Source organism: Octopus bimaculoides, chromosome 1, assembly GCF_046866305.1.
Source record: "Octopus bimaculoides isolate indiv1 chromosome 1, ASM4686630v1, whole genome shotgun sequence".
NCBI lineage: Eukaryota > Metazoa > Mollusca > Cephalopoda > Octopoda > Octopodidae > Octopus > Octopus bimaculoides.
The window spans coordinates 132,030,778-132,140,777 of NC_142928.1; the positions used below are offsets into that span (position 1 = coordinate 132,030,778).

General features: G+C 37.3%; 2 protein-coding genes across 6 annotated transcripts; both read left to right on the plus strand.

Annotated features, from left to right (window-relative positions):
• Nucleotides 1-18,580: 18,580 nt before the first annotated feature.
• Nucleotides 18,581-81,880, plus strand: LOC106882636 (VPS9 domain-containing protein 1). 5 transcript variants are annotated; one of them, XM_089358450.1, is made up of 14 exons: nucleotides 18,581-18,603; nucleotides 34,742-34,814; nucleotides 39,366-39,461; nucleotides 41,315-41,432; nucleotides 47,773-47,884; nucleotides 56,592-56,654; nucleotides 61,318-61,370; nucleotides 65,269-65,356; nucleotides 66,167-66,252; nucleotides 68,888-69,718; nucleotides 71,156-71,358; nucleotides 73,250-73,346; nucleotides 77,292-77,396; nucleotides 81,246-81,880. In XM_089358450.1, exons 2-14 carry the CDS (start codon nucleotides 34,769-34,771, stop codon nucleotides 81,352-81,354), a joined length of 2,007 nt encoding a protein of 668 aa, XP_089214576.1. In that variant the 5' UTR covers nucleotides 18,581-18,603; nucleotides 34,742-34,768; the 3' UTR covers nucleotides 81,355-81,880. The 5 variants fall into 5 exon arrangements, with proteins under 5 accessions (XP_089214576.1, XP_014788865.2, XP_089214586.1 ...); XM_014933379.3 differs by lacking the exon at nucleotides 18,581-18,603 and adding an exon at nucleotides 19,697-19,927; XM_089358456.1 differs by lacking the exon at nucleotides 18,581-18,603 and adding an exon at nucleotides 20,341-20,397.
• A 22,193-nt stretch (nucleotides 81,881-104,073) lies between these two features.
• LOC149137731 (uncharacterized) lies at nucleotides 104,074-104,412 on the plus strand. Its single transcript, XM_089352145.1, has one exon. It carries the CDS (start codon nucleotides 104,074-104,076, stop codon nucleotides 104,410-104,412), a length of 339 nt encoding a protein of 112 aa, XP_089208271.1.
• The last annotated feature ends 5,588 nt before the right edge of the window (nucleotides 104,413-110,000 follow it).

A 110,000-nucleotide genomic window follows, 5' to 3' on the forward strand; every position in this document is an offset into this window, starting at 1 on the left:
CTTGATAATGATCATTCTGGAGTGGTGGATGTCCTTTAAGTGTGATGGTAATTTCAGTTGAGATGAGTCTGCGGTGCAAAGTTCTCGAGCGCATGTTGCTTATACCCTTAAGAAAGTTTGGAATGTCATATAGATCCGCACTCGGTGGAAAAATTGAAAAAAAAATAGTGTAGTAGTTGAAGTGCACCGTATATTGAACAAATATGAAGGAAAAAATGTGCGCTGCGAAAGGGTGGGGTGGGGAGAGGGCTCGGAAAATTCACACAACCCGAGTACTAAATCTCAACGTCCGGTCACAGGAGTGAAACAAAAATCATGTAATACTTCTAATGCAATGTATATTGAACAAATATGAAGAAAAATATGCGCGCTGGCAAACGGGGGGGGGGGGAGCTCGGAAAATTCACACGGTCAGCCCTACACAACCCGAGCGCTGAATCTCAACGTCCGGTCACAGGAGTGAAACAAAAATCATGTAATACTTCTAAATTTGGAAGTTGCGATTGATAAGTATTCTGTTCCAATCAATAATATTGTGAAAATAATCTGTACTTACCCATGTGCGTGGTAGATTTGTTGATTATTTTCAACAAATCTACCACGCTGATGTTTTCTATTTCAAATTTTTCTCCAATTAAACATTCTCTGGATTGATAACCGCCGCGTGTAAAGATATTTTTTCTCTGGACGAAAATCTTCATGGTTCTTCATGGTCCTGGATACAGACTGGCAGCCTGCAATAAAAACTCGTGTATTCTTTTGGGAGCAGGACGGAAAGCCTTCATAAACTGGTACCGAGCAATATATTGCTTCAAAAAACACGCTTTAATTCCAGGCCGTAGAACAGCTCTTTTGAGGGTCCCCCACAATCGTTCTATAGTCTGTGTATGAATTAACGGGTTTGCCGGATCGACGAAGTTCTCACTATGGTTAATTTTGAAATGGGTATAACCTAAATTTTGAAGGGAACTGTAAGCACCCCAACAGTCACTATAAATAATAGATCCTTGACGGATGGGGCGTCTGATTATGGGGATAAGAGTTGCAGCATTTCGTCTTTCCCCTTCCCCACATTCCGATGATAGAGGTATCAGAAACTTTTTTTTCGATTCCCGTTCAATTCCCCTGAAAAGCCAAATAGTCTTTACACGCCTACCTCGGTTGTATTTCCTCCTAACCAAAACCGTTTCATCAATCTCAACTGCAATCCCTGCCCCCCCCCCCCAATTTGTGCCTGGCAATTCTCAACCCAATGAATGCAAACTTCACAACAGAAAGATCGCCAATCGACAGATGTAGCAAGTGTTATATGTAGATTTTCCATTGCAGAAAACACCTTTTTGGAACGAAGCCGTTTACCCCCGTGGAAAGTTCTTTTGTTTGTTAATTATTTCCTAACAAATAATTGGTCGCATCAATCTGCAATGGAAAATCTACATATAACACTTGCTACATCTGTCGATTGGCGATCTTTCTGTTGTGAAGTTTGCATTCATTGGGTTGAGAATTGCCAGGCACAAATTGGGGGGGGTGGCAGGGATTGCAGTTGAGATTGATGAAACGGTTTTGGTTAGGAGGAAATACAACCGAGGTAGACTTGTAAAGACTATTTGGCTTTTCGGGGGAATTGAACGGGAATCGAAAAAAAAGTTTCTGATACCTCTATCATCGGAATGTGGGGAAGGGGAAAGACGAAATGCTGCAACTCTTATCCCCATAATCAGACGCCCCATCCGTCAAGGATCTATTATTTATAGTGACTGTTGGGGTGCTTACAGTTCCCTTCAAAATTTAGGTTATACCCATTTCAAAATTAACCATAGTGAGAACTTCGTCGATCCGGCAAACCCGTTAATTCATACACAGACTATAGAACGATTGTGGGGGGACCCTCAAAAGAGCTGTTCTACGGCCTGGAATTAAAGCGTGTTTTTTAAAGCAATATATTGCTCGGTACCAGTTTATGAAGGCTTTCCGTCCTGCTCCCAAAAGAATACACAAGTTTTTATTGCAGGCTGCCAGTCTGTATCCAGGACCATGAAGAACCATGAAGATTTTCGTCCAGAGAAAAAATATCTTTACACGCGGCGGTTATCAATCCAGAGAATGTTTAATTGGAGAAAAATTTGAAATAGAAAACATCAGCGTGGTAGATTTGTTGAAAATAATCAACAAATTTACCACGCACATGGGTAAGTATAGATTATTTTCACAATATTATTGATTGGAACAGAATACTTATCAATCGCAACTTCCAAATTTAGAAGTATTACATGATTTTTGTTTCACTCCTGTGACCGGACATTGAGATTCAGCGCTCGGGTTGTGTAGGGCTGACCGTGTGAATTTTCCGAGCTTTCTCCCCACCTACCGTTTGCCAGCGCGCATATTTTTCTTCATATTTGTTCAATATACATTGCATTAGAAGTATTACATGATTTTTGTTTCACTCCTGTGACCGGACGTTGAGATTCAGCGCTCGGGTTGTGTAGGGCTGACCGTGTGAATTTTCCGAGCTCTCCCCCCCCGTTTGCCAGCGCGCATATTTTTCTTCATATTTGTTCAATATACATTGCATTAGAAGTATTACATGATTTTTGTTTCACTCCTGTGACCGGACGTTGAGATTCAGCGCTCGGGTTGTGTAGGGCTGACCGTGTGAATTTTCCGAGATCCCCCCCCCCCCGTTTGCCAGCGCGCATATTTTTCTTCATATTTGTTCAATATACATTGCATTAGAAGTATTACATGATTTTTGTTTCACTTCTGTGACCGGACGTTGAGATTTAGTGTTCGGGTTGTGTGAATTTTCTGAGCCCTCTCCCCACCTCACCCCCTTTCGCAGCGCGCATTTTTTCCTTCATATTTGTTCAATATACTACACTATTTTTTTTTTCAATTTTTCCACCGGGTGCAGATCTATATATTAACCATTTCAGTTGAGATGAGTCTGCGGTGCAAAGTTCTCGAGCGCATGTTGCTAAGAAAGTTTGGAATGTCATACAACCATAAATCTGAGGCATTGTGCTTACGTAAAAAAGAAAGAACTGTTCTTAACAGGACCAGTCTATTTTTGATATCTTTATTAAAGATCAACATTTTGTTTCGAACCAGCAAGGGTTCTATATCATCACACAACTGCTAGAAATAGCAGCCAGATCTTCAGATCACACCGTCATCTTTAAACAAAGGAAAGACATTCGATAGTGTAATTCTAGATTCACAAGGAAGATATAAACCGTGATGTAAAAACAACTATTAAAATGTCTAAATTTGTGAAAATCTTTTACTTATAGTATTATAATGAGTTGTAAGATTTATATTCAGAGAAGGGCAGTGTGTTGTTATTTAGCCCCAGGTAAGGATTGATTGAGATGATCTACAACAGGGGTTTTCAAACTGTGGTCGCGGACCACAGGGGGTCCGCAAGGACAAGACAGGGGGTCCGTGGACAGCAAATACTTTTTATGGGCAATTTGATTTTATATATGTTTTTTAATCGAAATCTTTTAATTGACAATAAACCTATTTGTTAAATGCTGTTAAATAAATAAATGCAAAAATATATGTTATTTTAAGCAAATATTTATGTATAAATTTCATAAGCGTTTATAAGGGGGTCCCTAAGGTAAAGCCTGAAATATAAAGGGGTCCGCAAGTCAAAAAGTTTGAAAACCCCTGATCTACAAAATGTTCTAGATGTGACCATCCTGTCATTTCGAAAATCTAGGATTACATTACCCACTTTCTCACTCCACCTCCTAAGAATATAGGGTGTGATTTGAAGGGCATTTAAACAGCTGCTATTAGTAGGTTAAGTGACTATAAATTCCCTCGTTAGTAAGGAGCAGTGAGTTGACAAGTGGCGCAACATTGGGCTAAAGGTCATATGTAATTATGTCAGGGCTCACAATTGTTAGGTCATGAGTTCAATTCCCAGCCGTGCATTGTGTCCTTCAGCAAGATATGTTGCTCCAGTCCACTCAGCTGGAAAAAATTGAGTGGTACTTGTATTTCAAAGGGCAAGCCCTGTCACACTGAATCTCTCTGAGAACTATGTCAAGGATACATGTGTCTGTGGAGTACTCAGTCACTTGCACATTAATTTCACGAGCAGGCTGTTCTGCATTAACAAAATAAGTACTAGTAATATACTGTGCTTGATTCAGTTAACTGTCTCACATCTGACATTGATCTAAGAAGTTAATTATTAAATTTTAACCTTTTAGCGTTCAGATTACTCTGTCAAATGTAATGTTCATTTATTCACATTGTTTTGAATTAAACATGCATTATCTTGTAGCTTCGAAATTTCAATGTTATCATTTATTTTTAGAATGACATTGTAGGGTAGGTGTGAGAGGCCAGATCTGGCAGGTTTGAATATAGAATAGTTAAAATATTTGGGCTGTATATGGCTGGTTTAGATGATGAAGAGTCATTCATTTTAATTTCGTATGTAGCTGAAAACTTTTAATATATAATTACTTTGAAAGGGGTGGAGGCGCAATGGCCCAGTGGTTAGGGCAGCGGTTTTGATTCCCAGACCGGGCGTTGTGAGTGTTTATTGAGCGAAAACACCTAAAGCTCCACGAGGCTCCGGCAGGGGATGGTGGCGAACCCTGCTGTACTCTTTTACCACAACTTTCTCTCACTCTTACTTCCTGTTTCTGTTGTACCTGTAATTCAAAAGATCAGCCTTGTCACACTGTGTCACGCTGAATGTCCTCGAGAACTACGTTAAGGGTACACGTGTCTGTGGAGTGCTCAGCCACTTGCACGTCAATTTCATGAGCAGGCTGTTCCGTTGATTGGATCAACTGGAACCCTCGACGTCGTAAGCGACGGAGTGCCAACAACTTTGAAAGGGGCCACTATATTAGTTCTTGTATTTTTCTCCTTTGTAAACCATGGCTATGAATGTGCATGGCTTAGTGGTTAGGGTATTTGGCTCACAATTGTTAGGTCATGAGTTCAATTCCCAGCCGTGTGTTGTGTCCTTCAGCAAGACATGTTGCTCCAGTCCACTCAGCTGGAAAAATTGAGTGATACCTTTATTTCAGAGGGCAAGCCTTGTCACACTGAATCTCCCTGAGAACTATGTCAAGGATACATGTGTCTGTGGAGTTTCCCAGTCACTTGCACATTAATTTCATGAGCAGGCTGTTCTGTTGATCAGATCAATTGGAACCCTCATCATCATAACTGATGGAGTGCCAGTCAAACCATAACCACAAACACCAAGAGTTTTAGCAAAAGTATGCAAGCATAGCCTCTTAGAGGTTTATAATCTTTATTCAACTTTGTGTCTTTGGGAATGTTTTTAAATCTTTGTAGATCTCTGAGGCCTTTGGGTAATGTATTGAGAAGCTGTGGGCCTTTGAACACTAAGCTGTTAAACCATTGGGTTCTTGCTACTGATGAAGATGGAGAGATCTTTGGTACTATGCAATAATATCCAGTCCATGATTGGTATAGCTTTCAATCTCAATGTTGGGTGCTAAACCTTCCAGGATCTTTCATGTAAATATTATTGCATACATTTTGTGTCTTCTCTCCAAGGTGTTTTTATACTTCTATGTGGTGTTTTTATACTTCTTTTATTTTTCAGAATTAAGATAAAGTTCTTTTTTAATTTAAAATATACTCTCCTTCATTTTCTACAATGCTCTTCCATCTATCTGGTAGACTTGCAAGGCTCCTGTTCCAAAATTCACTTGTCCATGACAAAAAAATACTCCTCCAGTACTGTACCTTGGCTCTTTTAACCTCTCCCAACAATCCATCTGTTGTACTGAGGCAATCTTCTTGGTATAGTGGCATCAGATTGTCTCCAGTTTTGTCGTTAATTTGATGCTTTATGATGACCATAACTAGGAACAGCAATTTAAGCGACTAAGCACAAATGTTCTCCATAGGAGCAACGTGCTTTCCTTTCTTCATGTCTTGAATGATCTCAGAATCCAGCAGATCAGTCACCTGGACATTGGTTTCCCAACCACTTTGTTATGGGTTCAGTCTTACTATGTGCACCTTGGGCAAGTGTCTTCTCCTATAGCCTTGGGCCAACCAAAGCCTTGTGAGTGAATTTGGTAGATGGAAAATGAAAGAAGCCCATCATGTGTGTGTGTGTGTAGGTATGTACATATATGTATGGATATATGCATATATTTATATACTATTTATGTTATATATATATATATATATATATATATATATATATATATATAGATATATTTAGAATAATAAGATAGTCAGAATGTTGGATGATTATATATATGTTTTTTTATTTACATTTTATTTACATTTTTAGTTCTTTCTTCTGTTATCGGATTTATCAAAAAGTGGTTTAAATTTAGATTCCATGGCCTTTTTATATATAAAGAATTTTATGGGGTTTGCCAAGCAAGGGACAAGAAAGAAGAAAATTTTTTTGAGAAGGATGGGAGGTAAAGAGGCATGGCTTTTGTATTGGTATAGTCAAGACTTGTTTGTTTAGTACTTAGTGGATTTTTAAGGTGGAAAAAGAAAAAGAATTTTTGCATTTGAATTGGTCAAGATTTTAACTGAAAAACTAGATGTTTTTGACTGTCTTCAGTAAAAATTATAATTGCATTTCCAGGTCTTTTGTATTTATTAAAAAATAGTTATATGGATGTGGTAAATTTCTTTTTGGTTGAAATTCCATATGTTTTCTTTACAGCAATTATATATATATATATATATATATATACTCTCTTTTACTTCTTTACTTGTTTCAGTCATTTGACTGCGGCCATGCTGGAGCACCGCCTTTAGTCGAGCAAATCGACCCCAGGACTTATTCTTTGTTAGCCTAGTACATATTCTATCGGTCTCTTTTGCTAAACCGCTAAGCTACGGGGGTGTAAACACACCACCATCGGTTGTCAAGCGATGTTGGGGGGACAAACAGACACACACACACACACACACACACACACACACATATATACGGCAGGCTTCTTTCAGTTTCTGTCTACCATATTCACTCACAAGGCTTTGGTCAGCCCGAGGCTATAGTAGAAGACACTTGCCCAAGGTGCCATGCAGTAGGAATGAACCCAGAACCATGTGGTTGGTAAGCAAGCTACTTACCACACAGCCTCTCCTGCACCTATACACACACACATACACATATACATGCACACATATGTACGTATATATATATATATATATATATATATATATATATATATATATATAAATACACTCACACTCACACTCAAAGACATCTATATATATACATGTTCATATTTGTGCACACATACACACACTCCACATACATAAGTACACATTATGATTTTTTTAAAAATTTATATAATTCAAGATTCATCTCTGTGATTAAATAAATTTGGAAAGTATTTGTCCTTCAGACTGCCAAATAGAATTTTAAAAAAAGCAATACACAATGCTGTCACAATTATATTTCCAAATTCATCTACTTCTGGTTGGCTGTTTGTTTTGAATATATTTCAAAGCTCCAGCCTAGAATTTTCTAAAGGAGAAAGAGAGCCAAGTACAGAAGAGGGAAAGCAGCTGTTCTTATAGAATTTCAGAATCTGGAGTGTTTTGCAAGGTCCAACAACAATGTGGTAAAAAGGTTTTAGCAATGGTTTGAAATCATCTTTAACATATATACAATCAAATTCATAGAGGTAGAATTCTCATAGGTAGAATTTCAAAAAAATATATTGTTACGTTAATTTTTGTTGAGGATTTTTTTTTGTGAAGTATAGTTCCGTTATCTTTCAGAGCTTTGAATTTTCCTTCATATATTTCAAAATATTTCCTTTTTCAAGTATTTAATTTTGGTGTGAATTTCTTTATGAAGTGTAGCTAAATTGTTTCTCAGAAGTTTGGGTTGTTCCTTGAGCATTTGTAGAAGGGGAAGATTTTGAATTTTCCTTCTCCACATATTTCCAAATGTTTGCTCAGTGGAATTTTCTGTAGCTCCTCTTGTCTGATGTGCTGTCTATGGATTCTTGTGTGTTGGCAAAGGGAATTATTGGTTTCACCAATATAATTCTCCTTGCATTTGGGGCAAGTAATACACTATATGAGGTTTTGTGTCTTGCAGTTCATATCTGCATTTACTTTGAATAAGAATCCACTTTTAAATTTTATGTGGGTGTCCCCATCTATATATTTGTAGTTATTGTTGTTGTTACATATTCCACATCTGGTGTCTCCACATTCTTTTATGGAGAATTCCGTTTCATTCTCTGATGTGAATTTTGCTCTTGTAAGTTGTTTTTTAAGGGGGGTTTTTTCTGGCGTTCAGTATTTCGCAGGTAGCTTTTGTCTATCAGTTTCCTCATTTTGGGGCTCTGTAAGAGTATTGGTAGGTTTAATTGTAATACATGGAAAATATTGGTTATTCCAGGGTTGTATGTATTAATAAATGGAATAGTATACTTCTTGCTTTTTTCTTTTGGAGTCCTAAGTTGTGTGATGTCTAATTTCATTGCTTTTGAGATTCCATTATTTATAAGTTTCACAGAGTAATTTTGTTCTTGTAAGAAGTTTTTGAGTTCATCAAGTCTAATTTGGGGTATTTGTAGGTCAGTTACTATGGTACAGATGCATGTTGTCATACTGTATAGGATGTTCTTTTGATATGTGAAGGGTGGCAAGAGTAAAGATTTAAACATTGGTGTACTCTTTACTCTTTTACTTGTTTCAGTCATTTGACTGTGGCCATGCTGGAGCACCGCCTATAGTCGAAACAATCGACCCCAGGACTTATTCTTTGTAAGCCTAGTACTTATTCTGTCGGTCTCTTTTGCCAAACTGCTAAGTTACAGGGATGTAAACACACCAGCATCGGTTGTCAAGCAATGGTGGAGGAACAAACACAGACACAAACAAACACACACATATATACATATATACAGGGTGTCCCAAAAAGATGTACTCACTCTTTGACAGACGATTACTAATGTATTGTTTTTTGTGATGTACGGGCTTACCTCAATGCAACAAATCCAAACAAATGGATTGGGAGGAGAGGTAGTGTTGAATTTCCTGCATGTTCCCCAGACCTCACACCAATGGATTTTTTTTTTTTATGGGAACATCTCAAAGATAAGGTTTATGCTGCAAAACCTTAAAGGGAAAAATGCCTTACAAGCAACCGAAGAAATATGCGCAGTTTACGGAGAATTCTGTACTATGAGCCAAGTAACCAGACAATTAATTCTGAGAAATACTGCACACAACTGGACGAGTTAAAAGCAGCAATTCAAGAGAAATGTCCCCAATTGGCCAACAGGAAGGGTGTTGTTTTCCAACATGATAATGCAAGACCACATATTTCTTTGGGAACCAGACAAAAATTGCTGCAGCTCGCCTGGGATGTGTTACCCCACCCTCCATATTCACCAGATATTGCTCTTTTGGATTTCCACTTATTCAGGTCTCTGCAGAATAGTCTTAATGGTAAAAATTTCAATTCCTTGGATGACGTAAAAAGATGCCTTGATGAATTTTTTGCCATGAAACCACCTCAATTCTGGGAAGAGAGTATTTTCAAGTTAAAGGTAAGATAGAGACACATTGTGCAACAAAATGGTTCATATTTGGTTCATTAAAAATGTAATGGCAAGTATTTATTGACCAATTTTCTTTCCTTTAAAAATCGGCATGAACCCAATATATATATATATATACACAAACACACAAAATTCAAATAAGTTATTGTCTTTAAAAAAATAATGACAAAGTGGCGAGCAAACATAATCCAAATATATATATATATATGCTTTCGGTGCGAATGGTTTTTTATATGGCACTGAGTTTACAATCCTGTAAATAATAATAATGGTATTTTTATATAAGCTTAAAGCTTATGGTGATCACTGTGCAATGACTAAGAAAAATAATCTAATAAAGTCTAAGGAAAATAGTCTCATATAAGCCCTCGACAGAAAAAGGAAGGCTTTCCTATCCATGTGGGATATATATAACCTATTAAAAGTCAGGGTACAATATGTACCTGTTTGCTTGAAAGAAGAGTTAAAACTTTTCAAAACCATGTGTCTCTCACTATATGTAAATACGCATGGAGAATGTAGCAAATACATTTAGAAAAATGGTTGTCCCAATTTGTAAAACTACAAACAGGAAGGTAGATATCCCAGTATCAATTGATTTCACTTTCTGTGCCAGGCTTACTATGTAAACTATTTTAAAACTAAATGTATTGATATATTACATATAGTGAGAGATATGTGGTTTTGGTGAGTTTTTCTCTTCTTTCAAGCAAACAGGTACATATTGTAGCCTGACTTATAATATATATTATATATTATAAGTGGTGGTATTAACTTGTATCTGAGTAGTTAATCTGTAGTGAGCGATTGAGCCTCTTCATCCTGATTGTTGTGAATGGTGCCAGTGCCTGAGGTAGTTGTTCAGGTCAAGGGTAATATAGAAGAGCTGGGGGCAGTTATTGCAAGAAAGAGTTAGTTGGAGACAAGGAAGTGTGAGTTATCCTTTGTCTCTTTGATGTCTGATCTCTGCCTTTTGATGTCTGTTATTTTCCATCTGGTCTGTTCCCTTGACAGTGACATGCTGCCCCTTTGAGCTATCCTTAGCAATTGTCTCCCAGGTATTTGTATCAATGGATCAGTGGAGGAGAGTGGCATTGAGCTGGTCTCAGAAACAGAATTTGTGGGTTCCATGTGGACTGGTGCTTGAGGTCAACTCCACAAATAGGAGTTAATAGGCAAGGCACGTTTGAGGCATACATATAATGTGTTCATGATCTCACCACCCAAACAAAAATCATGGTATTCTGAGCTGTCATCCTTTCCACTATGGTTGTGAACAAGGGTGTTGTACTGATGTGATTTGAAGAAAATGAAATATTTCTGACTGCACAAACTTTGCACAGTTATGAGGATTCAATGGAAAAACTACATTACCAATAAAGAGGTTCTGCTCTGGGATGAACTGCCAAGCATTGAAGCTACCATGACACAACATCACTTCTGCTGGTCAGAACACATCATATGTATATATTTACGTATATATATGTTTTCATCCAAAATGGAGATGCACACCATTCCTCCATGTGATCGGCTTGAAATATTGTTAATATATTAAGATATTTTCATTTAAGTTTAATTTGTCAAAATATTTTCGTTGCTTTGAAACTTCTACCTGTTCACTGACAAAATTCCGTGCAGCACAGAATTTTGTCTATGAACAGGTCACAATTTCAAAGTGATGAAAATATTTTATCAAATTAAATTTAAATGTTGAAGTGAATCTATTGGTTTTTGTGTGTTTTTAAATGGTTTATAAACACCTATACTGCAATTGTTTTTGTTTCAGCACATGATCTCAGATCAGGTCACTTGCTATGCAAGTACATCTCAATAATAAGATATTTTCCTTAATGTGAAACCAATAGTAGCCTTAATACACAAATAAAGAAATTTTATCTACCAATGCAGTGTTGAGTGCTCATTCTTATCATTTGACATTTATGTATATAAATATATATTTTGGTGTGTCTTTGGAAACAAGTACCTGAAACTACAAATCAAGCTCATGGTGTATCAAGTCATGGTTGTTTCTGCCAAGATATTTGAAAACTGGAACAATTCCATTAAAAAAACTGCATTCAGTTATGAACATCAAATGACATGATTATATCAACAACCTTGCAGTACTTGAATGGGTCAATTTCCACAATATTGAGGCTACCATCATTAAATATCACCTTAGATGGGCAGGGCATGTCCACTGCATGAAGAGTACTAAACTGTCACATCAGATCCTCTATAGTGGATCCTGCAGGCATCCCATGCAATGCAACAAAGACCAACTGAAACAGATGATGAAGAACACCAATATTCTTTTCTACTCTAGGCACAAGACCTGAAATTCTTTTGGGGGAGGGGTTCAGTTGATTAGACCGACCTCAGTACGCAACAGGTACTTAATTTATCGATCCCGAAAGGATGAAAGGCAAAGTCGACCTCGGCGGGATTTGAACACAGAATGTAAAGACAGACAAAATACTGCTAAGCATTTCACCTGGCATGCTAACGATTCTGCCAGCTCTCCGCCTTAGAAGAGCACCAATATTGACTCTAAAACCTGGGAGAACAGTGTGGCATCACTGGTGTCAAACATTTTAACATATATGCATATATGTATATATATATATATATACATATATATATATATATATATATATATATATATATATATATATATATATATATATATATATATATATGTGTGTGTGTGTGTGTGTATATATATATATATATATATATATATATATATACACATACATACAGGGTGTGATGGGTAAATTGTCACCATTTTATATTTTTAATTTCACGCATGTGCATTGTTTGTTTTTGATTTTGTTGAATACACAGTATAGTAGCATCTGTTGGCTACTATCTAAAAAAAACAGCATCCTGACACAATTCACTCTGCCAAAAATTTGGAAATGACATGCTGTACTGCTTGGCATTTGCGTTGGGAACTCCAATATGAACATTTCAGAGCGTTTGGGTGTCAATGTGAGGACAATGCAGAATATTCGGAAAGAGTTGGATGAGTCTAATGGTGATTATGAAGGTACAGCAGCTTGGAAAACTCACTCTGAACGTTCTGATAAGAAAAGGACTCCTGAATTTGTTGGTGAGATCCAGGTCATGATTGACCACAATCACTCCAAGTCAATCAGGTCCATCACCAGGGACATGGGAGTGCTTGAGCTTCTTATCAGGCAGGTAGTGCATGAAGACATTCGGTATTCCTCATACAAGACGAGAAAGGGCCAATTTTTATCCCAAGCCCTCAAGGACAAGAGGAAAGACTGCACTACGAAGCTTTTGAACAAACTCAAGCATCCCCTCCAACCGAACATGCTTTGGTTTTTCTCACATGAGAAAAATTTCTGCCAGGTTCATATAGTGAACACACAAAACAACTGTTGGCTTGCCATGTCCCCAAAACATGTACGAAGAGTGATAAAATCAAACATCCAGTCAGCATCACAGTGTTTGGAGTCATCATTAGTGATGGCGACACTATGCCTCCATTCATCTTCCTACCCGGCTTCAAAATCAACACAGAGGCCTACACCAAGTGCCCGGAGGAGGCAGTGCTGCCCTGGGTCAAAAGGGTGGCTGCAGGAAGACCCTATGTCTGACAACAGGACTCTACACCATGCTACACAAGCAGGAGAACCCAGTCATGGCTGTCAGACAATTTCTGCAACCACATCACCCCTAACATCTGGCCACCTAACTCCCCAGACTGCAACCCCCTTGATTATTATGTGTGGTGCACAATTGAATGAGAGACCAACAAAACTCCTTGTAAAACTAAAGATGGACTGAAGGCAAGGATTATAGCAGTATTCACCAACTTAAACAAGGAGACCGTCCAGAAGAGTTGCAGGAGATTCTGAAGTTGTCTGGATGCCATGGTTGAAGCCAATGGTGATTTTATTGAATAAATTTAGTCTTTAGTATTTCAAGATATTTTTATGTAATTTTGGTAAATATATTTGTTAAAATGAGATGTCAGTGTTATTTTCCTTTTGCGTAATTTAGACAACAATTTATTCACTGCACCCTGTATGTATGTATACGTGAACAAAACATTCGAGTGAGGTCATCGCCAGTGCCGGTGGACTGACTCCTGTGCAGGTGGCACATAAAAAACACCATTTGAGCGTGGCCATTGCCAGTACCGCCTGACAGGCCCTCATGTCAGTGGCACGTAAAAGCACCCACTACACTCTTGAGTAGTTGGTGTTAGGAAAGGCATCCAGCTGTAGAAACTCTGCCAGATCAGATTGGAGCCTGGTGCAGCCATCTGGTTCGTCAGTCCTCAGTCAAATCGTCCAACCCATGCTAGCATGGAAAGCGGACGTTAAACGATGATGATGATATATATAAGTGTACAACCATCTCTGTATTGTGTTACTACTTGTCAACATCCATGCCTGCTGGTCCACAGAAGCAGCCCCAATCTTAATGGGAAAATTAAGATACTTAAATTTGATGCATATGTCAAACAAGGGAGAGAAGAAGTGAGAAAGAAAGAGAGAGAGAGAATGAGTGGGAGTGGCTGAATTCTTTTCTATGATTGAACTGACCCCTGGCTATTAAAGACCCAACTACACACACACAACACATACCCCCCTCCCCACACACACGTATGCACATTTGTTTTAGGTCTTCTACCCATTTGAATTCGGCCATACTCCAGATAACATGTTAAGTTTTATGTTCCGAAATTTAAATTTTGAATTTGTTTTAATTATAAAATTACACCTCAGCTAAAAAACATCACTTGGCTTTCGAATACAACTTTTTCTTTCTCTTTCTATATTTTTGTTAAGTAGTAATTTCTCTGTTTTGGTCAGGATTTTTCCAATTTCTTTTTACTTGTATCAAGTAATAGATGAAAGCATTTTTCCCCCTTTCCTTAATACTAACAAGAACATACTGTGAGAAAGATTTGGTTGTTATTTCTAGCGAATTGAACAACCACACAAAGTTGTTCAATTGGCTCATTTGTTGATGTGTATGAGTAAACAAAAACTAAAAGACACACACACACACACATATCTACTGCATGTGGAAAATCGGTGTGTGTTTGTTTGTGGCATTGTTAGTTAATTCCTCCTACATCATTTTATTGGTTTTGATGAAACTTGACATGTGAGTAGGACTCATGTCTGGAAATCTCGTGACATAGTTAGATTGTTGAAAAAATCGATAATACGGGCCCTGGAAGGGACCTTTATATCTACCTCATATAAATAGTTTTTTTTTAAACACCAAAGGGAAATAACCCATAGCAGCTGTACAGTATTCGTTTTTAACACTCAAGGGAAATAACGCATTTCATAGTTTATGTTCGATTATTTTGAATATTAATTTTTTTGTGTGTCCTATTTCTAATTTTTGCAGACAATATCACTTTTATACTTTATTTGACACGTAAGTAGAACTCATGCAAGGAAACCTCGTGACACACTTAGATTGTTGAAAAAAATCGATAATAGGACCCTTCCAATGGATCCTTCTATCTACTACATATTCCTAATATTTTAATTCAACAACCTAAGGGAAATAACCCATACCACCTGCAGTTTTTAGTGAAGCGATCAATATTTGATTCTCACAATCAGCCGCCCTAATTCTGCATTTCACTACTCACAGTTTTGAACTGTAAACATTATTATTGCACTTCCTTAATTTGAATCTTAAACATTAAAGACCTCATTCATACATTTCTATACAAACATACTTTTTTGAATGCCCATTACTCCGATAATTCTGTATTTTTACAGTTATACATTTTCCATGACAGTAGGTAAATTTTTTATAGCACAACGTACTTGTAGTGGCTTCATGCTGGTATTGCGTGGATTCGATCCTCGATTGTCAAATTTCACTTAACACTTCAACAGCGCTTTTCTCATGGTAAAACAATAGTGAATGACAGCAGTTATACATTTCCCAGATGCCTTCACTAAGCAGAATAATGTCTTTGACTCTCGCCAACCTCCCTCACCAACCTCCGACAATCTTTCTCGCCAACCTCTGAAAACCTCTCTCGCCAATTTCCAACAATCTCTCCCTCCTCCAGCTGACAGTTTCTTGTACTTTTTCATGACGGAAAATACACCTTTTGTGGCAGTTATAACAAAATTGCTTTCTTAAATCAGAGTAATAAGGCATTTCAATAGAACATCTTTACCCCTGGAAATTACAGGGTACACCATCTAGTATATAAATATATGAATGTGTCTGTGTTTGTCCACCCACCACCATTGCTTGAAAACCGATGTGGATGTGTTTGCATACCTGTAACCTAGCTGTTCAGCAGAAGAAACTGATAGAATAAGCACCAGGCTTACAGGGAATAAGTCCAGGGGGTCAGTTTCTTCAACTAAAGGGAAGTGCTCCAGCATAGCCACTGTCAACTGACTGAAACAAGTAAAAGAATAAAAGAATATGAGAAAAACGTTCCATACCACTAAATCAAGAGGGTTCTCTGAATATGTATGATGTATTTTAAGGCTAAATAATAATACTGTTTATGTTTGCGTCACTGAGATATTTTGGTTGGATTATATAGTTATCAGTTTTACCCTTCTTTCTATATTCTGTAACGGTCGCAATATACTTTTCTACTAAAGGCACAAGGCCTGAAATTTTTTGGGGGAAGAAGGCCAGTCAATTAGATCGACCACAATACACAACTGGTACTTAATTTATCGACCCCGAAAGGATGAAAGGTAAAGTCGACCTCGGCAGAATTTGAACTCAGAACGTAAAGACAGATGAAATACCGATTTCTTTATTAGGCATAAAGCTCTAAACATAGATGGAGATACTACAAGGACAGACAAGACCACAGTGGGGACAAAAAACATAAAACGAATGTAAATGAAATGAAAGTTATATAGAAATGAAAATGGACGCATGGGCCCCACTTCCATGCAGTACCATTTGAACCGTTATATGTACTATTTACAATTGTTCTCTTTTTTTTCCTTTAATGTCATACTTTTTTTTGTCTTTAGTAGAACTTCATCAGTGGTTCGATATCTCTTAAATCCACCACTGGTGGCAACTCTTTAAATTCCACCTCCACTCCTGGCGGGTCAACGTTATCTCCACACATCTCTTTCAATTTTCTGTAGTTTTCCTCTTCGATCAATATTGCCTTCATATCCTCCGCGTCGACGTATGAAGGCACCTTTACTCTTACTATTGAGTGTAACTTGATTATTTTTTTCTGTTTCAACATTTTTTGGGCACGTCACATAATACCATACTCCTTCTCCTCCTCGTATCTTCTTTCCTTTCTCTTGGACTTTTGGTTCTCTCTTTTCTTCCTCCATAAATAGTCAGTCCATCTCACCTTCATACAGTTGGGTTTCCGACACTTTCTCCACTGGTAACTCCACTTTCTTTTTACTTTCTTTTTCCTTCCTGCTACCCTCCTTCACAGTTTCTTTTCTCACCTCTTCTCTCTTTTTTTTTCTGCTTCTCTGGCGGAGAACTCATTCCTCTGCTCCTCCTCTTCTTTTTAACCATAGTGAATCCCTTCTCCGTTTCTTTTTCTGTTGCCTTGCCCTATACTACCTGGTCCACATTCTCATGTCTCTCCTCCTGTTCTGTTTGTGGCTTTCTTTGGGTGCACCATGCCTTCATGTGGCCCCTTTTTCCACATGTGAAACATACTGGCGGCCTATCCTCCACAATAACTCTCAGTTTCACATCTTCTGGCAGCATAATCTCATCCACCACACTATTCAAGTCCTCCGTTGTTGCCTGAATCGTTAATTTGATACCATATCCCCAGTAGTTCACCTTCTGGGTCCTTGTAGCCTTCAGAATCTTCCCGTCTTTCATATTATACGTTATGGCTGTCATTAGCCATTCTTCTTTCAATTCGAGTGGTACCTTACCCACTCGCACCTTGACCACATGTTTGCTGCAGTACGAAGGCAAGAGCACCCATTCCTCTATCCTTATTGCTTCTGTGGAGTGCTTTATTGCTTCCTCCTCTGTTGTGAAGCGCACCTCCACAGTGGCGTATCTCCTCCCTCTCGTAACGTGTGTTGTAAATCTTTTCAATTCCTTTATACATTCCTCTATGGCTTCTATCAGTGCAATTTCTATTTTTCTTGTGGCTACCTTCATGGTTTTAAATGTTACCGTTCTTTTTAACGCGTTGGCCGATAAATCTTCAGGTGGCATTAGCTTCAGAATATTACCTTCCTTAGTGATTAGTTTTTCACTCTCCTTCATCTTTCTAGGCTCCATTTTTATTTTGCAGACCTCCAACTCTTGCACGTCTACTTCTTTGCTTGTTGTGGCCGCATAACCTGGGCCTGCCTTCAGCGCCTTCTACATTTTCCCACAATGGGAAACAAAACAACACTTAACGAATTAACAACTTTGGCAACAATTCAAACAACAATTCAAATCAATAACAATGGCAACAATTCGATAAACACTTCAACATAGACTCACGCAATGACTTCACAGAGATGGGACACCGCTAAGCAGTTTGTCCGGCATGCTAACGATTCTATCAGCTTGCCGCCTTTAACTGTCACAATTTAGGAACATTTCTTGTGGCACCAGCACACAATTTACGGATGCTTACATTTTTCATAATTTCCATGAATTTTTCACGGGTCCAGCTAGTATATCATAATTATATATATCACTCTCTGAGTGGTTGGCGTTAGGAAGGGCATCCAGCTGTAGAAACTGCCAAATCAGATTGGAGCCTGGTGCAGCCATCTGGTTTCACCAGTCCTCAGTCAAATCGTCCAACCCATGCTAGCATGGAAAGCGGACGTTAAACGACGACGATGATGATGATGATGATTATATATCATCATCATTCAAAGTTTGGGTAAACCTTGTCACCCACTCACTCACTCTCTTTCTTTTTCTCTCCTCTCACCCACTCTCTCTTACTCCTCCTTACCCCCTCTCTCTCCACGCAAAAATGAAACTCATTTCGGCGCCAAAAATTGGAAATTTATTTTGCAATCTGGGATTTTAAGAGGTAGGAAAAAGATATTTTTGTTTTAATATTGGCAAAAGAATACCTTAATATTATACTTTTACTTCGTTTCACAAATACATGCAAAAACTCTAACGTGTTTTTTTTTAGATGAATTTATCGTTCGTTATCTCTCCACACACTAACTTCTATAACCTCTACATTTTCACTTATTCATTTCAAATTTCTTTGAATTTTCAATCTTATGTAATCCACACCCTCTCGAAAACGTATTTCTGCAAAATGTTATCTAAAATTATGGGTAAAGAAAGAAATAGCAAAGAATATTTGAAAATGGGGGTGGGGGTCAAGTTTCCGAGGCTTCCACCCTCACCTAACCCCACCCCGTTTTCCGGACCCCAAAAAGGGTTTTGTAGCATATTAGGTCACCGGAATTCATTCAACGAAAAAAAAAAAAAAAACATTCCAAAGATTCCGGGATATGGGGTGGTGTCCGGTTTCCCACCCACTTTTTTTTTCCGAACAAAAATAAGGGATTTACAGCATATTAGGAGGTCAGGGTACTTGATTCCACGCAAAAAATCCATTTTTTTTTTATCTTAGTGAAAATCGTGCAGGTGAAAGGATCAAAATTTACCCACTCGTCTGGGTATACCTTTTAAATTCTACTTGAGTCAGCAGTATACATAACTAGAGATTACAGTTTGGTAACATTGTCTACGACACACTACCGTTCCATTTGGAAAAAAGATTTGTGTTATACCCCTCATTGAACATAAATCGGACTCAATACTATTGTGTCATGCTTCTCACTATCTATTGTGTGAATGTATTGAGCAATCTTTCGGATTCGTCTCAATCTATCATGAAAGAGGGTTGTGTGGGTGAATGATGTCGTCTACCAATACGGAAGGATTGCCTCTTTTATATTTATAGGATTAGAAACAATAGAAATTGTAATATCTATGCATTTCTCAATTATTTTAGAGATAAGCTAATATGAATGGAAACTGACAGTTTTTCTAATACCTGGACAGAAAAGAGGGAGAGAGAGGACAAGATAGATAGATAGATAGGTAGAGAGAGACAGACAGCGAGAGAGAAAGAGAGAGAGAGAGAGAGACTTCCGCTCGGAGTCTCGCTTTGAATTAAAAACAAATCAATGTAGTTTGTTGTCAGTTGTAACATTATTGGGTGAAGTGTAGTCTTGAAGCCGGAGATTCTTTTTAAAATAACCAAAAACAACGAAATTTGTGTTGAATTGTACCAGACTAGATTAAACTTGAAGATGGATCGCTCAGAATTAAATGCTGTACTGAAAAATGTCCACGATGCTTTACGTTTAGACGAAGACAACAAATTTATGGTAAGTAAAATGTGTAGCATAAGGATTAATATGAGGAAAACCCCCCCAAAAAACCCTGTAATTATTGCATGACACTTATATATTTGGCTAGATTGAATATGTACATGTTTATTAGTGTTTGTATTTGCTGGTTACTTATGGTAATATTAAACAGTCAAATTTAACAAAACCCATCAAACTTTTATTAAGTGCGATCATTAATACAAAAGTAAATACGCATGTGTTTCTCTCTGCCCGTCGATATAATTTGGGTACTACTTAAATACAGATGTCCCGACGCATCTACGTTACCCGAACCATAAACCTAACTCCCTAACGAGTATGAACTGTAAAAAACATATCGCTACGTAGATGCATCGGGACCTCTGTATTTAAGTAGTTCCATAATTTGTTTGTGTACGTTAGTTGTATGTAAAGAGAAAGTTTCAGGACTCATAACCTGACAAAATCTCTCTGGAATCGTCAATGGGGTAAGGATGTTAAATATCCACTCGTGTTTTGTATTTTCAAGATCTGAGCGTGGAGGTTCAATGTTTTGGATCTATTCAAGGATTGAAGTTCAGTTAAGATCGATTATATTTTAGCTTCTTCCTTATTTACAAAGCCGATAGGGTTAAACTAAAGCCAATAGAATATATGTACCTGTAATTGAACCAGCTTTACACTCATACACATTCAAAGGACTGTGGCTGTATGCGCGTATCTATGTGTTTGTATATGTAAGCTAGCATGTATATATGTGCGTTTATATTAACCTGTTATGATGCTGACAATATTAACTTTCATTTCTGTTGGGCTGATTTAAATAAACGCTAGCAATATATTAATATCGATTATAATACCTACTCTTCCTCTTTACAGAAAACAACCTCGTGTTGAAATGAAGAAATCAATATTCAGGTTATTTATTAGCTAAATTAATCTTTATTTTATACTAGCAGCGTAAGTAACGCTTGTCATTGAATTTTGTTCAGAATGATTTTTGAAATGTTCAAACATTGATTACGCCATATGAAATGATTGAGAGTAACTCGTCTCCAACAGTAAGGTCTTGATGTTTCAGTCGTATTTTGATTTAAGCATGGGCAACCTTTTCCGAGATGTGGGCCGCATAAGACATGATCCATCATCAGACAGGCCACACTACTAGGAAAAAAAAAAACAACAAAAAACAAAATATTCAGCGTTGGCGTGTGTTTCAGAAAGTTCTGCGGGTCACAATTTCCCCATGACCGGTCTAATCGTTACTGTCAAATCTTAGAACAGCCCTCATCCCCGTGTGTGTGTGTGTGTGTGTGAGTGAATGAGAGAAAGAGAAATTAACAGAAATCTGCGTGTTGAATAGATTCAAAATATCAATATTTGGTTTGACTTCATTACGCATTATATGACTTCACGCCATCACATCCTATCCTGTCCTTGCTTTCAGAATTTGAAATGGATCCGAGTCAAACATTCTGGAAAAGCGTATCACTTTTACGCAAATATGCATAATATTCAGTATATATAAATATAAACTGAGACAACCTTCAGATTATTGGTGTTAGTGCTTGTAATAAGAATTTTTGTAACCTAATTTTCCTTAAAGAGCATGCAATATTTATAAGAAACTAGCAGAGGCACCCGGCGTTGCTCGGGAATGAAATTGTTGCTTATATACTTGAAGAAAAAAAGGCAAAATATGCTGTATAGAAATTTGAGGACATTCTGTAGATGGACTCTCAGATGAATGATGGCTGGGCGCCTCTCATGAATGGGGAAAATTGAAGATGTGCCAAAAAGCCTCATTGGTACTTGGAAACTTTTACGAAAATTAAAATGGGGATTAAATGAAAGAAATGATTTACGTGAATATCCTCACAAGAGTAATTGAAATAAATGGCGATTGTGGAACCCACCACGCACACACACACACACACACGCGCGCGCATACACACGTGTGTCTTTGTAAATATGTTTGTATACATTTATGTATGTGTGTGTTTGTAAGAGACAGAGTGTGAGTGAGAGAGAGAGGTTTGTTGTCATGTATACGTACATGCATAAATATACATACATCTTTGGATGTATGCATATGACAACACAGCCCTTGACTCACTCACATTCTGTCTCTTACAAACACGCACGCGCGCGCATACACACATGTGTCTTTGTAAATATGTTTGTATACATTTATGTATGTGTGTGTTTGTAAGAGACAGAGTGTGAGTGAGAGAGAGAGGTTTGTTGTCATGTATACTTACATGCATAAATATACATACATCTTTGGATGTATGCATATGACAACACAGCCCTTGACTCACTCACACTCTGTCTCTTACAAACACGCACGCGCGCGCATACACACATGTGTCTTTGTAAATATGTTTGTATACATTTATGTATGTGTGTGTTTGTAAGAGACAGAGTGTGAGTAAGTCAAGGGTGTGTATGTGCGTGTGTATGTGTGAGACAGAGTGAGAGAGTGGTGTGTATGTAGTATTTACTCTCTCTCTCTCTCTCTCTCTCTCATACACACGAACACTCACACAGAAAATAGAGAGTGAATCTTTTTGCCGTTGTTAACATCAATACCGGAAGTTGACATTGAGGAACCTTTTTAAAGAAGTGAATCTTAAATATAAAGCAATATTATTTATTTTTAATTAAAAAAATCAAATGAAGAGCCTAAGATTTATCCGAGGTCAAATTATTCATGCATGACAAGTATGGAAGCATTTGGTGAAGTCGATTTCACGTGAAAAGCGATTACACACACATCTCTGTTTTATATATAGTATAGATGACAAGTATGGAAGCATTTGGTGAAGTCGATTTCACGTGAAAAGCGATTACACACACATCTCTGTTTTATATATAGTATAGATGACAAGTATGGAAGCATTTGGTGAAGTCGATTTCACGTGAAAAGCGATTACACACACATCTCTGTTTTATATATAGTATAGATGACAAGTATGGAAGCATTTGGTGAAGTCGATTTCACGTGAAAAGCGATTACACACACATCTCTGTTTTATATATAGTATAGATGACAAGTATGGAAGCATTTGGTGAAGTCGATTTCACGTGAAAAGCGATTACACACACATCTCTGTTTTATATATAGTATAGATGACAAGTATGGAAGCATTTGGTGAAGTCGATTTCACGTGAAAAGCGATTACACACACATCTCTGTTTTATATATAGTATAGATGACAAGTATGGAAGCATTTGGTGAAGTCGATTTCACGTGAAAAGCGATTACACACACATCTCTGTTTTATATATAGTATAGATGACAAGTATGGAAGCATTTGGTGAAGTCGATTTCACGTGAAAAGCGATTACACACACATCTCTGTTTTATATATAGTATAGATGACAAGTATGGAAGCATTTGGTGAAGTCGATTTCACGTGAAAAGCGATTACACACACATCTCTGTTTTATATATAGTATAGATGACAAGTATGGAAGCATTTGGTGAAGTCGATTTCACGTGAAAAGCGATTACACACACATCTCTGTTTTATATATAGTATAGATGACAAGTATGGAAGCATTTGGTGAAGTCGATTTCACGTGAAAAGCGATTACACACACATCTCTGTTTTATATATAGTATAGATGACAAGTATGGAAGCATTTGGTGAAGTCGATTTCACGTGAAAAGCGATTACACACACATCTCTGTTTTATATATAGTATAGATGACAAGTATGGAAGCATTTGGTGAAGTCGATTTCACGTGAAAAGCGATTACACACACATCTCTGTTTTATATATAGTATAGATGACAAGTATGGAAGCATTTGGTGAAGTCGATTTCACGTGAAAAGCGATTACACACACATCTCTGTTTTATATATAGTATAGATGACAAGTATGGAAGCATTTGGTGAAGTCGATTTCACGTGAAAAGCGATTACACACACATCTCTGTTTTATATATAGTATAGATGACAAGTATGGAAGCATTTGGTGAAGTCGATTTCACGTGAAAAGCGATTACACACACATCTCTGTTTTATATATAGTATAGATGACAAGTATGGAAGCATTTGGTGAAGTCGATTTCACGTGAAAAGCGATTACACACACATCTCTGTTTTATATATAGTATAGATGACAAGTATGGAAGCATTTGGTGAAGTCGATTTCACGTGAAAAGCGATTACACACACATCTCTGTTTTATATATAGTATAGATGACAAGTATGGAAGCATTTGGTGAAGTCGATTTCACGTGAAAAGCGATTACACACACATCTCTGTTTTATATATAGTATAGATGACAAGTATGGAAGCATTTGGTGAAGTCGATTTCACGTGAAAAGCGATTACACACACATCTCTGTTTTATATATAGTATAGATGACAAGTATGGAAGCATTTGGTGAAGTCGATTTCACGTGAAAAGCGATTACACACACATCTCTGTTTTATATACAGTATAGATAAAGTAGAGAAACAATAAACTTTTATTATATAACATTTTGAATTCTGAGAATAAGTAATTTTTACTCTGGGAATCCAAGCATAAGCAAAATATTTTTTGAGGACAATAACTTCCATGTAGGTAAATCACACATCTGCTTGCCAGACCACTGGTAAAGACAGGTAGCATGGGGCTTGGACTGAACTATATAGGTGTGGCTATGTAATTAGAAGTTTGCCTCACAACCACATGGTTCTAGGTTCAGACTCATTGCATGGCACCTTGGGCAGGTGTCTCCTACTATAGCCCCAGGCTGACCAAAGTTTTATGAGTAGATTTAGTTGACAGAAACTGAAACAAGCTTGTCATATATCTTTGTGTGTTTGCGCACCACCACTACTTGACAACCAGTGTTGGATTGTTTATGTCCCCATAACTTAGCAGTTCTTCAAAAGACACTGATAGAAGTATCAGGCTTTAAAAATTACTGGAGGTTGATTTGTTCAACTAAAAGAAAAATCCCCTTCAAGGCAGTACCCTAGAATGGCTGCAGTCTAATGACTGAAACAAGTAAAAGATATGTGTGTGAATTCACAGTTTTGTGTTTAACATTCATCTTGTTTGAATTTTTGCCCTTCTCGACTCTATCCAAGTAATGAAAAATATATAGTAAATTTATCATGACAGTTAGTTGAAGAGTTAGACAAGGGCTTTCAATTGTAAAACCCTTACTCAAAGAATTCACCATCATCATCATCATCGTTTAACGTCCGCTTTCCATGCTAGCATGGGTTGGACTATTTGACTGAGGACTGGTGAACCAGATGGCTACACCAGGCTCCAATCTGATTTGACAGAGTTTCTACAGGTGGATGCCCTTCCTAACGCCAACCTCTCCGAGAGTGTAGTGGGTGCTTTTACGTGCCACCGGCACGAAGGCCAGTCCGGCGGTACTGGCAACGGCTACGCTCAAAATGGTGTATTTTATGTGCCACCCGCACAAGAGCCAGTACAGCGGCACTGGCAACGATCTCGCTCGAAAGTCCTTACACGTGCCACGGGGACAAGTGCCAGAAAGGCGACGCTGGGCACAAGTGCCATCATGATTTCGCTTTCGCTTGCCCCAACAGGTCTTCGCAAGCCGAGTTTTGTGTCCAATGAAGGAGACGACGTTGGCATGGGTGCCAGTCGTTGAATTTAGTTCGATTTCGATTTCACTTGCATCAACAGGTCTTTGCAAGCGGAGTTTAGTGTCCAATGAAGGAGAGGTACGCATAAGTGGGCTGGCTACACCCCTGGCAGAGGCCTTGTATTTAGGTCTCACTTGGCTTGCTGGGTCTTCTCACTCACAGCACATTTCCAAAGGTCTCGGTCAGAAGTCATTGCCTCGGTGAAGCCCAATGTTCGAAGGTCTTGCCTCACCACCTCATCCCAGGTCTTCCTGAGCCTACCTCTTCCACAGGTTCCCTCAACTGCTAGGGTGTGGCACTTTTTCACACAGCTATCCTCGTCCATTCTCGCCACATGACCATACCAGCGCAATCGTCTCTCTTGCACACCACAACTGATGCCTCTTAGGTTCAACTTTTCTCTCAAGGTACTTACACTCTGTCTAGTATGCACACTGACATTACACATCGATTGGAGCATACTGGCTTCATTCCTTGTGAGCCTACGCATGTCTTCAGCAGTCACGGCCCATGTTTTACTGCCATGAAGCATGGCTGTTTGTACACATGCGTCATACAGTCTGCCTTTTACTCTGAGAGACCCTTTGTCTCCAGCAGAGGTAAGAGCTCTTTGAACTTTGCCCAGGCTATTCTTATTCTAGCAGCTACACTTTCAGCGCACCCTCCCCCACTACTAATTTGGTCACCTAGATAGCGGAAGCTATCAACCACTTGTAGTTTTTCTCCCTGGAATGTGGCAGAAGTTGTTTTCTGCACATTTACAGTGTTTATAGCTCCTGAACATCTGCTACATACAAAAACTAACTTCAATATAAATATTCATATGTTACTATTTACACTTGATAACTATTTCATACAACGATTAAAAAAAATATCAATAAAAATTCTCTTGAATGGGAAAGTGCTAATCATTTTAAAGTCAAGAAATTAAATTCCCTAGTTCTCCAGCAAACTATATTTGGAATATATAGTTAAGGCAAGCTTTCATAATGTAATGAACCAAAATGAATATAAGAAAAGGAAATAATTAGCATTAATGACAATTCTTGTTAAAGAAGATGAGGGAGAGAACTCTGAAATTTAAATTGATTAAAAATTAAATAGCAATACACAGTGGGAAGAGTTAGATTTTTGATATTTATAGTGGCAACTCTGAACGGGTTTTGGTTCTGTTAAATCACTTCAGTGAAGTATAGTCTAACATAAACTTTTGAATTTAAAATGAATGAAATGATATAGACTTGGTGTGAAAATCATTCACTCCATTGGCAGGTATAAGAAAATTTTCCAGGGATGCCTTCTGCAAGAAGAATATATGTATATATATATATATATATATGAAAATATATATCCTTTAAGTTCATTTACAGGAAATGTTTTGAATATGTGTATAAAAGATCCTATTCTAATATGCCAGCTACAGCCTAATGATGCCAACTGGCTGTGCTAGTTGTAGGATATAATGTAGGATAAATATAGTAATAATAATGATAATAATAATCCTTAGATGGAATTTATAAATATTTTAATGCACCACTCCACGCATTTCCACAAATTACATGTTTTTCAAGGTCATATATATATATCATCATTTAATGTCTGTTTTCCATGCTGGCATGGGTTGGACGGTCTGACTGAAAACTGGTAAGTTGGGGAGCTGCACCAGCTTTCAGTTTCATTTGGCAGGGTTTCTACAGTTGGATGCTTTTCCTAATGCCAACCACTCCAAGAACGTAGTGGGTGTTTTTTACATACCACCAGCATGGGTGCCATTTACATGACACTAGCAATGGCCACGACTATGATCTCACTTGGCTTGACAGGTCTGCTCAAGCACGGTATATTGCCAAAGGTCTCAGTCACTTGTCATTGCCTCTGTGAGGCCCAACATTTGAAGGGTGCTTTGTACATGCCACTAGTACAGGTGCCAGTTATGCAACATTGGCATCGGCTGCAAGTAAGATTTCACTTGGCTTGATGGGTCTTCTCAACTACAGTATATCACCCAATGTTCAAAGGATGCTTTTTATGTGTTGCACATATGAAATACTCAAAGTAGTGCACCCAAAATAATTCTTAATTAATTGAAATTACACTTATAAGAGGACGGAAAATCATTAATGTTAGTGATGATTTAAGGTGGAGGAGGCAACTCTGGAATTTAGATTGTTAAAAAATTGAATGGATGTATGGAGTGTGTAGTGAGTTTGATATTTAATTAGTGGCAGTGCCACACATATTTTGGTCTTATTACACCTCATTAATAAAGCATAAACTTTACTGTATTTGCTTAATTAGTGATGAGTGCATCACCAATTAAATGTGCATCATAGCACGCATGTAAGTGTGAAAAATTTTGTGTATTGAAAAATAAATTACTCAAGTTAATTGAGTAATTAACCTGCTTTTTCCATGCTGGCATAAGTTGGATGGTAACTGAGGTGGTTTTCTAAAGCTTGATGCTCTACCAGTTGCCTACATTTACTTAGTTTACAATTTGTTGATTCCATTGATCTTCATTGATGAAAATGATAAAGCTGTGGGACATATTTTACAGGAGATGTAAACAATCATCACTATTGTTCAAAATCATATGGAGTCAGTGTGAAAATTTGCAGAATTCAGTCAACATGCACACACATACACACACACACACACACACACACACACACACACACACACATGCTGCTGCTTGGTTAAGAAGTTTGCTTCCCAACCACTTGGTTTAGGGTTCAGTCCTACAGAGTAATGTCGTGGACAAATGTCTCTTACTTTACCATCAGGCCGACCAGAGTCTTTTGAATGTACACTCACACACACACACACGTGTGTGTGTATGTATATGTGTATGTGTATATATAAATAAATTAATGTGTGCGTTTGTGCATGTTTGTTGTATCTGTGTGTTTGTTTACATTTACACTTCTGAAAACTACTGTGGTGTTGTTGGCATTTACCCCATCAACAAATCATCCACTGGCTTTACACCTTCAATGATTAGAAGGACATCCAGATGTACAAGCAACACCTCAATGATATATCTGTCTAACCCATGCTAGCATGGAAAAATGGACATATATATGTGTGTGTTTGAGTGAGACAGGCTTCTGTACAATTTCTTTCCAACAAATTTCATTCATGAGCCATTGACCAGCCTGTGGTTGTAGAATACACTTACCAAAAGTGTCATGTAGTAGGTTAGAACCTGTAACCATATTGTTGTAAAGCAAATTTTGTATCTATAGAGTCATGCCCTGTAAAAAGTCACAGCATCGTAATAGGAAGGTGGGTTGTACTAATAATTTCTCGGCATGGCCATATCATGAATGTATAAATCAGGGAAAGGGGCTGGTTGAGTAATCTATGGGATACTATAGCCATAAGATGTTGGAAGATACTAGGTTGTGTGCTATGCATTCCTACAAAGACACCAGTGACAGTTTCTCTTGACTGGAAGTCAGAAAGTGGTGGTGGTGAATGTAGGAGATGTAACCGATTTGCTGTAGTAGAAGGGCAGGTTGAGAACTGTTGTGAAGGACCTGGCAGATATGGGCCTATTTTGGGAGAAGATTTGTGACAGGGATTGTGGCCATGCTAGTTGGAAATTTCTTATCATCTGATGTTCCATTGGGTGCACAAGGAATGAAATTAAATTACAGTCTATATCTCCTGTGTTATTAGTCAATGTATCAATTTTCTGTGTTACTAGATCACTGAAGCATTCTTGATTACAAGCTTAGCAAATAATGAAAATTCATGTCCTAAAAGCACTAGACCATACAAAACAGTGTATTTGTGCAGAATGAGGAGAATGTAACTGATGTTGTAGTATGACCTATCTTTCTTTAGGACTATTTCACTATTATAAGCAATTTTCCATTATAACTTATTCTCCATTATGACCAATTGCTCTATTGGCACATTCTGGTTTACTATAAGCCGAGAGTTGCTTTTGTCATATTTCTATTTGTATACATGCACTGGAGTGAAGCAACACCATCTGTTCTAAGATCAATGATGTTACCATCGTAGCACAAATAGAACAATAAATTAAAACGATTTTCATTTATAATCCTGCTCTCCCAAATAAAAAAATGGAAACATCTGTAACTCTTACTTAAAAATTTTAACAATGTAACAACTTTTGATATTTATTCACTCATAGCGAGGAAAGAAATTCATTTTCTTTTTGTCTGCCAGGTTCATATGGATCTCTCATTTGCAGATTTTTTTGCACAGACAAATGGTTTGATATTTTTGTGTGAGCTGGAAATGCTAATAGCTACTTAAATGAAATGATTCCAATTAAGAATTGAAACTAGACCATGGGTTTTGGCTTGCTTTTACTTTGTATCAGTTATTCATTATCATCGTCATCTTCGTTTAACGTCCGCTTTCCATGCTAGCATGGGTTGCACGATTTGACTGAGGACTGGTGAAACCAGATGGCTACACCAGGCTCCAATCTGATTTGGCAGAGTTTCTACAGCTGGATGCCCTTCCTAACACCAACCACTCCGAGTGTAGTGGGTGTTTTACGTGCCACTGGCACAAAGGCCAGTCAGGAGGTACTGGCAACGGCCACGCTCAAAATGGTGTATTTTACGTGCCACCTGCACAGGGGCCAGTTCATCGGCACTGGCAACGATCTCGCTCGTATGTCTTTTCACGTGCCACTGGCACAAGTGCCAGGGTGGCGACGTTGGTAACAATCAACGGCCACGCTCGAAATGGTGTATTTTACGTGCCACCTGCACAGGGGCCAGTTCATCGGCACTGGCAACGATCTCGCTCGTATGTCTTTTCACGTGCCACTGGCACAAGTGCCAGGGTGGCGACGTTGGTAACAATCAACGGCCACGCTCGAAATGGTGTATTTTATGTGTCACCTGCATAGGGGCCAGTCCATCGGCACTGGCAAGTTGTTATGTAATATAAATGTTTTGCAAGACCTGAGGAGGTGCTTGCAGAATCATTGCTTTGCTTTGGGTTCATGGCCTGAAGTTATGGATTTTGTTCGGGTTTGATAGTGAGTATCCAGCTGTTCAATCAACTTTTGACTTAATATGGAAGTAACTGAATACTCTGCTGACAAGACAGAATCAGTATGATACAATCGAACCTTTGAATTTCAAGGCCAATGTATTCAGTTAACTTCTGTATAGTTTGTATCTACTCAGTTTCACTCACAAGACTTGGGTTAAACTGGGGCTATGGTTAAAACTAGTACTTGTCCAAGACATCATGCAGTGGGATTGAATCCAAGATTATGTAATTGTGAAATGAACTTTCCAACCATTTGGCTATGCTGTGTATATAAAGTCCACGAATGACCTGAATTAGATGAAAGATGAATGTCTCCTTGAATGAAATGAGGATCTATTTCAGGCAGATTCTCAGGTGATCTGCTACTTATTTTCAAAAACTAGGTGAACTGGGGCAGCATAAAATAATGGGCTTTGTGCAGAAGTACAATAAGATACATGCATGAGATTTGAGTTCCATATCCAAGAGCAGAGAACCAAATATCTTATCCACATAACTAACTTGTCCATACTGTTACAGAAGTCCCCACAGTGGCATTTCCCTATGAATGCAATGTATACTTAAGATGTAAAATGAATGCAAAAAAATAAGATAGCTTGTAAGAGGGTACTTACATGCAATATGTACTTTCTTTCAATTATATGGTTTTGTTGTAATAAAATTGCATGCCTAGGCTTGAGTGTCAAGAATCGCCACTGATTTTCTAATTTAATAATCACTTCTTTTTCTTCTTAAAAAGGAATCATATGTTTAGGAATGATGAAGTGGACTGTTGTAACATTGTCTTTCAGGACATTAATGGCTTATGCTAAATGGCTATGATTAGGAATTGAAATCACATTGTTGATGTTGATTCAGTTCACTAAGAGCTGACTTCTATGTTTAGTATTCACCACAATAATATTTACTTAATATGTTAACTGTTTCTAACATAGACACTAGGCCAGAAATTTGTGAGTTGATTAGATTGACCTCAGTACTTGACTGGTACTTTTTTTTTATTAGATGGAACCTGTGGAAGAGATAAACCCAGGAAGATGTGGAATGAGGTGGTGAAATATGATCTTCAATTGTTGAGTCTCACAGAGGTGATGACAAGTGGTTGAGATTTATGGTGATTTGCTGTGCTTGAGAAGACACATCAAGTTAAATGAAATCATAGTTGTGGCCTGTGCTGATGACACATGAAGGACACCTGTGCCAGTGACATGTAATTGGCACCCATGCTGGTGACATGTAAAATGCACCCAGTACACTCTGTGGAGCGCTTGGCACTAGGAAGGGCATCCAGCCTAAGAAACGAAGTCAAAACAGACTGGAGCCTGGTGTAGTTCACTGATTCACCAGCTTCAGTCAAACCATCTTAGCCATGCTAGTATGGAAAACAGACACTAAAAATATAATGATGTTTCCAGAAGGCTGAAAGGTAAAGTTGACTTCAATGGAATTCAAAAGAGCCAAAACAGATTGTGCAAGACATTTTCTTTAGTGCTCTAATGGTTTTACCAAACCACCACCCTTACTATATTGATATTAATGGTTTCCAAATGAGTTTTTGAGAGGAGGGGTTATTTGGTATTGACCCTAGTAGGTATTTTATCTTATTGATACTGAAAGGATGAAAGGTAAAGTTGATCATAGTGTAATTTGAATTCAGTATATAACCCTTTAGCATTCAAATTAATCCATCAACTGTAATGCTTATTTATCTACATTGTTTCATATTAATCATGCATTATCTCATAGCTCTATGATTTTGATGATGTGATTGTTTATGTTTAGAATGACATTGTAGAGTATGTGTGAGAGGCCAGATCTAGCCAGTTTGAACATAAAACAGATCAAATACTTGGGCCGGACATGGCCTGTTTGAATGCTAAAGGGTTAAAGATTCTGATCAAAAACCACAACATACTTTTCTTTGATGCCCTAATGATTTTTACAAATCATCAGAACATTAGAAAAATAATACTGATTTGTATAGTGAGATTATCTATATATATAAAAATGAGAATGTGTGTCTGTCTGTCTGTCTGTCTGTGTGTGTGAATCCCTAAAACTCGAGAACTGCGCAACCAATTTCATTCAAATTTTACAGATGCCTTACTTAGGGTTCCAGTTGTGTTTTAGTCAAAAAAAATTTTAACTTCTTGCAGAGTTCGAGCCCACAGCAACATAATATCTCCTCCACTATTTAAGTATTAAGTGTCAAAAGTGAAACAAAAACACTCATGTCAAATACTTTCACTTTAAAAATGAAACTATTCTACTAACTGAAACAATCACATTTCGATACTGTAATGACAGATACTTTCAGAGAGAGAGAGAAAGAGAGAGATAGAGAGAGAGATGTATATGTATACATATAGATGTATATGTACACGTTATTCCACTAACTGAAACAATCACATTTCGATATTGTAATGACAAATACTTTCAGAGAGAGAGAAAGAGAGAAAGAGATGTATATGTATACATATACATGTATATGTACACGTATATGCATAGATATATATATATAGATATAGATCTATATGCATACATGTATATGTATACACATGTGTAGATGTATATATATATATATATATATATATATATATATATATATAGATGTACATGTAATATGTACACATATATACATATATATACATGCATACAGATATCTATACATATATACACCCATCACACACAAACACATGCACACAAACACACACATTAGTCATTTGTTTTCTTATCCAAAACTACGTCAAAAGTACTGAACGGATCTTTATGAAATTTGGAAATTATATTCTATGTATAACGGCCATAACTCCCATGAAAATTCATATATTTTTGATGTTGATGAAATTTTAACCCGAACATAACAGATGAGCATTATTTGTAATTCAACGGTACAACAGTGTAAGACTACCCTTTCAGATATACTTTCATTGTGATTTCTGCAATGTGGTGCATAAATTGTCAAGTAAATGAGACACATCTTTGCCTCCACTGATTCACATAGTCCCCAGTTGGTAACATTGATTTCAAGGCCCTCCTAGATGAGAGACTGGCATTCTACTTAATGTCTATGTTCCATGCTGGCATGGATTGGAGAGTTATTAATGTAGAAATATGGTATCGTAGCTACTAACAGTTGAGGGTTGCATAGTCTAGACGGCGTTTTTAGATTTCATTATTCTCTTTAACCCGGGCAAAGCCGGGTATTTCTGCTAGTCTATAATATTCCTTTCTGGTATAGGCACAAGGCCTGAAATTTCAGGGCAGGGTGTGTAAGTTGATTATAATGATCCCAGAGCTCCAGTGGTACTTATTCTATCAACTCCAAAAGGCAAAGTTGACCTCAATGGAATTTGAGCTCAGAATGTAAAGATGAATGAAATGCTGCTAAGCATTTTGTCTGGTGTGATAAGGATTCTGCAGCTTGCTGCCTTCAGATTACCTATAATACTGACATCATTAATTCTGTATTATTTCACAATTATTTCTTCAATAAAGAATCCAGCCTTTACAGAAAGGTTCCCATTTACTTGAAAACAGTGAAATACTGTTTTACTCATACATACACACACACATTACATGAAGGGGTATAGAGTGAAAATAAAATACTTTCTATGTTGAATAGTTTATAAATTGAAATCAAATATAAATTATAAACTGTTTTGTTATTTCTTTGGTAATTTTTGATTTGTTTTATTCATGCTATCATCTTTAACATAATCAAAATTGGTACATCATAGACAAATTAATAAAAACAGACATTTATTTGTTTAATCGTTGCCGAATATCTCTAATCAACTCACTCTGATAAAACAAAACTTACATCAGTATGGTAACTGAATTGATTATCTTAGTATAACCTTTTGATTTAGTGCACTTTCACTGAAAGAGAAGACAATGATAGATTAATTTGCTACCAGTGAGGTAGCCACTGGAAATATTCATTGCAATTTCAATAGAGACTTGCAAGGTGGTTGGTTTTAGGGAGACAGTTGAAGTTTCAGCCATTTAGGCGGGGATGTGTTTATAGTTTTCTTTTTGTTTGTCTGGAAGGAAAATGAAATAAAAAAAGAGTAAATAGTAATTAATTTCACCTTTATTCATTTGAGTCGTTTATTAATGAGTTTATTATTCCCTAATGTCTTTTCATTTCAGGAAGCCTATGGGAAGTATGTGGAATGTATGATGTCCATTGCCAACAAACTTTGGCTCAGTTTCACAAATACAGGTAAAGCACTTGATTTATTTTATATATGAGTATAAATATGAGTTTACATTATGTACACGTTGGTGCATGCATGGACACAGCACATGCAAATACAAAACATACACATACACTTAGGCACACACATATGCATTCATATGCACATACATATGCACACATGGCTAAAAGTGAGCTATTTTTCATTAGAGCCAAATATCTGGGGCAAGCGAAATCGGGATAGCACCTGTGCCCAGCGTCGCCTTTCTGGCACTTGTGCCCAGCATCGCCTTTCTGGCACTTGTGCCCAGCATCGCCTTTCTGGCACTTGTGCCCGTGACATGTGTAAGGATTTTCGAGCGAGATCGTTGCCAGTGCCCCTGGACTGGCTCTTGTGCGGGTGGCATATAAAATACACCATTTTGAGCGTGGCCGTTGCCAGTACCGCCTGACTGGCCTTCGTGCGGGTGACACGTAAAAGCACCCACTACACTCTCTGAGTGGTTGGCGTTAGGAAGGGCATCCAGCTGTAGAAACTCTGCCAAATCAGATTGGAGCCTGGTGTTGCCATCCGGTTTCACCAGTCCTCAGTCAAATTGTCCAACGCATGCTAGCATGGAAAGCGGACGTTAAACGATGATGATGAGTGAAGTGTCTTCTCTAATATATTTCTCTGTAGCCATATTATAAAATATAAAATACTTAGAATGTAAATGTTCAACATCATCATTATTTGGCATCTGTTTTCCATGCTGGTATGGGTAAGATAGCTTGACTGGGGCTGGTAAACTGGAGAGCTACACCAGGCTCCAGTCTGTTTTGGCTGGATGCTCTTCCTAATGCCAACCACTCCACAGAGTGTCTTTTATGTCACCAGCATGGATGCCTTTTACATGTCATGGCACTGGCTATGATGATGATTTCACTTAGCGTGATGTCTCTTCTCAAAAATAAACACTTCTTCTTTCCTCATACAAGCATTTCTTAAGGACCCTATTACTATGTGTACTGGGGCTCTTCAATCCTATTCTGGAAGTCTCATTTTTTATGATACCTAAACCACCTCAAGGATTTTTGACTTTCTTTTCAAAGAAATGTACTTTACCTATAGGCACAGGAGTGGCTGTGTGGCAAGTAACTTGCTTACCAACCTAATGGTTCCAGGTTCAGTCCCACTGCGTGGCACCTTGGGCAAGTGTCTTCTACTATAGTCTTGGGCCGACCAAAGCCTTGTGAGTGGATTTGGTAGACGGAAACTGAAAGAAGCCCGTCGTATATATGCATATGTATATATATGTATGTGTGTTTGTGTGTCTGTGTTTGTCCCCACTACCATCGCTTGACCACCGATGCTGGTGTGTTTACGTCCCCGTAACTTAGCGGTTCGGCAAAAGAGACTGATAGAATAAGTACTAGGCTTACAAAGAATAAGTCCGGGGGTCGATTTGTTCGACTAAAGGCGGTGCTCCAGCATGGCCGCAGTCAAATGACTGAAACAAGTAAAAGAGTAAAGAGTACCTCTGCACAATCTCAATAGTGTTTAGATACGACTCACTTTACTGTGGATCACAGAAGTAAAAGGCACAGAGGATCAGTTACTAGATTATCAATTTATTGTTCTGTGTTGACATGATTGACATGATTCATTTGATTTTGTCCTGCTTTAAATATTGTGCTGCTGTAAAGAAGGTTTTTAAGAAAAGAAGTCATATTTGTAACAGATTTATCAGCTAAATGTATCATTTTATTCAGTAGAACGTCTGTCTCATCTGGGTCTGTTTTGTTTACATTGTTATAAGTAGCTCTCCACTTACTAACTTACAGCAGCTTGAAAGGGAGAGATAAATGATAAAGGATGTGAAGGATGGTGAAATTGGTCAATTTGATCCTAACTGCTACCATCCAAAAAAAAAAAAAAAAGTGTGCTGTAACTGTAGGCCCTAATTTCACAGTGAGACTAAATACTTATGGATATTAGTCTATCCCTTTAGCATTTCAGATTATTGTGTCAAATGAAATTCTTATTTATTCACATTGTTTTGAATTAATTATGCTTTATTTCATAGCTTTGAAATTTTGATGATGTTATTGTTTATTTTTAGAATGATGTTGTAGGGTAGGGGTGAGAGGCCAGATCTTGACCAGTTTGAACATAAAGCAGGTAGAATACTTGGGCTGGATGTTGTTGGCACTCCGTTGCTTACGACATTGAGGGTTCCAGTCGATCCGATCAACGGAACAGCCTGCTCGTGAAATTAACGTGCAAGTAGCTGAACAATCCACAGACACGTGTACCCTTAATGTAGTTCTTGGGGATATTCAGCGTGACACAGTGTGACAAGGCTGGCCCTTTGAAATACAGGTACAACAGAAACAGGAAGTAAGAGTGAGAGAAAGTTGTGGTGAAAGAGTACAGCAGGGTTCGCCACCATCCCCTGCCGGAGCCTCGTGGAGCTTTAGGTGTTTTCTCTCAATAAGCACTCACAATGCCCGGTCCGGGAATCGAAACCGCGATCCTATGACTGCGAGTCCGCTGCCCTAACCACTGGGCCATTGTGCCTCCACTTGGGCTGGATATAGCTGGTTTAAATGCTAAAGAGCTATACAATTTTGTCCAAAGAGAAGTCAGGATCCTGACATTGAATAGATATCAATTGTAAGGGTTATTAAAGTTTGCTAAAAACAGATGTAATGATTAATTCAAGAATCCTATGAACAGATTTGCAGCTGTGATTCTCATACAGAACACCACAGTGCCACAAGGATTTTCTGGGTGTAGTTGAAGATTTTTATGGCAACACCAGGCTCCAATCTAATTTGGCAGAGTTTCTACAGTTAGAAAGGGCATCCAGCTGTAGAAACTCTGCCAAATTAGATTGGAGCCTGGTGTTGCCATCCGGTTTCACCAGTCCTCAGTCAAATCGTCCAACCCATGCTAGCATGGAAAGCGGACGTTAAACGATGATGATGATGATGATGATAATTTAAAACTTTAGAAAATTGATATTAATGTCTAAGTGCATTGAAAAATGTTATTTATAATTTTGATATTTATCCACAATTATGATTAATAAACAATACAAGGTAAACATAATTTTTTATATTTTTCCTAAATTTTTAACTTTATTATCAACATAGATTTTCAAGTCTTTCTATGCGAAGTGCATCAGTTAATTTTATTTTCATGATCTCCAGTGTCCTACAAAATCAGAAAGATTATAAAACGCTGGATTACAGTGTTATCAAAAAGCTCATCACCATGATGTTACAACATTGGTTTTTATATACTGCTTAAAGTGGAAGCACTTCAAAGTACTGTATGTATTGTGTGTGATTATATATATATATATGTTTCTATATATATGTGTGTGTGTGTGTCTCTGTATTCTGTCTGTCAGTCACAATTATATTGTTATCAATATTTTATCTAGCTTTTGATTTGTTGTTTTGATACAAAACAATTTTTGTTAACCATTTTACATGGAAAACATTGATATAACCTGATATTGCAAAATATTAGAAAAAAAACAAACTACTAATAGTTTCTAATATTATTTAATTTTCCAGGGTGGTGAACTGGCAGAATTGTTAGCATGCCAAGCTTTTTGTTCGTCTTTATGTTCTGAGTTCAAATTCTGCTGAGGTTGATTTTGTTTTTTATCCTTCCAGGGTCAGTAAAATAAGTACCAGTTGAGTACTGGGATCAATGTAATTGACTTACTTCCTCCCCCGAACTTGCTGGCCTTTTGCCAAAAATATGAAACTAATATTATTTAATTTGCCCACCAAAAAAGTAAACACTGGTGATAAATAGGTATTTGCTTATGTAAATACACAGTTGATGATGTAAAACTTATTTATCAGTCTTGGGCTGACCAAAGCCATGTGAGTGGATTTAGTAGATGGAAACTGAAAGAACCCCATCGTATATATGTATGTGTGTTTGTATCTGTGTTTGTCTTCCACCACTGCTTGACAACTGGTGTTGGTGTGTTTACATAGCTTAGCAATTCAGCACAAGAGACTGATAGAATAAGTACCAGGCTTAAAGAAAAAATGTACTAGGGTCAATTCATTTGACTAAAAATTCTTCAAGGTGGTGCTCCAGCATGGCTGCAATCTCACGACTGAAATAAGATAATTCAAGGTTCATCTCTTGTTATTATGCAGGATCACACTCCATACACAAACATCATACAATCTGCCCTCCGCACTGAGAAGGACCCTTTGTTGCAATGAACTTTTTTCATCATTCTTACTCTGGTTATTATACTTTCACAGCACCCACTTCCACTATTAATTTGGTCACTTTGATAGCAAACACTATCAATTACTTTTAGAGAGCCTTTGAAACATTTGAAGGAATTTATTCCATGTTCTCTGTGCATCTGCCAGATATGGAGTCTATCTCTTATCTCAGCTTACTTGTGATATCTGCCACATGTGAAGTCTATCTCCTGTGAACATGCCTGTGATATCTGCTGCTTATGGAGGCTACCTTCTCTGTCAGTCTGCCTGTGATCTCACATGCATTGTTAGTATTTCATGTTTAATTTTGTTTATTTTATATTTTTGTAGATGGTGGTATTTTAATCCGGAATGTCTTGAATCGTTATGTTACACTTGGTCAACAATGCATGGAACGAATATCAATAATACTTGAGAAAGTAGAAGGTTAGTAAAATTAGCATATTCTTTGGTTCTCGTCTTTCATCTAACAAAATATTGAATTTCAGGCATATAAAGTATATGAAATCTTTCTCTACTATAAATACATACATCTTCCATACACATCTCATGTCCACATCGATGAAGTCGTCTCTGTTGTACACTGCATCTGAGCCAGCTATAAATACGTCATTCAAAGGCAAAGAGAGCCTCTTTGTGGTTGCATTAGGGGTAGAAATAGTTGCCAAATTTCCTGCAGACAACTCCATATCAGATTGAAAAGAGGATACATTAAATAATATAGTCCTAGATATTCAGTATCTAAGTGAAAGTTGGTAGGTTCACGACTGGAATGTTGTTGGTCAAAGGTTTAGTCTATTAGTGCTAACCTAGGGTTAAAAACCAGCAGCTACATCATTGAGATCAAGTCTTAGAAAGTTAGACATTATGTATGCATTTGATTGTGAATACTTTTTTTTTTAATTATCACTATAATGATTTACTTGCATAATTTTAATTTTGCTATAGTATTGGTCATTGTTAAAGTAATGAGAAAACAGTGTTAACCAAGCCTATTTTGATGGATCTTGTATTTAACATGCAGACAGCCTTCCTGAGATACTTTTGCACAACCATAATTTTGATATTCAAAATAACTTCCAATGTGTTCCCCCTTTTTCTACATTTACTGATCACTTTTATGTCTTAGTGAATGAAGAAATCTAATAAAACTAGAAGATGCCCATTGTTTTTATCAGTTGGCTTTAATGACAAAATATGTACTTATACTGTATTGTTTTTATTTTCCAAAAATTTCCATGAATTGGTGTTATTGGGGTTATATTCCTTGCTTTTTTTTTGGAGATTTTTGAACACCTCCAGAGGGATTCTTGTATTGATCCAAGAATAATCTAAAGTTAATCCAAGTTTAATACATATGTGAAACCTTACCATGTGTGTATTTAGCATGCAGAATACTCCCCAGAGGTACTTTCCACTCAACCATATCGTTTGTTCTCTTATGTTCTGAGTTCAAATGCTGTCCTCTTTTACTTCATTTTCCATTCTTCTGGAGACAAATACGTAAAAGTAATGCATCTGAGTTTGTTAATGGACTTAGTATAGGATTTGTCTCAAGTCAAATATGAATTCTGTTAACCTGTTGATTGTATGTGAAGGTGAAAAATAAACCAATGACGATGGAAAAGAGTTGATGGGGCATAGATTGAGAATGATCACATGTGGATTTACATTAATTTAATTCCCATAAAAATAGCATTTATTTTGGATAAATTCATATTTTTTTAATTTCTTGACCACATTTACTGATCATGGCTGTTGTTAGTTACATGGCATCTTTATCAATGAAATGATTATAAAGAAATTTCTCTTTTAATTGCCATTAGTAATTTCAATTGCTCAAATGGTTCTTTTGGAGGGAGTTGTATGCATTTTATCTTATTGAATGAGGAAGTCTAATGAAACCAAAACATGCCCAATGTTGTTACCAGCTGGCTTTAAAGACAAAAATCTGCACTTACCTGTATTGTCTTTATTCACCAAAAATTTCAGTGAATTGGTATTACAAAAATAATTTTTAACTTTAATATATAAATTTTTTCACTTGACATCCAACCAAATGTGAAATGATTTTGTAATTTTTGTTACCTCAAAACTGTTGCACATAAATGGTGTGGTAACTATTTTTGATTGAATAATTGTCCTTCATAATTAACACAATAACAAAACATGGTTTAATTATGAACCCATGGCGTTTTGGTTTAGCTTTCCATTTTATGTTAACCAGTCTATCTTTAATTTGACAAATTTAACAATGATGTTGTTTTATTTTCTTGAAGGGTCTCCAACACAAGCCCTTCCCTCTAAAAATCTGAAGAGTTCAAGGATCACTTTAAGCAATGAAAATTTAGCACCTTTATCTACACTACATAATTCATCTGTGAATACTTATACTAAGTAAGGAATAATACATCTTTCTTCTCCTTTATTGCTTGGAAATTTTTCATCATAAACTTAGATTAGTTATTTATATGTTCTAGAATTTTTCATAAATGTTACATCATACATCAGCTTTAAGTATCACTGTGAACTATAACTACATTGCAGTGTAAAGCAATGTGGTTATAGTCAACAGCATTGCATTCATTATCTTAAAGACAAAATTATTTTCGTCCTTTTTATTATTACCATTAACACTCCCTCCACTTTTGTTATCTCTGCATAACATCATATTATCTTTATATTAGCCATGCATGCCTATTATCATGTGATTTTTACTGTTAGAGTGCATATATGTGAACACACATAAATCATCTCACACATGCACTTAAACACATTAACTCACATGTATACTCACACACTTATGCATGTGTCACTCGCACATACATCAACAAACACATTCACTCACATATATACAAACACATTCACTCACATACTATCACTGCCACTGCTGCTGTCTCCACTGTTGACTGCTGAGCTCAAGATGTCTTTATGTTGTTGTCTGACCTGCAGGAAATAGCTCTCAGTCTCTGATATACAAAAAGGCAAGATAGTTATGGCTGGGATGCTTTTGACTACAGGTTTGTTTGATCTGCACTGACCTGGTGTTAAATGACATCAACACTACTTAAACTGAAACATCACTTAGAAATTTGAATTTTTAAGTGATCTTTCAGTTTAAATGACTGAGATGTGCACTGCTTTACATAGCCACTAAAGTTATCTGTTTAACCATCTACAAGCATTTAGATATACCAGCAATACTCTAGAACAGGGTTTTTCAAACTTTTTGACTTGCGGACCCCTTTATATTTCAGGCTTTACCTTAGGGATCCCTTTATAAACGCTTATGAAATTTATACATAAATATTTGCTTAAAATAACATATATTTTTACATTTATTTATTTAACAGTATTTAACAAATAGGTTTATTGTCAATTAAAAGATTTCGATTAAAAAACATATATAAAATCAAATTGCCCATAAAAAGTATTTGCTGTCCACGGACCCCCTGTCTTGTCCTTGCGGACACCCTGTTGTCCGCGGACCGCAGTTTGATAGCCCCTGCTATAGAACACTATTACAGTATCAACATAAAAATCATTTTCATGATCCTGTAAGACACAAAGCCTACATGTGTGCCAAAATAGTTGCATCATCAGTTGGTTCAGTATAGTCTCAGACTGTATAGTGTGTTTGTATAAAATCAAATTGCTGTGAGGAGTGAAGAATCTAACATTTTGGGGTTCTTGCGTTCATCTGAGTGAAGAAAAGAAAGTGGTATAATGGCTTTAATTGGAGGCAAGTTAATCCAATTTTCTTAGATTCTGAATTTAACTCTATCTGCAGTGTGATGCCAACCATTTTTATGCTACTAGAATTAGCAGCCAGATCTTCCTCACATTACCTCCTATCATCTTTAACCTTTTAGCATTTAAACTTGTCATATCTGGCCTCAATATTCTGTTTTATGTTCAAACTAGCCAGATGTGGGCTCTCACACCTACCATACAATGTCATTCTTAAAATAAACAATCACATCACTGAAATCTCGAAGCTATGAAATAATGTATGATTAATTCAAAACAATGGGAATAAATAAGCATTACATTTGATGGATTAATCTGAATGCTAAAGGGTTATAGGATGGACTGGATCATGTCCTAGATGCATGCTACTTCAAAAAAGGGAGGATGGTTATGACTTAGATTTCGTCATAGATTTGCTTTGGATTAGCTTTGGGCGAAACAACAACAGCAACAAGAATCGCATGTAATACACACATACATGTGCATACACACATACATGTGCATACACACATACACAAAGAAGACAAAACTACTTTGAATTTCATTCAACATTTCAAGTACATGTAGAAGACATAGTAAGAAAAGTAAAATGACTCCTAGATATACTTAGAACTTTCACAGTTTCCACATTTGTCCAATAGAAACAAAAGATATTACAGTATTTGTAATTCTGAGTAAATGTGATTTCAAACCGAGAGTATTCATTTCAAAGCATATGTCACTTAAACAAAACTAACCCAAGTCCTAAATTCCTCTTCCTCATAATTTTTATGATCACTTTTCTATGCTTACATGGGTCAGATAGAATTCATTGAAACAGATTTTCTATGACAAGATGCCTCTCATGTTGCCACAGTTAAAAATGAATGAGGGATTCTGCATTAATGATGGTGATACAACTGTCAAGTAATGTCAAGACAATGAAGCACACATGCATGTACACACACCACATGTATGCATGTGTGTGTGTGTGTGCAGACACACACACACATGTATGTGCCCGTGCACAGGCATGCATGCACGCACAACACACACACACTCTTTCTCTCTTTCTCTCTTTCTTAAATCATTTCATCTTAACACATGATAGATGGTAACTGTCTCAATTAATCTCCATCATTCTGATAATCTTCATAACATCTGTGTGCTCTCTGATGACTTTTAAGACAACAGTTGACTTGCAAAGTTTGTCATACATGACAGATAGGATTGAAAACTTGTACATAGTATATATGGCTTACTTGTGATTTGGTAATCTTATGTACTTTCGTGCCTATTCAAACTAATATTACTCTGATAGACTTTCCCACATACTGCACAGATATTGTTACCATGTTTTGCAAGTTACTGTGTAATTTCATGCGACTTATTTCAAAAGATACTTTTGACAAGATATATCAGTCACAGAGACTGCATTTCCAACTCTTAATCTCATCTCATCTGGTGTATCCATTATACCTCCCTTTCTCGAAATATATTTTTTTGAGTGAGATCGTTGCCAGTGCCGCCGAACTGGCTCCTGTGCAGGTGGCACGTAAAATACACCATTTTGAGCGTGACCGTTGCCAGTACCACCTGACTGGCCTTCGTGCCGGTAGCACGTAAAAGCACCTACTACACTCTCGGAGTGGTTGGCGTGAGGAAGGGCATCCACCTGTAGAAACTCTGCCAAATCAGATTGGAGCCTGGTGTAGCCATCTGGTTTCACCAGTCCTCAGTCAAATTGTCCAACCCATGCTAGCACGGAAAGCGGACGTTAAACGACGATGTTCATGCTATTTTTTGCCCAGCTCACTTTCTCTTCCCAGAATTGAACATTTATTTTCAATTTCACTAAGTTGTCATGAATGCAGTCCTTGTATCATTTCTTTGGCTTATGTTGTGATCATTTTTTCCGAATTTGTAACTCTCCATAAAGTAACTGTCTGGGTGATCTTGCATCTGTCATGCTTACAAATATTACCTTATTTGGAAACAGGTGAGGGCTGGTGACATGCAGGGTATCTGGCCATAGAAAATCTGCTTCAATACACTCTGTTTGACCCATGCAAGTGTTGAAAAAGTGGACATGAAGGCGATGGTGATGTAGTAGTAGGTGATGTTATGTTAAAATACCTTAATGGTTAAATGTATCTCTAATATAGTTATGTATATTTATAGTCAATGACGAAATAAGTTTGAAGCAAAGAAAAATAAATGGAAGAGGATTGGCAATAATGATTCAGTTACTCAGGGACTGAGTTTCATTAAGGGTTAACATAAGCTTGTCTGACTTATGTGAATATATTTTCATAACATTTTTGGAATCAAATATCATAAAAGGATGTGCGGGTGGCACATAAAAGACACCATTTCGAGCGTGGCCGTTTTCGTGCGGGTGGCACATAAAAGACACCATTTCGAGCGTGGCCGTTTTCGTGCGGGTGGCACATAAAAGACACCATTTCGAGCGTGGCCGTTTTCGTGCGGGTGACACGTAAAAGCACCCACTACACTCTCTGAGTGGTTGGCGTTAGGAAGGGCATCCAGCTGTAGAAACTCTGCCAAATTAGATTGGAGCCTGGTGTTGCCATCCGGTTTCACCAGTCCTCAGTCAAATCGTCCAACCCATGCTAGCATGGAAGGTGGACGTTAAACGATGATGATGATGTATTTATAGGTCATTGGAAACTAAACTAGATATATTCCTGCAAAATGTAGGCTTCACACTAAGACAAATTTAAAAAAGTGCATTATATAAGTGCAGGCAGAGCTGTGTGGTAAGAAGTTTGCTTCTCAATTACATGGTTCTGGGTTCAGTTCCACTGCTCAGTACATTAGATAAATGTCTTCTACTATAGCCCCTGGCCAACCAAAGCCTTGTAAGTGAATTTGGTTGATGGAAACTGAAAAAAGACCTGTCCTATATGTGTATATATTTCCATGGTGTGCGTCTTTGTGTTGTGTTTGTCCTCCCCCCCATCATTGCTTGACAACCAGTGTTGGTTTGTTTATGTCCCTGCATTTTAGTGGCTCAGGTTAAAGAGACCAATAAAATAAGTACCAGACTTAAAAAATAAGTACTGGAGTTGACCTGTTCAACTAAAACCCTTCAAGGTGGTGCTCCAGTATGGCCACAGTCCACTGACTGAAACAAGTAAAAGATAAAAGAAGAAAGATACTAGGTGATCTTAATATAGATGCATGTGAAATAAATGATTTACAGAACAGTAGAAATCTTTTAAACATAATTTGCAGCATTTTCTTTTTCATCATCATCATCATCACCATCATCATCATCATCATCATCATCATCATCATCATCATCATCATCATCATCATCATTTTAAGTCAACTTTCTGTGGTGGAATAGGTTCATTGGGTTGTCAGTGTTCAGGACTGTTCGTATTTGGAGTTACTGTCATATTTGATGAGTTGGGACCATGTCTTGCATGTGGGATTCATTTTTGGCATGGTTTCTATAGTTGGCTGTCTTTCATAAACCACATTTAGTGTACTGGTTAAATTTTATCATGGTATCAGTTCAAGAGAAGCTGCCTTGTTCTTGGTAAGACTAACAGGCCCTTTCTTTCCTACACAGTTTGTTAATGTCTTTATAGAGTATATGGGACACATTTTATAATAGCATTAGCCCTAGTGAGGTTATCTTGTTCCTCGTAAATAAATAAATCTAAAGAGTCCTTTTTATTCTATATCATCCCATTTGTTCAAGATGACATGACCAAGTTGGTGAATATATGAGAGAGTGATGAGGAAGAGAGAGCTAGGGTGAGATGTTGATTGGAGCGAGATTGTGATGGAAGGAAATGGAGTGATAAGGAAGGGAAGGGGATTGAGGAAGTAGTTAAGTGGTAGGTAGCTACATGTTGATTGTTGGTAAGAAGACTGAATTGAAAAAAAAAAACAGTATGATGGGAGAAGAGATTGATAGAAAGGAGAAAGAGTGACAGAGATATTAATGGAAGTGAAGGAGAGTGATAAGATAGATAAGTAGATAGACTGAAAGAGATGTTTGTCAACCATGAGTGATGGAGGTAGTAATGTGTGTATGTATGAGGGGTAGAGGCACAATGGCCCAGTGGTTAGGGCAGCGGACTCGCGGTCATAGGATCGTGGTTTCGATTCCCAGACCGGGCGTTGTGAGTGTTTATTGAGTGAAAACACCTAAAGCTCCACGAGGCTCCGGCAGGGGATGGTGGCGAACCCTGCTGTACTCTTTCACCACAACTTTCTCTCACTCTTACTTCCTGTTTCTGTTGTGCCTGTAATTCAAAGGGTCAGCCTTGTCACACTGTGTCACGCTGAATATCTCTGAGAACTACGTTAAGGGTACATGTGTCTGTGGAGTGCTCAGCCACTTGTACGTTAATTTCACGAACAGGCTGTTCTGTTGATCGGATCAACTGGAACCCTCGACGTCGTAAGCGACGGAGTGCCAACAATGTTCTGGGTTCAAAATCGGCCGATGTTGACTTTGCCTTTCATCCTTTCTGGGTTGATAAAATAAATACCAGTTGAGCACTGGGATTGATGTTATTGACTTACCCCCATCCTGAATTTGCTGGCCATGTGCCAAAATTTGAAACCATTATTTCAGAATATTCACCTGTGTTTATACTGAAAGACAAAAATAAATCATTTTAATAACAGTTTCAAATTTTGATGCAAGGCCAGCATGTTTTTAAGGGAGAAGTATGGTGATTACATTGACCCCAGTGCTCAACTGGTACTGATTTTATTGACCCCAAAAGGACATAAGATAAAACTGACCATGGTTGTATTTCAACACAGAATGTAAAGAGCTGGGAGAAATGCTGCTTAGCAATATTTCGAGCATGCTCATGATTCCGACAGCTTGCTGTCTTTAATCACTTTAATGAAGCTATCATGAAAGGCATAAACATCACATCTATCTGTTTCATTTGTTATAATTCCAAAACTTTATGTATCACTTAAGGAAAGTAAGTATAATATTATATTGTTTCAGACCTGTTGATATGAGCCCAATGGCAGCAGCCCAAAAACAAAACCAGCAACTGTTGTTTGCTTACAAGGCCCGTATGGCACAACAGAACCAAGGAAGAAAACAGCATGACTTGGTATGTTTAATTGACATTTTAAATTTGATTTTTGTGAATTTGTAACTGAAGCAAATTCAAACATTACTATATCCAATGTGTATTTGAGGTATCATCATTGTATTAATATCCACTTTTCCATGCTCACAGTTGCTAGGATGGATATTCTATGGCTGGATGCCCTTTCTGTCATTAACCTTCAAGTTTCCAAGTAAGGTAATATTTCCCCATGACCAGACATGTTTTTTTGGAAGATTGGAAATGAAGGACATTGCTTTCATGACTGTGACACTTGTTTATAAATATCACGTAATATCAAGACAAGGAGACAGTAACACACACACGCACACACACACACTCACTCTTTCTCTTTCTGGACTTCTTTCATTTCCCCTTTACAAAATCTACTTACAAGGCTTCAGTTTCCGTCTCCTAAGTTTTATTTTTAAGGCTTTGTTTAGCTTGAGGCCAGGGCTGGTCTTAGGGTTGCTGGTACCCCAGGCAAGCTGAACTTTGGCATGTACAGGCTGACTGTCATGGAAATTTCCTTGTCTTTGTCACACCCTCCTTGGCACCTCCTAGCACATGGTATCCCAAACGACTGCCTGAGCTGCCGGTACCTTGAGCCGGCCCTGCCTGAGGCTATCTGTGTCCAAGGTGTCACACAGTGGGATACCCATAAACTGATCCATCATAGGCTATGTTTGGTATTAAATTTATAAACCAAGGATGGATAAAAGGCAAAAGTTGACTGAGCAGAATTGAAATTGGAGGTTAAAATATTAAAAAAATTTAAGTTTCCATATTAATACAAGAGCTGTAGTGAATTGAAACTCTCTGTATATATAATTGATATTTTTCATTCCTCCAAGGTGAAGAAAAAGAAAGCAGATTCGAGACCAGTGAGATTTGAACTTACAATGTAAAGGGATGAAACTATATATCAATTTCTTGCATTGACACTAGTACGCAAGTATGTTAGGCAGGTTATAGTCGATGAAATTGACACCAAATTTTGTAGAAAGTCTCTATGCGGTCGTTTGACCTACTAGAAATAGCAGCCAAATGTCCATATCAGACTTTACTATCGTAAAAAAAAGGCAAGGACACATTAGATAATATAGTCATGCATATTCCTAAAAATGTTAGGGCTCGATCATAAGTCTTGTTGTTCAGAGTTGACCTGTGGTTTAATAGCAACTTGGATGCTGTTAGTAGAAGCATTTGGACTAGATCTTCAGCTTGAAGATAGCCTATGAGTTATGATTTCTTCTGTCTTTTCTCCTGCTGGTCACAGAGCCCCAGCAAAAAGGTTGTGATGTCCTTACTAAATAGTCAAAAATTCACTATCTACTTTCCTTTTATTAAATGTAAAGAAAAAAGTAAAACAGTAAAAAATGAAAAACAGAAACATAAATGAAAAAAAACATCTGCTTTTATTATTGCAACAGGTTTTTTTTTAATGTTGAATGAACTTAACACTAATCATTCATCCATGAATTAAATGTAATATTTCTTTCACTTTTGTAGTCTAAATCTAGCACAATATAATTTGATTCTTTGAAGATATCTAATATTCGTCTATTAACGCAAATTTCATGTTATCATATTTTAGTGCAGCATGGAAGACACAAGTTAACCATTCAGAAATACACAAAGACTTATCTTCACTTAAACATTTATTGTTTGTAATATGGTGTCAAAAGTTTTGTCACTTGAAACTGTGACCTGATCACAGCACAAAATTTGTGCTGTGAACAGGATGTAGTTTTGAGCAAAGAAAATTTTAATGGTTTTTGTGTGTTTTTGAATAGCTAACTTCTGTTTTCCAATCTGCACTCATTTTAGTTTCAACACACAGTTTCAGATCAAAACACTTACCATGCAAGTACATCTTAAATATAAAATTCCTTTTTTACATAAGCACAATAGATAAAATTTATATGGCTAAAGAAATGAGATTGTGTAATGCTATTCTTAACACTTCTATTGTGTAAATTGGATAGGCCCACTCAAAATTTAGTTACCCCTAATAACCAAAAGCAGTTTTACATACCAATCTGTCTTTCATTTCATTGAAAAAGGTCATGTTTGAAAGTATTTTTTGTTGAGATATGTCAAGTTTATTGAGGTTATGTGACTTGCAGAAAATGCCATATCTATTTTTGATAAATATTCGCTATCATTACTGGAATAATCATTAAATTTAATTTCACAGTGAAAGGGTTAAAGTCATTAATAATATGCTATAATATCTTAGAGATAAAATTAAGTCAGTGATTCAACTTTCTGTAAATTATCATCATTAGCCATCCACCATTAATGTGAAAAACCTTGTTGGATGTGATAGCAAGTAGGTTATTGATGTATAAAAGGAAGAGAGTGGGAACAAAGTCAAAACCTGGGGCATACCAGTGTTGATCAAGAGTGAATCAGAAAGAACTTTGTTAACATGTTATCATGAATAGAACCCTTAGGCAGAAAGTTTTGATAAAAAATTCATATGGCAGACGTAGTTAAAAGTTTAGTCAAATTTTTAGGGGAACAATATGATTTTCTCTGAAGTCCTCTAAAGCAAGAACTCACTGGTGGGTAACACAAGAAAGTAGGTCCTCAGTGGATCTGGCTCTATGTAAGCTATACTGGTAGTCATTGAGAAAGGAGGGGGAGAGAGAGATTCAAAGTATTGAAAAATGTTAGTGATGATAGTTGTCCCCATTACCTTTGATAAATTAGAAGTGAGTGAAATAAAATGATAGGTAGGAGAATGAGAGGGTTAACTTTCTTGGGAATTGGACTATATTTCTATGCTTTTGGAACATTCAATACCACTTATAATTAGGTTACCTAGTTAACAGACACTGTCAGATACTTTCATATTTAGAGAATAGACAGTCAGGAGATACTTTGAAAAAATGCGTAACTACTAGAAAGATATGATCAGATGAAATTTAACACCTGGCATACAAATTTCGTTAATTGTACTGGATTACAGATTGTGCAAGGGGAATAACTCTGGGACAAAACGTTATAAAATGTGAAAATATGTACTCAAATGAGTTCAGGAATTAGATTATATTGTTTAATCTGTAGGTAAAATGGACAGATGTTTTTTTTTTTATCTATGTGTCATCATCATTTAGCGTCCACTTTCCATGCTGGCATGGTTTGACTGGAACTTGTAAGCCAGAGGTTTGTATCAGATTCCAGTCTGATTTAGCTTGGTTTCTATGGCTGGATGCCCTTCCAACCATTCCAAAAGTGTAGTGGGTGCCTCTAATGTGTTACCGGCACAGGTGCTTCTAATGTGTCACCGGCGCCAGCCACAATTATGATTTCACTTGGCTTGACAAGTCTTCTCAAGCACAGCATATCGCCAAAGGTTTCGATCACTTGTCATCGCTTCTGTGAGATCCAGTGATTAAAATAATTGTTGGCGTTTAATCTTATCTTAGCCTTCACTGACAGCTGTGACTACCTCACCTTTTTGAATAACAATACATGTTTTGATGTGTTCTTACTGTTTTTTCTTTAAGGATGATTTGACTGAGGAATGGTGAACCAGATGGCTAGATTGGAGCCTGGTGTAGCCATCTGGTCCACCAGTCCTCAGTCAAATCGTCCAACCCATGCTAGCATGGAAAGCGGACGTTAAACGATGATAATGATTATAGATCTCTGAGGGAGATCTGGCTGCTATTTCTAGCAGGTCGAGTGACCCTGTAGAAGCTCTCTTGTTGGCTTTTGAATGTAATGATTTCTAATATTGGCACAAAACCACAAACATGTCAAGGAAGGCAACAGTATCAGTGGTACTGATCATATCAGTTGTGGAGCAAAGCATGATAAAGGCAAAACATAAAGGGACTTAACTCACTTCTGTAATTCATTTAATCTAGAATATTTTCAATTTTGACACTTTACTGCTCAATATGTGACATAGAAATTAAAAGTAATGTAATTATATGTTCCATGCTTTTTGCACTTATCTTGTGAAGACGCATGGCTCAGTGGTTAGAGTGTTGGGCTCACAATCATGAGGTAGTGAGTTCGATTCCTTGACTGAATTGTGTGTCGTGTTCTTGAGCAAGATGCTTTATTTCATGTTGCTTCAGTTCACTCAGCTGTAGAAATGAGTTGCTATGTCACTTGTGTCAAGTTGTATCAGCCTTTGCCTTTCTCTTAGATAACATTGGTGACTACTGGTCTTCCATAAACAACCTTGATTGGACTTGTGCTTAGAGGGGAACTTTCTAGGTGCAATCCCATGGTCATTCATGACCGAAGAAGGTCTTTACCCTTTTTTTTTTACATTTATTTTTCTTCTAAGGATTAGATATGACGGAATTTGAACCCTTGAAAACTTATTTTAAACACTGAAGATATCCTGATCTGTCCAGCTAGAAATAGCAGCTAAATTACTTTCAAACTAAAACAAATGGACATATTCATTAATGTAGTCATAGATAAATACTTTCTGCAATAACAGGATGGTCATGGTTGGAATACTGTTGATGATAGATCTGCCTGACAAGGACCTTGCTAGGGTTAAGCAACAACCACGAGATATCTACTGCTCTGGGTCAGAGTAGACTAGGAACAGCAGTAGTTAAGAGTTGGTTCCACACTCCTCAAAAACACAGAACTCCTGAACTAGGGCCCCACAATTTGATGCAAAGTCATGCCCAAGACTGGTGCTCACTGAGTTACTTGATAAAACAATTGTCAGCTAGGAGCTAAATACGTTTAAATTACACTTGATCACTGTATACAATAAGTTCATTATCATTTTATCATGCATAACACTTAAGTACAATACTGTCTACTTGGCTAAGCATCAGATGCCAACAATTTAATAAAAGGTATGAAACTGTATTATCAGTAAAATCACAATTACTATATTTTTATCTGTATGTCATCATCATTTTTCGAACCAAAATTTACAATCAAAAGAAAATAGGTTGATTTATACATCAAGATGATCTTGGTGGACCAACAGTTCCACGTGAAACACAGTAGGATTTGGAAAGATTGTGGCAATGTTTGAATGTTTACACTATATGTTTGCAATACATGCTATGTCAGCTTGAATGCCGGAAAATATAGTATATATTTATATATTACTTTGGCAAATGTATAGTTTTCACTGAAAATAGTGAAGGAATTATAATATTGTGGTTGTTTTATCTTGGGACAGTCATTTTGCTAATAAAAATACCTACACTGGTTCTAATTTGCTTCTTTTTAGTATTATTAATCAGCTAGTTAATTAATCCTTTCTATTATAGGCACAAGGCCTGAAATTTTGGGGGAGGGGGGCCAGTCAATTTGATTGACCCCAGAATGTAAATGGTACTTAATTTATCGACCCTGAAAGGATGAAAGCAAAGTTGACCTCAGTGGAATTTGAACTCAGAATGTAGCAATAGGCGAAATACTGCTAAGCACTTCGTCTGGTGTGCTAATGTTTCTGCCAGTTCACCACCATAGCTAGTTAATTAAGTAAACAATTAACTGATTGAGGGCACTTCATGGATGAAATCACAAATGGTGACAAAAGAACTTTGGCAAACTAACTGATTTGATTAATTGATCAAACTATTTTTAAGCTTTCAATAATTTAATTGGCTAATTAGTTAACTAGTTGACTAATAATGATTAATAATCATCATCATCATCATCATCATTTAACATCCCTTGTCGATGCTGGCATGGGTTGGATGGTTTGACCAGGGTTGGTAAGCTGAGAAGCTGCACCAGACTCCCTTCTACTTTGGCATGGTTTCTATGGCTGGATGCCCTTCCTAACGCCAACCACTCTGAGAGTGTAATGGGTGCTTTTACGGGACACCAGTATCTGCTATCACCATGATTTCACTTGGCTTGATGGGTCTTCTCAAGCATGGCATATTGCCAAAGGTCTCAGTCATTTGTTCTTGCCTCTGTGAAGCCCAATACTTGAAAGATGCTTTTTATGTGCCACCAGCATGGGTGCTAGTTACATGACACCGGCATCGGCCACATTGCCTCCACAAAGTCCAACACTCAAAAGGTGCTTTTTACGTCCCACTGGCATGGGTGCCAGTTACATGACATCAGCATCAGCCATGACTATGATAATGATAATAATAATCGTTTCTATTATAGGCACATGGTCTGATATTTGTGGGGAGGGGACTAGTCAATTATACCAACCCCAGTGTTTCACTGGTACTTAATTCATCAACCCTGAAAGGATGAAAGGCAAAGTTGACCTCAGGGAATTTGAACTCAGAGTATGAAGGCAGATGAAAAATGCTGCTAAGCATTTTGCCTGGCATGCTAATGATTCTTCTGGCTCACTGCCTTAATAATAATAAAGAATTCTGGCTTTTGTTGATAGACAGGAACTTGAAACAAAAGATTGAAACTCTAATTTTAGCCACTTAGGCAAAGATCAACAAAACTCAGTCAGATAGCAAAAGAAGAATCTACAGGAAAGAAGATGAAAGCATCAATTATCTTTTGAGTGAGTGCAGTATACTTGCACAAAAGGAGTATAAATGCAGGCATGATTGTGTCGGCAAAAGAGTGCATTAGGATGTTAGCCAAGTGTGTGGTTTCAAAATAACAGACTAGTGGTATGAACATGAACACCAGTTTGTAATAGAAAAAGAAAATTACAAGATCTAATGAGACTTTCCCAGAAAGACTGACCATAGTATTGAAGCAAGAGGGCCAAATCTAATTATAAAGGGTAAATAAACAGTGTAAGATCAGAGATTTTGCAATTTCCTATGATAGCAGAGTCGATATCAAAGAAATTGAAAAAAGTTGAGAAATATCAGGATCTAGCCAGAGAGCTAAGGAGACTGGAAGACTGAGACAACAATTATTCCTGTGGTAATTGGTACACTTGGCATGACACCTAAAATGCTGCCTTAATAATAATGATAATAATAATAACAAGAGCACTCAGAGAGCACAAACCTCTGCCAAAGCAACACCAACATCCTCTCAAAGATTAACCAGAGATGATTTTTAGAATTAGAATATCTGAAATAAACTTGATTGCTCTCACAAACGAGAATATTAAAAATGAACCTGATTGCTCCCAAAAATTAAATAAAAAAACCGGAAAAATAACCCAGAATCCTTGTCTGACCCCATGTCAATCCCCAAATTTAATCAATTTGTGCCAGTCACATGTCCAAACATCCCTGAAAGTTTCATTTGAATCCATCCAGCAGTTCTTGAGATATCTTGTCCATGGACAAACAAAAGAACATGATTGAAAACAACACCTCCACCTTTGCTAAGGTGGAGCTAATAATAATAAGTTAAGTAGAACCAGTATGTGTTTGTGTGTGTTTTATTGGCAAAATGACTGTCCTGTGATACAACAACACTTGTTTCAACAGTTTCAAAAGAATCATGCAAAACAAATACAAAAACTGAAATGAAATATAATTACATTCTTTGAATGCTTTATTTTCAAATTAGTATCCAATCTAAAAGAACATCATGTGAGTTTTATCTTTTTATTAACAAATATCTATCCAGTCACCTTATTTAGAATACCTATCCAGTCACTTTATTTAGAAATTTTAAACTTCAAGATTAGGTTGTTTAGATAGACATATAATAACATTTTCTACAACAAGTATACACACATACATGCATGCACACATGCTCATACACACATGCTCATACACACATGCTCATACACACACGCTCATACACACATGCTCATACACACATGCTCATACACACATGCTCATACACACATGCTCATACACATTTAAAAATTTTATTTTGGAAATGAAGACATAAACAAAGTAACACAAGCTCTGGGTCATTTGAAATAACCTAATATATTGAATAGATTAAAGTCAATTCTGTGCATATGTATTAACAGCCAATCTATCCTACAGCCAGGTGTGTTAACTGTTCAATGTGTTACCAGAAAAATAAGCAATGGGTTGCAGAAACAAGTAAAACATCATAATTGTTAGTTCAGCATATTTATGTAGGTTGCTGTCTGCAGAAAGCTCTCCACATATATCAATACCAGTCACTAGTTTAGTCACCATATTACCATCTGTTAGTTGTTTTAGGTATATTCAGGCTTGTATAGTTGGGTTAAGAAATATTTTTCATCTCAGTCTCTTGATTTGAAGAACACTACTCTCTGTCATTTATGGTCTGTTTATGAGTTTGGACAAGTGTTAATAATTGTCAATGTAAGCATATATTATTTGTAATCATTAATTATTATCGTTATGTATATGTACTATTATATCATGGGCATTAATAGTTAATGTTGCTTTTTCTGTTGTTCCCATAGCTTGTAATGTACTATAATTTTCAGTGTATTGTATTATAATACAAGGCTTCATATTTTGAGGGGAGGGGGTAATCGATTATATCAACCTTAGTACTTGACTGGTACTTGTTTTATTGATCCTAAAAGGATGAAAGGCAAAGTCAACCACTGCAGAATTTGAACTCAGAATATATACATGGACAAAATGCTGCTAAGCATTTTTTGTGGTGTGCTAATGATTCTTCCAGCAATAATAATAATAATAATAATAATAATAATAATAATAATAATAATACAATAAATAAATTGCATCAAGTTTTTTCTGATATATTAATTCTTTACACTAAATTTAGATTAAAGACTACATTTCTTTGTTAGATGTTTTCTAATAACATTATAATTGTTTTTTTAATTTTTTCTTAGGCTCTTACACTTCAAAGGAAAATGGTTGAGAATATTGCAATAGCTAAAGCTCGTGAAATTTCTGTATCCTTTTAAAAATGCACACTTAATGAAGGTATTTGATTTGAAATAATCTCTCATACTTTAGCCTCTTAACACCTGGCATAAAGCCAACCATTCCTTCACAAATACCTCCCTTCTACTTGCTTGAGAGGACTCTTTCCTGTTTTGTAAGTTACTTGTTGACCTCACTAGGGTCAGTAGCATGAAAAAAAAAAAGCATCCAGCTCACTCTGTAAAGTGGTTGGTGTTAGGAAGGGCATTTGGCTGTAAAATCCATGCCAGGGCTGACTCTGGAGCTCAACACAGCTCCACTATCTGCTAGATCCTGTCAAACTGTTCAACCTATGTCAGCATGGAAAGCAGATAATAAAAAATGACATCGCCACTACCGAATGATGACGACTGTTTTTTGTTATTTTGATATTGTTGTTAAACATCTGTTGCATTTACTTGACCTGCCATTCCATCATCACCACCTGTTAGAATTCTTTAGCAAGACCTTAAAAGTGATTTTGAAATAGAGCTAATCAACAACAACAAATGTAGAAGTCTGATAAAGTTCTTTCCTTCATCCAGTACCTAGAATTACATTCACATGAAAGTACCACTTTAAACAATTAATACTGAAACATTTCAGTGAGTAATGGCCTTGAGACATAAAGCAATCTCTTTGAAATCTGTGAAGACAATGGATTACTTTAAGAACTATACAGCACTACACTAGCTATACTGACACATGACAACGTTGATTGGTTGAGACAGTTGACAGCTTTCACTCCCTATATCTTCTGCACATTCTGACGAGACCAAAAAGCTAATCCAAAGACCAAGGGGTAGACCATCATCATCATCGTCATCATCACTTCTCCCATTTTTATGTTTACTTTTTATGCTAACATGGGTTGGGTGGGTCTTAATGGTCTGAGCTATTTCCTCTTTGGAGCTGGTGTTTTTATAGACTGATACTAGCACATTGTCATTTGGTTTGGTTTCTGGGACAGGATGCTTTTCTTATTTCTAGCTACGTTACAGTGTGTACTAGGTGCATTTTATGTAGTATCAAACCTATATAGGTTGAGTAAAGGGACTTCAGAATCCTATGCATTCTCTGCTAAGTTTTTCAACTGCTATGCTACATTGCACTACTACACTAAACCAAATTACAAAGATATTTTTATAACTTCAATATTTCAGTTATATATATAAATATATATATATAGGCGCAGGTGTGGCTGTGTGGTAAGAAGCTTGCCTCCCAACCACATGGTTCTGGGTTCAGTCCCACTGTGTGGCACCTTGGGCAAGTGTCTTCTATTATGACCTCAGGCTGACCCAAGTCTTGTGAGTGGATTTGATAAATGGAAACTGAAAGAAGTCTGTCGTATATATATATATATATATATATATATATATATATATATATATATATATATATATATATATATATATATATATATATATATATTCTTGGGAATAGAAATTTTCCTTACAAATTTTTTTACACACTAGCTTCCTGATAAAATTCTTATAAAAGATTTTATCCCTTTTTGATTTTATATATATATATATATATATATATATATATATATATATATATATATATATATATATATATATATATATATATATATATATATGTATTATCATCATCATTATTTAATGTCCGCTTTCCATGCTGGCATGGGTTGGATGGTTTGACTGAAAACTGTTAAGCTGGGGGGGGGGGGCTGCATCAGGTTCTGATCTGATTTGGCAAGGTTTCTACAGCTGGATGCCCTTCCTAATGCCAACTACTCTGAGAGTGTAGTGGGTAATTTTTACGTACCACTGGCATGGGTACCACTGACCTGACACCGGCATCAGCCATGACTACGGTCTCACTACAGTCTATACAAGCACAGTATATTGCCAAAGGTCTTGGTCACCTGTCACTGCCTCCATGAAATCCAATGCTTGAATGGTTCTTTTTACCTGCCACCGGCATGGGTGCCTGTCAGACAACACTGGCATCGGCCACTACTACGATTTCACTCAGTTCAACAAGTCTTCACATGCACAGCATATCACCCAATAATTGAAGGGTGCTTTTAATGGGCCAGTTACATGACATTGGCATTGGCCACAACTATGATCTCACTTGGTTTGATGTCACTGCCCCATGAGGCCCAACGTTTGAATGGTGCTTTTTACGTGTTACCAGCATGAGTGCCAGTCAGACAGCACTGGCATTGGCCATGACTTTGATTTCACTCAGTTTGACAGGTCTTCACAAGCACAGCATATTGCCCAACAATTGAAGGGTGCTTTTAATGGGCCACTTACATGACACTGGCATTGTCCATGACTATGATATCACTAAGCTTGCTGGATCTTCTTAAGCATGACATATCTCCAAAGGTCTCAGTCCCTTGTCATTGCCTCTATGAGACCCAACATTCAAAGATCATGCTTCACCACCTCATTCCATGTCTTCCTGGGTCTACCTCTTCCACAGATTCCCTCTTCCGTTAGAGTGTGACACTTCTTCACACAGCTGTCCTCATCCATACACATCTCATGACCATACCAGTGCAGTTGTCTCTCGTGCACACCACATCTGATAGTTCTTATGTTCAACTTTTCTCTCAGGACGCTTACACTCTGTTGTGCATGCACACTGACATTGGACATCCAGCGAAGCATACTGGCTTCACTTCTTTCAAGCCTACACATGTCCTTGGCTGTCACAGCCCATGTTTCACTGCCGTGTAACATGGCTGTTTGCATACAAGCATCATACAGTCTGCCTTTCACTCTGAGTAAGAGGCCCTTTGTTACCAGCAGAGGCTGGAGCTCTCTGAACTTTGCCCAGCCTATTCTAGCAGCTACACTCTCAGAGCAGCCCACTCTACTGACTTGGTCACCTAGGTAACAGAAACTACCGACTACTTTTAGTTTTCCCCCTTGGCATATGATGGAATCTATTTTCTGTACATTTTTGATGTTTATTGTACCTGTGCACCTTCCACACACAAAAACTATCTTCCCTGTTAACCTTCCCCTGATGTTGTTGCATCTCTTTTGTGTCCATAGCTTACACTGGATTTCTACCTACGCCTTCTCTACAGATCAAGCAGGGCCATCTACCTGAAGGGATTTGTGATTTGTCCGCCTTCCTACATACTAAGACTTTGGTTTTTGCTAGGTTAACTCTAAGGCCCTTCGATTCTAGACCTTGCATTCACACCTGAAACTTCTCTAGTTCTGGTAGTGAGTCAGCTATAAGAGCAAGGTCATCAGCATAGAGGAGCTCTCAAGAGCAGCCTGTCTTGAATTCCTCTGTTATCACTGGGAGGACTCTGATGAACAAGAGGGGACTGAGGACTGATCGTTAGTGAACTCCTAGTTGTATCCTGAATTCTTCACTATATTTGTTGTCAGCCCTCACCTTACTGACAGCATCCCTGTACATGGTTTATGCAGCTGTCACCAACCACTCATCTATCCCTAGTTTCTGCATTGACCATCAGATAAAGGATTGGGGTACCCTGTCAAAGACATTCTCCATGTCAGCAAAAGCCAAGTACAGAGGTTTATCTTTGGCTAGGTATTTCTTCTGCAGCTGTCTTACCAGAAATATAGCATCAGTGGTGCTTCTCCTTAGCACAAACCCAAACTGCATCTCATCTAAACTGACTCTCCTTCCTAATTAGTTGGGCTATGACTCTCTCTGTGGCTTTCATCACCTGATCCAATAATTTGATACCCCTGTAGTTATTTCTATCTAAGACATCAACTTTACCTTTGTATCAGTTGACTTTGGTGCTGCTACACCAGTCATTGTGTATGACTCCTTTGTGTATCACGTGATTAACTATATGGGTGACTAGACCATAGCCTACACCGTCAGATATTTTAAGCATCTCAGCTGTGATTCCTGATAGACCGGGGGCTTTCGCTGTCTTCATATCCTTAATTGCTTTATCTACCAAGGTACCGTCAAGTCAGATAGCTGGTCCCTTAGTTGGTCAACATTTACCAGACTCTCTTTCTCCCATTCATTCTCTTCATTTAGCAATCTTTCATAGTGGTATCTCCAAGTCTCTTTCTTTGCAGCATCATAAAATGCAAGTGAGCCATCATCCATGTGAACACATTTCTCTCCTTTGACATCGCAATTTTCTCTCACACACTGTCTTGCAACTCGGAACACTTCAAGTCTCTGATCCTCATGATGCAGAACATTGGCTAATCTCTTCTTTCCTGCTTCCCCTCTGACTAAGTCAACCTGTCCCCTAGCTTGCCTTTTGGCTGTATGATACAGTCCCCTGCTACCACCACACTTCCAGGCTTTAGTTTCTTACATTAGGAGTGTTATACTTTAAATATATGTTGCTTTTGATGAAATCAGTATCTGATAATCCATAGATATTGATGGCTGTCATAACAGCTATAGCTGAGAACTATTCTAATCATAAATCTATTGCTATAGGCCTTATTCACAATCCTGTCATTGATGTGAAAAGTAAGGGTTTAAAATTTATAAAAAAGATTTGAACTTATTTAATTTTTTTTGTAAATATATACATGGTTGAGAAAAATTTTGATTACTACATGGCTTTCTGGACTTGTGCATTAGTTGAATGTTTTAGGATTAAGCCATTTCTTCTTGTTCAATATTGCTGTTGATCTTAACGTGGATTAGCTTGCAAAGAAAATGAATGAACGACAGAAACGCTTGGAAAAAGAAGCTACACGGTAAGATACTTCATTGACTGATTAAGATTTCTTTTGCTGGAATGTAACTCTAGATTTAGGAAGTGCAAAGTTTTTGCATTAATTTTTCCCTCTAAAAGTTAAGTAGTTCTAACTTGGGATGCAAATTGGATCACCTTTTTGGTTTATTAAGAATATAACATTTCTTTTTACCACCTTGAAAATGTATTAAATATTGGTTTCTTACATCACAAACCTGAAATCATTTGGTACAGAGAGACAAGAAACTTTGGTGTTCATACATTTTCTAAATGCATTAACTTTTTAACTGCAAAATTTCATGCTTATTCCAGTAATGATATTAAATATCTACCAAAAAATAGAATTGGTATTTCCTGCAAGTCACATGACCTCAATAAACATGACATATCTTTTATCTGTTACTTGTTTTAGTCATTAGACTGGGGCCATGCTGGGTCACCACCTTGAAGAATTTTTAATTGAATGTATCAACCCCAGTACTTACATTTTATAAGCCTGGTACTTATTCTATCAGTCTCTTTTGTTGAACTGCTAAGTTATGGGGATGTAAACACACTAGTGTCCATTGTTAAGCGTTGGTGGGGGGACGAACACACACACGTACATAGATATATATATATACAGGGTTATTCAAAAAGAATGAACCGATTTGATTACACAATATTTTGATAAGGAAAAGCAATAGAAAACTCCAGCTAAGTCACAAGTATTTATTCACAATCAACTTTTATTTCCTGTTTTACAAGTGTTCAATGTGACCACCACCTGCAGCACGGGCAACACCAATGCGATAAGAGAATTCCTCCCAGAGACATGTCAGCATATCACGATCCATTGAGTACTTCTTTGGCTCTCTGGTTGAATGCTTTATCGAAGTTTTTCCATTTCCCTTCTATGTCAATATCTTCTGGAATCGCCTCAAGCAAAGCAAATTTATTTAGTTCCATAATGAATTTGCTTTTGATATCCTGATACACATCTGGGAGGAATTCTCTTATCACATTGATGTTGCCTGTGTTGCAGGTGGTGGCCACATTGAACATTTGTCAGACAGGAAATAAAAGTTGATTGTGAGTAAATACTTGTGACTTAGCTGGAGTTTTCTATTGCTTTTCCTTATTAAAATATTGCATAATGAAAATGGTTCATTATTTTTGAATAATCCTGTATATACATATATATGATGATAAATTAAGTAGAGAGATACTATTGACAATCCGATAATTTATTTAGAGCTCTTACCTCTGCTGGCGACAAAGGGACTCTCACTCAGGGTAAAAGGCAGACTGTATGACGCATGTGTACGAACAGCCATGCTACATGGCAGTGAAACATGGGCTGTGACTGCTGAGGACATGCGTAAGCTCGCAAGGAATGAAGCCAGTATGCTCCGCTGGATGTGTAATGTAAATTTGCATACCCGTCAGAGTGTAAGTATCTTGAGAGAAAAGCTGAACATAAGAAGCGTCAGTAGTGGTGTGCAAGAGAGACGATTGCGCTGGTTTGGACATGTGGTGAGAATGAATGAGGATAGCTGCGTGAAAAAGTGCCACTCCCTAACAGTTGAGGGAACCCGTGGAAGAGGTAGGCCCAGGAAGACCTGGGCTTAGGTGGTGAGGCAAGACCTTCGAACATTGGGCCTCACCGAGGCGATGACTACTGACCGAGACCTTTGGAAATGTGCTGTGCGTGAGAAGACCCGGCAAGCCAAGTGAGATCGTTGCCAGTGCACCTGGACTGGCTCTTGTGCGGGTGGCACATAAGATGTACCATCCTGAGCGTGACCGTTGCCAGTACCGCCTGACTGGCCTTGTAGGGTTTTCGAGCGAGATCATTGCCAGTGCCCCTGGACTGGCTCTTGTGTGGGTGGCACATAAAAGACACCATTTCAAGCGTGGCCGTTTTCGTGCGGGTGACACGTAAAAGCACCCACTACACTCTCTGAGTGGTTGGCGTTAGGAAGGGCATCCAGCTGTAGAAACTCTGCCAAATTAGATTGGAGCCTGGTGTAGCCATCCAGTTGCACCAGTCCTCAGTCAAATCGTCCAACCCATGCTAGCATGGAAAGCGGACGTTAAACGATGATGATGATGATGATGATAATATAACATAATATTATATAACAAATGATTATTTAAAAAAACCATAAAAGGCCAACAAATTGTTTCAACTTATATACATTTTCTGATATACATGCACAATAACAGTTCCCTTATATATAAGTCACTTTAGGGTCATGGTTTAAAGATAGATAAAATTCTGTTTATTACGGAATTCTCCCTACAATAAATTAAGTAAACAAGGAAAATTTTTATTAGGTTTCCATTCATATCTGCTATGGAATTATCCCTCCAAGAAAATAATAAATATAGAAGATTATTATTAGTTAATTTAAGCAATAATTTTATATATCAATTAATTAAAATAAATAGAAGAGTTGTTGTATTGAAGATGTAATTGTTTCTATACTTTTTGTTGCAGTTATACATAGGGGAAGACTTAGATAATTAATTATATGCATATATATACACATACCTCGCTTGTTGTATGTTGTGGTGACAAGGGACTATCTTGGACATGAATGGGTTTTGATTGGTATGTATCTGAGATGTAATGAAGTGGATTTCGATGGTTGTGGATTGCACTTACTTGGTTGTATTGTCCATTAGAGTGGTTTTGTTATTTTTTAATTGTAATTGATGTATGATTGAATAGTTAATGCTCACGCTTATAATACATAGACATTTGAATTGATTTTTACAATCCAGCCGCCCTTTCACATGGAATTACGTCTATCTTTAAACCATGACCCTGAAGTGACTTATATATAAGGGAACTGTTATTGTGTATTCATATTAGAAAATGAATATAAGTTGAAACAATTTGTTGGCCTTTTATGGGTTTTTTTTAATAATTGTTTTAATAATTATTTATGTTATATGATATGTTATATTATATTCACAGTATATCATGTAATATAATATAAATAAATTATTGGATTGTCAATAGTACCTCTCTATTTAATTTATCTTTGTAATTGGATTATGCCCATATTTATATGGTATTCAACTGACGTACCAGTGAATTGGATGTTTAACACACCCCTTTGAAGGATCTCTTTTCCTCAGTTTGTGAACATATATATGATGAGATTCTTTCAGTTTCCATCTACCAAATCCACTCACAAGGCTTTGGTCGGCCTGAGGCTATAGTAAAAGACACTTGCCCAAGGTGCCATGCAGTAGGACTGAACCTGGAACCATGTGGTTGGGAAGCAAGCTTCTTACCACACAGCCATGCTCAACAAAAAAATAGTTTCAAGCATGACATTTCTCTACAAAAGATAGATTAGTTTATAAAACTGCTTTCTGCAGTTAAAGATAATGAAATTTTGAGTGGATATATCTGATTTCTGCAGTGAAAGGGTTAATGATGTAAATGATGTTTTTGGACCTGGAGTTGAAGCTAAAATACTGATAACAATTTGCCACCGCATCATAAAACTCGGCAAATTTGTTAATAACAGAATATGAATATTGTAGATTGAGTTTGTTGTAAGTTTAGGGTTGTCTCTGTTCTCATCTGTACTATGTGTTTTTTGTCTTGTTTTCACTGTGCTGTCTGTTATATGTGATTTGTTTTCTATCTGTTTTGTGAAATGTTGTACGTACTATGTCCTTTGTTGATAAAAACCTACTTGCTATGCAGGAAATGATAGTGTTGAATTAAATATTTAATATATTTGATTTTATTTTCAATGACTTTTTGTCTTCTGTTGCTTTGACTAAGATAGAAGAGTTATTCTGTAATTTTGTAAATTTCTGCAAACCTCTTAACTACAAATATATATATAAACCTTGTTCACTGAATGAATGTTAATTTTTCTGTATTTTTGCAGCCGTTTTTCCTTACCCACAAAACTTTCTAAAGAACAAGAAAATCGCAAACAAATCTTTAAAAAGACATTAGATTATGAGATGGATGTGGTGAGGATGTCTTTAATTTTCAGAACTATTTTCAGTTTTGTTGTTTTTTGTTTTCATTCATACCTTGTATTTAATTTTAATTTAGCCCCTTGGCATTTGTAAGAGATACTAAGCATCTTGATGTTAGATATCCTGTGCTTTCATGATGGATATTAGATAGCTTCATGCTAAGATATCTTGACCTATTCACATATATATCAATATGATGATACTTGTGTATTGCTATGTGACTTAGGGCTTTTTCTGTTACTCAAGGTAACATGGATATAACTGATTTTAACAAAGCCCCTTATGGATAAATGGTTGAGGTTAGTATGGTTTAGGTGTTCTGTTGTTGCAGGTTAGTGATAAGAAGGGATACATAAATGGACAGTTTTGAAGAAGAAGCATTTGGCAAAGGACTGTTCCTTGGCTATTATTTAATGAGGAAACGTTATGGATTGGCAGAATCTTCAGAGTACTGGGAAAATGCCTTGCAGCATTGTGGTTTTGACTCTTTGCATTCTGATGTCAAATCTGATGAGGTCAACTTTATCTCTCATCTTTCCAGAGTTGATAAAATATAATACAAGTCAAATACTGGGTTGATATAATTGACTTTTTTCTTCCTCCATTGAGCATCTTTGTTGCACACATAATGTAGTGCTGTTCTGTTGGCAGACGATAAAGTCTTGAATTTTTTGACTGGTTCCTAGGAGTCTCTTGTCTTAAGTACACTGTACTTTTGATGAAATAATACTTCGAAATAAATGAGTGTCACTTTTAACAATAAATGGCTATAATAGTATTTTATTTTTGTTTTAATTTAAGAAATGGCTTCAAAATATAAGACAGAAAGTATCACAGGATCCGAAAAACCCTGAGGTTATAAAATATTCAATCCAAAGTATATTTCGGTGAGTCCTCACTCAATAACTTTTTCCATAAACTTTGTGATTTTTTCCCTATTGGTAGTTTTAAAGTTTGTACTATTGTGAGAGAGCTACAGTTGGATGAGTTGATAGTGTGCTGATCAGGGGTCCAAGGGTTCAGATAGCATCACTGGTGTTACACTGTGTGAGACACTTAACCCTTAATGACTCAGCCCAGTTAGCTCTATCTATATAAGTGCTGTTGGGAGGTACAGTTCATCACTCTTTTTTCGTAGGTGCTCTGTAAAATTCAGTAGTTTTGACTTAAGATGCTTCTCTGGGTGAAATCTATGAAAAAACAGAATGGAGAGAGATGTTTCTCAAACTGTTTAATATCAACAGAAACTGGGATTAGGGTTTTCCTGTCTCAACTAATTTTTACAAACCATTATGTAGATTACATCATAATATTTGGATTACATTCAATCAATAGTCCTCAACCACCCAATATTGAAGAGCTACCCCCCACCCATCATCACTACCACAGACCTATCTACCCATGTCAATATCATGACTCCTACTTCACCCTATTAATGCTTCAACCTAACCCAGTAGTTCTTTTACTGACAAATAGCAGACCCTAAAACTCTGACAAAGAACATTAGCGAAGTTTTTCTGTGCTCTTTATTATTGAGAAAACAAAATTGAGTTTGCATCTATATAGTTCTTTCTTTGCTGTGGAGTTGGACAAGATTATAAAGTTCGAAGTACAATATATAATTGTCTATTCCCTTTTATCCTCCCCTTTTTCAGTTCTTGTAGTCCCCACCCATAAGAAACACTGACCTAAACTATCACACCAATCATCAGCACCCTATTCCACTCCATCAATGTCCATACATTATGTACCCCATCAGTATCTTACCAGAACTATTTCATTCTATCAACTCCATTGTCCTACCCCACCCACAATGAATACACTGTAGCATAGTGGTATGATATCTTTTCTATTATAGCCACAAGGCCTGAAATTTTGGGGTAGGGGTTAGTTGATTATATTGACCCTAGTGCTCAATATTATTGACCCCAAAAAGATGAAAGGCAGTTAACTTTGGTGGAATTTGAACTCAGAATGTAAAGATAGACAAAATGCTCTAAGCATTTTGTCCAGCATGCTAACAATTCTATCAGCTCACTGCCTTAGCATAGTAGTGTAATATATCATCTAGTAGTAGTAGTATTATACTGCTGTGTAATATGCCATCTATTAGTAGTAGTACACTAACATTTGATATTGTCAGATCCAGAATCTTAGGAATCTGGTGATCCTCTGCATTAATATGAAGTAATATATAGGGAAAAGTTTGTACAAGAGTTTTGTGAATTAATTTGCTTTGTAGAATGAAAAGCTAATGTTTTGAATTCTTGTTTTCCATCTCAGAGTTGGGTTGATCTAGAACATTTTGTAACTGTCTTATGTTATAGCTGGGTTGGATGGTTCTGCAAATTTAGTTGTTTTTATAATTTATTTTGCTAAGGTGTATATTTAGTAACAAGATACATTATTTATTTGGTTGTTGTAAAGATGGAAGGGACTCATCACCATCATTTAATGTCCACCGTTGCATGCTTACATGAATCAGATGGAATTTATAGAAGTAGAATTTTTACAGCCAGATGCCCTTCCTGTTGCCAACCCTCACCTGTTTCCAAGAAAGATATTTCCCCCATGGCCAGACATGTTTTTTACAGAAGACTAGAAACAAACAACATTGTATGATAGTGATGCTTCAAGTGATGTCAACACACACACACATACACACGCACACGACGGGTTTCTTTCAGTTTTTACTATCAAATCTACTCAAATTTATTTTACTATGGTGCATATTTTTTATCAGGATATGTTATGTATTTTGTTGTTATAAAGCTGGGGGGAACTGTAGATATTAATCTACATGGGACAGATCCAGCTGACAATCAAATTCATTGTGAAGTTCCAAAGATGCTCAAACAGTTTTCCTAATTCTGATGGCTGGTGACAGTGTGAAAGATGCAATTAATTTCTCACCCACCACTGACTAAATAAAACTCATCATTGTCTTCTAATATCACTGACAGTAGGGTGGAATATAAATTAAAAAGTCCTGCTCTTAGAATTAGTGACATTGTTGCATCACTAATTCTAATTACATGGTTTTCTTCATTTCCAAGATTAACCTTTTTTACCTGATTATCTCTATATATGAAAGGTGAATAAAAGGGCTAAGTTTGGCATGTGTCAGTGGTTCAGTCCCCCAGTGCTTTCTACAGTGTTGAGCATAAAGAGGGCAATTACTCAGAGAAAACCTTCAGTGATGTCAAGGCAAGGAGAGAGAGAAAGAGAAAGAGAGAGAGAGAGAGAGAGAGAGACACACACACACACACACACACATGCACACACACACACGCACACACACACACGTGCACTCACATACATATGTATGATGGGTCTCTTTCTCGGTATTTCATGGTGGATATCTTCACTCTTCAAGACCCTGCAAAACAACTTGCTAGAATATTTGTCTCCGTAGATTGACATTGTTGCATCACCAATTCTAATTACATGGTTTTCTTCATTTCCAAGATTAACCTTTTTTTACCTGATTATCTCTATTAATTCCCTTCTTATAAACTACAGATGTGTGGATCACCCTCTGACAGCGCTGCTGAACAAGTATCAACAAAAGGTTTTACGAAATCTCTTACGACTCACTCAGTCACGATCATTTGAAGTGAGCCAAATAAAGGTTCCATTGAATGTCCATAAAAACACATCTGGTTTACAACTGGAAGGTGATAGTTCAAAATCTACTGGTGAACTTGCCTTTACAAAGCAAACACCATCATTGGAGGATACTTCCAGTAACGATGACTCTGGAGTTCAGGAAAATAGAACAGCATGTGATAGAAATGAGCAAGAAGCTGGAAAGCAGTCCAATGAACCATTTTCAGAAGATAAGAAAGTAGAAGACAATATAACAGATTCAACTTATATGAAGGATATGGAGGATGATACGCTGGAAGATATAATCATTTCAAATAAAGAACAACTTCTTACTGCTCTTGAAGTATCCGATGAAATGCAAGAAAATCTAATTCAAGAACAGAAGATGCTGAACAAAGTGAAACTAAAAACTGTAAATCCGGCACAGTTTACAGAAACATCAAAAGATGAGGAATCTGATGATATGGGTTCAAGTTCATTTGATGAAAGTAGTTTATTGAAGTCTTACTCAAGCAGTGAAGTAATAGATGAATCTGTCTATATCTTGAAACTAACCGATGAAGCATATCAAAGGCATTTACATAACATCAGTAAAGATATATTACTTTACAATGAAAAGATAATGAAGATGTTTATTGTCTGTTATGAAGAACTAGATTCTGGTGAAGGCCGAGACCAAATTTATGCTTGTATTGAAGAGATGTTTTTCAAACCAATTTGGCCTCATTTATTGCTACTCTTCAGGTAAGATGTTTCCAATTTATTCACTAAGTTTATGATTTTTGCAGTTTATTTGTTTTCCATTTATATTAATCGGGAGTTAGAAGATATGCATTCAAACTCTTCTTACATGTAGAACATAGTATTCAATGTACACCTCTCATAAAATACATACATCTAAACTTCATTAACCTTTAGCATTCAGATTATTCTGCCAAATTAATTGCTTATTTCTTCACATTGTTTTGAATTAATCATGCATTATCTTCCAGCTTCAAGATTTCAATGATGTGATTGTTTATTTTTAGAATGGCATTGTAGGGTAGGTGTAAGAAGCCACATCTAGCCAGTTTAAACATGAAATGGGTAGAATATTTGGGATGGATATGGCTGGATTAAATGCTAAAGTGTTAGAATATCATATGAACAACATAAAAAAGGTGTAAAAAAAACAACAAAAGATAGGTGACTCCTAGTATTCGTGTATATGACTCATTGAGAGGGTGATCAAGGAAGGATACTTTGAAGTGGGTTACTTTCTGTAGACCTGTAATAATTAAAGCAACTATTCATTATACAGTGATCCTATTGCTTGTACCTATCCCTTTGTGTCTACACTGTATTTGTAATTTGGCCTCAAGTACTAGACTAATAAAATATATCCCACTAGATTTTTCTAGTGTAGAAAGAATTTGTAACTCATTTTTGCATATATAAGAGTGTAGGAAATTTTTGTTTGTGTATTTTGCACTGAGTGGGTGCTACACAATTTCTTTACATCAATGTTTGAGGAAAATTAGCAGAACAAGGAAGCATCTGAATATAAAACAATCTTTTATTCAGTGGTCAGGTCAGGTATAGAAACAGCAATGTTGGAGTTAATAATACTTTGTGAAGGTATTCTTCACAGAACTCCAGCAAAATCAGAGCTGGTCAATTATCGAGCGTCCAGGACAGGAGCGTAGGCCAAAATTGAGAGCTGCTAAATAATTCTACCTTGCAGTTAGTTTGTAGATATCAATGAACAAGCTGGCCTAGAAAAGTCCATTCAGAAGATCAGAAACAGTTTTTCCCGTGCTTTATCATCCATGAATGATTGTCTCATGTTTGGTGAGAGAGTTGTTATTTCTCAAAAATTACGACATCTAGTTTTAAAACAATTACATATGGGCCACCAAGATATAAATTATATGAAATCTAATGCAAAAAGACAGACACAACTCTCCCATTGTACTTGTTTAGGTAGCAGAAGAAAAAATGTGAAGATAAATGTAAAACTATTAAGAAAAAAATTAAAGTTCTTAATGTTTTCTCATCTTTTCACTGTTTAGTGAGAAAAATAATCTTATTTTCACATTACTGTGTCTGTATTCACTTTTTCAGTAATTAATCTTTTTATCTAGAAGTTAAACATTAGGTTTAATTTGAAAATTAATACTGACAATATACATTGTATTTCAGAATTGTTCATAGAGATGAAGAATATAAAGCAGCTCAGGTAATGACTGACTATCAGAATGTAATGCCACAAGATGTTGATGTGGCACCAAATCTTTGTCTTGAACAGTCTTCCACTTCTGGTCAGTTTCCTTATCAGTCTGCAGTTGAAGAGTTGAGATCAGTGAAAGATTTGACAACACCCTTAATGAAAATGGAATGCTTAGGTAAGTAATTGCAAAGCAGGTTTTAAGTTTATGAATTTTGAAATAGTGTATGTTGTGCCATCGCAAAATTGAAGACCAAGCTGTTGAATTAGTTATTGAATATCACTTATTAGCAGTCATCAAACAAGAATGAAAGGTAGACTGTATGATGCATGTTTGTGAACTGCCATGCTACACGACAATGAAACATGGGCCATGAGTGCTGAGGACACGCGTAGGCTTGAAAGAAATGAAGCTAGTATGATCCACTGGATGGGTAATGTCAGTGTGCATACACGACAGTGTAAGTGTCTTGAGAGAACTGTTGGACATAAAAAGCATCAAATGTGGTGTGCAAGAGAGACAACTGCATTGGTCTGGTCATGTGTTACATATGGATGAGGACAGTTGCATGAGGAAGTGCCACTCCCTAACAGTAGAAGGAACCTGTGGAAGAGGTAGACCCTGAAAGACATGGGATGAGGTGGTGAAGCATGACCTTCGAACATTGGGCCTCACAGAGGCCTTTGGAGATATGCTGTGATTGAGAAGACCCGGCAACTAAAGTGAAATCGCAGCCACGCATATCTGGTCTAGTTAAGGGTACTCCTGATGTGTCGGGCGATATGATATGCTTGAGAAGACCTGTTGAGTCAAGTAAAACCAATATCATAGCTGTGGCCAGTGCCCGCTGACTGGCTCCCATGTTACAAAGTTTCGGATCTGAGACACCTGATGTAAACAAACAATGAGATCAAAGATGAAAAATGGGTAATGGGCATATTTGACATGTTTCAGGAATTTTTGCTTGTTTATCAGCACCCATCCAACCCATTCATTATCCATGAACTCATTTGCTTAAACAGCCACTAAGTAAAGTGGTGTAATGGTATTGAATTTACCAATTTTACATATTAAACACATTCTTGGAAGCTGGTAGGTAATCATCATCATCATCGTTTAACGTCCGCTTTCCATGCTTGCATGGGTTGGACGATTTGACTGAGGACTGGTGAACCAGATGGCTATACTAAGCTCCAATCTGATTTGGCAGAGTTTCTACAGCTGGATGCCCTTCCTAATGCCAACCACTCAGAGCGTGTAGTGGGTGCTTTTACGTGCCACCGGCACAAAGGCCAGTCAGGCGGTACTGGCAATGGCCACGCTCAAAATGGTGTATTTTACGTGCCACCCACACAGGAGCCAGTCCAGCGGCACTGGCAACAATCTCGCTCGAATGTCTTTACACATGCCACCGGCACAAGTGCCAGGAAGGCGACACTGGGCACAGGTGCCATCACAATTTCGCTTTCGCTTGCCCCAACAGGTCTTCGCAAGCTGAGCTATGTGTCCAATGAAGGAGATGACATTGGCATGGGTGCCAGTCGTTGAATTTGTAACTGTTAATGAATTCTAGGCACATGGTATTTTGTTATGCAACCATGATATACTACAAAGTATAAAGTATGGTTGCATAACGAAATACCATGTGCCTAGAATTCATTAACATTTACCTACCAGCTTCCAGGAATGTGTTTAATATGTAAAATTGGTATCTCCAATAACATTACACTGCTATATTTAGTGGCTGTTTAAGCAAATGAGTTCATGGATAATGAATGAGTTGATGGGTGCTGAGGAAGGAGCATATTGTTGTTTACATCAGGTGTCTCGGATATGAAACTTTGTTACAAAATCGGTGCCAGCTATAATTTCTATAGAGAATCTGTAGAGATAACTTGAACAAATGAAGTAATAGCACTGCTAACACAGTAGTACATGATATTGGCTTATAAAAAATGTTAATATACTTTTTAGTATATTATGGTTGCATAATGAAATACTGTGTCCCTACAAATCATTAAAGAGAGTGAAATGTTTCTAGATGATTACTTCCTGTTTTGTTTTCCAGTTCGTGTTATCCGACAGGTGTGCCAGTGCATTGCAGATTATCAACATCCAAGTCATAGTGGTGTAAAGAGCAATATTGAAGATCATGCACCTTCAGTGTATGTAGACCACATGTGGCATTTCCTTCATTATATCTTAAATACTTATGTTTCTATATGCATTAATATGTATGTGTGTGTGTGTGTGTGTGTGTGTGTGTATTAATGTGTTTGTGTATAAATATGTATGTGTATGTGTGTATCTATCTATATCTATCTATCTATATATATATATTGGATCGTCCCATAAATAATGCGTTTTTTTATACTTTTTTTTTTATTTTTCAAAATTTAGATAAACAGTTGTTTTTTAATCTAAAATATACTCTCCTTCATTTTCTACAATGCTTTTCTATCTATCTGGTAGACTTGCAAGGCCCCTCTTCTAAAATTCATTTGTCTGTGACAAAAAATACTTCTCCAGTACTGTCCTGACCTCGTCTACAGAATTAATGATTTTTCCATCCAACTGATTTTGAAGACTGTGGAGTAAATGATAATCAGGTTGGGCAATATCCGGCAAATGTGGTGGGTGGGGCATCGTTTCCAATTCAAACTGCTCCAGCCTCCAGAATATCATCTTCGTTGTATGTGGCCAAGCATTATCCTGATGGGAGAGCACCTTTCATCTTGAAACCAAAGATAGTTGTTTTTCTTCTAGTGTTGACTTAAGCCACTCAAGCTGCTTACAGTAGATCTCCTGTGTTATCATTTGATTTGGGTTTAAAAGTTCAAAGTGGACTAAACCTTTCATATCCCACCAAACAGATAACAACACCTTACGTGGCTGAAGACCTAGGTTGCTGGTGTTTCTCCTTTTCCTACCCACTGTCTACAGCGCTTAACATTTTTATAGAGAACCCATTTCTCATCACCAGTCCAAAGAAGGTTCGTTTGAGATGTGACAGCAAAGAAGAGCACACATTCACTCTCTGCATGTGATTAGACTCTGAAAGTTTGTGAGGAACCCATTGACCCAATTTGCTAACTTTTCCAATTGCATGCAGGTGTCGATGAATGGTTGAATGACCAAATCCAAGCTTCTCTACTAGTTCCTCAACAGTTATGATAATATTTTGTTCCACCAGGGTTTGCAGGACGTCCTCGCCGAGCTCTACAGATCTTCCTGGACAAGGCTCGTCTTCTACGCTGTAGTTTCTGGTTCGGAATTTCTGGAACCACTGTTGACACTGGCTTACGCTTATTGTCCGATCCTCATATACTGCATTAACATTCCTTGCACTTTCTGTTGCATTGTTGCCTTTATTGAACTTATAAAAGCAAAATATGCCGAATATGCTCCTTTGTCACTTCCATTATAGCTTTGAAAAAATAACTGTTAAAATCGAACTGCACTCTTCAAAACTTGCACTAAGAATAAGGACAAGATAAAATTACTACCTGCTTTTATAGCAAGTTGATGCAGGTAGTTTATCCTGTTCCCCTCTGACTTTTAACTCATGCAATTGAAAAAAACCGCATTATTTATAGGACGACCCAATATATATACAGGCATACCTTGGCTTAAATCGTTTCGATTTAAGTCTTTCTTGATTATACATTGGTTTTCAAAAATGATATAGGGAAAAATAGAAATTAAGTTAAGTCATTTTACTCGACTTTATGTCTGTCAGCCACCAATATTGGACTTGTAAAATCACTAGAAAACCATTAAAAGCACATAAAACCATGTTGCTGTAGAATAAATAAGAATAAAAACATAAAATCTTATTAAAATATGTACAGTAAATGTTAAGATACACACCATAAAGTAATGTAGCTTAATGAATGAAATCATGAAATCACGAAATCACCAAATTGTATGTAGATATTGGTAAATTTAAAATAAATTAGTTTTTTTTTTTACTATTGCAAAATAATAATAAGTATTGAATTTGTTTTTTAAGCTTAAAAAAAGGTTGTTATTTTACCATGTCTTATTGCAATCCGCATTCATAAATAAAGCATCCACGATGTACAATAAACACCGCCAAATTGTATTCATAATTTAGATTACTTTTTTTTTTTACTGTACTGTATTAAAAAATAAAAATTATTTGTTTGTAAGCTTAAAATAGGTTTTTATTAACCCTGTATTATTGAACATGCATTCATAAATAAAGTACAGAACTGGGAATGGTTATTATCGGTTTAGCCTAGAGACAAGTAAATTTGGCCTAGCCTAGAGTGAAGTTAATTTGAATTAAGTCATTTTTCGACTTAAGTCATGTCTCCTGGAACCGATTAATGACGTAGGGTGAGGTATGCCTCTTCATCATCATCATCGTTTTACGTCCGCTTTCCATGCTAACATGGGTTGGACGATTTGACTGAGGACTGGTGAACTGGATGGCTGCACCAGGCTCCAATCTGATCTGGCAGAGTTTCTACAGCTGGATGCCCTTCCTAATGCCAACCACTCTGAGAGTGTAGTGGGTGCTTTTACATGCCACCGGCATGAGGACCAGTCACACGATACTGGCAACGGCCACGCTCAAAATGGCGTTTTTTACGTGCCACCTGCACAGGAGCCAGTCCAGCGGCACTGGCAACGACCTCGCTCGACCTTGCTCGAATAATTTTCTAATATGCTACCGGCGCAAGTGCCAGTAAGGCAACGCTGGTATACATATATATATGTGTGTGCATATGTATTGATGTGTGTGTGTATATATATATATATATATATATATGTATAAATGTATATGTTTAAATATACATACATACATACATATATACTCATATGTATCATCATCATTTGAACATTCATTTTTCCATGTTTGTATGGGTCAGATGGAATTTATTGAGGCAGATTTTCTGTGACTGGATGTTCTCCCTGTCACCAACTCTTACCTGTTTCCAAGGAAGATAGTATTTCCTCATGGTCAGACATGATAATAATAAATGTTACAATTCATGTATTGCAATAAGATATATTTTGTGGTACATAATGTACGTAATAATATGAGACAATCAGAATTTTTACCTTTGAATTAAGTGTTACATGGGGTTTTCTTGAGAGTTTACTTGTATATAAGATACTTTATCAAGAACTGTACTACTCAAAGTGGACAGTAGCTCCCCTAGGAATAGTGGAAAATATTATGTGGGTAGAGAGGACAAAGGGGGACAGAAAGTCGGGAGGGAGACAATAGATGAATCTGTAACGTTCATTATCATCATCATCATCACTCTGCCAGCTGTGGAAACATGTCTGACGATGGGGAACTGATAGACTGCTGTCAATCACTAGCCTGTCAGCATATGTTGTAGCTGGTCAACTGCTTAGTCAACCTCTGCTCCTGTAGCCATGTGTTGGTTCCCAGAGTAACACATCCCTCATACTTTTGTTCCTGGCCCAGTAGTAATGCCTAGCAAAATGGAGTCTCCTGGCTTTGACAACCTCTGATATCAGGGGAAGGTCCCTGTAGAGGTCTTCATTGATCACCCTCTGTTGCTATCTGATATTCAGTGCATGTTGGAGTAAGCGGGTGTAGCATCCATCTAGTCATTCCTGCAATGTTTTTGCCAGGGTCCAAGTTTATGCCTATAGAAGACATACAAAAAGAAAAAAAAGAAGAAAGAAAAAAAATTAATAACAGAAAGCAAAACTACCAATGCCCTACATCCCAACAACATTTAAGAACCATGCTCATCAATGTCAAAATGTCACACTCCAAAAAATCATCAACATCTTACATGTAATACATGTAGCTCCAAATGTTGGGAATTATTTACAGAAATAGAAAATACTGAACTTCTTGAGCAGTTGCTATGCCTCTAATTTTTTCTGAATTATAGAGACATATGGGGCTGATGTATTTCCAATTTCTTTAATCCTAAGCAGATAAAAGGTACACTTTCCTCCAGATATATAGGTACAGTTGAACTTGGTACTTCAAGCCAGCCAATGAATCCCTTCTTAATTCTATAGTGTTACCACAACTATTATCATTACCACAATCACCACTACACCATTAAGTTTTTAGAATTGCTTCTTTTCAGTGGTGCAGATGATCTGCTTCCAATCCTGCATTATGTGCTGATCCGTAGTGAACTACCAGAACTTGTATCTGAATGTGCTGCCATAGAGGAACTGATCCATGAAGGGTAACATAAACTCATATTTATTATTTCACTTGTCTTCAGTACTTTTATTTTTATCTATGGTTTCACTGTGTCTGGTAACCATATTTTGCAGTATACAAGTTGGAATTTTCAAATTAAAATTTGCAGCTAAAAAAGGTGGGATGACTTATACACCAAGATGTCTTTGGAAGACCAAAAGTTCTATGTGAAATGCAGTAGGATTTGGAAAAATAGTGACAATGTTTGAATGTTTACACTATATACTACATTGACTTGTATGCTGGAAAATATGGTACCACACTCTCATGTCTTTGTTTACAGTGTGTGTGTGCGTGTGTGTGTGTGTGTGTGTGTGTGTGTGTGTGTTACTATGTTTTTCTACCAATGGTTACAATATATGAAGTTATTACACTTTTCTACCTGTAGTTATAACGTGCCAAATTATGAAATAACTAATGTATTTTATCAGCTCTTAGCACAGTGTTAAAATATTCTTATGTGCAAAGTGTGTAATAGACAGGCATCCTCTCTTATGTGCAAGCATGGCTGTCTGTTTAAGAAGTTCACTTTAAAACCCCTGGGTTCAACATCATCATATAACACTTTGGGTGTCTTCTACCATAGTTATTTGCTATTTGTTAGCAAATGTGTTCTGAGTGGAATTTGATAGATGGAAACTGTATAGAAGGGAGCCTTGAATTGATGGTGCTCTGGAATGAGAGGGTCAGAAACGCAAGGTGTTCTGGATTGTAGTGTGTCAGTGTGAATCAAGACGTCATGTATATAGAATGATAGTGATGTGCTTTCCCCACTCTGATGTAGAGAAGAAACAGGCACAGGCATGGAAATGCTTCCTTCAGAGATTGCTGAATAAAGGAAATCTATGGGAGATGGGGAGACTACCACAAATAGGTCCAACAGACAAACCAACTCTTGAAGTTGAGAACTATATAGTTAAAAGTACAATTAAGGATATGAAGGCTGGGAAAGCAGCTAAGCCTTTGGGTATAATCACTGAGATGCTGAAAACATCTGGTGCAATAGGACATACTCTTGTCACATGCAGTCAATCAGGTAATACTGAGAGGTGTTCTGTTTATCTATATTGCCAACTACTATAAGAGCAAAGGGGATGATTTAGAAGGAAGCAACTACAGAAGTAATAAATTGATGGATCAAGCTTGGAAAGTAATAGCAAGTGTTATAGCATAACTAATCAAGAAGAGAATTAGCTTAGATGAGATGTAGTTCAAACCGCAGAGTATTCCATTTTCATTTGCAAAGTTTCTTACTTTCTCTTTTAATGTTTTTATTTCAAGTTTTAATTCGCTATTTGGAAAATCGACAGTTTATTGTATTAATGTATACGTAATGTAAAAATATTATTTATTGAATGAAAATTTAAAATACCCATATAATTTTTGTAAACAAAATTTTAAATTGATTTTGTTGTTATGGCTGTTTGGAATGCTATAAGCCTTACAATAATAACTATCTGGGGTGGAGGTGAAGAATACGCACACCACCCATTTATGGCGTGACAAAAAAAAAAACCCTAACCCTAACAAAACAAATTGTAAATATTTTCAGACGAAAAAGCGAACAATTCAAAGGAAGTTTTGCTGTTGTTTCTAGCACAACCCAAACCACCCTTCCTTTTCACTCCCACATGTATTGATGCTTTTTCAATATTTTTCTCTCATGAAACACATTTTATGGAATGATGATGCTGAAGTAACACACGCGTGGTCCATTGGTGGAAGAAAAACAATAAATTGTAATCTAAATTTTTACCCCCACCTGAATCAAACGAAGCCGTGTGTGTGTGTAAGGAAAAACATTTTCTAACTGGAAAGTATGTTATTAAAATGAATTATCCTTTACATAACTCTTTTTTTTTTTAAAACAACAACAATTTCAGCATGGAAGATGTTTGTAAGCCATTCAAGAACACACAAAAACAGTTTCATTTCAACATTTAAATTTCATTTGTGCCAAAATATTTGTTGCTTTGAAAGCACGACCTGTTCACTAGCAAAACTTCATGCTGCATCACTTTTGTGAAGTTCTGTGAAATTTAAATGTTGAAGCACGGCAGGAGGTGCAGATGAGAGCAGCTGCATCAAACTCTCTCATGCACCAAATGTCAATTCCTGAAGTAAAATTCGTGAAGTAAAATTGTGTAGCAACACCAAATGGTGGTGCCCCAGCATGGCCACAGCTCATGAGCTGAAACTAGATAAAATGAAAATGAAAAAAGAAAAGTGAAACTAACTGTTTTTGTGTGTTTTTGAATGGCTTACAAACATCTTGCATGCTGCACTTGTTTTTGTTTCAGCACACAATTTCAGATCAAATCACTTTCCATGCAAGTACATCTCCGTAATGTTTTGAAATCACTGTGGATAAATGCCAGCAATGACCTTCTCCAATATTTTAATTTCTAAACAGGAACAATCGGGGGCAAGGAGTGGGGTTGCAAAAAGTTTGTAATTTCTCAAATTTTCTTTTTTATAGCAGCATATAAATGTATTTATGCGGAAAAAATATCGAAAAATATCAATACATGCGAGAGTGATAAAGAAACAAAGAGGGTTGCCTTTGGATGTGCTAGAAACAACAGCCAAATCGCCCTTAAATCACTCAATTTTCCCTCTGAAAATAACAATTTTTCTTTTTTTTTTTTAGCTGAAAAGGCTCTTCCCATGGTTTTGAAGTGCAAAAAAAAAAAATTGGTCAAAATAGGTCTGGATTGTGATGATGAGGGAGTGGGGTTGTAAAAAAAAAGTTTTCAAAATTTTTTTCACACAAAGATACATCTCCCCACCAACCCCATCATTTCAAAGGCTGTGGTTTAAATGAAATGGAGAAAATCCATGAAAAAATTTTCCTCACAAATTTCTTTATAATTGTAATCTATGCTGTTTGGAAGGGATTTGTATACCCATTTTCCTGAAAGCTATGAGGGAAAAAAGATCATGTGAATTCTTCAAAACTCTTCTCTCCACCCACTTGGAAAAATTATTTCCCACAAATCCCTATATACTCTGAAACCACAACATCTAAGTGGTATTTGTAGAAAATTTTATTAAAAAGTATCCATTTTTCTGGATGTTATGAGGCAACAAAGTTGGGAGCATATATATCTGAAGTAATGCCCTTTTATTTATATGATTTTTTTCATTTCATTCATTGTTTGCAATGTTCTCTTCCTCCCTCCTCTCTCTCTCTCTCTCTCTCTCTCTCTCTTACACACACACACTCACTGCAAAGCTTACAGATGGGCTGCTGAATTGTAATCTCTATGTTGCTTTGAGGGGAAGGTAGAACTTGACAAATTGCTCCTCCCTCTGTTGTTGGACTATCATGATGTTTGTTTAAAAGAGAGAGAGATTATGACTGTGATAAAATAATGAAAACAATATTTACTAAGAAAGCACTATTATACAAAGAAATAATTAGACGTAAAAATTATTAGAAGTGGGAATCAAATGTGAAAATATTATCAAGGGGCTAGCAGAAAACTGCCTGGAGTTTTCTGCTAGTGATTGCAGTGAAATTTACTGCTCTGAATGTATGACATTCAGAGTAAAAATAAAGTAAAGTTCAGTGAGTTATAACTTCTGCTGGCAACAAAGGAGTTCTTTCTATGCCTCTGACTGAAGAGTTGATTATGTAATACTTTTGTATGAAATGCAATGTTGCATGATTGTGAAATATGGGTGCAAAGAATGTATGGAGATTAGAAAGAAATGAAGTGGGCATGCTCTGTTGGAGGTGTAAAGTGTGTGTGTGTGTGTGTGTGTACTATATGCTTAAAATTTTACAGAATTTTCATAATTTTTACTGTTGTTTTTTCTTTCTGTCTAGGTATCTTCTTGGTGAAGGTGGCTACTGTTTGACTTCGTTCCAAACAGCTCTTGGATATCTTACATCTCTATCTTCAGAAAAAGTCTTTCACACTTTACCTGGAAATTAGTATGAAATTGTATTTATGTGATATTTGGAAAATTCTTCAGCAAAAACAATGTTTTTTTGCATTTATATGCTGGAAATAATATTGAGCCTTCCACCTGCCCCAATTTCTTCTATAGATTTACATTCCATGTTGTGTGGGATTCTCTGTAAAGTTTTCAACAAGCAGTGATGGCATTTATTAGCTTCAGTAAGCTATCTGGTTTATATCACACAGATGTTGTGTTGTTTGTTCTCGAGCAAACAGCTCAACTGTTTTAATTACTTCATTGTTATATGTTATATGGTCACCTTTTTTTTACCATATAACTAATACATTACTAATTAAATAACTCAACCACAATAATATTTATAAACAATATCTTATTTATCATCGAATTCTACTATATAAAATAAGCATGCAGTGATATCAAATGACCATTAACAATGAATCGGTAAATATATAAAATATATTACTAATGATATATCAAGTCAATAAAGTTTACAAAATACTTGGAAAGTTTCAATTAAAATTTTATTTAAAACCCTTATCTGTGTTTTTAGTTTTTCATTGCCTGGAGGCGCAATGGTCCAGTCGTTAGGGCAGCGGACTCGCGGTCATAGGATCGCGGTTTCGATTCCCAGACCGGGCGTTGTGAGTGTTTATTGAGCTAAAACACCTAAAGCTCCATGAGGCTCCGGCAGGGGATGGTGGCGAACCCTGGTGTACTCTTCCGCCACAACTTTCTCTCACTCTTACTTCCTGTTTCTGTTGTGCCTGTTATTCAAAGGGTCAGCCTTGTCACACTCTGTGTCACGCTGAATATCCCCGAGAGCTACATTAAGGGTACACGTGTCTGTGGAGTGCTCAGCCACTTGCACGTTAATTTCACGAGCAGGCTGCTCCGTTGATCGGATCAACTGGAACCCTCGACGTCGTAAGCGACGGAGTGCCAACAACAATGGTGCTTCAATGACAGAAGTATAAATGAAGATTGTAAGCGACACATTTGTCTAGGTATTAATCCTTTTGATACCAAACTTCTTTAGATCTTCCCTGGTTCTATGATAAAAGCTTCCTGTTTTAAAGTCGTCTAAATTAAAACCTTGCATCAAAAGCTGTTAATTTATGTTCTAAACTTCAGCATAATAATTATTTTACTAAATTCTTCGTTATTTTCAAAATTAATTGAAACAAAAGCAGTGTACTTCAATGAAAATATGGTTAAGGTGGTAACTGTAACAGAATTAAAAATTTTTTTGTCTTTGGTCAGTAAATGTTATTTCCTATTTGCTTCCATCTAGAAATAAAAGGAAATGACTACTATTCCCTTCAAACTTGGCATTTGTGACCTGGACATCAGTGTTTTGAAACTGACCTATTTTCCATTATAGGCTGAAGCAGAAATATCATTATACAGAATATTCTGCTAAATATCACAGATTTGCTTGTCAGTTGGCCGACCATAACCACTTGAGCATGTCCCTTAGTGGCTGACAATATGTGCATCTCTGATCATGAGCAGGAGTAGTGGGAGAGCATCATAGCCATGTGTCGAGAGGGATTCTTTGGGTTTTGTATAAATGTAACAAGGCCAATTACCATTTTTCATACTTTCTGGGAGGTAAGCAAATAGGAAATAACAGTTGCTACCCAAGGTCAAAGATCGTGGTATACACTGTAATAAGTGCCAAAGAAATAAATATGAATGTCTCATTTTACCCGCCCTCATTCCCGATCTAGAATCATTGCACACCCTCTATTCTATTCTCTTGTACAGAGTGTACTAAAGGATTCCTAATTGATTTTTAGTAAAGAGCATAAAAATACATGAGTTCTTTCAGATTAAATTAAATATGGTCATGTGACATATTAAGATACGTTTCATTAAATAAGTCAGCCTTTAGCTTTCACAATCCCTCAAAGATGGCAATGGACAGTCACATGAATATCAGACAACTTCTTCACTGAAATGATCCATTGACGCGACTAAGGCGTTCTTCAGAGTGGTGATATTTTTGGAGGAAACTCTTGAAGCATCACGTTCTAGAATGGACCAAATAGTGAATTCCATAGGGTTGATGTCTGGGCTGGAGATGAGACCAAACATTCTTGTCCCAGAACCTGCTGAAATGGCTCCTGTACCACACTGTGTCACATTGGACGTATTTCCCCCCCCCCCCCCCATCACCTGAAGTTTTTTTACACTATTATGGATATTTACATAATATTCCATTTCGTAATAATATTCATGAAGAGATTCATTGATATTTCAGTTTGTAAATTTTGTAAATTATGGCGAGTTGAACACATTTGTGAAGTGCTCAATCAATTTTTTTGACATTTGAATTGATTTGCACAACATATATGATATTTATTCGATAAAAGAGAATCCAAACAAGACTTGTATTATTTGGAGAAAGTGTGTTGAAGAATGCCATGAAATTGCTGTGGAGAATGGAATATCTAACCTTTTTGACAGAATCCTTCTTCAGGGAAAAGATGACAAGACAAAAAATAAAAGAAAAATAAAGTTTTATATCACCTGTGTTAAGAAACTAGCTGCAACTGATTATCATCATCATCGTTTAATGTCCGCCTTCCATGCTGACATAGGTTGGACGGTTTGACTGAGGACTGGCAAGGCAGGTGGCTGCACCAGGCTCCAATTTGATCTGGCAAGGTTTTTACAGCTGGATGCCCTTCCTAACGCCAACCACTCAGAGAGTGTAGTGGGTGCCTTTTATGTGCCACCGGCACGGGGGCCAGTCAGGCGGCACTGACATCGACCGCAATGGAGTGGTGCTTTTTACATGTCATCGGCATGGGGGCCAGTCAGGTGACACTGGCATTGACCGTGCTCGAATGGTGCTTTTTATGTACCACCAGCATGGGAGCCAGTCAGGTGGCACTGGCATCGACCACGCTCGAATGGTGCTTTTTACGTGCCACCGGCACAGGAGCCAGTCCAGTGGCACTGGCATCGACCAAGCTCGAATGGTGCTGTTTATGTGCCAGTCAGGCGGTACTGGCATCGGCCACAGCAGTGATTTCACTTGACTTCAACAGGTCTTCTCAAGCACAGCATATTGCCCAACGATGGAAAGGAACACTTAAATGGGCTGGTTATGCGACACTGGCATAGGCCACGGCTACCATCTCACTTGGCTTGCCAGGTCTTCTCAAGCACAGTATATCTTCAAAGGTTTCAGTCGCTTGTCATTGCTTCTGTGAGGCCCAACATTCGAAGGTCGTCCTTAACCACCTCATCCCATGTCTTCCTGGGTCTATCTCTTCCACAGGTTCCCTCCGCTGTTAGGGTGTGACACTTTATCATACGGCTGTCCTCATCCATACGCAACACGTAACCATACCTTCACAGTCGTCTCTCTTGCACACCACTTCTGATGCTTTTTATGTCCAACTTTTCTCTTGGGGCTTACGGTCTGCCATGTATGCATACTGACATTACACATCCAGCAGAGCATACTAGCTTCATTCCTTTCAAGCCTATGCATGTCCTCAGCAGTCACAGCCCATGTTTCACTGCCGTGTAGCATGGCTTTTCGCACACGTGTCATACAGTCTACCTTTCACTCTGAGCGAGAGGCCCTTTGTTACCATGAGGAACGCAAGTAATCTGAGTTTCATATGTTGACAGGAAGTAGTAGAAAAGAGAAACTTGGTGAGAGAAGGGGAAAGAAAGAGAAGCAAGCAAGAGTGAGGTGGAAGGAAAAATTGAGGTGAGAGGGAAGCTATTTAGTTGATTTGTGTAACATATCTGTGCAGCTGACTGCTGGTGATCAGGAACCCCCCCCCCCCCCCCTTCTGACAGTATTATGTGTTAATAGTTATATAATGGATTGCAATTGCCAAAACATCAAAGTTGCTCTATGCCAATATGCTTTAAAGAATATGCGCTGGCATAACTATATTTGTTGAGAAAAGAAGTTCATAACTTTCCCCAGATAGTTTGGTGTTTCGAAGACTAGGGGATTATTAGCTTGCTTTGAAATAAGTTAAGGTTGGTGACAGGAAGGGTATCCAGCTGTAGAAAATTTGCTTCAACAAGTTCTCTCAGACCAATGCAAGCATGGAAAAGTGGATGTTAAGACAATGAAGATGATGATAACGTGTGTGCGCATGCACAGACACACTCACATTAACGCATTCCTTCTTTGGGCACAAAACGCTGCTTGCAAAGACCTGTTGAGGCAAGTGAAATCGAAATCGAAATCGAAATTGAACCAAATTCGATGACTGGCACCCATGCCAACCTTCCTTCATTAGACACTAAACTCAGCTTGCGAAGACCTGTTGGGGCAAGTGAGATCGAAACTGAACCAAATTCGATGACTGACATCCGTGCCAGTGGAGCGCTAACAGCACTATCCGAGTGGGATCACTGTCAGAGCAGCGGTCTCACTTCCGTGCCGGTGGCACCTAAAAAGCACCCACTACACTCTCGGAGTGGTTGGCGTTAGGAAGGGCATCCAGCTGTACAAACTCTGCCATTAGATGGGGTTAAATAACATTGTAAGATGGTGAAATTTTGGAAATCGTCTTTATTTAGTACCTAGTAGTTATGTTGTTATTTTCATTGAAATCGGAGGTATTTGAAATTTCACAGGGGGGTGTTTTCCCCCTTTTAAGCCCTCTAATTGCAATAGAAAGTACATTTTATGTAGCTCATCGTCTTTCTCGTAAAATTTTACATAAGAACACATACTTTGTTGTTATGTATCTTCTATTCCCTTTCGTCCTATAGATGTAGACACACAGACGTTGAGCTTTATATATATATATATATATATATATATATATATACTAGCGGACCACCCGGTTTTCAGCCCAGTCTGTGCTTAAATGTATTCAAAAGGCACATATTGGCATCTACGGCAATGCTAATTTTCCTTAAAATAAAAGTTTCTTCCTGTATCACGTATTTTTTCCCTAGAGAAAGACACACACACATGCATACACACACAACCAGAGAAAGAGAGAGAGAAAGAGAGGGAGGGAAATAGTGAGAGACATAGAGACATAGAGAGGGACAGAAAAAAAGCAGAGGTCCGGCAGAGACTTTAAAGGAATAAATGTAATGTATAAACTTAGAGAAAGCTGAGTGATAGACAGAACATTTTTTCACTCTGTAAAAAGCATTACGGTGAAATAGGCAGCGCGTGAATTGCTAGAAATAGAAGTCAATGCATCACCAACACGCCACCCAACCCATTCCGTTTTCGGAAAATAAGTGCACAGTTATCTGTGAAACGGTCAAATTAACTTAAATGACACGAAAATCCTGAAATATTATCAATTCTACTTCGCGTTTTCAGCGGACAACGTACAAACAAACCTTTCTTTTTATAAGGACTAGCAGAAAGATTGCCTTCCGGGTAGTTTTTTGCTAGCCCCTTGATATTATCAGAAAATTACAAAAAAAAAAAAAAAAAATGTTTGAAAAGAATTCAAAACTCTGCAAAAATTCTTCATGGTACAAAACGTTGCTTACTTTTTACTCAACCTGATATATTGATATGTTTCTTGCCTTGGTGTATTTATTGTGTTATATGTATTTTATGTTGATGTAAATTATAACTATAGGACAATTATCTAAATTTTGTCTTTTCTTAAACCAAGTTATATAATATCTAGTGTCTCGGGTTCGATCTGACCACTTTCAAACAATTGTGTAAAAAAAATTTTTGCAAAAAGGAAAAGCAATACATATATACTCTTTTACTTGTTTCAGTCATTTGACTGTGGCCATGCTGGAGCACCGCCTTTAGTCGAGCAAATCGACCCCAGGACTTATTCTTTGGAAGCCTAGTACTTATTCTATCGGTCTCTTTTGCCAAACCGCTAAGTTACGGGGACGTAAACACACCAGCATCGGTTGTCAAGCGATGTTGGGGGACAAACACACACACACACACACATATATATACATATATACGACGGGCTTCTTTCAGTTTCCGTCTACCAAATCCACTCACAAGACTTTGGTCATCCCGAGGCTATAGTAGAAGACACTTGCCCAAGGTACCACGCAGTGGGACTGAACCCGGAACCATGTGGTTGGTAAGCAAGCTACTTACCACACAGCCTCTGCTACGCCTATATATAATAAATAAATAACAAATGAAAGACAGAAGATGGAATATACGAGAATATATTATTAATCACAACAATTGTTTCGACACATCTAGCATCGACTCCTCTTGTGGGACACACAAAAACTGGTTCAGGAGTATCCGGTGGTGCAGACGTATCTCGTCGGGTGATAAATAATAACAAAAAAAACTCGTTAAACTGACTGCGCCTCAGGACTTATTCTTTGTGAGCTTTGTGCTTATATATATATATATATATATATATATATATATATATATATATATATATATATATATAGGATCTAGTTCAAAACGGGGGCACCAGTTTTCATTTATGTTTTATGTAGTGTTTTTGGTACCGAAAGACTTTCAAACTTCGTATACTTATCTATTTTGTGTTATAGAACAGAAAAAAATTTTTGTATTCGAAGTTATTTCATGTAAAAAATTGTCTTATTTCGATAATTTCAACCAATCACTGACAAGTATTCAGCTGTTTACAGTTACTCCTTTGGCAGTTTAAGCGGTGTAAAGCGTATTTAATCTCCATTACTTCTGACATTTTGCAGAGAGGCAACACACGTGTGTTCGTTTTCCTTCGTTTTATTTTTAATATAATTTCGTTAACATCTGCCTGAACTGTATGTGTACAACATTTGCCCTAACCCTAACCCTAACCCTAACCCTTCCCTCAAAAACCAGGCCTTGTGCCTATAATAGAAAGGTTTATTAGCTACTGCCAATATGCTTCAGCCATTTTTTGACAAGGAAATAATAATTTTATCACCGCCAGAATCTTTGAGAATCGTTTGTTTACGTAGTCAGCATTTACTGTATTCGGCTGAATGGACGTCAGTCATTGGTTGAAATTACAGAAATACGACAACTTTAACATGAAATAAGTTGCAATATAATAATTTTTCTTAAGAAGACTAAGAGAAAAAGATGTTTTATATGACACATTCTACCAGTGTCCCAAGTTTCAAAGTGTTTCGTTAAGAAAATACTGGCGCCCCCGTTTTGAACTAGAGCCTATATATATATATATATATATATATATATATATATATATATATATATATATATATATATATATATATATTTATATATTTATATAAGCACACACGTTGAAGTGGCAACAAACATTACTTCTCAGTATTGTTACTACTTACATCTCTTATATTCTAGAACTAGCTACTTTGATTTATACAAGATCCAGCGGCTGAATGTCGCTTCGTTTTCTATAAATTGCGTGCTAGGACGAACGACTGCCATGTCTAGTAGACGGGTCAGTGCTGACGAAGGGAGATACCCTGAACCCGACTGGTATATTGGTCTTGTCACTGCTAGATGGTAGGGGTTCGCTCCCCTGCTTGCAGTATATCAGTCACAGGTTGTGTCATTAACTAGCTGAAGATGTCTCTACCCCGGGATAAAAAAAAAATGGTAGTAACGTAGTTCCGTATGAAACAGTTATGTTGAAGTGGCAACAAACATTACTTTATATATATATATATATATATATATATATATATATATATATATATATATATATATATATATATATATATACACATATATAATAATATAATATAGGATAAATTCTTTATAAGAATTTATCAAGTAGTCAGCGTGAAAAAAAACCTCATAATGAAAGAAATAATGAAAAAAATTTCGTAATGAAAAGAATTCATCATTTTTTCATAAATATAAATAATTTTATATATAAAGGGCATTAACTGTGTAGTAATGCCTCACGCTTCGAGGGACTAAATAAGTCAAAAACTACCAAAAAATAAGCAACATATTTACTGAAAGCGAGGGAATGCAGCTTTCAAAATTTATCTCTTAAAAACATTTAACTCAACGGTAGACCACTGGTTTCTCAATCAAATACAGAAAAACTGTGAAGTAACCTGCATTCTTTTGTTCATCAGTACACGTATGGTCAAGATACATAAAAATAAACAAGAATCAACATACCACGATATAGCCATCACAGTACGATGACTTCTGTCCATAATTATATATCCATGAAAGAGATTTGAATTTATCCGGTTGCATCTCAGTAACATGTGCTTATACAGAATAGTATTCAGCACGATTGAAACAAATAGAAGAATAAAAGAATATATCAGGTTATCCCATAAGTTCTGTCCTATTTTACCTTTTTTAAAATTGAATGAAATTTAATAGTATTTTAGAATGTCTAATGGAATCAAAAATTATTTTTATGCATTTGTGTATATTTAAACTAATTAAATATTATTTTACAGAATAATAGAATTAAAATTTCTTTCATTAAAACCCTTTCTAACATGGAAGTATCCAAAGAGCATTTGAGGCACATAATGCTTTAGGAGTACAAAAAAGGAAACTCTGCAGCTGAAGCGACTCGAAACATACACTCAGTTTATGGGAAAGAATGCTTGAATGAAAGAACTTGTAGAAGATGGTTTGCAAAATTCAGAAGTGGAGATTTCAGCCTTGAAGATGAAGATTGAACAGGACGTCTAGTTGAATGTAATGATAAGCTCCTTGAGGCATTACTTGAAGAAAATCCTGCATTATCAGTTGAAGAATTGGGCAATAAAGCTTAGATCAAACTATACAACTGTTCATCATCATCTTCAACAACTTGGAAAGGTTCCTAAACTTGGAAAATGGGTGCCTCATGAATTGTCCGAAAGCAACCGCAAATCCCGAGTTGACATCTGCTCTTCTCTCCATTCTCGCGAACTCATTTCACCCTTTTTGTCTAGACTTGTGACTGGTGACGAAAAATGGATCTTCTATTGAAATGTCAAACATTGTAAACAGTAGCTTGGTAAACGGGGAAAAGCTCAACCACAACCGAGAAGGGAACTTCATGGAAAAAAGGCTCTTCTCTCTATCTGGTGGGATTGCAAAGGCGTAATTCACTTTGAATTGTTACCACCTAATGCAACAATCAATACTCATGTCTACTGTCAGCAATTAGAGCGTTTGAACCAAACTTTGGAGAAAAAAGACCTGCTTTAGTGAATCGAAGAGGAGTGATGTTTCATCAGGACAATTTGCGACCCCACACTGCAACGATCACATCACAGAAGATCGAAGAGCTTGGTTTCGAAAAAATTCCTCATCCACCTTATTCTCCCGACCTTACTCCTTCAGACTACCTTTTGTTTCATAGTTTACAGAATCATTTGGGGGACATAACTTTCGCAAGCCAGGAGGAGGTCGAAACTGACATTTCAGAGTTCTTTGCTTTGAAACCAAAAGAGTTTTACATTGATGGGATTAAAAAGCTTGTAAATAGATGGAAGGAAGTCATAGATAATCAGGGAAAGTACATTGATGATTAAATTTCAATTAAATATAACATTTGATCACTTGTTTTCTTTATTCAAAATTCGGACAGAACTTATGGGATGACCTCACACACACACACACACACACACACACACACACACACACACACACACACACACACACACACACACACACACACAGCCTTGGTTTTTTTTTATCTCATTACGAAAAATAAATCCTTATATATATATATATATATTTGTATGTGTGTTTGTGTTTGTCTCCCACCACTGCTTAGCAATCATTGTTGGTTTGTTTACATCCCCGTAACTTAGTGGTCGGCAAAGCAGACTGATATAATAAGTACCAGATTTAAAAAAAAATGAGTACTAGGGTCGATTTGTTCGACCGAACCTTTCAAGTCGGTGCTCCAGCATGGCCACAGTCAAATGACTGAAACAAGTAAATAACAAATACACACACACACACACACACACACACACACATATATTTACATATATGTGTGTGTGTGTGTGAGCGTCTGTATATTTGTGTCTTCTTGTATTTATATTATGTGATAGTTGTAAAAGAGTGTCATGGTCATACAAGCAGTGTCATTTCCAATATTTTGCGAGAATATGTCTGGCAATGGGGAAATATCTTGCTTGGATATAGGTGAAGGTTGGCGACAGGTAGAACATCTGGTTGCAGAAACCTACCTAAAAAAAAAAAGAAAAAACGAAAATTTCAACTGATTCATGTTAGCATGGACAAGTGGACATTAAAATAATGTTGACGACGATGATGATGATACCGGGTGGCAAGTTAGTAGGGTACTGAAAAATGTCCCAGAAGTTAGCGTTTAATTATCCTCCTCGTCTCCCGCCACCACCACCACCATAACCATCATCACACCCCTTCCACCCCATACTACTACTACTACCACTACTACTACTACTACTGCTGCTGCTGCTGCTGCTGCTGTTGTTACTACTACTACTACTACTACTGCTGCTGCTGCTGCTGTTGTTACTACTACTACTACTACTACTACTACTACTACTACTACTACTGCTGCTGCTGCTGTTTTTACTACTACTACTACTACTACTGCTGCTGCTGCTGTTGTTACTACCACTACTACTACTACTACTACTGCTGCTGCTGCTGTTGTTACTACTACTACTACTACTACTACTACTACTACTACAACAACAACAGCAACAACAACAACAACAACTACTACTACTACTACTACTACTGCTGCTGTTACTACTACTACTACTACTACTACTACTACTACTGCTGCTGTTACTACTACTACTACTACTACTACTGCTGCTGTTACTACTACTACTACTACTACTACTACTACTACTACTACTACTGCTGCTGCTGTTACTACTACTACTACTACTACTACTACTGCTGCTGCTGTTACTACTACTACTACTACTACTACTACTACTACTGCTGCTGTTACTACTACTACTACTACTACTACTACTACTACTACTACTACTACTACTGCTGCTGTTACTACTACTACTACTACTACTACTACTACTACTACTACTACTACTACTACTACTACTACTACTACTACTACTACCACCTACGATGTAATTTCATTAGTAAAGATAGTTCTTCATGGAGCAATCTATTTAATGTATTAACAGAAGCGCACAGCGCATTTCCTTGCCAATACTAAATGTTAACATCTCCAACATTAGTTTCGGTTCGTGAAGGCGCGTGGCTTACTGTTTGGGGTATTTGCCTCGCAGTCATAAGGTCATGGGTTCGATAACCGGTAGCGCGTTGTGCCTTTGAACAAGACACTTTATTTCGCGTTGTTCCAGTCCACCTAGCTGGCAAAAACGGGTAGTTCCTGTATTTCAAAGGGCCAGCGTTGTCACATCTTTTTTTATTATTTTAAAAAAATTTTATTTTTAATTTATGTTTTTTTATTGCCCACAAGGGGCTAAACAAAGAGCGGACAAACAAGGACAGACAAAGGGATTAAGTCGATTACATCGACCCCCAGTGCGTAACTGGTACTTAATTTATCGACCCCGAAAGGATGAAAGGTGAAGTCGACCTCGGCGGAATTTGAACTCAGAACATAGCGGCAGACGAAATGCCGCTAAGCATTTCGCCCGGCGTGCTAACGTTTCTGCCAGCTCGCCGCCTTATGTTGTCACATCTTATGTCAGGCTGAATCTCTCTCTGAAATCTACGTTAAGGGTACGCGTGTCTGTGAAGTACTCAACCACTTGCACGTTAACTTCTCGAAGTAGCTGTTCTGTGACATTGAGCCAGTTTCGGCTCAGTGCCACAAACACCAGAGCTGGGCACTGAACCAATCAGTAGATTACAGGAGTTTGCAAAGGGAAATGAGAAGACAATTCGTATTGAAAAGCTTCTTGCCCATACAACCATGTCTACATCTATACTTAAATTAACCAAAGGCAAAGCGCAGAAAAAAAGGTAGTGGGATGATGCATCACAATCCCAACTAATTAAAACTGGAAATATTCGCTGCGGTGAGGGAGAGAATAGTGTGACTTTTGGAAAACACGGTGACATCTCAGCATATGTTTCGCTCTTATTTGATCTCTGCAATGAAATATAGTGTTATGTCTCAAGCTACTGCTATCTAGCACCTTCAGATAATCTCTACTCAACCGCTACACAACTGCTACTCGACTGCTACTCAACACTCCTACCACGGCCAGACTACCTCTATTTACATGTCTTGGGAGATCCTACTTCTTCGCCTGGGGGCATCGACACAACATATAGTCAGTCATGTGTCTGCCAGATCGATGGAGATGGAGCAATATTTATACATATTCAAGGCAGCGAGCTGGCAAAACCGTTACAGCGTCGGGCAGAATACCTAGCGGCATTTCGCCCGTCTTTACGTTCTGAGTTCAAATTCCGCCGAGGTCGGCTCTGTCTTTCATCATTTCGGAATGGATAAAATAAATACCAGTTGAGTCCTAGGGTTGATGTAATCGACTTACCTCCATCCCCGAAACTACCTTGTGCCGAAATTTGAAACCAATATTAGCGAGAGTTAAGGCGGCGAGCTGGCAGAATCGTTAGCACGCCGGGCGAAATGCTTAGCGGTATTTCGTCTGCCGTTATGTTCTGAGTTCGAATTCCGCCGAGGTCGACTTTGCCTTTCATCCTTTCGGGGTCGATAAATTAAGTACCAGTTACGCACTGGGGTCGATGTAATCGACTTAATCCGTTCGTCTGTCCTTGTTTGTTCCCTCTATGTTTAGCCACTTGTGGGCAATAAAGAAATAAGAACCGTTACCGCGCCCTGCAAAGCGCGGCATTTCGCCCGTCTTTACGTTCTGGGTTCAAATTCTATCGAGGTCGACTTTGTCTTTCATCCCTTCAGGGTTGATAAAATAATTACTAGTTGAGCTTTGGGGTTGATGTAATCGACTTACCCCCCCACCCCTCCCATCCTCCGAAACTTGTCCTTGTATCAAAATTTGAAACCAATGTTTTATATACATTCAAAGATATACATACACTGCCATGACAAAACAAGTAAAATGCCGAGAACAGTAAGCGAAGAACATAATCCGCAATTGAAAAGAAAAGGTAACCAGAGCTCTGAGGTGACATTTTGCTTGTATGTACATAATATAACGTAATGCTATTTTTCGAGAATAAATTGGGAGGAGTGTAAATGAATCCTTAAAAATTCAGAGAACAACTAGAATCACAATAGTAATTAATGTATTTGTTGGGTGTTGACAAGGGAATGTGTGTTCGTTTCTCACCTGGGTCTCATTATTTCCTTTCTTATTACGTCTGTTGGTTTACATATATGTTTATTTAATACTTGTATTCTATGTAAACAACCTTGGCCGATCAGTTAACGAGTATACACACACACACACACACACACACACACACACACACACACACACACACACACACACACACACACACACACACACACACACACACACACACACACACATATATATTTATATGTATATTAGTACATGTATGTATATATATATATATAAATACGTACATACGTACATTCATATATATATATGAAAGAGAAAAGCTGAAGAGTGTTAGGTAGTGTGGAGGTGTGAGATAATGTGTGAGAATGAGGTTGATGCTAGTAGTGTTAAGAAAAAGTAAAATATACAGCACACTTTGACCTGCACAAGACACCACCACAAACATCAATAACAACAATAACTACAAGAAACAGACACTGAACAATAAGAAAAATTAAAGGAAAATAATACAAAAAACGATAGTAGAGGTGAAAAAAAAACAACAGATTGTGATAAACTAATGATAACGCAATTGTAGAAGACAGTTTGTAAAGATCTAAGAATGCAAGAAAATGTATGAGATAAAGTGAATGTAATATAAAACAAAGAAACAAGTAAATGCGCTTGAAATATGCAATGAGTTTATATTGTGTAGTTCTTTTAGTTTACATACATACATACAAACATACGTACACATACATACATACATACATACATACGTCATAGTTGGTTATAGAACGAGGAAAGTCAGTCCCTCAAACCCAAAACCTGTGCATCAATGGTCTCTCTATTGACAGGAAGTGCAGCTTCTCTTGGACACAAGACCATTACATCACACTTTGAAGGCTATGCGTTTGCAATCCAGGAACAGGAGATTGCCACAAAGTACCTGGTGAACAAAAGAGACAGTGACGCTCTTGTAATCCCAAGGTGCAATCGCATGTGTAGGTTATGTCAATGTTTCTGTGGAAGACATCACGTATGTGATTAGCAGCTGCTCTAAAATGCCATCACGGTACTACCTCCCTATGCGGCACGATGTTGTTGCTAAAACAATTAACAATGCCATCCGCAAAAAAAAAAAGAAAAAAAAAAGAAAAGAAAAACTGTCCTGAAATAAAGTCAGACGATCCGATCCCTCTGTTATGGAATACATTCATAAACACAAACTCAAGGATTACTGGTGGAATATTCCCATTAAAACTTCTGTCAAATGTAAACATAACAGGCCGGATATTGTTGTTTGGGATAGAGGGGCAAAGGTATGAACCATCAGAGGTCAGCTGCCCTGCAGATATATATATCTCTTTGAAAATCAAAGAAAAGAGGATATCTATAGACAACTGCTTCGAAACCTCCAGATTCTATATCCAGACTATGAATTCATATTCATACCAATAATAATTGAAGAACTAGGTTTTGTTAATAAATGCTTGAAGGAGAATCTGACAGAATTTTGTCAGTGAACAGGTCGCGGTCTCAAAGCGACGAAAATATTTGACAAATTAAATTTAAATGTTGAATAAACTGGGATTTTCAGAAAGAGACCGGCTAATTCGTGCATTATAAGTGCAATCTGTGAGTGGAACAGTAAAAATATGCAAGACTTTTCTCAAGTTCCAAATGTGAAGTTGTCTGTGTTAACTACATCCCAAAGATGGAGCCTTGTATCTTTGTTAGAAACCGGCTCTCTCCTCAGTGGAAGATTTATAATAATTAAAAAGTAGAAGAGACATACATACGTACAATCTGTAAAACTTTCCAGAAGTTTATCATTTAAGTATATATAAGCATGTGTAGATATGCAACTATATGCATGAAAATACACATATAAAACAAAACATAAGACTCTACACGTATACTTGCAAAAATACCCTGTTGATGTTGAAATTCCAGTGAGGGAGCCTTGGATCTAGGTTAGAAACCGGCTCTTTATTGGCAAGAAATCTTGAAATAAAACTGAATAATGACATACATACATACTTACATACATACATACATACATACATACATACATGTAACACATTGCCTAAAGACCAATCTTGAGAAATTAAGTTTCTCAAAACCAGAAAGCTGATTCGAAGACTACAGATCCAAGCCATCACTGGAACTCTCTAAAAATCTGTAAAACTTTCCAGAAGTTTATCATTTAAATATATCAAGTCTAGATATGTAACTATATGCATGAGAATACATATATAAAACAATACATACAAATCTGTACATAAACACATACATACGTACATGCATACATAGAGAACAACTACGCCGAGCTACTGAGAAATTTGCAGATACTCCACCCAGACTGCAAGTTCAGATTCATACCCGTGATTGTTGGGGCATTGGGATATGTAACGAACTGCCTCAACAAAAACCTGGAAAAATTAGGGTTCTCAAAACCTGAAAGAAAAAGGCTGATTAGAAGACTACAGATTCAAGCCATCAATGGAACTGTAAAGATATGTAAAACTTTCCAAAAATTTAGCACATAAATACATATGCATGCGTCTAGACACGAAAATATATACATAAAAACGCATCCATAAAACAAACATACAAATCTGCGCATACACTAACACCAAATACTGCACACACACACACACATATGCACAAATACCTAGATAATGTTGATAAAAGTTCCAATGAAGGAGCCTTGAATCTATGTTAGAGTCCGGCACTTTCTCTATGGACAAGAAATACAGAAATGAAACTGATTGATAACATACATACATACATACATACATACAGACAGACAGAAAAGAAAAGAAAAGCACATGTGTGAAGAAATAGGATATGGGAGTGGGGAAATGTCTAAAGTTGTTAAGAAAAAGAATAAGAATAAAGGAAAGGAGAGGCGGAAGAGTGGAGGGGAAAAAGCTTGATTAGATTGAAGCTGGTTAGGGGAAGGTTTTTGTGAATATAGGCTGGGGTCGTTTACTATGTCAACTGTAAATAAATAAATAAATAAGTAAATAAATAGGCGCAGGCGTGGCTGTGTGGTAAGAAGCTTGCTTCCCAACCGCATGGTTCCGGATTCAGTCTCACTGCGTGGCACCTTGGGCAAGTTTCTTCTACTACAGCCTTGGGCCGACCAAAGCCTTGTGAGTGGATTTGATAGACGGAAACTGAAAGAAGCCCGTCGTATATATATATATATATATATATATATATATATATATATATATATATATATAAATAAATATATTTATTTATGTATATATTTTTGCTTCTGTGTCTGTCCCCAAACCATCACTTGATAACCGATGTTGCTGTGTTTACGTCCCCCGTAACTTAGCGGTTCGGCAAAAGAGGCCGATAGAATAAGTACTAAGCTTACAAAGAATAAGTCCTGGGGTCGATTTGTCGATTAAAGACGGTGCTCCAGCATGGCTGCAGTCAAATGACTAAAACAAGTTAAAAAAAAAAATATATTGTGACGCCCGTGTATATACATTTAAACAGAATCAAAGAAAATAAAGGAGAAGAATCTTAGAGGTAAGAATGCCAGTAGGAGAAGAGAAAAAGGAAATTTAGGAGTGGTAGTAAGCTAGAATTTGGTAGGAGAGGAAAGGAAGAAAGAGAGGCAGGTGGAAGATAATGTTTCTGGTGAATAGAGGAACATAGTAGTTCGAGGTAAATCGGTAGTATATCACTTAACAGTAAAACTATACAAGCGCATATTAACGCGCACGCGGGTATTTTCTTTATACGTCTGTAGTATCTTATAGGTGTGCGCGAGCTCGTAGGCGTCTGCATATACTCATGTGCAGAAGGAAGATGAAGGGAGATAACAAACTTAAGAAAAGTATAAAATGTAAAAAATATAAAGGTAGTTAAAAAGTTGTCTGTTATAAATACATAGAAGAGCTGGAGGAATAGTCAGGGAATAACAGGGGCGCTATTATTTGTACTTTGAGAATGTGTTACGGAATCGGTGCTTACAATTAAAAATTAGATGGTTTCGTTCATTCAGAGATTTGGTGGATTGCATAATAGAAAAAACTTCAGCGATGCACAGATCGCATTTGTTGTTATAAACGTTATACGACTTGGCATGGGTAACAATGGACCATTTTAAATTGTATAGAATTGAGTTTTGTTTTAGGTTATGAATTAGCTGAGATAAAGAAGTGCTGTTAGATCTTGCTTGGGATTTAAAACGGATCACACAGGTTGTAATCCTTTGAAACATATGTAGGAATAAAGTATGCAATTATAACGTGCGTTTTCTCCAATCCTTAAATTCTTAAATATACTCAAATACCCAAAATTTCAAGGAGTTCCTGCCTTAAAAACAGGAGCTAACCACAGTTATTTTGTGTTCTTTGCTACATTGGTTTCTATTAACCCATTTATTCTATCAGAAGAATTTTTATTCATTAAGATAGAAGAAATACACATAATTATATATATATATATATATATATATACACACTATGTTTTTAAACTTGGCTTAGAAGATAGAATTGAACCTTTCATACCTCGCCCACCCCATATTAACTTATAGGACTACAAGGAACTCTCATATGCAAATAAGCAGTATAGTAAACGATAAAAAGACGTATACAGAATAGCAGAGTGATCAAAACGCAGACTTATTAAGCCAACTTTTTAAGCAATCGACTGGATAACAAACTAAATGGATGAAGCAATAGGGAACTATTAGATGTATATTCTATATGAAATACGAAAACTTTTGTAAGTAGAGTCGAGTTAACGTTATTTGTATGTAATAAGAAGGCAATAGAGTTCTTATAGGCGCTATTCTATGTCGTCGTGATCAGAAATATAATTACTTCGCGCCCCATAATATTTAAAAGTCCATTACGAGGTGGTATAAAAAGTTCCCGGACTAGTTCTGTAGTGCGCCAACAGATGACAGCACATGGTTGCATGCGTAGTGAGAGCTAGCAGTGACCTTCATGAGGCAGTATGCCAAATAACATCGCTGTGTTTACTTCGCAAGTTGTGAAATTTATGTTTTTGTGATCACGTGTATGCTGTAGTCTGCGATTTTGTCATGGACAGGAACAAAGAGCCAACGTGATATTTTGCGTTAAACTTGGGAAGTCTGCTACAGAGGCATTAAGCATGCTTCGGTAAGCTTACGGCAACGATACAATGGGTCGTACGCAATGCTTTGAGTGGCACGGGCGTTTCACAAACGGAAGAACATCCCTAGAAGACGATGAGCGATCTGGAAGACCTGTCACGAGCGTCACCACTGGAAATGTGGTATTGTGCATCAAGAATTTGGCCCCCAGGGCCAGACTGTCAACTGAAAGTTCTACTGCAACGTTTTGAAGCGTTTGAGGGAGAACATTCGCCGAAAGCGACTGGATCTGTGGAGCGCAAAGAATTGGATTCTTCACTCGTGAGTTTCTCACCGAAACCAAGAAGGTATCTCTTCTGCACCCGCCCTATTCACCAAATTTTGCACCCGTGGACTTCCATCTCTTCTACAAGATGAAAATGCAACTCAAAGGTCACCGTTTTAACACCGTTGTTGAGATCCAGAGCGAATCGCAGAAGCCCCTCGACTCACAGAAAACGATTTCCAGGCCGGATTCCAAAAGTGGCAGGAACGTTGGGACCGGTGTATTGTTGCACAAAGTGACTATTTCGAAGGATATGATGTTAAAACTTAGGTAAATAAGTTATTATTTTTTTTTTATTAAACATAGATAGTCAGGGAAACTTTTGATACCAGCTCGTATAACTTCATTCTTCTTGTTTAACAAGTTCTCATCTGCCATTAGAATTTCACGTGTACAAGTATTTCACGCGTACATAGGCAAAATCCTCTCTTTCCTTGGTATACTTTGGTTGAATTTATAGTACTGATTGCATATTAAAATCTATGTATTTAGATTTTAAGTTAAATATGTACTTAGAAAAGTGGATTGTCTAAATTTAGGGATAGAAAATGAGTGACAGTGTGCGCAAAAAGCGTTTCTTAAAAAATTTGCTGTAGATCCTATATAAAACTTGTATCCATTATAGGCTCTCACAGTACAGTTGTATACGATGTTATTCTGTAGGCAGTTACTATCACTTACTCTATTATTACATCCATAAATACTACCGTCATTATGTTCATTTTGATACGTTTAGGCCAATAGGAGAAATATTTTCTTCATTGTTAAAATTAGTTTTACTATTAGAAAATCATTGACCGAGTTATTACCACTCTCACTATTTAAGTTTTTTTTAAAACTCTGGATACATTTTCACTAAACTCATTCCATTGGTCATAAGACGCCGCATACAAAAATGTGGGTGCGTGCTTTATCTATTATTTACTGTTTTCTTACTAATATTATTGTACCTACTAAGTTTATTACTATTAGATGTTGTCACTATGGCAGCAAAGTTTGGTGGTCGTAGAGAAGGAAACTTTCATGATATAAGCATCAAAGATCTGGTGGTATTTGTGTCGTGGTCAGGGCCGTCTTAGCAACAATATAGGCTCTCGAGCAATTGAATGCACTAGGCACTATAGTATTTGTTTATTGACAGCAAGTCACAGAATACAGAGATCAGAATTGGGCCCCTCTAGTTGCTTTATATGAACGCCTCTTAAGTGTCTACTTATTTTCATTGTTCACTATATGGCTATGCTTATTCAAGGTTTTGATTCTACAGCTGTTAACAGTGATACTATTATTTTCAACACGTACATTTTCGGGACTAAAATTAATATTATTATCTGGGGTCCTTGAAACCTTACGCGTTTTTACCTTCATACATAGGAATAATATTTCTATTTATATAACTCATTCAGCCATTATAACATGCTTACTTTCTAACGGATCATTAATAGGTTCATATGAGTAATCATCCGTATTTCCACCTAATAATAGATTAAACATTGTAGTTCTGAATATTGAATTATTCGGTTTACCTCAAGTTTTAATACTATTATTGAGATTTATTATTTTGTTTTTGTTAATCATACGCTGCTTTCATTTAGATTTTTATGCCTACACTTCTATACTTAAATATATTCGTAGGAATGTGATCTTCATTGATTGTATGCTTCAGTTGAATGTTATATATATATATATATATATATATATATATATATATATATATATATATATATAAGCAATGTTAATTCTCTAAATGAAGTATTAACAGTAACTGCACGATAAAGTGTAGTATATTGCCACTTAAGTGTGGCTGACCCCTAGGGGTGGATGTTACTGTTGCTTTTAGCCCCAGGAGGACATCTCCTCCAGCTGGCTTATCGACACACGACTGTGTCCTGTTTGCCAAGGGAGTTATCCCTCTCACCTCGACCAGCAGCACGAACGTATCCGGATTTCAGGGTTATTTCCCTTCGTCGGCGTTCGACAGCTGATGACCTTGGTGAGAGAGACAAAAACCTGGCAAACCTTATATCTTCTTTTCCAGTGAAATTCTTCACTGATATTGAAAAGGTGAAAACAAGCAATGTTAATTCTCTAAATGAAGTATTAACAGTAACTGCACGATAAAGTGTAGTATATTGCTCCCTTGGCAAACAGGACACAGTCGTGTGTCGATAAGCCAGCTGGAGGAGATGTCCTCCTGGGGCTAAAAGCAACAGTAACATCCACCCCTAGGGGTCAGCCACACTTAAGTGGCAATATACTACACTTTATCGTGCAGTTACTGTTAATACTTCATTTAGAGAATTAACATTGCTTGTTTTCACCTTTTCAATATCAGTGAAGAATTTCACTGGAAAAGAAGATATAAGGTTTGCCAGGTTTTTGTCTCTCTCACGAAGGTCATCAGCTGTCGAACGCCGACGAAGGGAAATAACCCTGAAATCCGGATACGTTCGTGCTGCTGGTCGAGGTGAGAGGGATAACTCCCTTGGCAAACAGGACACAGTCGTGTGTCGATAAGCCAGCTGGAGGAGATGTCCTCCTGGGGCTAAAAGCAACAGTAACATCCACCCCTAGGGGTCAGCCACACTTAAGTGGCAATATACTACACTTTATATATATATATATATATATATATATATATATATATATATATATATATATATATATATAATCTTATTTCCCGCCTCGTATCTGCTCCTACTCGAGGCTTCATGATAAGAGGCTTTATCATGAAAATATTCTCAATAACCGAAAGAGCCGATATTCAGGTGAATAAACAGGGGCCCTGTCAAAGCTATCCCATTTGATGTGGGGGAAGTAATTTTGATGGTAACGAGATCTCTAGATGAAATGAAACAAGATATATTTTCTTTATTCCCGCACCTGAAAAAGTACATGTGCTGTGTATACCTTTTCTTAAAGTTATTGGCTGTTATGCCCGTGTAGATGCCATCGGACGGTGTGAGGATAGCTCTATAAACGACAGCCTTTGTGAGAAAGAATCCTACCCGTGGGTAGTTGGTACGATTTCGGAGGTTACAGGTTGGTGAGTGGACTGGAAACTGCATAAGTGTGCGTTTGTGCCTATTGTAGTGTGAGATGTTTGAACCAATGCTGTCTAAACAGAAATAGCTGATTTTGGCATTTCGGGGATTGAAGAATTTAAAATATCTATGGATTCTGGGGAAATGCTTTCTAATTAGCGCCAAGAAGCTCCTCGCTTTATTAGTGGAAACTTTTAAATTGCATAGAAGATTGAACTAAATTATTTATCTTTTTCTGACTCACTTTAGATTTGGGAGTAAAGGGGTCCTCCATATAAACTAACTTATCGGTAATGTCGTTTCTCGTTAATGCCTATTTATTGTGGGGTGCAGCCCTGTAGAAGATCTCTTTTCTCGCTGATATATTAAGGGTTCTTCTCCTGATGCCTTTGACTAGACTTTTAATTTCATCTGGCTATACTACTTAGCCGGATGGAGTAAGTGGTTGGTTGGAGTGTCTATGAATGTAAACAGTTTTCTCATTGGATTTTCTGCAAGAGTAGTTCTTGCCCGTCTAGAATTACGTCCTGGAAACTGACCTTTGTGAAATTGGTTGTAAACGTTATAGTTAGGCCGAATTCTTTGAAGATATTTATCAGCTCTTTCCTGAATTTGTCCATGGTACGGTCGTTCAAATGGCTTAAATTTGCCAGACCATCATCCCTACATAGAGACCAACTATGAGGGTTTGAGCGTTTCCTTTGACTATCCAGGATAAACAATCCGACGAGTTCTGCTTGTCGTAGCTTCCCATAAATAAGTCGCACAGTGGGTTGCTTTCCTTTTTACTCAATATGAATTATCGTATATCAAGATCGATTTTCTCCTTTTGACAGGCCTTGTTTTTAGTCCTACTGGGTTTCTAGCGACCCTCTTCATCAGGCAAGCCTAATGGGGGTACCGGTTTAGTCGCCGATGACCCGATCATGCAACAGATTTTACTGGATTCCATGTTACCAGGAGAACTCACGAGAGACCTCACAAGTGACCTAACAAAAGGACGGATGAACCTAGTGTAGGTTCAAAGACTATCTAACAATAGCACAGGTCCTCAGAAATTCCAGGTTGGTGCCCGGCGTGCTGGAAGATCGGCATGAAGATAAATGTGTCCACAACCAAAATTTGCCCAACAGAGATCCTGTCCTCGGAAAAGGTGCCGATGGTTCTCAATGGCGAAGCCCTCGAAGAAGCCAACCACTTCAAATACCTCGGATCGACATTTACGGCAACAGGACAGGGAAAGGATGAAATTGACCTAAGCGTCACCAGCGCTCGTGCAGCGTTCTGTCGTCTTCAGAGCCGTCTTTGGTCGCGACCAGAGATCAGAGTTCTCACGAAAGTGCGTATTTCCCAAGCGCTCATCCGGATCATCCTTCTCTATGAGTGTGAATCCTGGTCAGTGAGAGCTGAAGATCTCACTCGCACAGGCTAAGGAGTGAAACACTTGTGACCCTGAGATACCTGTGGATGATATTGAAGGGCTTCTGAGATTACAATGGATTTAGAAGAAGAGCTTGCAATACCTGTGAGAAGCTCTTGTAGTTTTTACGCGAGGCAAAACATCTCTGATATGTATTTCACTTACACATACATATAAATGCATGAGCGACAATCTGGATAAGAAAGAGATTTCAGAAAAAGAAACCAATCATCTAATTCATACATCACAAATACAATCTATACGTGGAACAATAAAAATCAAGACTTTTCTCAAGTTGAAAATGTGAATTTGCCTTTGGTGTCCACATTCCAACGATGGTGCTTTGTATCTTTGTTAAAAACAAGCTCCTTCATTATGAGATTTCAAATAATTTTAAAATTGAAAGATACATACAGGCATATACAAATAACTTTCTAGACAATGTGATTATTCAAGAATGTGCTCACGAATATGACATGTACATCTGTATACGCATGTATGTGTGTGAGCGTGTGTGTGTGTATGTGTGTGTGTGTGTGTGTGTGTGTGTGTGTGTGTGTGTGTGTGTGTGTGTGTGTGTGTGTGTGTGTGTGAGCGCGCGTACGCGTGTGAATATGCATATGCCTGTATTAATTTGGATGCGTGAACATCTGGAAGTACTGTTTTTGTTTAGTTAAATAGCATATTTAAGAGCAAGTAAATAAAGAAAACAAAGAAGACTTGAGAAATTTTCCCCTAAACCGGCATTTATTATATTATTCTTATTTGTTTCAGTCACTGGACAGCGGCCTTGCTGGACCACCACTTTGACGGTTGTTTTTTCTCGATCAAATCTATAGAGGCTTATACAGTAGACCCAAAAGTGTCGCCCCCATAAAAGTGTCGCCCCCATAAAAGTGTCGTTCGGGGCGGTCGCTCACTCGCCCTTCAAGCTACGCTACTGGACAACAACCCTTGCGCCTATCTTTCACCATTTGCTGGTTTCGATCATGGACTATGGCCATGCTTGATCATTGCCTGGAAGGGTTTGGGCGAACAGATCGAGCCCAGTACTTATTTTGTAAAGTCTGGTACTCATTATATCGATATCTTTTGCCGAACTGCTAGATAAATAAACCAAAACCGGTTGTCAAGCGATATTCACACACACACACACACACACACACACACACACACACACACACACACAACACACACACTCGCACAACACGCACACACACACACAACACACACACACACACACAACACACACACACACACACACACACACACACACACACACACACACACACACACACACACACACACACACACACATCTACACATATTCGTGACGAGTTTCTTTTAGTTTCCGTCTACCAGATCCACTCACAAGGTCCGGGGCTATAGTGGAAGACATCTACCCAAGGTGCTACGCAGTGGAGCTATACCCAGAACCATGTGGGTGGAAAGCAAACATCTTGTCATACGGTCACGTATGCGCCTAATGCATTGTCTGCCTAGTTATCCTAAATACTTTCTTATGTATTATATTTTAAGCTTCATTTCATTCTATTTTGTTTGTTATCGCTTTACTGCTGTCATTGTTCCAAAAAATATCAACTGAATGTGAGAGCTGAATGAGACATAATTGTTATATCGTTTGGGAAACTTAAGTTTCATACATTCATCTTTACAACCGAGAAGACAACAGCAGCAGAAGTAGCAGCAGCAGCTACTTCAACAACAACAACAAAAGTATTCAATAGATAATACACACACATACACACAGGGACGCGCACGCGCGCGCGCACACACACACATTGTTGTTGGCACTCCGTCGCTTACGACGTCGAGGGTTCCAGTTGATCCGATCAACGGAACAGCCTGCTCGTGAAATTAACGTGCAAGTGGCTGAGCAATCCACAGACACGTGTACCCTTAACGTAGTTCTCGGGAATATTCAGCGTGACACAGTGTGACAAGGCTGACCCTTTGAATTACAGGCACAACAGAAACGGGAAGTAAGAGTGAGAGAAAGTTGGGCGATCTTTCGGTACGATTACCTAAATATCGGCCTTTTCCGATATATATATATATATATATATATATATATATATATATATTATCATTAATAAATCATTACTATAGACTGGAAAAAGTTTTTATTTTTCATTCTCTTTCGAAATTATCACTATTTTTGTGGTATAGAGTTTTTTGCTGCTCTTTCTAGCGGGTTAGATGTCCTATTATAGGCATCTCTGTATTTTAATGAATAATATATATATAGTCTACTGACTAATTTTTTATTCTCGCTGGACCACTGGCGGTAAATTAAATTTCTAAAATTTTCTTGCTGCCCTATGACTAGCAGAAATACCCGGCTTTGCCCGGGTTAAAGAGAATAATGAAATCTAAAAACGCCGTCTAGACTACGCAACCCTCAACTGTTAGTAGCTACGATACCATATTTCTACATTAATAACTCTCCAATCCATGCCAGCATGGAACATAGACATTAAGTGGAATGCCAGTCTCTCATCAAGGAGGGCCTTGAAATCAATGTTACCAACTGGGGACTATGTGTGTCGTAGTGATAATAAAAAGACCCAAAGGAGGTCTGCAACGAAATAATTTTACTCAACACTTTGCAAGTGAATCAGTGGAGGCAAAGATGCGTCTCATTTACTTGACAATTTATGCACCACATTTCAGAAATCACAATGAAAGTATATCTGAAAGGGTAGTCTTACACTGTTGTACCGTTGAATTACAAATAATGCTCATCTGTTATGTTCGGGTTAAAATTTCATCAACATCAAAAATATATGAATTTTCATGGGAGTTATGGCCGTTATACATAGAATATAATTTCCAAATTTCATAAAGATCCGTTCAGTACTTTTGACGTAGTTTTGGATAAGAAAACAAATGACTAATGTGTGTGTTTGTGTGCATGTGTTTGTGTGTGATGGGTGTATATATGTATAGATATCTGTATTCATATATATATATGTATATATGTGTACATATTACATGTACATCTATATATATATATATATACATCTACACATGTGTATACATATACATGTATGCATATAGATCTATATCTATATATATATATCTATGCATATACGTGTACATATACATGTATATGTATACATATACATCTCTTTCTCTCTCTTTCTCTCTTTCTCTCTCTCTGAAAGTATCTGTCATTACAGTATCGAAATGTGATTGTTTCAGTTAGTGAAATAACGTGTACATATACATCTATATGTATACATATACATGTATATGTATACATATACATCTCTCTTTCTCTCTCTCTCTGAAAGTATCTGTCATTACAGTATCGAAATGTAATTGTTTCAGTTAGTAGAATAGTTTCATTTTTAAAGTGAAAGTATTTGACATGAGTGTTTTTGTTTCACTTTTGACACGTAATACTTAAATAGTGGAGGAGATATTATGTTGCTGTGGGCTCGAACTCTGCAAGAAGTTAAAATTTTTTTTGACTAAAACACAACTGGAACCCTAAGTAAGGCATGTGTAAAATTTGAATGAAATTGGTTGCGTAGTTCTCGAGTTTTATGGATTCACACAGACAGACAGACAGACAGACAGACAGACAGACAGACAGACACACATTCTCATTTTTATATATATAGATAATATATTTTTTGGCTAATTTCTGAAGGAAAATCGGCATTTATTTTATATTTTACTGCCGATAAGTTAAAGCGCACATGCGCGGTATAATTTGAAAAATTAAGTGTGTAAACGCGAGTCGTATTTCCCTATGACTCGTGTTTACTCGCTTGTTCGTGGTACTCTGCTGAAGAAAGTTGCCAAGTAAGATTTATTTTTATCTTGCTAAATAACTTGAAACCATGGTACAGAGTATAGACTGGCAAAAGTTTTTATTTTTCATTCTCTTTCGAAATTATCCCTATTTTTGTGGTATAGAGTTTTTTGCTGCTCTTTCTAGCAGGTTAGATGTCCTATTATAGGCATCTCTGTATTTTAATGAATATATATATATATATATATATATATATATATATATATAATAATACAAAGAATATATATACATGTATACACACATATATGTACATACTCACATCTACATGTGTATATACATGCATATCAGGGTACAGGACGTTGGAACAATAAACTACAGACAACGGAACGAACACATAGGAAAACGGAAAGCCACTTGGAATATCCCTTCATCAGCTGTCTCTATTCTATCTAGACGTTTCGAAGACAAGACAGAACGTACTCTAGAATAGTCTCTTCCTGAGTAGTGGATCAACCCACTACACAGAGGATTCCAAGGTGGCAAACGCAAACCAAGACAGGAAAAAATGGACAGTGAAAACAACATTCAAAAGCCGTACGGCCAAACGCAAATCTGAGGTAGAACGCTAGTAGTTCGTCTTGCCTTCACAGCGGCTGGAGTGAAAAGAAAGTTGCCCACAGGTCACACGAGAGCAGAGAGGATGGTGGAGGGAGGAAGTGGAACAAGGAGGAAAGGACAGAAGCAGTGAAGTAGAGGCCAGAACAGAGGGGTAGATAGGAAGATAGAGGAAGACAGATAGATAAATAGATAGAGAGGATGGTGGAGGGAGGAAGTGGAACAAGGAGGAAGGGACAGAAGGGTATAGCAGTGAAGTAGAGTCCAGGACAGAGGTATAGATAGAAAGATGGAGGAAGACAGATAGATAAATAGATAGAAAGATAGATAGATAGATAGACAGATAGATAGATAGATAGATAGAAAGATAATCACGTCAGAATAATAGTAGACTTACTTGCAAAAATGGACGTGTGCGTTCAATAATGTAATAATACAAAGAATATATATACATGTATACACACATATATGTACATACTCACATCTACATGTGTTCGTGTGTTTTAATGCATGTAGATGTATGCATGTATGTTTGCATATGTAAATATACACATAAACACACACCTATATACATACAAAAATACATACTCAACTTCACCCCACACATAATAAGGGGGTTGCAGTCTGGGGAGTTAGGTGGCCAGATGTTAGGGGCTCATGTGGTCACAGAAATTGACTGACAACCATGACCGGGTTCTCCTGCTTGTGTGGCATGGTGCAGAGTCCTGTTGCCAAACAGAGGGTCTTCCAGCAGCCACCCTTTTGACTCAGGGCAGCACTACTACCTCCAGGCACTGTGTGGGAAGGTGAATGGAGGCATAACGTCGCCATCACTAGTGATCACTCCAAACACCGTGATGTTGACTGGATGTTGGATTTTTATCACTCTCGGTACATGTCCTTAGATTGCACTGTCCTCAGATTGTCATCTAAACACTCTGAAATGTTCGTATTGGAGCTTCCGACGCGAATGCCAAGCAGTACAGCATGTCGTTCCCAAATTTCTGGCAGAGCTAATTGCATCATGGTGCAGTTTTTCTCACAGACGGTGCCCAACTGATCCTACATGCTGTGTAGTCGACAAAATCAAAAACAAACATGCGCATGCGTGAAATTAAAAATATAAAATGACGATAATTTACCCATCGCACCCTGTATGTGTGTGTGCGTGTATGTGTGTATATAATATATATATATATAT

Bases quoted from the DNA above. Each gene is read 5' to 3' on its own strand.
- LOC106882636 (XM_014933379.3), top strand. From the start codon at position 19,850: ATGGATCGCTCAGAATTAAATGCTGTACTGAAAAATGTCCACGATGCT. The intron at 39,462-41,314 runs GTTAGTAAAATT...ATTTTCTTGAAG, and splicing joins AATACTTGAGAAAGTAGAAG to GGTCTCCAACACAAGCCCTT. The intron at 65,357-66,166 runs GTGAGGATGTCT...TTTTAATTTAAG, and splicing joins TAGATTATGAGATGGATGTG to AAATGGCTTCAAAATATAAG.
- LOC149137731 (XM_089352145.1), top strand. From the start codon at position 104,074: ATGAAGATAAATGTGTCCACAACCAAAATTTGCCCAACAGAGATCCTG.